Source organism: Neopelma chrysocephalum, unplaced genomic scaffold (genome assembly GCF_003984885.1).
Source record: "Neopelma chrysocephalum unplaced genomic scaffold, ASM398488v2 Primary Assembly neopelma1_345, whole genome shotgun sequence".
NCBI classification, from domain to species: domain Eukaryota; kingdom Metazoa; phylum Chordata; class Aves; order Passeriformes; family Pipridae; genus Neopelma; species Neopelma chrysocephalum.
Genome location: NW_020898009.1, coordinates 790,102 through 913,341, shown reverse-complemented (window position 1 = coordinate 913,341; position 123,240 = coordinate 790,102). Strand labels below are relative to the sequence as shown.

The following is a 123,240-nucleotide window of genomic DNA, read 5'->3' as shown; positions in this document are numbered from 1 at the left end:
GCTGGATTTGGGGCAGGGGGCTGGGTATGGGACATCTGTAGGGTTGAAGAGCTGACTGGACAGTGGGACTGGCTGTAAGGGCAGGGGAGTGGGCAGGGGGATATGGAGTTGCTTTGGGGCAGGGAAGGGTTGGGGGTCTGGCTGTGGCCCTGGGTATGGGGCAGGGGGCTGGGTATGGAGCTCGGGGGTTGTTGTGGGGCAGGGGAGGGTTGGGATTGTGGCCATTTGGAGCAGCTGTGAGGGAGAGGGCAGGTTGTGGGGCAGGAGTGGGTTGGGGGATCTGGGCTACTTTGGAACAGAGGCAAATAGACTCAGGATACTCTGGGGTAGGAAAAGGACGTGGTAGTGGGATTGGGACCAGTGTAGGGCAGGAGAGAGTCAGGGTGGTGGGACTGGGACCGCTGTGGGACAGGGTGGTGGGGCTGGCTCTGCTGTGGGGCAGGTCTGGGAGAACCCCCAGTACTCCCAGCCGCGGGCAGGGGCTCAGTGCCCTCCCCTCCTCCCTGCAGGGCTGAGTTCAGGGCCGAGGTGCTGCAGAAGAAGCGGGAGGAGCGTCTGGGCGGGGAGAACTCCGCGGAGCTGCTGGAGGAGCACCGGCGCCTGATGGCCTGGAATGACGAGGAGAACGCCCGGCAGCGGGCATGCAGGTCAGCGGGATCCACTGCCCTGCATGGCTTTGGCTTCTGCCTGTGCAGATCTAAACTCAGTTTAATTAAGCCAGGCTTAATTTTTATGAAGACCCTTGACCTAAATTGTGACCTTTTTTAATAAATATGCCAACGCAGCGGTTCCTGCGCCTCTTGAGGCTGAGGGGCAAGTTAAGGGGCTCTGGGCAGCTTCCTGCTCTCCTGAGGATGGGACTGTCACCTCATCCATCAGGTTTTTGTTTTCCTTTCTGTCTGGCAGAGAGGAGAGACTCAGGAAAGAAGCGGAGGAAGAGAAGAGGAGGAAGTTGGAGGTCGCGGAGAAGCAGGCCAGGAAAATGGAGGCTTTCATGAAGGAGAAGGAGAAGGAGGTTCTCCAGCTGCAGGTAAGAGCAGCTGGTGCCTCCCGGGGGACAAGCTGCCAGCAGTCCCTGCGAGGGATTTGCTGGCAGCCCGTGGGAGCCACGTGGAAACCGTGGGCTTGTTTTCCAGAGATCTTCCAGTTGGTAGCTGGGAGGGTGTGTAGCTGGTAGCAAGGTGTTGGCGCTTTCCAGGGGCGCTGACAGCGCGTGGATGGGAAAGAGGCCGAGTGAGAGCTCTGGGAACGGGGCGGAATAATCCCTAGGGATAATCCTGAGGGGGTATAATGCTTGTCCTTGGTTCAGGAGGAAGCCAAAAGCTTCATCACCCCCGAGAACCTGGACGCGCGGATCGAGGAGTGCCTGGACAACCCGCGCAACTACAACTTCGCCATCGACAAGGACGGGCGGGTCGTCAAGCGCACGGTGCTGTCGTAGCACCCCCAGGATGGGGCTCCTGGCCTGCTTTGTGCCCAGAGCCTCCCCCCCAGAAGACCTGGAGTCCTTCTTTTTAATGTATAAATTGACCACGGAAGTGGTGGAGAAAGGCTGCGGGGTCTGGCTGTGCTGCTTCCGAAGGGTGAACGCCGGTGGGAAGGGGGGTGAGGGGGAAACTTGGGCTTGTTGGAGGCTCCAGCTGCCTGGCCCAGCCCTGTGTGGCTGTTGCTGTGCCTGTGATTCCACCTCCCACGTGTTTGGATCCCTCCTGCCTTCACACACAGCGTGTGGGGAGAGAAACAGCAGCAGTCAGGAGGCAGATCTTGGCTCTCAGCTCCGTGCTGTCAGCCCCTCTGGATGCTTCCGAAGGGAAATGAGGGCTGAATGGATTTTTAGGAAACATTGGCCCTCTTGTTTTTTTGTTGTTGGGTGAAAGAATTAATTGTTCCTCCTCATTTATGCTGGGCTAGAGGGACCTGTCATCCCTGGTCACACTTTGAACCCTCCTTTGCCCATCCCTTGGTGTGGCTGAATGAGAAAATATGTCTGGATGATCTGGAATTTTTGGTGTCTCCTTATTCCCACCTTCAGCCTTATTTTACTCATCACCTGGGGTTGAAGACATGGATCAAACTCTAATGACTCTGGGTGTTCTGGGTTGTTGGGGTCTTGCAGACTCTCAGCTTTGCCCTAAAACTGCTGGGTTTAGGTTCAGCCAGAGCCCAGGCTGACTGACCACAGGTCCCTCTGCCCTCCCTTCCTCAGATAATTGACATGAAATCCTCACTTTTTACCTCCACTTTTCCTAAAAATGTCTTTTTCTCTCCTCACGAGCCCGCACCTAAACCAGGCAAGAACAGAAAAGCCACAGACTTCTTTTAGGGTTGTTTTTCTGTACAAGTTTTATTTCTAGTTAGGCTCATCACTCTAGGCTGAGTCACAGTTCTCAGCTCGTCTGTTCCCAGCCCAAGGCCAGGCTGGGACAGCAGGATGGATATGGGATCCTGCAGGTTCTGTCCCAGGTGGGCTACACAAACAGCATCTCTTGGTCACAGGATGAGTCAGTCCCACAGCCCTCTGTGAGGGGAGAGAGGGGGGAGTGTGGTGGGAAACCAGATCCCCCAAAACAGTCCCCACAGATCTGTGAAGTGGCCCCCAGGAACCCCCCAAAACAGTCCCCAGAGACACCCCAAACTGTCCCCCCTGAAACAGCCCCCAGGCACCCCCCAAACCAGCTCCCAGGGACCCCCGGAAACAGCCCTTGGAGACCCCCCAAACCAGCGCCCAGAATTCCCTGAAACAGCCCTTGGAGACCCCCCAAACCAGCGCCCAGGGACCCCCCAAACCAGTGCCCAGGGCCCCCGTGGTTCTGGGGTTTAATGAGCTCATGCTCCCACCGTGTGCCCTGGCGTTTCCTGGGATTAGTAGTGGGATCTCTGGTAGTTTAATTTAGGGAGGAGGTTGGGATTTTTGGAAAACTCATAAAAGCAAGAAGGGCCATGGGTTGCTGTACCCCACAGGAGTGCTGCCATGGCCCCAGGGAATCCCGCACTTGCTCAGCCCCCAAAATTCGGTTTCCGTCTGCTTCCCTCCTGTCCCAAAACCTCCCTGAAGGGTCTGATATCCCTTCCCTGGGGTCGGGAGAAAATCTGCCCGGAGCAGGGTGGCCCTGGCTTTTAGGGGCGATGAACTGACACGTGGATGGGACCAAGACGATCCCCTTGGGCGACATCCCCTCTCCCACTGTCCTGTATAACCCTGAATTCCCTCCCAGGTGTGCGAGGACCCCGTGAGAGGAATCCCGGGAGTTCCCAGGACTCACCGGTGCTGCAGCAGATGCCGGGGGCGGCGCAGCTCCCCCCGCTGCCGCAGGGTTTGTGTCCCGACTCGCAGGGGGTGGGCAGGAAGTTTTCCTCCTGGCAGCGCAGGGTCTCGGAGGTGCCGAGGTAACAGCCCAGCTCCTCCCCGCAGCAGATGTTGGGCCCGAAGCAGTGGCCTTTGTTCCGGGGGCCGCAGGGCAGGCACTGCTCGGGGGAGGGGGGAAGAAGGTTGGGAAAGAAGGGAAGGATGGGGTTAGGGATGCTCCAATCCCTCCAGGACCTACCTTCCTGATTTCCATGTCCATGACGGCGCGTTTGCCCCCGATGGGGCAGTTCTGGATGTAGCAAGCAGAGGAGAGAGCCAGGAGCCCCAGGAGGCAGAGGGCCAGAGCCTTGCAGGACATGATGGCGGCGGGACGGGGAGAGTTTTTTGGATGCTCATCCCAACCGCTGCCCGTGTATTTATAGTCCCGGCTCCTACTTAGGGATTCTGGGCACCGGCGTCACCCGTGCTCCTTAAAAACCACAAAGCATTGCTTCCCACACCGGAGGGCTCGGTTAATAGCCAGAGGTCAAGGACGTGAGGGCAAGGCCAAGGTGTTGGTTTGCTCCTCGGTGACGATTCTGACGGCTGCAGGGGGAACGTGCGGAGGCTGTGGATGGAGTTTGGGGCTCAGGGCCCTTCCCCACCAGCCCTGCTGAGCTGTGGTGTGTCCCTCCGTGTCCTATTGGGAGCCCCTCTGGCGTGGGGAGGGTAGGGATGAAGGAAGGCAGCTGTGGGTGGGATGCGTCCACTCAGGAGAAAGGTGAGAGGGGCATGTGCTTCCCTTGGCTTCAAATCCCTTCAGGTGGGTAAAAAGCGAACCCATATCCTCCTCTGGGATCATCCACAAGATGTGGGGTGGGAAATGTTGGTTGGTCCTGTCCGCCCACCCCTGCCTGGCCTTTGGGGGGGATGTTCAGCACTGGGCTCATCCCGCTCTGGGATGATGGTGACACCCAGCCCATCCCCACCCACCCAACAGCACCACAGCCGCTTGAAAACACCAGACCTCCTGGGCAAAGACCTGAAATCCCAAACTTCCCCATTGTTTCTCCTTGGAGCTGCACGTGGGGATGGGGTGTGGTGCCCTGAACCACACCATCAGCACACGAAGGCCCCCCGAGGATGAGACTGAGGACTGACGCAACCACCCAGGGTCCTGCTCGCCCCGGCCCCTCACCTTCGTTATCCCAATTAGGAGCTTTCCCAGCTTGAATAAATTTCCCTGCTGTGGACAAAACTTACTGTCCATTGAGATCATTACCCTGCGCTGGCTTAATTGGGAATCAGGCAGCCCAGAGCCCGACAGCCGTGACCTTTTCCCGTCCCTCTGGCTTTGCTTCCAAATCCGCCACTTAGCGCGTCCGGCGCCAGGGCAGCCGGGTCCCCGTCACCCGCCCGGGGTCAGTCCTGCTCCCTGGGGACAAGCCAGGCACTGGAATCTGTTAATGGGTTGGAAATGGGGCTCAGCACCTGCCGTGTGCTGTCCCAGCAGCTCAGCTCCAGCTGTGGCACAAGGTGGAGGGGGGGAATTGCCATCCTGGAGCCCCCACGGCTGCTCCGGGGGTTCCCAGACCCCCACAAGATGTGTACTGGGAAGACAAGTGGGGAAAAAACCCACCAATTATCAGCCTCTGGTGCTTTCAGGGACTCAACACCCCGATTTTGAGGCTTCCCTCAGCTGGAGCATCATCCTGGCTCAGCCACATGTCCCCAGTGCTTCAGGAATGTTGGGGTTCACATCCCGCATCCGGGAACAGTCTGAGTGCCAGGGCAGGGCTGAACAGCCCAATTCCTTCATCTCACCATGGAGCCCCCTGTCCATGCTGGTGTGGCCCCTTTTCCAATGATTTTGGGGTGATTTGGGGTTGCCCACATCCCCAGGGCTGGGATGAAATGCTGGCTGCAGGGAGCAGGGGCTGGATCAATCCTGCACCCCCTGCACGGTGCTGGGAGCTGGCAGGATGGATCCCAATCCTGCACCCCCTGCACGGTGCTGGGAGCTGGCAGGATGGATCCTGCCGGTGTCAGGGAGCTCCACCTCCTCGGAGGTGCCACCTCCCTCGGGGACGCTATAAAGGACCAGCTGTCCCCTGTGCTCTGGCCAGTCCCAGCCAGGAGAGAGCTCGGAGCAGGGTAAGAGACCTGGGAGAGGGTGGGGAGGGGGTTGGGATAACAGCACCCCAAATCTGAGGGGGTGACAGTGGGATAACGGGGAGACTGATCCTGCCTGTCAGTGTCCAGAGGGGACCAGTTTGCTGAGCGATGGTGGGGAAAGGTGAGACCAGCCCGAGGGGGTGTTTGGAGCTGGGAGCTCAAACCTTTCTGCTCTGGGGGTGTTTTGGGTGCTTTTCCTTGCTTTTTATCATTTTCTAGTAGATGATGTGCTGGTTCCTGAAGGCAACAAGACCCCGAATCTGCCCCAAAGAGGGACTTGGCCGAGAGGTAACGTGATGGTGGCACATCCCAGACATCCCCAGTCTCCCAGGGCTGGGGTTGCTGGGAGGCTGAGCACCCTTGGGTGCTGCTGGGGGTGCTGGGAGGGACTTGACGGCCAGATCCCAAAGTCCAGCTCTGCCTGAGCGCTCCTGCTGCAAGAACGAGGCCAAATCCCGCACCCAGCCCAGCCAAACCACCGCAGACAGGAGCCAAACCACCCGTTCTCCTCGGGGATTTGGGGAAGGGGGATGAAACCCCTCCACAACCCCCCCCATCCTTGATCCCCAGACGCGTCCCCTGGAGCCCCCGTGACCCATCCCCAGCGCCCAGGACGAAGCCACGACAGTGCACGAGGACTTTTATTGGGTCTCGTATGTACAGTGCCGGGGTGGGGGGGTCGGTGAGGGTGGGGGGGGTCGCCCCACATGCCCTGGCTCAGAGGACGGGGTGCTTGCCCTGCTGCTGCTGCCGGTTCGCCAAGTGCATGAGCTTGAGGAGCAGATCTCCAGCCGAGCCGTCCAGCACCGTCAGGTTCTTCTCCGCCTCCTCCTGAGCCCCGTCCCCGCCCTCGTCCGGGCAGCCGGAGTCCATCGAGCACGTGTCTTCAGCGGGAGGCAAAACGTGGGGATGGAAGGGGTTATTGAGGACCCCGAGTGGTTTATTTTATGGGCGGGGAAGGGGTGGGTGGCAGCCGGGGGCCCCCGCACAGCTCGTGCTCCAGTTTTGTCCCTCCCCGTTAACCAGGAATGGGGTTGGACGGCAGGGTTTTCCTGGTGCATTGGGGAGGCTGAATGTGCCTGACTGGGAAAAAGCTCATGGTGGTGGGTCGGGAAGGAGCTCCGAGACCAATCCTTTAGAATCAGGGAATGGTTTGGGTTGGAAGGGACCTTAAAGATCATCCAGTTCCACCCCCTGCCATGGGCAGGGACACCTTCCACTAGACCAGGTTGCTCCAAGACCTGTCCAGCCTGGCCTTGGACACTTCCAGGAATCCAGGGGCAGCCACAGCTTCTCTGGGCAACCTGTGCCAGGGTCTCACCACCCTCACAGCCGAGAATTCCTTCCTTATATCTTCCCTGAATCCAACTATCCAAAAATGCCTCCAAACGGAGCCAACACCGCCCCCGCTCCCCGCCTCAGTTTCCCCTTTGGAAGGTTAAACCCCGACAGCAGACGAGGCTCAACTTGAGTTCTGCCCCACGCCCCTGTGACCCCCTCCGTGGTCCCCAGACACCCCAAACCCTGCATCCCATCACCCCCGCGGTCCCGGCAGCCCCGTTACCGGCGGTGCAGCAGATCCCGGGCGCGGCGCAGCGGCCCCCGGAGCCGCAGGGCTGCCCTCCAGCCTGGCAGGGGGAAGGCAGATAGTCTTCCTCGGCGCAGCGCCGCGTCTCCGCCGTGCCCAGGTAACAGCCCAGCTCGGCGCCGCAGCAGATCCCGGGCCCGAAGCAGTTCCCTCTGTTCCCGGGGCCGCAGGGCATGCACTGCGGGAAGGAGCTGCCTGAGTCCCCCGTATCCCCCCAAAAAACGGGCAGACCCTCTGCAGGGTGGACCCTGCACCCTCTTGTGTTAGAAAGCAGCTCCCCACCATCCCCTTTTCCAGCCCTTGGAGGTGCCACGCTGGCGCGGGGTGAACCGGCTTGTCCCTGCCACCTCGTGCTGCGGCGCTGGCCCCACTTTGGGGGATCCCCACTTTGGGGGGTCCCCACTGCCCTGCATGTCCTCCCTGTCCCCTCTCCACGCGCTGTCCTGTCCTCCTGTCCCCCTGCTCCCCTCATCCAGCGGGATGCTTTGCTGCGGCCGAGTTTGAGCTTCCCCTCGAGGTGCCGACAGCGTTTCGGGTGCTCGTTCCTCCGCCGCTCCCCCTTGGGCACGTCCCCCGACCATCCCAAAAAACCCGCGCTGCTCCGGGGAGTGTGGCACGGCCAGCGGTGCCAAGAGGTGCCGAGGAGTCTCTGGACCCCGCAGAGCCGCTCTGCCCCCTCCAGAGCCCCATCCCGCGCCCCAGGCTCCCATCCATCCCGTACCTGTCGGAGGGCTGTGTCGGCCAGCGCCCGCTTCCCGCCCCGGGGGCAGTTCTGGATGTAGCAGGCGGAGGACAAGGCGAGGAGGCAGAGGAAGGAGAGGGGCAGCGAAGGCTCTGCCATGGTGGAGGGTGCCCGGGGCTGTGCCGCTCACGCTGTGTCTGGCCCCGTGCTGGGAGAGCTCCTTTTATGCTGCCGTCGCCCCTTCCCAGGGGAGGAGGAGGAGGAAGAAGAGGGATGGGTTGTTGTTTTTTTTTTGTTGTGTTTTTCTCTCTCTCTTTTTTTTTTTTCTTTCCCCAAATCGCATCCAAGAGAATCTGTAATTGAGATGATTCAGTGCAGCAGCTCTCGGGGCTGGTGAATCCCACCCGTTTGTTGCTCCGAGGGGCACGTGCCAGCCCTGGGATGGCCGCTGGCCCTGGGATGGGCAGTCCTTGGGAAGGGGACCTGGATGAGGGGGTGCAGGTTTAGGGAGAGATGCTCCTTCAGAAGATGCCTGTCTGGGGAGGGATGCGGGTTTGGAAGGTGCTGCCTGGGGAGGGATGTTGGTTTGGGAACAGATGTTCATTCAGGAGATGTGGGTTTGGGAAGGATGCGGATTTTAGGATGGATGCAGTTTGGGAGTGATGGTGATTTGAAGGGATGCAGATTTTGGGAGGGATGGTGGTTTCAGAGGGATGCTGGCCTGGGAGTGATGCTGGTTTGGGGAGGGATGAAGGTTTGGCAGGGATAGTGGTCTGGGAGTAATGCTGGTTTGGGGAGGGATTAGAGTCTGGAAGGTGCTGGTTTATGGGGAGTTGTTTGTTTGGAGGATGCTGGTCTGGAAGCAATGCTGGTTTGGAGGGATGCAGATTTTGGGAGGGGGTCTAGTCTTGGAGGGATGCTGGTCTGGGAGCGATGCTGGTTTGGGAAGGGATGTTATTATAAAAAAAGGTCTGAAGGGATGCTGGTTTGGGGAAGGTTGTTTGTTTGGAGGACGCTGGTTTGGGGAGGGATGCTGATTTGGAGGATGCTGGTTTAGGGAGGGATGCTGATTTGGGGGATGCTGATTTGGAGGATGCTGCTTTGGGAGGGATGCTGCTTTGGAAGATGCTGTTTGACTGATGCTGCTCTGGGAGGGGATGCTGGAGGGAAGAGATGGTGTCAGGGCTGGGGCAGAACCCCAGGGGGCACAAATACACCCCAAAACCCAGGGGCTGGGCTGCAGCACTGGGATGCAGGGCAGGACCCTGCCAGAGCCAAGGACCCATCAGTGCCACCCTCCTCTTCCACCTCTTTTCCAAGAGACAAGGCAGGGAAGCCAGGGCTGTGGGAAACATCTGTACAAGGAAAACACCAGCAACCCCCCCCTCCCCTCACTATCCAGCCATGAATATTCCTTCTGGTCCCAGATCCCTTTCCCAGCAACACTGAGGGCGCCGTGATATTCAGCAACATGAATTAATATGTAGAGGGGAATTGGGCCCTTTGAGCACCCACCTCCTCCTTCCCCCCCCCAAAAATGCTGCCTCATGATGATCAGGAGGGGCTTGTTTGGGGGTGCTGGGAGGGAGGGTGGGCAATCTGGGGATGCTGCCAGCTGTGGCCCAGCCTCTGGGGTGGTTTTGTACCCTGAGCTCAAAGGTGGGGAACTGAGGCAGAGAACCATCAAAATCAGCCTGGATGTCACTTGGGGTGGCTGAATGTGGGTTACCCCCCCCCTTATTAGTGTCCCTCATCTTCTCCCCCTCGTTAACATTCCTTTTCTGCTGGATCAACACCCTGGAGCAGCTCAGCCCTGGTCGGAGCAAGGGGGACCGGTGTACCCTGGGTGGGAAGGGGGCTGCTCTGCTCCGGCATCCCGAAGGAAACTGTGACCCTGGAAAACCTGTCACCTGGAAAACCAGAACACTTCAAAAAGCTCCATAGGAACCAGGGAGGGGTCCTGGAGGGGGCTGGAGCCCAGAGCATCGCTTTGCCCCCCATGGGAAACTGAGGCACACAGGGGGAAGCCTTTCATTTGGCAGTGCTGGGGGGCCCAGCCTGCTCCCAGCTCCTGTGATTTTGGAGCATGGATCAACCCCGGGGGCTGACAGTCCTGGTTTTTGGGGCTTTTTGCTGGGTAGCATGAGGGTGATCTCCCCCCTTCAAGGGGCATGAAGGCAATGCAGCCCCTGACTCAGTTCTCCCCGGGACCAAGGGAGCGGCGAGTTCCCAAATTTGCCCCGTGACGCCGAACCACCCACATGGCGCGGCCGTGGGGGATTTAATGACCCGTGTCATTATAACACCAGCCATGCTTCCCCATCCAAATCCATCCCTTCACAGCGGGAGCCCAAACCCACTTACGTTGCAGGGCCGAGGAGGACGCAAAAGCCCTCGGCTGGGAAAACTTTTCTTTAAAAGAACCCCAAATGTCAGCTCTAAATTGGGTGTTCCGCGCTCCTGCTCCGTCTCTTCATTACTGTATCGTAAAATTACATTAAGCCGGGAATGATCTGCATCCAAATGACTCTGTGTCTGGAATGATAACGCAGGAATATGAGATTAAAATGTAATTATGCTCTTTAAAGTCAAGGAAGGTTAATAAAATGTTTTTCCAAGTTGCAGAGGCTCCGCAGCCGCCACGCGGAATCACTTATGGGAATCAAGGGGAGGGCGAGGCGGGAACGGGGAGGAAAAAATGGGTGGAAAACATGAAAATGGGGGCTTGAGAGGAAATATTGGGGTCGCTTGAGGTGAGTCATGGGACAAGTGATCTCAGGGTGATGGGTTTCACAGGGCTGGGCAGAGCCAGCTGGGAATATCCTTGCTGGGCTCTGATGTTCCCTGGTACCTGGGATGATGCTGGACCCGATCCCACATCCTGCTCCCAGTCAACACTTTGGGGCTACTCAAAATTGTGCCCCAAATCCCCCAGGCCCAGGGTCCCTTCTCTGTGTCTCCAGCACTGGGTTTGCTCTGCCACATCCCTGCTCTTCCCCAGGCTCTTCCCAGGGCCCCAGAGGATCCCCCTTCGTTAGCGCTGATCTCCTAACGACGGGTGCCGTGGCATTCGTTGGCACAGTTAGCGGCTGCCATCCTTTTCCCAGATCCCCTTGGGAGTGAGGGAAGCCCCAAGGGCCTGACATGGGATGGAGAGGGAGCAGCACCCTCAAATCCACCCCCCTGCTCAGTCAAAACACAGCCCCAGCTCTTGTAGAGACCAGCGGAGGGGCTGGGGTTGCCAGAGGGGCTCAGCCACGGAACTTATGGAATCAGTAAGGTTGGAAAAGCTCACCAAGATCATCGAGTCCAACCATTCCCCCAGCACTGCCAAGGCCACCACTAACCCATGTCCCCCAAGTGCCACATCCACACAGCTTTTAAATCCCTCCAGGAATGGGGACTCCAACACTGGGCATCCTGTTCTAATACCTGACCACCCTTTCCACAAAGAAATTTTCCTGAATATCCAATCTAAATCTCCCCCATCCATCATTAACAGTGGGAGCTTCATTAGCTCTGAAGACTCCAACAAAGTCTGTATGAGCCCCTCCAGAGGCTGGAGAAGGGATGGAGGTCACAGTGCTTGGCTGCAGCACATGAAGCTCCAAGTGCCAAAGTTTAACCAGCATAAATTAGAGTGACAACATTTAATCAGGATAAATTAGAGAGTGCTGGGAAAAGGGATGAATTTCGCCAGTTCATGATTTTCCTGCCTTTGCCATGGATGCAGCAGGGAAGGAGAAACTTCCTGAACACGTCACTGATGCACTGGGAATATGGAGCAGGTGAGGCTGGCAAGGGAGAGCTCCCTTCTCCTGCCTGGGAGGACTAATGATCCTCAAATGGATCTGTCACAAACATTTTACTGTCACCCCATGGCTCAGGGGGGTTTGGTTGGGGGCTGGTGGAGAGGGGGGTCCTGCACCTCCTGCCTTTTTCATGTTCAAGGATAAAGATGCTCCTCTGCTCCCAGGACAGTGGGAAAACAGCTTTGATGCTCCTTTAAAGGAAGTCAGGCTTGGTTGGGGCGCTGCCTTGCTGCCCTTTCCATCCAAATCCATCCCACTGGGATATGGATGTCACATGAGAAGGTCACATGAGACCAAAAAGGGATGGATTTATCCGAAAAATGCTTGGAGAGCATTAGAGGAAATGGCTCAGGCCTCAATCAAAGGCCATTCCCCTCCTCCTGGGGAGAAGACAGCCTTGGTGCCGGGAATAAATTTGCTGGTGGTGTCTCTATGGGGCTGAAGAGGGATTGCTGTGAGTCCTGGAAGAGGAACCCATGGGAATTCCTGGCTCTGTGTCACCCACCACCCAGCCCATCGCCTCGGGGTGCAGAGAGGGTCCCTGCTGCCCACGGGGGTTTCAGTGCCCCGGGTCAGGGGGCCTCACACCCAGCTGGGACACTGGGTCCTTCAGTGAGCTCCAAGATGTGGGCACAGAGGGAAACTCACCCCTGGATCCTCAGCAAGAAGGGACACAGCAGGTTAAACGTGCTGCAAAGGGTCCTGTAGGGTCGAGAGGAGGAGAAATTGGGGGATGAAGGCTCTGAGAGACCTGATATAAGGTGGAAATGAGCCCTCCTCTGAGCAGGGGAGGGACCTGATGTCCCAACACCAGCTTCCCTTCCAACCTCTGCTCTGTGCTCGCTCCCTGTCCCTCCCTCCCTCTCCTCCAGAACTAAGGGAACCTGGAGATAACTCAGGAGATGGCTCCTGCCTGGATCACTGCCCAGCAGGATATCACAAGGAACTTCTGGGCAGTGGAGATACTTGTCTGAGCCAGTGGCTTTGGGTTTTTTTGGAAGCATCCAGAGGCTTTGTTAGCGCTGGAGAAGGTGACAGCTGTGTGGATTGTGAGCTCCTGCAGCAGCCACCCTCCTCCCTTCCCTGGAGATCCATGTGGAGGGGGAGGTGTGAGAGCTGAATCACCCCTGAATGGCTCACTGCAAACACGACAACACCACTGCATCAAGTCGATTTTGTTGCCTCTGAACTGTGGGATTTTTGGGAAGTTTTTGCCTGTTCTCTAAGAGTTTCTTATTTAAAGATGCGGGATTTTCTATTTTTGCTCCTAGTGGAGACAGGCCATAAACTCCTGCTGATGCAGACAGGGAGCAGGATCCGTGTGGTGCCAGGACTACGCCGTGTTCCAGTGGATGAGCAGCTCCTTCCCGTGTCAGGAACACCACGAGTTGTTGAGGTGCTTTTTGAGAGCAACTAAAGGTGTGACAAAAGGTGAGTTGAGTCAGCTGGAGGCTCTTCATGGCCCAGAACATCAGCCAGGATATAGAAATTACCAATTAAGTGCCAACAGCAGGGGGTTATGAAGGTGACAAACCCTCCTGCTGCCACCAGACCCCCGGCACATCCAGGATGGAACATATCCCAGCCATTTTCCTTCTGCCTTTGCTCTGAGCAGCTCTTTGAAGCCCAGACCCCCAGGGGTGCAGGTGTCTGAGTCTCAACCCTGTGATCCACGAGGCTGCTGCCACAACCCCTCTCAACCCCTCAGGTCTGTGTGCTGATTGAGCTTTTTCCAGCCCGTTTGTTCCTGCTTCGCACAGAGATTCACTCCACGACATCATTAAGCCTCACAATGAGACCAATTAGGAGCCAGAAAAGAGAAACCTGACTTTAAACATTTTATTAAGGCTTAAATGTCTATCAGCCAGCCTGGAGCTGGTCTGGTCACACGACATAAACCGAGAGGGACGTCGGGTGGGATGGGATGGCTTTTCTACAAGAGTTGGTGTGAGCAGGGGTGAGATCACTGCCAGCTCCTCATACCTTAACCACGGCCTCTTACCGCTGGATTCCAGGATGGAGGATGTGCTCTGGGAGGAGGTGAGGTGGGGAGGAGGGGGGGGAAGTCAGGGAGCTTCTGTGTGTTGTCGCTCACAAGGACTTTTCCTGCTCCACAACCGAAGGGGGCTGCTCGTCAGAGGTGTGGTCTGAGCTCCCAGGGAAGCTGCACTCGCGGTCCGAAAGGCACCTAAAGCTAAACCACTGAGCCACGGGGAGGCGGTGGGAGGGCGGGTGGAGATCAGTCCTGTATAAATACACGTTCCTCGATAAAGAAGCTATGGCTTTTGTTATCCTCCGGCGCGGTGCTCTAACCCCCCACCCCCTCCCCGCTACTCCGCAAGCACAACACTGAGTCCTCTCCGCTCTCCGGCTCCTCCTGTTGATGCTCCGGCGGATCCACGGGGAACGGCAGCAGCTCCTCGTCCTCGTCCTCCCGGCAGCCCGGGGGTCAGAAGTGAACCCTCCTGACGTCCTGGGTGGCTGCCGACCTCTTGCAGCTCCCGCACTGGATGGGGGACGGCGCCTTCTGCCGCTCGGCCAGGCAGGGCCGGCACACGAGGTGCCCGCAGGGCAGCTGGTAAATGGGCTCCGGTTTGAAGTAGGAGGAGAAGGTTTTGCCGCAGGAAGAGCATCCCTGGGTCTGGCTGCTCCTGCCGTGCTCTGCAAATCACAGGATCATAGGATTGTGATTCGGGTCGGAAGAGACCTCTGGGATCATCGAGTCAAGCCTGCGACCGATCCCCACCTCATCACCCAGCCCAGAGCACTGAGTGCCACCTCCAGGCTTCCCTGAAACATCTCCAGGGATGGGGACTCCACCACCTCCCCAGGCAGCCTGTTCCAACACCTAATCACCCTTTCTGTGAAGAAATTCTTCCTAATGTCCAACTTAAACCTCCCCTGGTGCAGCTTAAGTCTATAAAGAAAAGGGGACTGGAGAAGTGGATCTGTTGGGGGGTGATAAGTCCAGGCTGGGCCACTCCTCTGTCTCCAATCCTGCCCAAGAGCCAGGGGCCCCAATTCCTGCAGACACAGGGCACTCATGGCTCAGGACTGTGCCCCTTTCCTCTGTCACTGCCCTAAGGAAAGGGAATGGTCCAGCTTCCAGGGCAGGCTGTGCTCAGGGAAGGCTGGATCACATCAGCACTTGCACCGTCAGGCTTTTAATTGAGGATAGATGACTGTAAAAAAGGGCTTTTTACTTTTACTGAGACTTAACTCATCCTCCCTCCTGCTTTTCCGACATGGATTAAAAGCAGCAATTCCCAACTGGAATGCTTTAGGTATCACTTTGCATTCCTGTCACACACGACCCATCGAGGGCTACTCAGTCAGCTCTTAAACAGCAGCAGTCTTAGAGGGGACACGAAAATGCTTAATGACTGAATGTCACTGTGGAACAGCAAAACCTGTTGGGGGAGGGAGGGGGAGAGGGAGACAGGGAGACAGACAGACAGACAGACAGCCCTGGTCCTTCCATGGGGTCAGCTGGTCCTTCTGAACCTCCTTGGCAGAGCCTCACTCAGGGGAAGGGAAGCCAGCACTGGACATTAGCCTGGGGAGGGACACTGAAGGTTCACTGCTTCCCTGAGTCCCAAAGAGGTAATTTGGGACATGCACACACAGCTGGATGAGTGTGCCCAGGCAGCAGGGGGGAGGAAGACAGCGAGGACTGGGCAGCCTGGCTTTTATACACTCAACCCTGATGGGATTCTGGGCACACACGTGGCTGGTTGGCCTGTGATGTTGCTGCTGGGACCTGGTCCTGTTAAGGGTCAGGAAGCCACATGGGATTTCAAAGAATCATGGAATGGTTTGGGTTGGAAGGGACCTCAAAGATCATCCAGTTCCACCCCCTGCCCTGGGCAGGGACACCTTCCACTAGCCCAGGTTGTTCCAAGCCCCGTTCAACCTGGCCTTGGACACTTCCAGGGATCCAGGGGCAGCCACAGCTTCTCTGGGCAACGTCACCACCCTCACAGACAAGAATTCCTTCCTTATATCGAATCTAAACCTACCCTTTTAGTTTAAAAACATTCCCCCTTGTCCTATCACTATCTGTCTGTGTAAAAAGCTGCTCTTCCCCTTTTTTACAAGCCCTCTTTAAGCACTGAAAGGCTGCAGTATTTGCTGGATTTACACCTCTCCAGTGGCATCTCCAACCAGACTCGTTCCCCATCCACGTGACAGCTCCCAGCTTGCTCCATGCAGCTCCCAGGCAACATTTAAGCCACTCAGCCCAAAATGCAGAGCTCTGGGAACAGCCTGTACTAACCTGGAGCAGGCTGGGCTGAGCACTGTGTCCCAGGACAGCACATCCTGGATCACCCTTGGGCAGCAAAGACACGGGACAGCCAAGAACATGGGAAAATCATAGGAGTCATGTCCCAGCCTGCTCTGACCGTGGGCATGAACAACAACACACACTTTCTGGGGGTCAGCAAAGTGGGAGAATAAACCATTACACTGCTGAGATATAGTTAAGGATTGTGAAGTAAAGCCTGCTGGGAGACAATGTAATATTTCTATATTGAATAGGTAATATTTTGGGGTCTGAAGAGGCACACCCCCCAGAGGTGATTCAGAGGCACCTGCTGCTTACCAAGGACTGTGCCCACGCTCCAGGAGCTGCTGCAGCCTCCCTCACTTGGCTGCTGCTGGCTCTTCATCAGCTTGGCCGTGAAGGAGGGCATGGAGCTGAGGGCCGAGGTCAGGGCAGTGTCCAAGCTCTCCGACAGCTTCTGCTCGTGGGACACCAGATCTGCAAAGAGGAGCACAAAGACCAGCTCTGCAAAGAGCAGCACAAAGACAAAAGAGATCTGCAAAGAGATCAAGTAGTGGGAGTTGGGAAAAAAAAAAGTGCCATGGAAATGCTGCTTTGGCTCTGAACCTTTGGGACAACACTCGGGATTTTAGGAGCCCTGTCATTTGTTTTCTTGAGAAGTGTCTTTTTCCCACCCAGGTGCCTGGATAGGGATGGACTGTCCCATCTCCTTTGGGTCCTAAAGGTGAAAAACCCTATGGATTATAACCACACATTCCTGTGGTGTCCCGGTGCCAACTCATGCAGAATTAGAGAATCCTTTGGGTTGGAAAAGCCCTCCAAATCCATCACGTCTAAATGTTCCCCCAGCACTGCCAAGCCCACCACTAAACCATGTTGCCAAGAGCCACATCCACATGGCTTTTAAATCCCTGCAGGCATGGGGACTCCACAACTGCCCTGGGCAGCTGTGCCAGGGCTGGCACAGAAGAAATTTTCCCCAATATTCAACCTAAATCTCCCCTGGTGCAACTTGAGGCCCTTTCCTCTTGTCCTGTCACTTATTACCTGAGAGAAGAACCCAACTCCCACCTGGCTCCACCCTCCTGTCAGGAGTTGTGGGCATCTGCAGGTCTAAAAAAGGGCAAAACCCCAGATAACTCAGACACTTGTTTCTCCCTGAAGCCCCAGGCCCTCCCTCAGCCCTTTCCCTGAGGATCCCAGCCCAGCGCTCCCAGCCTTGCTCCGTGCAGCTCACAGAGAACGTTTAAACCACTGATAAAATCCGTGGGGCTTGTTTTTTCCCCTCTGCCCCAGTTGTGATCCCAAGGCCCGGGGCTGGACCCTCCCTGCAGCGCCTCGTCCTGTGCAATTCCGATGGCACAGTTAATTAAGGCTCAGCATTGGGAGAATGTTGCCTGCATCACTAATTCTGTTAAATCCATCACCTCCCAGAGGAGCACCTCGGAATTAGTGCTGCACATTTGCCCCAGCAATCAAGGCTGATGACACACAGAGGCACAGCTCCCTGGGCTGTGCTTTTATTTATGTACTGTCACAGCTCCCTCAGGAGCTCCAGGACCTCCAGGGCAGGCCCTGCTCCTGTGGGGCTTGGGCACATCCCAACAGGAGCTGTTACACAACCAAAATAACTCATGATTCCTCCTAAACCAGGGGATCAGCTCCAGACTGAGGGACCAGAGCAGTAATGTGCAGTCTGACTCCTCCCTGCCCTTTCCAGGACCACCAAACAACAAGTATTTTCAACCAAGGAATTTTTGTTTAAAATCAAACCACCACCTGAGCTTTTCCCTCAAAACATTTTTTTTTGGCAATTTGGGAGAAAGGTGAAGGCAGTGGCAGGTCCCAGCAGTGAGAAGCTCTGGGCCACCTTTAGAGATGCTTTAGACCACTAGGTTACAGAAGACAAGAAGACTGGACTTACCTGCCTGGAGATCACACAATGTGTGACCACAAGACACCCACACACCTGTATTTACACCTCCTGCTCAGCCCAGAGCCTCACAGGAACAGCTGCTCCCTTCACCTAAATGTAAGCTGCTAAAGCCATCTCTTTTCCCACTTCCCAGCTTAAGTTCCCCTTCCTCCTCCAGTGGGATCATTACCCCAGGCAGGAACTCAGTTTAATGACACCAGAGAAGATTAAGCTTTGCTGTGTGCAGCAGTTAGAGCCATGTAACAGCTGCACAGCAACTCCAACACATTTCAGGAATTCCTGTGACAGGGCAAAATGGATCACAGAATCATGGAATTGCTAAGCTTGGAAAAGCCCTCTGAGATCACTGAGTCCAACCATCCCCCCAGCACTGCCAAGGCCACCGCTAATCCATGTCTCAAAGTGCCACATCCACATGGCTTTTGAATCCCTCCAGGCATGGAGACTCCACCACTGCCCTGGGCAGCTGTGCCAGGGCTGGACAACCCTTTCCATGAAGAAATTTTCCCCAGTATCCAAACTAAACCCCCCCGGTGCAACTTGAGGTTGTTATCTGGGAGATCAACTCCCCCCCACCCCCAGCTCCACCCTCCTGTCAGGGAGTTACTGAGAGCAACGAGGTCTCCCCTGAGCCTCCTTTTCTCCAGGCTGGAGAATGTTTTGTATTCCCAGCAGTGCTGCTACCAAATCACTGAGGAAAGCATGGATAAAAGGAAACCAGTCCCCACTTCCTTCTGCTGTAGCCACAAGTGACATCCCCTGTCTAATTCAGTCCCTACCTGGTTTTCTGCTTTAATCACCTGCAAACCCTGTGCAAGTCTCTCCCAGCCAGGGTGTCCCTCCTCCCTGCTCTGGAGGCAGCAATGCCTGCAATTCCCTTGCTGTGGTTGGTTCCAAGTGTGTCCCACTCCTGCTTTCCTCCCCATCTCCCTCCTCAGGATAAGATCCACACAGCCAGGACTCCCTGTGCCATCACCCCCAGACGCTTCTTCTCCCGTTTTTGCAGGACATAATAAATCACCCTGGATAAAGAAACTTCCAACCAGCACAGTGAGGAAAATGCTGCCTCCACACGGACAGGGAGGAGAAGAAAGGAAATCCAAACTAAAATGGAAAGGTGGTGACCTGAGCAAACAAGGGGGCTGTGAAACAGACTGGACAGGTAACATGAGAGGTGAATGAAATGACCCATCAACAGGCAAATACAGGCTGGGAGCTTCCCAGAGGTGGGATGGGAATCCGTGCTGGAGCCTCCTGATTTGAAAACCCGACCTCAGGCTGTCACAACACTGAAGAAACAGAGGTGACCGAGGGAGCCACGATACCTGTGGAACAGTCCATCTGGGTCAGGTGGGAGTCACTGTCAGTTCTCAGTTTTTTAGCACTGTTCTCTGAGGTAGAGGAGACAAGTAAGTTTGTAGCAGAAAAATAGGGCGGCTGCAGGGAGCCCTGGTCCAGGCAGTCCATTTTCCTTTTCAGAGAAGACATGGTTACGGAAGAGGGCACGAGGGTCTCCGAGGAGTGAGCCCTCCCCAGCAGGTTGGTGCCAGGGATGCTGTGCTGCAGCAGGAAGTGGTCTATCCTGGCCTTGAGGGTGGGGTGAGGTAGGGGCTGCGAGTGCTGGCTGAAGGCCACCCCGGTGAAGGGGTCGCTGGGGACCCTCCCCCAGGACGCCTCGCTCCGGTTGCACTTTTCCAAGGTGGTCTGGTCGATCACCTTCCCGGAGGGCAGGAGCATGGGGAAAGTCATGATCTCCAGGGTGATGGGGTCCAGGAATTCCTCGGGGATGTCCTGGACGACGTCCACCAGCTTGCGGAGGGTGTGCTGCTCGCTGTCGCCGGCGCTGAAGGGGACGCAGTCGCTCTCCATCGGCGTCCACAGCTCCGGCTTGAGGCCGCCGGCGTCCTGGGCCAGGAACTGGGAGGCCACCTGGAAGATGCCCTCGATCACCTCCTGTGGGCAGGACTTGGCAGGCTGTGCCCACACCTCCAGCCTCTTGATGCTGGGCAAACCCCCCCCCCGCCACGTGCGTGATGCAGATTTTCAGGTGCGACACGTTGCTGAGCGAGGCGGGGCCTTTGTTCCAGAGGTCCTGGGACACGGAGCCGGGGTAGGAGAGGACATTTTCCATCTGATGGAAGGGAGGCCTCGGCTTGAAGCCTCTGTGGCCGAAAGTCACTTTGCTTTGATTCTTTAGGACAGCTTTGCCCACCAGCGTGAAAGTGTCTTTGTCCGACACAGGCTGCCCGGCCAGACCTGAGAAGGGCCCCTCGGGGCTCTGCCAAGAGGTTTTGTGGCTTGAGGTAGAGGTGTAAACTTCGAGCCCGGAGAAGGTTTGGTACCCCCCAGAGGAGATGTCGATGTTAATCCTGCAGATCTCGATGTTGAAGGGAAAGGAGATGGTGACGTGGACCGGGGGTTTGATGAAGTACTCGCTGCGGAAACCGCGGTTCCTCCTGGCCAGGTCCTCGGAGATCAGGTTCTCCACTTCGTAGCCATCGGCAGAGATCTGTGTTCCAGGAGAAAACTGGGCTTAGTTTGGAGCAAGAAAACCAAAGGGAAACTAAATTCATAAGCACTTAGGTAGATTCTCAAGGCGACATCAAACAAGAGGCAAGGCTGTGGTTTATGTGCAGCTGAGACAAGGCAGCAGATCCCTGCTCCCACCCACTCCCACCCTCCTCCAGCCACATGATCCCATCCCCGCTTCCTCTGTCACCTGTTCAGCCATGGGCAGAGCTGATTTAACTGCTGGAAGAGTGGAAAATCAGGGATGGTTTGTGGTTTTGGCTGGATCAGTGAAATAAAGCAAGCGGGAGAGGGTGGCTGGGAGCAGAGATGTGTGTGAGGAGATGAGAATCTCCTCTTTCAAAGTCTCCTTTTCATGAGAGCCTCCTCTTTTTCCTTATGCCAGCTTCTCCTGCTGTGTGGAAATGCACTTGGAATCAGCACAGGATCCCAGAGAAAGCTCTGGAGGTCAGCCAGCCTCTGGGACCAACCCAAATCAGGCTGGATCTCCAGTCTCCCAGAACATCTAATCCCACCCTCTGCTTTGCTCCTGGGCAGGCTGGCTCCACCCATTCTCTTTCCTGGAAGCTCTGGAGCCTAAGAAATCTGCAGCACTTGCTAAATGAACAAATAAAAGCAAGGGATATCTATTTATTCCACCTGTTTGATAAAGGCTTGATCATGACAATGACACCAAACCTCCGTGGCTTGGCTGGGTCTCTCCACACGCCACCTGCAGGGATGGTCACACCTCTACTGCTGCAAAAACAGCACAGCGTTTACAAATCCAAGGCTGTCTTGGATTTTGGGGAGAGGTGATGTGGAGACTTACAGTTAAAAAATAGCTCTGAGTTAAAACTGAGGGTTTTTTAAGGGATTCTGACGTGCTGAGGGAAAATAGAAGTACTTGGAAAGTAACTTCAGCAAATGCTGTCAAGGGCTGTGTGTTCCACTGGACAAAGGGAAAGCTGGAATACTGCAGGGAAAAAGGGATCTCAGGTCAAAGAACACACACCTGACAGCACATAACACCGTCTGGTTATGAGATCCTGCAAAATTAGGGCTTTCCCCTCCAACAATTAGTGGGAGCCACACGAGAGCAGTGATGTTAATTATCCCAGAGGAGCAGTGAACCCTCCCCAGCCCCAACCAGCCACTTCCATCTAATCCCTCCATCCCTCCTGTTCCCTAAAAACCCCCACATCAGTATTTTACCTTGTTGCAGTGAATTCTTGGCTTGAACTGTGGGAGACAGACGTTTATGACCATCTTGGCAGCTGGAGAGGGGTCACTTTCTGAGCATCAGATTCAGCTTGTAAAAAGAAAATAAATTAGAAATAAAGGCAGTGAATATCCATGAACAGTGAAACATGTTTAGGAGCCTGGATGAGCTTGGGAATTCCTAAAACACAGTTCAGATCTGATTCCAGGAGGTTAAGCCCATATAAACCCAAAGATTGTGGTGGAGAGAGGGGATTGGAAAAAAAAAATCACATTGACTGGTGAACCCCTGGAGAAACATCAGAGAAAAAATGGCTATTTTAACTAACAAATATGGGCAGACCAGCAATTGGATCTGAAAATTTATCAAAGATGCAGGAGGTTTTGTAGATGCAACAAAGCACCAGCACAGCACAAGAGCCTGCCACAGGAGTTGGTGGGAGCCAAGATTAACCACAAATATTAATAACCAGTGTTAAATACCTCCAGGAGAGCAGAAGGGCATTGAATAGCTCTGAGAGAGATGTCTGGGTCCTGAACACCAGCAGCTGATTCTTCTGCCAATGTTCATTAAAGAAACTCAAGCGAACACACCTTGTTTTCCACTGGAAAAAAAAAATGTGGCTGGAATTGGCTCTATCTGATCCCTTTTAAGAATGAAATTATGTGTGAGGTAAGAGCTTTAACCTCACATTAACCCCAATTTTAACATGTCACTGCCTTGGGCAGCCCTGCAGATCAGGAACTCGCTGCCTCCTCCAAGAACAAGCCTCTCTTTAATGATTTTCAGCTGAAGTTGTCAGTTCAGCCCAAATGAAATCGGCCTTCTGGGGGCACCTCGGTGCTGCCAGGGAAAGGCAGAGTTAATGAGCTGTGTCTGAGAGGAGAGAGGTGGAATCCCAGGCACAAATCCCACATACAAAACCCAACACAATATGGAATCTGAGCCAGGTTACAATGCCAGTGCTTGACCAAAGCAGTGCGACCCTAACAAGAGGTGTAACAGGGCAGGTGAGCAGCCCTTCCATCCCAATATTTGGTCTGGCAGCCACCAGGAGCAATTCCTGCTCCTCACCAGGGAACACGGGACCAGGACAAGCACAAACCAACTCTCCTCCAGTGCTACTTTCTGAGCCTGAGAGGCTGCCAGTGGGGAACTGGTCAAACAGGCTTTTAAACTGGTTTGACTTTTGGGCATCCACATCTCAGAGGAGAAATCTGAGGGTTTAACTACAAGTTCTGCCTCAAAACTGCCCCTTCTGGTTCATTTTGAGCCAAACTGAATTTACCAAGTGGTAAATTCACTCGGCCCTCAGCACTGGTGATGTGAAAAATGGCAACTCAACTCTCTTTGCTTGGAAGACTCAAGATTCTCCCTCTATTCTCTCTCCTCACATCTCTCTCCTAGTCTGAAGACTTCTCCTGTGGCATATGGATATTCAGGTATATTTTACAGGACTTTTTCCTACCTGTTTGTGACCCTGACAGACTTAAACAACTCTGGTTATTTTTCCAGGTTCAACATCTCAGTAAGGACAGGGATTATTCTCCATGTCTGAGTCACTGCTCTCCCTTCTACTGAAAAGTTCTGCTACAGACTTCAAGGCAAAAATTGCTCACCAAGTTGCTTTCACCCTTGGCTGTGTTTTTTTTCCTCTCTCTTGAGTGTGAACCTTCCCTAAGGTGAACAAAGATCCTTCACTGAAGCAGTGAAATCCAGACCTGAAGGACTGTGATTTCTACTTCTCCGTGCCAGCAAAATCCTCTGTGGTCTTGGATAAGGAATTTCCAATCAGGCTGTCTGGAGCTCATCACAATGTGCTTCCTGGTGTCCTACATACGACTATGGAGCTGCTGCCATAAGGAATGTGCATGGTGGACACCAAAGTAAAGTCCTTGGAGGATGAAATTAATGTCTCAGGGTCTGAGCACCCCAACTTTCTGAGCACTCAGCATCCACACTCTGTCCTGCTAAAGGAGAAACCCAGACTGTGCCCTCCAGCCCCAGCTTGATGGCAATGGGAACAGTGAGGAAATGAGTGTGTTCCTGGCACCCAGTTCAGCTTCATCACTAAATATTCTCTCCCAAATATCACTGTTCCTGCTCTCACAGAGCCACCAAATCCACCCACTTTGATTCAGGGCGGAGAAAGGAGTAACCACAGAGAAAAATGAACTGTTAGCAGGTTTTATTTGTCGTGGGAGCCTTTGAGGATCTGGGTACAAAAGGAGAGCGCGGGACACACGAGTGTGAGCAGAGCAGAACCGGCCATGCAGCGAGGCCCAGAGCACCTGCCAAAGACTGACCCACCACTCAGAGACCAGTTTAACCAGTAACCAGCAGCAGGCACGCACTGGGGAGGCTCTGAGCCAGCCCCACACCCCCCTACCCAGCCCTGCTGAGCAGCGCCGGGTCGAACACTTTGTAGTGGAGGTAGCTGAGCTTCTCGGAGCGCGAGCGCCGGAGCAGAGGGAACCATTCCCAGAAGGGCAGCTCCACCACCACGTATCCCAGGTGCCGGAGCTGCCGCCGCTTCAGGCAGTGCAGCCCCAGGAGCCGCTTGGAGCTGTAGCAGTAGTGGTTCCTGTTGGACACCTGCAGAGCCAGCCTCACCTCCCCAGGCTGAGGGAGGGATGGGGGGGCTCCAGGGCAGCGCCCTGGTTTAGGCTCAGCTGGTGATTTGGCCCCTGCAGTATGAGCTCCATCTGAGCACAGCATTCCTGCTTCATCCCCTCCCTCCTGCCTGGGAGTCCTGCCTTCATTTTCCACTTCCACGGGAGACCGGCCGTGAGCTCTCCCCTTGATAAGCTGAGCCATCAAGTCATCTGTTAGACTGACCCCGATGTCTTTGAGCTTCCTGGCTGCCACAGGACCCTTGAAGTTGAAGGGGATGGGATGTCCATCCGTGGCCAAACGCACCTCCAGGTCGCCGGACCTCGTGTGTGGCAGGATCATGTGGTTCTTCACGTACTCGGGGCCCCCCAGCATGCTCTCCAGGAGGGACGTGGCCTCCACGATTTCGGGCCTGACGTAGATCTCCTGCTCTGCAAAGCTCAAAGCCATCTTAGCGAACTCCTGGCAAAGCTGAGGCGGGAGGCGGTTGCCTCTGTAGGTGGGGCACTCGATTTCAACGCTCTTCCCAAGGGTGAACAGGTCCTTGTTGAGTTCGTATTTGCTGCCCCTTGTTTTCTGGACAAATTCCTCCCTCAAGGCGTAGTCTATCAGCTCCTCTGGGAAGCGTTTGACAAAGGCCAGGCCAAGCAGAGCAGTGAGGAGATGCTCTGGAAACTTCTTAAATTCGTGGAGTTTTCTATGGATCTGCTTTATCAGGCTGGAGTAGAACTCCTCCTCGTTGGGAGGTTCATAGTCCAGGCACCCAAAGGACCACAGGAACTTGGCAGCGTCTTTGCTCCGGCAGTAGGACACCTTGGAAGGCAACGACGTGGCCACAGCAGCCAAAACACCCTCGTCAAAGTAGTGCAGGGATGAATAGGTAAGAGTGATGTGCATGATGCCCTGGATGTTCACTGTAGGAATCCGCTCGGGAATCACCTTCCCGAGCTCCTTCAGGAGGGGCAGGTGGTCCATGCGGATGTAGCGGAGCATCTTGAGCACGTTCACCAGGGCGTAGGTGCTCATGTCCTCCATCTGCAGGGACACCCTGTCCGCAATCCTCCTCATGACGTGGTCAGAGATGCCACTGACGGACTTGAAGAGCCCCAGGCAGATGGTTCCCAGCTCCTCCAGGGTGAAGGAATCCAGGTACTTCAGGATCGTGCTCTCCACCTTCTGCGCCAAGTCCGCGGGCGACCGCCGGCCCTCCCCGATGATGTAAACGAGCTGCACGAACTGGGGCAAGGTGAGGTCCTTCCAGTGCAGGTTGGCAAAGCTGAAGAGGATGCTGAGGTAGGAGGGCACGCTGCGCTCCAGGCAGCGCCAGCAATCCGCCACCAGCAGCAGCTGCTCCAGCTCCATGTCCCACGCCCGCCGGCAGAACTCGCCCTCGCACGCCTCCAGCAGAGGGTGGGCGGGTGGGACGGCCAGGAGGACACAGGACTTTAGAACGTGGATGAGATCTGGGGTGCTGAAGAGCCTGATGGCTCGGACAGCGCAGTGACACAAGGCATCAAACCCGGGCTCGGACGCCAGCCCCGCGCGTCGCTCGGCCGGCAAACGGCTCAGCCTCTGGAAATGATCCGTGATGGATCCCGGGCTGCCCTCACACGCAGCCACACTGTCCAAAATGGAGTCACCTTCCTCTGCAGGGAGGGGCTGTGCTGGCTCAGAGCTGTCACAGCTCAGGGATCTGTACTCAGGCCTCCCCTTCTGAAACATGCGCGGATCCTCCTTGGAGTCGTGCACCTCCCACTTCTCCTTCTCCGTCTCCTCCTTGGACAGCGCCTCCAGGATGGTCTGCTGGAGGAGCGTGTTGGACCTGGACTTGGACAGGGCTCTCCTGATGGGTGGCAAAGTTCGGGAAGAGGCAGCAGGGAATGCCTGTGGAGCCTGTGCAGCGCCAGGGCTGGTGCGTGTGTCACCGAGGGCCTGGCCTCTGTCCCTATCCAGGTGCTGCTGGGAGCCAGCTCTGCCTCTGGCATAGGCAGATGGATTGTACGACACTCTGTAGTCCAGGGGGTTCAGTAGCTGGATTGTAGCCGGGGATTCACTCCCAGTGTTGGCTGTTCCTGGGTTATCCTTCTCTTCCTGCTCACATTTGCTGCTCCCATGCTCGGTCTTACGCTTGGCTGTGGTCGAAAACGCTGCCACCCTGCTCAGCCTTGGAATTCTTCGGCACATGAGCACTGTAGCCATGGATCACAACTTTACTGGGCTCTGAACTGCTTCCAGGTACTGAAAAAAGGGCAGACGAAGAGTCAGTGGTCTCCACCTCACAGGCAGCACCTTTTAATTTATCCTTTACGCTACAGACAGTGAGGAGACGCCGGAGTTCCCCTTGGATAGGGCAGCTGGTTCCCTATGGATCATCACCTCATGCAAAGGCGCGTCAGGACAAGCACCCAGGTGACCAGAAGTTGGAGTACCAGGCACTCAGGTGTCACCTGACACTCAGCAGACACAAAACAACCTGGCACAGACTGTGAGAGTTAAGAATAAAAATTGTTTTTTCGTTTTTAAGAGACCCAAACTGCTTTGCTTTCGCTCTAAACAATGAAAACGTGTTTTTGCAGTAGAGCTGCAGCTTCGAGAGGCTTTATGTGTTCAAACAGAGCATTCTGTGCTTTGGTCATCCTGGCCTGAAGCACCAACCACCACCTGAGGAGTTGTCCAAAGATCCAGGGTGCTGCGCTGCTCTTTGCCCCTGGAGACAGGACGAGGAGCAAAGTCTCTGCACAACCAGGGCACTGGGGGGAAAACTGGCCCAGAATCTGCAGATGGAGACTGGAGGAAAGAAGAAACCCCAGAGCAAAGCGGGAGAAAAGCAGGGGAGAAGTAGCACGGTGAGTTGAGAACCAGAGGGAACGAGCTTTACACTGCAGATTTGGGAATGTTCCTCAGCTTCCCGGTGAGGAAAGATGTGGGATCGGTGCAGGCAAACTCAGTTTTCAGCAGCAAAAAGGGAACTTTGGGGGTAGGAGAGGTGGAGGGTGAACACTGTGGGTTTGGGTGTGGGAGTGGGAGAGTCCTTCCACTAGCCCAGGTTGCTCCAACCTGGCCTTGGACACTTCCAGGGATGGGGCAGCCACGGCTCCTCTGGGCAGCCTGTGCCAGGGAAGCAGATGAGGATGTGTCCCACCCTCTGCTCCGTGGACAGGGAGGTGAAAAAAACAACTGGGGTGGAGACCAGGAGGCTCCAGAGGGCAAACAAAAATGTGGATTTGTGGAGACAACCGTGCAAGGAGACAGGCCAATGCAATTTTAAGATGATCAGTAAATATTTGTGAGCTGCTCAACAGCCCCTAAATTCCTTACTTGTACCTCAAAGCAGCCCCTGGTGCAGATCAAGCTCTGTCCCACAGACCACGGGCAGCAGGGCCAGGACTGTCCCCTCCCAGCAGGAGAAGCCAAATGGTGCCAGGCAGGAGAGACTCTGCCCCTTCCTGCCTTGTCTGGGGAGCAGGGGAAGGAAAAGCCTCCTCAGGGCCTGGACAGGAAAACCCAAGCCAAGGGCTGCATCTCAAAGAAATGACTGGAAAAACGATCATTTCTGGCTCTCCTGGCTGCGATGTCCAGCCTGGAGTGGGAACAGGTGATGGATGCTGGAGACAGGGAAAAGGAGACTCCATCGCATCCCCTCCAACCTCCTTCTAGCACTGAATATCCTGAGCACCTGGAGGACTCCTGGAGGGGCTGGATCAAGCTCCAAAAATCACTCTTGGACAAGAGGACATTTCTCCAGCCAAGGCTTTCCCAGAGAATTCCTCTCCCTGCCTGACTTTAGGCATGTTTATCTGTTTTCCCACCAGAGGCAGGTTGTTTATAAACAACCACTTCCATCTGCTGTGGAAGGTGATGCTCCCGGTGAAATCCAGTGCTGCTGTTCCCAGGAACACCCCCCTCCCAGCAGCAACAGCCCCACTTCAAAGCCAGGGAATCAAAGCCCCAGAGAGGGCTCCCAAGTGCTGCCAAGAATGTCCTGCATGGATTCTGTGTGGGGCTGTGACACATTTGGGAAACGAGGCAGAAAACAGAGTATTTCCCTCCTCCTTTGCTCCAAATCCAGCAAAAAAAAGGGAAGACCCCTCACAGGAGAGCAAGGTTGGGATGGGACAAGGCAGTTCCAAGCATCCTGGAAGAACAGGGGCTGGTCCAAGTGATTATTCCATGATTTGACCCACCCCCAGCCCCAAATCCTTGTGATATTCCCAGTTTCCACACCGTTTCTCTTCCAACTCAACCCACACCTCTCCTCACTTTGCCTCCCTTCACCCTGAGCAACCAGAGCCTTCCTTGCTCCTCCCACTCCACATCCCAGCACAGCCAAACTCCTCCCCACCCCTGGGAAAGCCTCTCCAGGATTTTCACCTCCAAGAAGCCGTGGAGTTTTGGAGCTGGGCCCTGCAGGGCTGGGAATGCACTCTGAGAATGGAAACACCTCTGTGTGAGTGTCACACTCACAGCTGAGTGTTGCTGAACATCTGGAAAACAACATTCCTGGAGGGATCTCACCCCTCCTGGGGATAGAGGAGCATCCCATAAAGCTGCCAGGGCTCTTGGTCCCTCTGCAACACTTTTAGCAGCACTGGAAACGACCCCCAGAACCCACCCTGGGCTTCACCCAACAGCCAAGGGGCAGATGGAATCTCCTGGGGACGTGTGAGGGATGAGGGGGTTATGAAATGCTGGGGGTAAAACAGCTACTTCTGGCCAACACCTGAAGTGAAAACCTGTGCCTGGGATGGAGGGAGGAAGGACACAAAAGGGATTTCCCCCCACCCCCATCAGTTTATGGTGTCAGAGCACAAAACAGTCACTTTTGGGGTTGTTTGTGGTTTTTCCCTCTTTTTTAAGATCACAGAATCCCAGACTGGTTTGGGATGGAAGGGGCATCAAAGATCATCCAGTCCCACCCCCTGCCATGGGCAGGGACACCTTCCACTAGCCCAGGTTGCTCCAAGCTTCATCCAACCCGGTCTTGGACACTTCCAGAGATCCAGGGGCAGCCACAGCTTCTCTAGGAAATTCATTCCAGGGCCTCCCCACCCTCACAGACAACAATTTCTCCTCAATATCTCATCTATCCCTGCCCTCTGGCAGTGGGAAGCCATTCCCCCTTGGCCTGTCCCTCCATCCCTTGACCCAGGTCCCTCTCCAGCTCTCCTGGAGCCCCTTTAGGCCCTGCAAGGGGCTCTCAGCTCTCCCTGGAGCCTTCTCTTCTCCAGGTGAACCCCCCCAGCTCTCCCAGCCTGGCTCCAGCGCAGAGGGGCTTCAGCCCTCGCAGTATCTCCATGCGATTCCCTTATCCCACGGCTCCAGCAGGGGCAGCGCCGGCAGCCGCAGCTCCACCACTCCCCCCCCCCGCCACCTACAGACACATACCCCACAAATACACACGTACAGCGGGGGCAGCGCAGGCCCGGCCGGGACTCACCGGGGCCGCTCCGCCGCCTCCTCCTTCCCCTGCGCCTCCTCCTCCTCCCGCCGCTTCCGGTCGCGCAGCGCTGACGCCACTTCCGGTCTCTCCCCCGCACACCACGTGACACGCGGGTCATGTGTCTCCGAGGGGCGGAGAAGTCACGTGGCCGCCCCGGGAGTCGCCAGGGCCGTTCCGGGGTCCGTGAGGGGGAACCGGGAGCGGGACCCTGAGGGACCGAGGGGAGCTACGGCACCCTCACTGCCCTCGCAACTGGCTTTCCCGGAGAAGCCGTGGTTGTCCCATCCCTGAAAGTGTCCAGGAAGGACGTGGAGCTGCTGGAGAGAGTCCAGAGGAGGCCCCGGAGCTGCTGCCAGGGCTGGAGCCCCTCTGCTCTGGAGCCAGGCTGGGAGAGCTGGGGGGGTTCCCCTGGAGAAGAGAAGGCTCCAGGGAGAGCTGAGAGCCCCTTGCAGGGCCTAAAGGGGCTCCAGGAGAGCTGGAGAGGAACTGGGGACAAGGGATGGAGGGACAGAACAAGGGGGAATGGCTTCCACTGCCAGAGGGCAGTTTTGGATTAGATCTTAGGAAGAAATGCTTCCCTGTGAGGTGGTGAGGCCCTGGCCCAGGTTGGGCAGAGAAGCTGTGGATGCCCCTGGATCCCTGGAAGTGTCCAAGGCCGAGTTGGATGGGGCTTGGAGCAACCTGGGCTAGTGGAAGGTGTCCCTGCCCATGGCAGGGGGTCAGACTGGATGGGCTTTAAGGTCCCTTCTTACCCAAACCGTTCTGTGACTATGATTCTGTCATTAAATCGCCCTTTTGGCTGCAGGTATCTCAGGGTACCTGCACACCCAGAAATGTCCTTCCCATGTCCCCAGAGAGCCACCAACTTGAGGGGCTTCCCCTAACCGTGGGGGTGGGCTCCTGTCTGGGCTGTGCCTGTCATTGCAGCCCTTCCAGCAGAACTGGGGGGATCCAGGTGACAAGGGACCTGTGGAAAGGGGATTAAGGTAACAAGGGACCAGTCGAGCTGGTCTATTCTGACCCCTGCTGAAGCAGAGCCTGATGGCCAGGGCTGTGTCCAAGCTCCACTGTGCCCAGAAATCTCTCTCCTGTCCACTCTGAGCTTTCAGCATTTGCAAACCGTGATTAAATAGGGCCTTGAGCTTTCCTTAGCACTTGGATCCCTTCCTGACCTTTCTACGAGGTGAATTTCCTGCTCACCTCTTCCTTTGATCAGCCTTTTATCCCCTGGCAACTGAGGAAATCACATTTCCAGGACTCCAGAGGGAGTTGGAGAACCTCACTGGCTGATGTGCCTTAAAACCTGAGGGGACTCCTGGAATCCCTGTTTCACTTTGCCCCGGGAAGCATCAACTTGGTCACCAGAGGGCAGGAGACCTCTGTAATAAAGCTGCATTTGGGAAAAGTGCTGGAATTGTTGTTTTTTTTAGAAAACTAGTGATCTGAATGTTGCTTTAATGTGATGTCGACCGAGCAGCTAGAGGGGATCCTTTGGAGTAAAAACCTGCAGGAGGTCTGGGACAAGATGTTATGTCCCTGGTGGTGAGGGAAGGTGGAATGGACTTCAGCCTGGGTTCTGCATCCAAATCCTCCCTGGCAACGCAATGTCCTCCTTTTCAAGCCCAAATCATGGAGGATCCAGCAAAAATTTCATGCATTTTGACTGTTTTCCAGCCCCTTCAGCCCATGGTGGGGAAATTGGGGAACCCCCAGAGCTGTTGTGAGGGGTATGGACCTTCCAACCAAGGTCTTGGCATGGGGGAGAAGGGGAATTGCCTTCTCACCATTCCAGCTTGCTCCGAGGCGTCTCCACCTGGATCTTGTTTTCCCCAGTGTGTCCTCACCTGGAAATCCATCCCTCAGGCCCTCACCTGGCTTGGGGGCAATTCAGGCTCTGAATGTTGGGAGGTCTTGGAGCTGGGCTGTGGGACTGATGGCAAGTCTGTCTCAGTCAGCCCTGGGACACTCCCAAGGGATCCAGACACATCCCTGGGGGTCTGAGCTGAGGTGAGACCACCAAGACTGACGCGTTTTCCAGCCCTGTGGCCTTGTGGCTTGTTCTCAAGTGCTTGGAGAGCACGAGCAGCCCTCGTGCCCTTGGACAGGGGAACATCTCACCTGGACATGGACACACACAGCATCCTACTCTGCTCCCAACCACCTCCACCTTTCCCCTCCTGCTCCAAACACAGCTTTCCATATTCCAGGACGGGAGCTATGAGGGAGCTCTGGGTTGGAGGGTGCTGGTGCATCCAGGGTGAGGTTCTTCCTGCAGTTCCCCAGCCTGGCTGTGGGTTGATCCCAAAATCCATCCCCATTTTCTCCCCCCTTCTCCCACTCCTGACACAATCAGACAAACCACACAGTCCTGTTTTTAAAACGGGGCCTTTCTCCATTTTTATTTTGCCCAATAAAAATCCTTCACAGTCAGGTAGAGAGAGGAGAGCTGGAGATACGTATACATATAGATCTGCATGTCTATTTATATATATACATACCTCTGTACAGATATATTTATATATTCACCGTAGAAAATGGCAAAGGCAGTAGCTCTTCACATCTGGATAAACCCAATGGAGACATACAACAGACCAGCAGGAAACTGGGAAGTGTGGTAAGAGTTTTAACATGAATTTCCAAAACAGATACACCTTTGCTGTACAAAAATCCCGGAATGCTGCGTGTTACCTCTTTTTTCCTTTTTTTTTTTTTTTCCCCCCAACCTCTTGTCTTTTAAATACATTTATAAACCAGAGGCAAATTCAAGACAACGGTGTTTTGGAAGTGACCAGTGGACAGGAGAGACACCCAACTTTATGGAGTTCTTTTTTAAATATTTTTATTATTTTTTTTAAGTATATATATATATATATATAATTTTTTTAATTTTTTTTTTAGATTTTTTCTCTTTTTTTTTTGCAAAGTCTCATTAAACGCAGTTCGGAGAACCAGCAACAGTCGACGCAGAAACAGAACAGTAACGGAGTCGAGTTCAGAACACTTCTGGTTTGAATTCACAGTCAGAGCAGAGAGAAACCAACAGGAGGGAAGAAAGCACGAGGCCGGGATCGAATTTACAGTCGGGAATGCCTGGAGTTGGACAAAGGGTCGGATGCAGAAGGTCCTGCACGGACACAGCCCGGCGGCCGAGCGGGGCCGGGGGGCCCCGGCTGTTATTGCTGGTGAAGTGGGACAGCAGGCTCGCTCAGGCCCTACCTGGGAGCTGGGATTTGGGGATCAAGGGGGGGACAGCTATGGATCTGCTGGAGGACAGACGCAGGACACGGGCGACTTGGCGACGTGTTTAGGACGAGGGACCCTCCCAAGCGCGGCAAAGGCCGAGAGGGGCTGCCCTCGGCTCACAGCGATTCCAGGTCCCAGGGAGTGCAAACAAAGACACCTTGGAGGAGCCCTGGCCCCGGGGTGGGCTCTGCAGGGACCCCCCTGCCTGGAAAGGGACTGCATAGACACGGTGTGTGTGCAGCATTGTGTAGCACCGGTGCTGGGACGCTCCGGCACCGGTGCTGGAGCTCTGCCTGGGGGTGTTCTGCTCCTTTCAGTCACCTGTGGAGAGAAAGGGACCTTCTCCTCCAGGAGGGCAGCCTGGCTCTTGGGAATGGCAGAGCCACAGTCTCCCACTGGTGTCTGGTTGTGGCTCTGTGAGCTCAGACACCCCAGTGGCTCCCACGTGGAGAAAACCTGCAGGGACAACCATGGGATGGGACCAGGAGGGGATGGATCACACCTCCTGGGGGCCCAGGCTGGTGGCCTGCTGGGTAAGGGCAGCTCTGGGCTCTCCAGGTGAATTGGGACCACCAAGCTCAGATTGGTGGTTGTTTGGAGCCAGACTGGACCTCGCATCCCTTTCCGAAGGAGGAGAGCCCAGGGCTGGAGCTTTGAAGGTATTCAAGGGAATACTGGCTTCCCTGCAGGTGTCAGAGTTGGGAAGAGTCCCTTTGAAATCACCCTAGAAAAACCTATTGCTTTGGGACAGAAAGCAGAGACTTTCTGCCGGAAAAAACAGATCTGTGAAAGAGCTGTGAGAACACAACCTTGTCCCAGGCTCCAGACCTGACACGATCCCCTTCAGGGGGAGAACCAGGGAGGAGGATTATCCTGAAAATTGTTTCTGGTGAAACATCCTATTGGGAAACCAACATCTGCAAACAGCTGCATGAGATCCCGACCCCTCAATAGACTGGGGGGGGTCCTGTGTGCCCCTACAGACCTCATAGACCCCTCATGGCCCTGTTTTTCCAGAGGGTGGAAGGAGCAGGGAGCCCCAGAGCTGGTGGGTGGGGTGTTGTGATGGTGTGAAGCCCCGTGCAAGGATCTCATGGGAATGTCCTTCAGCAGGAAGCCAAGTTGCTCTTGGAGGTAAAGCAGGACTGATGGAGCTGCCATGGGAATGATGGAGAGGAGAGGTGAGGACCAGCAGTCTGGAAAGCTCCTCTGAGGGCAGGGTTGGGATATGTCACTGTCAGTGGGGGCTGTGGGCTCCAGCTCCATGTTCAGATGTACCTGGGAAAGTTCTGGGAGAGTCACTGGTTGCTCCAGTGGGATGAGGAGGATCTAAAAGGAGGCAGGAGAGTCTGGAGAGCTGGGGCAGAGGAACAGCAGGGCACAGGCAGCACATGAGCAGATCTTTAGCAAGGGCTTTTGATGGACAGTAACTCTATCAAGGGGTTTCAAGGCTTAGGATGAAGGATTGGGTTAAATTAACGGTGATTGGACCCTCTCCTGTCCCAGGAATGGAATGGAGAAGGCTGAGCACAGCTGGGGAGCAGAGGCACGGTGAAAAGGCATCTGCCCAAGGCCCAGACCCACCTGAACACCATTCACAGGAGCCCTGATCTTCCACTGGCCTGTGGCCTGCTTGCCAAGGCTGGGACCAGGTCCAGGAGCTTCATGGAGCCAAGCTGGGCAGAGCTGCCTTCAGCACTCCAAGCAGGAGAAGCAAAGAGCAAAGTGCATTCACCTTGGAATTTGGTTCCCTGGTAAGGAAGGTGCTGAGGAGGCCCTGGGGTGAGCTGAGGAGAGGATACCAAGGGGGCAGCCAGCAGGACCACCAGCTCTGAGGATACACATTTTCCTGGACAATTCCCACTGATCCAGAACGAGTCCTTGACTGGACCCTGTAGCAATGTCTGCTTCTAAATTAGAGGAGACCTGTCACTCTGAGGACAAGAGGAATGGCTGGGCATGCACCCTCCCTTCTTCCCAAGGAAAAAAAAGGGAATTGCATCCATCCTCCTCCAGGGAACAGTCCCTGGTCCACATTCTCCCTGGGCAATGCATGGAGCTCCGTGGTGTGGCCGTGGAGGAGACTGCTGTGACCAACAATCAGCTCACCCAGGAACTCCTTTCTATCCTGTCCTGTCTAGCACAGAAGAGGCCCCCTCATGGACCTGCAAACATTCCCAGGTGGGACACAGGGAAATCCACACCCTCTCCTGTCCCCTGCCAGCTCTCATTCCCCTCTTCCAGCCCACAGCAGCCTCATCTCTCCCCAGGAAAGCCGGGACAGAGCTCCAAGCTTGCAGTCCAACGCCCTCCAGAGATCTTTGGTCATGTTGCTCGTGAGCAAGCTATAAAGTGCCACTGGCAGGGGCAGGAATGGGGCAGGATGGTCTTTTCCGTGGGCAGAGCTCCAGGGGGACACCACTGGGAGCCACTGTCTGTGTGACACAACATGGGCAGGGGGGACTTCAGCCTTAACCAGGGGACAACAGCAAATCCTGGCATGGGATGACAGCAACAAAGCAGGACAGAGTGACACCAGGCTGTTGGAGTCAGTCCCGAGGGGATTGCTTTCCTGGGAGGTGCTGAGCCCCTGATTCCCACTGCCACAGCTCTGGGGGTGCTGAGCACCCTCCATGTGAACACAGCATCAGTGCTGCTGGTCCTGCTCACCCAGAGAGAAGCCACAGAGCTGCCTGGTCTCCGTTTAATCACTGAACATACAGAGCTGGGCCGTGGTTTACATCCCTCTGTATAACGTAGCAGCGTTAAGAGCAACAATCAGATTCCCCTCTGGAGTGTGGAAACCCGGAGGAGAGGGATCTCCCCCCGGCACGGCGCCAGCGACAGCAGGAATGGTGCTGTGAGACGGTGGCAGAAGCTCAGTGGGACTGTGTGAGGCACAACAACGTGCCATGGCTGTGGTTTCACCCTTGGGGTGAGACAGGAGTGCTGGAATCAGCCCAGCCTGGGTCGGTGTCTGACAGCGACAGCAGCCAGCCTGGGAATGGTGGTGGAGCAAAGCAGTGAGGGGTGAGAACTTCCCTGGCACCAGGACAGCCTGCTTAGCCCCCATCCTCATGGATGGAAGTCTCTGGAGCTGAGCAGTGTCCTCTGTTTGTGCTGTGGATGTGCCTGGAGCGTGACTCGGCTGTGTGTGTGTGGGTCGCTGCTCCAGGACTTCCCACCACTGGCCTGGCTCTCCCAAAGATCACACAATCAGCTGGGTTGGAAAAGACCTCTGAGATCAGCGAGTCCAACCTGTGACCCAACATTGCCTTGTTACCCAGCCCGTGGCACTGATGCCACATCCAGTCTCTTCTTAAACACCTCCAGGGAAGTGACTCCACCACCTCCCTGGGCAGCCCATTCCAATCTTGGATCATATTGCCCAGCCCCGTGTGTCAGGTGTCCCAGAGCATCTCTAACGTCTGTGGACCCCTTGTGTGGGGCAAGTGACCTGAGACCCTCGTGGCCACAGCTTGTGGTGGTGGCCAGTGGCAAGTTAGAGATGATTTTGAGGGCAGGACTTGGAGAATTACACATGAGCCAGGATGTCACTTGGAGCTGAATTCCATTAGCTCCAAGGTGGAGGAGACAGCTGGGTTGTGGTCAGCCCCAGACTCTGTGTGGAGTTTCATGGGACAGAAACCTTTTATCAGCCCTGCCTGAGCCTCCAAGAGACGATGCCAGCTTCCTTGGGCATTCCCAGGATGTGTCACCAAAACGCCAGTCTGGCACCCCTTGGCTATTTCACCCCAAGGCTGAGACCCCAGAGCCTCAACACAGACCTAGTTTGGGATGGGAGACTTCATCCAGTCAGTGTGTGAAAGATGGGAGGAGCCAGGTGAGCTCCCACCTGGGCATAAAAAACAGGAATCCAGGTGTCCCACCATCATTTTGCTCCATCTCTGCTGAGCAAAGGGCTGGCATAGGGATGAGGACGTGATGGGGAGCAGTGCATCCAGTTGTGGGGAGGAATCTTGAAGCCCAGGAATCCTTTGGGGCAGTTTGGCCGGGGAACTTGCCAAAACCATCTGTATTTTATGTCACCAGAGCACAGGGGGGTGGTTTCTGCTGGACAGCCGAGTGCTTGGGGGAATCCTGGGGGAATCCTGGGGGAATCCCAAGACAGGGAAAACCAGCAGCAGCAGCAGAGTGTCTTAATGGGTGTCTGCAAGGCTCTGTCATCCAGGGAATGTCCACAAATTGAGGTCCCTCAGATCTGGATCGAAACTCTTTGAAGTGATGCAGTGAAGAAGAAAGGAGTGGGCCTTTCCTCCTCCAAGGTGCAAAACTTCTCCTTGCTGCTCCTGCCCCAACCCAAGCAGTCCCTGATGGATGCACTGTGAGGCCATCGAGCCCCTGGGCAGTCCAGCACCCCTGTGTACCTCCAGGTTTCACCGGATCCATCAAGACACTAATTCCTGGTACAACTGCAAAAAAGATCGAGGAAAAATGACGATGGGGCAAACCTGACACACTGGAGGACTTGGCTGACTGCTGCTGGCTGGGCCCAGGTATGTGGGGAGGCCACACAAGCCCCTGCTTCTCCTGCCCATGGATTGGGAAGCAGCTCTGGAGAGAAGGTGACCCACAGGGCGATGCCGGTGTCGGTTGCTCCTGAGTGTTAACGCAGCAGGGAATTGCGGTGTGCACGTCCTCAGCAGCAGAGCTGGAAGCTCAATCCCTCTGGGACTCTTCTCCACGCCCATCAGGGGTCAGACCTGACCTAATCCCCCTTTTATGGCTGGTCCTGGGAGAGAGGCTTAGCCTGAGCTGCCCCCCCGTGTTTTTCAGGATGAGTTGTGTCTTCCTCCAGCTCCAAAGACACGGGCAGATGTGGTGGGAAAAGACAGGAACCGTCAACTGGGATCTTGAAATGCCCTGGTCTCGTTGCACATCTCCATTTTCTACGGCTCCAGGGATCTCTGCCAGCCACCAGCAGCTCCTGGCCAGGAGCACTGCCCGATGACCTTGGTTGGTGGGACTAACTGCAGTCTCCTCTCTCTCTTTGCTCAGTCTGGAGCTCACCACAGCAATGCTTGTTCCCAAATTGAAGGTCAGACCTGGTGACTAAATGGGGAGCTTTTCAGAGAGGGAGCATGGAAAATGTGCAGGTTCAGGGCTTTTGCTTGGAAGGTCTTCAGCCCCTCAACACCCTGAGGTTCTTCCTTCTTATGCACATGGAATGTGATCTGGCCAAACCCTCCCTGGAGTCACTGCACAGACATTCCAAGGTGTCCAGTGCTAATTCCAGCTTTGTTCTCCTACGACAAAGAGCCAAAATTCCCACTCGTGTTGATCCTTTGGCCACTGCCCAGTCTGTGCAAACTCCACTTTGAAACGTTTTCCTTCTCTTTACTGTGGATCATGGTAAAAAAAGTGTCCATGAAAGGGAGAACTGGGCCCACTTTGCCCATGTTTTCAAGCCGAGAGCCGGGTTTTGCTGCCTCAGTGACTGTGCACGTAGGATTTGGTTATTGTTCTGCCAGGGCATAAGCACTTGCGTGATCTTAAGCATTTTCCCTTCTTAAGGAATGAATTCATGCTCAGAATTAGTAGCTGAGTGTTTTCTTAAGCTAGGCCTGCGTTATCTCCATCCCTGGAACATGTGATGCTGCGTGGGATGGCCGTGGGTGCTGTTTGGAATGGCTGTACTGAAGGCTGACGCTCGCCCCGTTGGAATCCAGCTGGGATGTGCCCCCTGCAACTCCTGAGTGAGGCTTGGATGCTGTTTTTAAGTAGAGCCTGGACCAAGAGAGTGCCCCAAAGCGTCACTCATTCAGGGACAGGGTGGCACAACTGCCCAATATTGGGGCAAATTGCTAAAGCTTCAGTTTGCATAAACATCCCACAGGCTTGGAGGCTTCCCCAAACCTTGATCCCATTGACTTTGGGAAGTAAGAGGGCTCTTGGGAAGGGAAACCAGCTTGGATTTCCAAGCTTTTTTTCTTGCTGTAGCCAGCTTGGGTGTATAGTAAGAGTAAGGGGACCAAGGCAGAGGTGGGAGGGTATTTCTGCTCCCAAGGTCGGTCACAACCTGGGAGAGGAGTGGAACCGCAGAAGGAAACCACAAGGAAATGAAAACACAGCTCTGCTGAGCCCCCAAAGAGGCTCCTGCCGGGAGATCATTCCTTGTTGGCTTCTGTTACCAGGACAGGCTCATCCTGCTCCTCAAGGATGTCCTAACCTCTTGCAACCATGGTAGCCATGGGCTGGCAAGGGGGAGTCGTCTGGCAGAGATATGTCTGGTTTCACTGAAATCAGTGGCCAACCTTGCACTGACTTCACTAAGACCATCGTCTGGAACAGGATACTTGATGCAGAACAGTGAGTTTGCTCATCATCCCGAGAGCTTTGCTCCATTAGCCAATGTGGCTAAAAACATCTTGGAAAGAAAAAAAAAAACCAACCAAACAAACCAACAAACCTGCCACTTTGAACTGTTTCGCTGCACGAAAATGCTTGGGAAACCAAAGAAACCGAATATTAACCCTCCAAAACAACCAACCGAGAAGGGGTGAATTGTAGGAGAGGGGGTGGCAGCCTCCAACGGAGTAACAGTCACGGCAGATTAACGAAAGAGCCAATTTTGACCCTCACCAGCTGTACTAGGAAAAAAAAAAACCCAAAAGAGATGTCGTATCATTGATAGAAAACCAACGCACATCCACAGTTATTTTACCTACAGAGCACAGAAGTGGAGAGTAAGGGTGGTGGAGCTCGGCCGGGAGCAGAGCAGGCTCCCCCCGCTCCGGCGGTAGCGCGTTATCCTTCGGAAGATCACTGGCTTGAGTAGGTAGTACATGCACAGCAATAAAAAAATCTCGTTGTGTGGCGGTGGTGGCCCCTCCTCAGATCTCGGTGGACTCGATTCGCTCGAGCCTGGAGGGAGTCCACGTCTTTTTCTCCTCGGTGTGCGGGGGGCTGGTGGCCTTGGTGTTCATCTCGTTCACCTTGTGCTCCAGGAGCTGGTTCTTCTGGTACATCTCCACGTAGTTCAGCTGCAGCTGCTTCTGGTACTTGATGACCTTCTCCTTCTCCTCCTGCCACGTGCGCCGCTCCTCCTCGAAGTCCATCACCTGCTGCTCCCGCTGCTGCCGCTCCAGCTTCAGCTCCGTCTGGAGCCGCTCCACCTCCTTCCGCAGGGAGTTCACGCTGTCCTCGCTCTGCCGCTGCATCTTGGCCTCGTCGCTCTCGCAGGCCAGCGGGTCCCGCAGCTTCTCGCCCAGGTCGCCCCCGAAGGGCCCCGGGGGTCCCATGCTGGCAAGTGTCCGCTTCAGGCCGGAGACCTCCAGCTCACAGTGGTTCAGTTTTTCCCTCAGCACCTGCACCTCGCTCATCTTGCGCTGCAGTTCGCCCTCGCAGATCTCCAGGTTGACGCTCTTGGAGCTGTAGGAGTCCTTCAGGGTGAGGATCTGCTCCTCCTTCTCCCGCAGGAAGTTCTTGCCTTCCTTGAGCTGCGAGCGCAGCCCCACGATCTCGTTCAGCTTCTGGGAGACGTCTGCCTGGGAGTCCTTCAGTTGCTGCTTGAGCAGGGAGATCTCGCCTGCCTTCTGGCACACCTGTGGGAAGAGCATCCGTGAGGTCGGGGGACGGCAGCGAGGAGCCACCACCCCTGCTCGTCCCTCGTGCTGCCCATGAAACAGCCCTGCTCGAGGGCTGAGTTCCAGCCTTCACCAGGCCCCAGACCATGCCAAAGACCTAAAGGTCGTCCCCACACCTGTGGGGGGTATTTTGTGTTTTTTCCTGCAGAAACTTGGGACTTTTCAGGCACCTGATGCTGTTCCCAGCTGGAGTTGTCCAAACAGCTGAGCCAGGTGCTGTGAGACAGTGATGCTTCCCTCCTTGCATTTGTCCTACCCACCCAACCACAGCCCTGTGGTGCTTGACCCCAAACCCTCTGCTCTCAGCAGGAGTTTTCCCACTGACCTCAGTGGCATCTGGACCTTGAACAAGCCTGAGACAGAAACACCTCAGACCCAGGGACCACCCGGGCTCTCCCCGAGCACTGGGACAGCAGGACAGGATGATGTTACTTACTCATCCTATGATGCCTTCCTTCACAAAGTCTCCTAAAGAACCCTGGAAGCGTTCAAGGCTTCAAGGACAGGGCCTGGAGCACGCTGTTCTAGTGGGAGGTGTCCCTGCCCATGGCAGGGGGGTGGAACAAGGTGGTCTTTCAGGTCCCTTAACAGGGAGCCAAAGGAGGGACAATGCAGCCTCCTCATTCTGGGATGTAACTTGCAGGGATTTTACAACAAGCCTCTAATAAGCTCTGCTGAACATCTGCAAAAGCACATTTCAGAGCCTGGTTAATCCCAGCTTCCTCGACTTCCCATCAGGATTAGCAGAATAGGGTCTTCTTGATTCTAGTGCTACATTTTGCCTTTGCACTCTTAATAAATTTAAAGTTTCTAGCCAGTCCATGGAAGGATTAAAATTCTTCACATGATCAAACTGGGAAAAAAAAGGTATGTGAGCCCTGGCTATACAAACAGACTTTGATAAAATGTTCTAAAAATAGAAACAGTAGGAAAAAATTATGTAGAACTCAACAGGAGAACTAGAAAGAGGAATTTGCTTTTCAGCTTTTTAAGAGAGATAAACTTATTAAGAACTGAAAACAGCGTGTTGCAATGGAAAGCATGAGGTAGACTTGGCCATTGATATAATTTTTAGCTCAGTTGCTTTTTATCTTCAGCAAAAAAAAAAATCATCAAATATTTGAAAAGCAGTTTCAAGGTTTGCCCAAACGCAGACCTTACAAGAATTTAATTAAAACAGACTTAAACCTGTTTTTGGTAGGCACAAATACCTGTATGGAACGAGTTGTGTTCCCTGAGACTGGATTTAAATGTCACAAGTTGGAGTGACCAGGCTGCGAAGTCAAATTATTAACCAGCACAGGAGGTGTGCACAGAAAGTTGTGCTTATTTTACTTTAATGGAAAACAACAGGTTTAGGACTCAAGACAAATGAGGTGACAAGTGTCCACAAGAGGCCACCAACCCATAGCCACTATCTGTGGGGTCCACTTAGGGCATGTGGGAGGTACTTTGGGCTACCAGAACCCTTGATGAAAACCTGGTACAACAAAGCTCTTACCTCCCACTTGGTCTCTTCAATCTTTGGGAGAAACTCAGCCTGCTCCTTCTTGAAAGCCACGAATTTCTTCTCCAGCTCCTCTCGCTGCTGGAGGAGCTGCCCCATGTCGTCCTGGAGTTTTTTTTTCTCCTGCTGGAGCTTGAAAATTTGGAGCTGCAAAGCCTGCTGAGCCCGCTGCGCCTTTTTGGAGACCTGCTGCAGCTTGTTGGCGTAGTTCTGCCTCAGGTCCTCCATCTCCCTCTCCCAGATCTTCTGCTTCTCCTCGAACACCTGGAAGATCGCCGCCTCGCTCTTGTCCAGGTTCCTCCGCATCTGGAGGACCTCCTGCTCCTTCTCCCAGAGCCGGTCCTCCAGGTCCTGGATGATGTCGTCCGTGGAAGGCGAGTGGAAAGGCATGGTCTCGTTGAGATGGTTCAGCCTGCTGAAGGAGGAGGTGCTCTTGCTGGAGGACCGCCCGCTGTCTGAGGTAGATATCCCGTTGTATCCCACGATGTTCTTCTCCACGTAGGTGGTGCCGATGCGGTTGATGTGGCTGGTGGAGGCGCTCATGGGCCCCACATGCTGGCTGTAGCCCGTCCCGTAGGTGGGCAGGCTCGTTAGGGAGTTACGCCCCGAATCCGAGAGCCCCCCCCCTTGGTTTGTAGTCCTGTTAAGGCTGCCCTTGTCGAGCCCAGCTTTGGGTGCGGACGGGCTATTGCTGTTGGCGTGGTTCAAGCTCTTCCTGTTCTCCGTCATCCCGTTGCTCTGCGGCGGGCAGAGGTTCTGCATGGAATGGAAGTTTTTAGGAACTACTGGCTTAAAGGCTGAGGGTCTAACTAAGGGCTCATTGCTCTGCAAAAAGGAAAAAGGACCACGCGTCAAACACGGCAGGAGGCTCGGTAACGACACAACAAAAAGAGACACGTCGGCACAGGGCGGGGCTGGTGGGGTCAAGTCAGCTTGGGCTGGCTCCATGTTACACCTTTTGGGCCATTTGGGGTTGTACAGGAGGGACCTGTAGTCACTGGTAGGACATGAGGGAGCTGTGGTCACCGGTAGGACAACACTTTGTCTTCCCTTGCCCCAAATAAAAAGAAGTAATCTTGACTCGCCCCCAAATCTGCATGATTTACCCCCTGGGATACTCCTCGGGCTGCCACTTGCCTACCAAACCTGATCAAAAGAACTCTGATTTTGGCTGGTCATATTTGGAAGGACTCTCAGCCTTGAGGGTGCATCATCCTGTTGCTGAAAGCTGAATTGAACCCTTGGATTGGCAGCTATTTTGCCCCAAGAGCATCATGTTTCCCTCCCGCTGGGAGTGATCTCTTCCTGTGTGGACCTTGTGTCCTGCTTATGCTCTGATGGGAGCAGGTAGGAGCTGTGACCCCAGCAGTGACTCCAGGCAAGGAACATGCTGAAGCTGCTCTTCACTGGAATATTTGTGTTTTCTGTGGGCATAAGCAATGCAGGGGGGAAAATGGACCACAGGGATTTAGAAAGGATTTTAAAACCTTGAACATTCCCCACCCTGTCAATGTGCCTACAGAAACAAAATTTCCTCAAAATGGGATTGAGTCTCCCCTGCTGCATGTTGAATTTTAGATGAAAATTACAGCAGAGGAGTCAAAGATGTTTTGGAAGTGCCTTCTGGGAGAGACAGAAGGAGCCCTGGTGAGCAGGCTGGAGACCAAAAACCTGGTGCCTGTGAGACTGAGGTGGACTACAGGGACCAGTGGATTAACAACCCAGGAGAAATGGCCACCAAACACTGCAGAAATAATACTGGACACAAATTATGGAAGTCAGTGGAGCAGGGCAGCAGGGGACATAAACCACTGCTGGCTCTGGGGCTCTGCTCCTCCAGACCTGGCAGATTTTGCTCCCTGAAGCCAAAATGAGCCACAAGGACTGGGCTGGACTGAGTCATAATGTTTACAGGGGTAGTTTCAAGCCTTGTCACCTTGTCCCTCACAAGGGATTTTGAACAGAGGCTCGGAGCTGCTTTCAAGCCACAGCTTTATGTGGCAGTGGGCGGTTGAGGATTGCCTGTAAGTGGTACAAACATAAGAGTGGGACTCAGATGTTGGACCTACTGAAACAAGAGCTGATTCCAGCTCCCTCCCCATCCATCAGAGAGGTAGACACATCATCTCAGGGAGGTTGGAAGAGCCAGTGACTTAAATACAGGTTTAAACGATCTGAAAACTTCACTGAGATCATGCTCTGGGGTTCCTCAAGAATAACTTTGGCCCTGAAAGTGATAAGAACGATACTACCTGCACATAAAATGTACAGAGTGAGAATTGGACTGCCTGCCAGGATTGCTTTCTTGCCCAGGGCTTCCTGGCGCGTGTTTTCAGGGCCGTGCCGTGGCCACCGAGCAGCTCCAGGAGGCGGAGGGTCTCACCTGGTCGAGTTTGCCGGAGATTGGCAATATCTTTGGTGGGTTACCGGGCTCTCGGTACTGGGGAGGAGGCGGCAGGTTCTTCTCGTTGTTGGAGGTCACGTTCCCACAGATGTCCATCTTCACCTTCTCGCTCTTGCGCAGGTCGCCGTTGATGTAGAGGGAGTTGGAGACCTTCTCCGACTTGTAGGTCTTCTCCTCGCCGGAGTAGCGGTTGGAGATCTCCCGCCCGGAGTAGCCGTTGCTGCGGGAGCCCTCGGAGGCCTGGCGGCCACTGCCCTGCGTCCGGGTGCCCACGCTCTTCATGGCGAACTCCTGGTCGTTGGCCACGCCGCTGCCCACGCTCCCCATGGCACTCCGGGGGGCGGCGGTTCGGGGTGGCCGGGCGGCGAGTCCGTGGAAGTTCTGCGGGCTGGCGCGGGTGGGGTCACTCAGGACGGGCAGCGTCTCCAGCGTGGCCATGGCAGCGTCGAGGTGAGGTGGAGGCACGGGTCAGTGGCACTGGGGGCGGGAGGGAGAGGAAAGGAAGGGCTGTTAAAGAGGTGTCTTTTACCCACCACCCCCCTTTGCAGGTCGAAATCACGTCCCGGTGTCCGGTACGGAGCAGATGATGGGGTTGTGCTCCTCTCCGGGAACCCCAGACCCCCTGTGGCAGGAGGGCCCACCCCAGCAAGGCCTAAAATCCAATCAGAAAATGCAAACAGTGGCCAGCTCTCCTGTCAGCTCTCTGTGATGTGTTAGCAGTGGTAATGTTCTTGGTGTTGAATTCTGCTAAAACCAGCCTAGTTCACCAAACTCCAAACACACATCCTGCTTTTTGAAGTCTGATGTGACAGATAAGCTGGGAGCTGGCCTGGAAATTTGTGACTGGCGCTCAGTCACTTTATACCCTAAAAGTGCAGTCCCCTTTCACACAGTCAGGTTCTTCTAACTTAACCCTTCTTGGGGTGTACATGTGGAGATTCCTACCTTGGCTGGGGACACCTCCCAAGGTGACCCCTCGAGGCTGAGAGATCTCCCCATGAATGTTGGGCTGGGGGAGTTAATCAAATCTCTACTTAATAACTATTTCTTTTTGCCAGCTTTAATATAATTGCTTCAATAATTGCTTCAGTATAGTGCACCATCCTGTCTTATACTACACTATTAGTAGTGTTAGTGTTTGTATTGTACAGCAAATAATTCTGATTAAGATGTTTTGTCTGATCATTTGAATAAAATAAATGATTCATTTTATGTAAATATTCTCATTTTGCCAATCATTACACCCTGCTGGACAAAAGTAATTCAGTCACACATTCTGTAATTCCTTAAATTTAAACCGTTGACATAATCCAAGGCTGAGACTGGATTCAGCTGCACCTGGACTCCTCTCTCAGCAGGAGTTTAGAAAGCCAGGGAGCCCTTTCTGCACCTTGTGACTCAGTAGCAGGGCTTTTTAAATAAATTCTGTCTAAGCCTTTCACTCCCATCCACGACACCCCCTTGGAGAAGCACTGATCCCCCAAATCCCACTCACTGCCCTCCAAAAAAGCTTCTCTTAAAGCCTCTGAGCCCAAGGGTTGGGTGCTCCCCGGGGCAGGGAGTCTGTGTGGGTTTTGTTTGGCACAGCTCTACGGCACCGGTCGGACACGACCGTTTGCAGTTCCCGAGGTTGGATTATTTCTGTCACTTTTCCCAGGTTTGAACAAGTTTGAGTTACCATGGGAATATGATTTCTCCATCCCTGGTCCATCAGTAGCTTATCCAATTCCTCCCTCCAGCCCATCTCTTAGGGATGATTCAACAAGGCTTAAACAACACACTTTCCATCTTGTCCTTTGGGACTGTTGCTCCTGTGGGCTTGAGCTTTTAGAAAGGTGCTTTTGTCCAGGTGTCATCCTAAGTTTTCTTTCAAACATTTATTCCCCTTCTCCATCTTATTCCTACTTAGGTTGTGCCTTGGATTGGCCAAAACTAGGCCATGGGAAGTGGATAATGTGCAAATAATGGTTTTAAGAGTTGTCTTTGGCCAGGTCAAAGGAGCTGGGACCAATTGTCCTCGGGACCAATTCTCACATGTCTGGATGCTCTTCATCAGCTTTTACACAAAGGTGAAAAATCTTATTTAAGGAAATAAGAGCAGTGGGAAGTGAAGGTTTCCCCCTGGATGAGATAATAAAAAAAGTGATGCTCCTTGCAGAGAGGTTCAGGGATGGAGGAGCTCAGACAGGGCCAGCAGGAAGGGGAGATGGAGAAAACCCCCATTTCAGTGGGGTTTTCCCTCTCCTTGGGGTAGGGATGTTCATTGAGCCCTCCCTGAGAAAAGCAGGAGAGCTGGGTTTATTTCCCTGGAGAGCAAGCTCAGATCTGGAGCTCAGCTCCCGTGTGGTGTCTCAGGGGGTCTTGCTATTTGCCCTAATAATGGAATGGAGAAGCATTTAAAAGGTTAAAGCAGGGGCTGTGCTGCTCAACTTTGTTTTTATTAAACTGCAGTTTCTGGAGGCTTCTCCTCTCTCTTTCCAGCACCTTTTCCTGTCCAAAAGACAGCTTGAGTGTCACGTGGCTGGTGGGCAGATGTGGCAAACAGCTGTGCCAGAGGGAGAGGGCACAGAGCTGATACCTACAGTGAGCTGGCAGAGCTCCTGTGGCTGTGGTCGCATCCTAAAGACACTTCCCAAAGAGCATCATAGACAGTTCATCAGTGCATAATGCCCAGGAGCCAATCCAGCTGCCTCCTGGGCACCTGGAGACTTGTTTGGGCTATGGAGCTATGAGAAGGTGTGGGCAACACCCACCCGAACCCACGGCACTTTTGGATTTTGTTAGTCAAGGGAAGACTTTTTGTTCTGCTAATTTAGGAGTAACCTGCTTTTCAGTGACTTTTTTCAGTCACTTTTCAGTGACTTCTCTTTGTGGGACACCAGCCACCACGGGAGGGATGTGCTGGAAGGCCTCAGCTCCAGAGGAGGGAAAGGCAGAGGCTGCATTGTCTCCATGCAGAGCTCCCCAGCCAGCAGAGGAGAAATCCAGGTTACCTTTCCCTCACTGGGTAAATTTCACGGTGACATTTGCACATTTACATTGACTCTCTGAGGGCAGGATGAGGTCACTGGAAAGTCTGATCCTTAAAAAGGAAAAAAAAAAAAAAGGCCAACGCAACAACAAGCGGTTTCTTTTAACTGGGAATCATCCAAGCAAACATTCTGAAAAAAACTTGTTATTAGCTTATGTTTACTGCAAACCCAGGGCCTGATAAACAGAGTGCAAGGACAAGCCTTACAAATGTGTTATTAAGGAGGTGCCAGAAGTGCCAACAGATCCCCGACAGTACAGCTTTGTTTGCCAAAAAGGGCCATTTTTTTGAGAACAACAACTCTTGGGTTTGTATCTTCTGGCAAGCTCCGGTTCCCAGTCAGGTTTTGCACTGGTTGTTCCTCAGCTGAACTGAGGAAACTGAACTGAAAACAAGTTTTGAGCACAGGAATAGCTCTGCCATGCTCTGGTGCAGAGCAGGAGGTCATTTTTTTCTCCTTCCAGGTTTGGAGGAATGCGCGATTCAAAATTCCCCACCACATTTCTTCTGCTTAAAACTCTTAATCTCTGTAGTGATAGGACGAGGGGAAATGGTTTTAAACTTGCAGAGGGCAGGGTTAGATTAGATATGAGGAAGAAATCCTTGGCTGTGAGGTGGGTGAGGCCCTGGCACAGGTTGCCCAGAAAAGCTGTGGCTGCCCCTGGATCCCTGGAAGTGTCCAAGGCCAGGTTGGACAGGGCTTGGGGCAACCTGGGATAGTGGAAGGTGTCCCTGCCCATGGAGGAGATGATCTTTAATGTCCCTTCCAACCCAAACCATTCTGTGGTTCTATGACTCCATGATATTTACCTCCCTCCCATGGGAACGTGAACTAAAACTGGGTGATTCCCAGTGAAAGGAACTGGCAGTCCATGAGCACAGGAAGGCTGAGAGAAGCCAATTTGCTCTACTTTAGCAGTGTTTCATTCCCAAGTCAGTCCTTTGGAAGGAATGAGGAGTCACCCTCAGCATGGCTGGGCTTGGAAGAGACTGCCAAGCCATGGTAAAGGGATGAAAGTGGCTCCCCTTGGCCTGTGGAGGGTGGAGAGGCTCCAGGCAGGCAAGAAACTAAAACAGGAGTATTAAGCCACCTGCCAGCCACTGCTCTTTCCAGAAGTTCTATATTTCCAGATGTTACATCCCATCTGCAGTGGGGAGGAGGCACCAGGAACATCTCAGTCTCCATCCTCACCAGGCTCTCAGGAAGATGCTGTGTCCAACTCACCTCCCCGGGAGGACTAGGTCTATCCAAATCAATCCCAAGTGACATCTATCTGTCCATCTGTCCATCTGTCCATCCATCCCAGCAGTCACTGAGCCACAAGGCCCTTGCTGAGCTCTGCCCTCACTCCAGCTCCCCAAAGCCCCGTGGTTACAGCAGGAACCTGAGTGAAGGGACTTTCTGCAGACACAAAGGAGGGGGAAAACCCCTCCAGAACAAACACTGAGCCGAGTTCACATTTCCCAGCATTTCTGTGTGAATAAAAGCTCAAAAGAGTTTCTTTGTCTGCCTGGATTGATTCAAGACTCCCTTCCCGGTAGGCATCTCCATGCCAGCACCTTACCAAGGTGCAGACAGCCTTCTCTGACCAGGGACACTGGGATTTCACAAACTCCATGTTGCACCACCTCCCTGTCCCATCCAACTGCAGTGGCCCCTTGGCCTTTCCCGCAGCAGCCTTGCCTTGGAGACAGCAATATTTTAATGCCTGATGCATGAAATCTGAGGTGAAATGTCCTTTTCCACCAGCTGTGGTGGTGAAAATCTTCATGGCCACCTCTTACCCAGACTTCTCACCATCCCTGCAGCTCCAGGGCACTCCTATTGTAAATACAATTATTCGTAAAATAACAACTGTGTCTTCACACTTGCTTTATCCAAATGAGTTAGCGATTGCCTTCCAGTTAAACAGAATTAAAAATCACTTTCAGATAAGCAGCTGAATGGTTAACTAAGACTAAATTATGGGGGCCTGGCTCTGTTTCTGCCTGAGCAGGTTAATTGTTAACACTCTCGTAACAAAGGCCTTGGGGAGACAGACATACCTGGGCACTGTGCCACGGGAGAGAGAAATCAATCACCGGGCCTGGGCAGAGGGAGCTCCGGCAAACAGCCCCGGAGCAAGGCAGTGCCTTGGCACACGCACCACCCCAGGCATGTGGTGCTGGCAGGACGGGCAACAAAGGCATCTGAAGGTCAAAAATTCCCCCTCCTCGCCGTGGTAACAGGTGTGCCCGTGACCTTCAACTGGCACAGGTTTGTTTGCGTCGGGTTTAATGAGCAGGCAATTACTGACACGATAAAAAACATGCTTTGTGGTGCTGGTTTTTTTAGGGCTATAGGGCCTGCACCTGCCCCCTGTTTAGGGGCTCTGGTGGGCTCTGCCAGTTTGTTGGCGGCAGTGCCAAGGAGCTGGGTTGGCTGGAGGAAAAAGAAGTCAGCACATCCTGGGGTGGTGGAGCAGGTTGGAAATGGCATAAAAGGGTTGACAAAAAAAATTTGCTGTTATGATTTTGGCTTCTTCCAGTAAAATACATGGAGAGAGAAGGGCAGTAATGGGTTAGTAATGGATTAGCAGTGAGAAGACAGTCATGGATTAATAATGAGAAGACAGCAGACCCTGTAGGGAGCAAAACCACCTGTGTCCAGTGAAGCATTAACAGGCCCTGGAGAAAAACCACCACTGAAACACAAGACCTGCAATTGCACTCGGCCAATGCATCATAGAATCACAGAATCACAGAACCAGGAAGGTTGGAAAAGACCTTTAAGATCATGGAGTCCAACCATTCCCCCAGCACTGCCAAGGCTGCCACTGACCCATGTCCCAAAGTGCCACATCCACAGGGATTTTAAATCCCTCCAGGGATGAGGACTCCACCACTGCCCTGGGCAGCTGTGCCAGGGCTTGACTATGCTTTCCATGAAGAAATTTTCCCCAATATCCAATCTAAACCTCCCTGGTGCAACTTGAAGCCCTCTCCTCTCGTCCTCTTAGTTTCAGTCCCATCTCTCTTCTTCTCCAGGCTGAGCAAACAGCCTCAGCCTCTCCTTGCACATCACAACCTCCAAAAAGACCATTCAGCCACTGCTCTGCCTCCTGTGAGCCACAGGCCATCACATGTCACCTCCTTATGGCCATACTGGATCCAAACCTGGCTGAGAGCACCTCCACTGGGATTGATTCCGGAGGCAGGGACACCACAGCTCCCCTCCCATCCGGCAGCTCCTTTTCTCCTACACCCTTCTCAAGTTGCTCATTCCTGAAGAGGGGAACGGAATGAGCTTTTCTTGTCTCTCACAGGCATTTTTTCCAGCCCTCAAGTAATTCTTGTGGCTCTTTCCTGCACCTCCTCCAACTCCTTTTCCCCCCACTCCACCATCCTGGCTTGGTGGCTGCCAGGTTTTCCTCCACCTCTGGAATACAACACGAACACAATCAAACCTGTCTGCAAAAACATGCACATCTCAGGCTCCTCAACCACAGGATTTTTCCACAACCGAAAGCCAGATGAAGTCAAATGAACAACTCCTGTTGCTTCCCTGGGACACAAACCTCTCTTTTCCCATTTATCCCTGCTGAAGGGCATGGGAGCGTTGCTATGGGGATATTTTTCCCCCCTTCAGGGCTAAAAGGCAAACTCAGGAAGGCAGGTTGGAGGGTCAAGGAGTGTCAAGTTCTTGTAGCCACCTCCAGACACCTCTTGGGCCATGGGGTTGATAGGTGTCTGCACAACTTCCATCCCTCTGTGCAAAGGATTTATGGCTGGATTTACTTTTGGACACAATTCCGAGTAAGGCGCTCCAGGGTTCCCTGCTTGAGCAGGGAGATTGGAGCAGGTGACCTCCAGGGCTCCCTCCAACCTGAACCATTCAGTCATTCTGTGGTTGCTGCTGGGCTACAGAAACTTAAGCTCTGGGGTTGGATTTTCAGGTTAAAATGAGTAGAAAGTTGTTTTCTCACCCCAAGCCCCCATGGCCTGGGAGATCCTGCAGCTCCTGCACCTGGGCCGGGGCAATTCCAAGCACGAGGACAGGCTGGGTGGAGAACGGATTGAGACGAGCCCTGGGGAGAAGGGCTGGGGGGTGTTTCTGCATGAAACCATCCTGTACCAGGATTGGGGTTGAGGAACAGAGTGTGGGTGGAAGCAAACCCCTCCAGAAAGGGGTTTTGGAGACCTCAGCAAGCAGCAGCCCCTGCCTGCAGCCCCGGGGTGCTTTGCAGGGACCTTTGTAGCTCTGTTTAGCTGGAAGCAAGGAATGCCTGAGTTCAGAAAGCAAAGCAACACCAAAGCCATCCTACATGGCTTCTCCTGGGAGCAGCCTCCATGTATCCTAAGGCTATTTCCATCACACTCTGCTGCAGGCATGCAGCCCCAGAAACCCATCCTGAAGCTCTGTGCTACCATCCCAGCTTGGGAGTCCTGCTGAGGAACATCCAATCTGGGGCTTTGTCCCTCCTTGACCCCCCTCTCCCCACATCTGAGAGCACTGAGGGGTCTGCACAGGGAGCAGCATCCTCTGAGTAACTGGGCCCAGTTAAAAGCTGCCCACCCTCCCAGTAAAAGCCTATTTCTGGGACACGAGGACCACGTTCTGCTTTTCCCTCCTGAAAAAGTGTCAGCCTCAGGTGTGGGTGGTGGGGTTGGGGGCAGGCAGGACCCCGTTTCAGGGGCTGCTCTTCCTCGGGCTTCTGTGGGAAATAAAAGCGAGAGTGGCTTAGAAACATTTCCTTTTCCTTTCCGCCTGCTAATGAGATAATTACAGCTTTTTGTATTCTGGGAAACTACTTTCTCATTATGGGGGCCGCAGCAGCTATTTACATAATAAGCCTGAAACAAAAGAGATGAGATGAAAAGGCCCAGGCGGCTCTTCGGGGGAGCTCTCCTTGAGCTGCTGAGGGAGAGCCCGGCGGGATTGATGCATTCCTCCATCCCCAAAGCCCCTCTGCCAAGGGCTGGAGTAGGTGGCAGCACTCGGTCCAGGATGTTCCCAGCTTGGGATGCTCCTCACTCCCAGCTGTGAGGGTCCCCAGGGTCCCCAGAGCCAGCCCGATGCGCTCCCGTAAACCACCCACCGCAATTCCGGTTGCCAAGGGATTTGGGAGGGGTGACCCACATCAAGGAGAGTCATGTCAGCGTTTGTGGGGCTTGTAGTGACACCTTGGGACAAGTCTCACCACCCAAGGATATGTTTGGTACCCAGCTGGCCCATCCCCTGTCTCATCTGCTGTGTCCCAGTTTCCTACAGCTGTGGATAAGGGACATTCTGGGAACCAACCTGTCCCATCCCACGTCCCATGTCCCCATTCCTTGTCCCACCTGCTGGCCAAGGGACATTCTGGGGACCAACCTGTCCCATCCCACGTCCCATGTCTCTGTTCCTTGTCTCCCCTTCTGGCCAAAGGACATTATGGGTTCTAAATTGTCCCATCCCATTTCCCTGTCCCCTCAGTTGGCTGAGGGATACATTGGTTACCTGTCCCACCCCATGTCCCATTTCCATGTTCTCCCAGCTGGCCAAGGGACTCATTGGGTATGAAACTATCCCATCCCACATCCCATGTCCCATTTTCTCATCTCCCCAGCTGGCCAAGGTACCAAACTATCCCATCCCACATCCCATGTCCCATTTCCACATTCCCCCAGCTGGCCAAGGGACACATTGGGCACCAAACTGTCTCATCCCACATCCCATGTCCCATTTTCCCATCCCCCCCAGCTGGCCAAGGGACACGCTGAGCACCAAACTATCCCACCCCATGTCCCAGTTCCCTGCCCCCACAGCTGACTACTGGGTACCAAACTGTCCCAGCCCACATCCCCGTGCCCTGTCCCCCCATCTGGCCAAGGGACACTCTGTGTATCAAACTGTCCCTGCCAGCAGCCACCTCCCTTCCCCAATAAAGGCTCCATTGTTCTCCCCCACAAAGCCCGAATAGTGCAGCCTGCTCCAGCTCCACCTTCCCTGCCAATCCTCCCCCTTTGCTATCAGTTTTCCTCCTCAGTTGCTCTGTGTTTAAGGGACACAGTCCAGTGCCACCCCTCCCTGTCCCCCGGGAAGTGGCAGGAGGGGAATCACGGCAAAGCACGGCCGCAATCTGCACATGGCCTTGGCTCCGTGTCCTGCTTGTCCTCCTTCCCCCTCCCCGCTCCCTCAGGGTGCTCCTGGAATGAACACCCCCCCTGCCTGCCTGGAAACCCCTCTGTGGACAGCAAAATAATCAATAAATCCATCTGGGCATTGCCACTGCTCATCCAGAACGAGCTGCTCCGCCTGTCCCAAGCCCACCTCCACCCCAGCTCATCTCAGGGCGTTCCCAGTTTTAACCCACAGGATTTTCTGGATCCAAAAGGAGCAGGCAAAGGTGTGGGATTAAAAGCCAAGCACCCGGCAGGCTGCACTGATCTCAAGCTGCTCCAGTAAGGAAAGAAAGAAAAAGTTGTTGTGGAGGCTGCAGCAAAGCCCCAGAGAAACCTCAGCAGGTGACCTGGAGGTGTGACAAGGTGCATCTCCAAGGTACAGGGTCCCAGGGAGGCTTTTTAGGCTCCATCCTGCGAGTGTTTCAAGCCCTGAACAGACCAAGCAGGGTCTGGTGCCACAGCTCAGTCTGCCTTCAGCACTGAGGTGGTCTGGAGACTCCCCAAGGACCCTTCCACCAGGAATTGTCCTGCCACGGAGGTTTTGGGAAGCCACACCAGGGCTGTCCACCTGACAAGAGTCCTCACCCTCAGGGGAATTTACCCCCTTTTTTCCCTGTCTGCTGTCAGAGCCCTGGATTTTGGATCCCCCAGGATGCACCTGAGGGCAGATAGGAGGGATTTTCCATGACATGCCATCTCTGTCCCCATCATCCCAAGGGGCAGAGTGCCAGTGGGACACAGTGGTTTCAAACCCAGCCCAAACTGCCATCCCAAATCCCAGGTGTCCATCAGGAAGGGTTAGGCCACGGTCTCACCTGTGCCCACCTGCCCTCGTGGCTGCCCTCAGAAGATGCTCAGTGCTGGTTGTGTCCTTGTCCCCAGTGAGGTCCCAGTGGCTGCCCAGAAAACACCAACTTTGGTGGACAAGGAAAATTCCCGGAATTCACTCGGTATAGGGAAAGGGCAGTTTGATGGAGCAGCCTCAGTGCTGGCTGTGGGGCCGAGCATCTGGGATGCTCCATGCCATGGGTTGGAGTACTTGAGGTCATCCCAGCCCTGTGTGCCTCAGTTTCCCCTTGTTAAGGGGATTCTACTGGATCCAGGGTGAGCTTTCCCCATCTGGAGCGCCCCATCCCTGCTCCGACACCCCGGTGCAAACACGGCCCAGTGGGTACATCCCATCCCCCAAAAACACCTGCACAGGGTCCCACTGGTTCAGCCCTACATAATCCACCAAAACCCCTTTGGCAATGTGGCTGGAGACAGCTGCTCCCGGCTGATCCCGTGGTGCTCCCTGATCCGGGGGTATGAGGGAACTCCTGGTTCACTGCACGGAGCTGCTGCCCCTGGAATTTCCCCAGCATGGAGCTGCATCCCTTGCCTGGCACCCCAGCACCTGCCTGAGCATCCTCACACATCCCCACATCCCAGGGATCCCGATGTGACCCCCTGCTCCAGCCCCACTCCTTGGCCCCGAGCGCCTCGCGGTGGGAGCAGGAGTCACCAGATCCCCCCTCCCCTTGTCCCCAAATCCCTGCAGGATCGAGACCCCTGCCCTGCACGTGGTGTTGCAGGGGGAGGGCCGATCCTGCCCTTTGGGATGATCCATCACCCGGGAAGGGTTCCAAGCAGCGGCCCCCGCGAGCCCTGCCCGGCTCTGCCACTCCCAGACCTTTCCCAAAGGAGGAAGAACAACGAGGGGACCCTCCACTGGCTCCCACCCGCCTCCCACGCCGCCAGCCCGGCCGGGATTTATCATTAACTCGCCCTGAGGAATTTCAAGAGCGCGGAGCCAGCCCAGGAAGCGCTCTCGCTCCTCCTCGGACACCACGGACGCGGGGAGCGAGTCCCCGCGGTGGCTCGTCCCCGTGGTGGCTTGACCCCACCGCCAGCTAAACCGGAGCGGTGCCCCAAAAACCCACTGGGGTGCAAGGTCCCGGTGCTGGGAGCTGCCAGCTGGATCCAGGGGGAGCTCAGAGGGGGGGAAAACAGCAGCTTCCCCCATCCTGATCACCCCACCTCCGTGCACCCCCATCCCTGCTCCCACCCCAGCCCGCTGGAGAGGTCCCACCCCAAAAAAATCACCTGCAAAGGGTCCCACCAGCTCAGCCCGCACTTAATCCACCAAAAACCCTTCGCTCCCCTGCCCGGCCCCAAACAAAGACACCCAGCGAGAAGGGGGGAAGGAGAGGAAAGGAAAGATTCCCGGAAAAAGCACCCACCGGGATTTACCTGGGCAGCCCAGGGGTCCGTCCTGCGGCTCCCCCATCCTTCGCCGAGCTCGAAATCCATTGTTTCCCTGCCCGGTATCCCGGGAAAAAACTCCAAAATAATACCTGCGGAGAGCAACCTGCCGCTGGGCCGGGGCCAAGGGCTGCCCTCTGCTCGGTGGGATTGGCCACGGCGCCCGCGGGAGTTTAACTCTTTGTGCCCGCCTCCGGCGGCGATTTTGGGGAGGGACGGCTCCGTCTGGCTCAAATTTGGGGGATTTGGAGGGAACTGATGGCTTGGATTTCGAGGTCTCACAGCTGGGTTTTCCTGAAATAGGAATTTGGGGTCTGACGCTGCCTTTCTTATTTTCAAATGGGGATTTTAGGGTCTGGTGGCTTCTTTTGGCGTGCGTAGGGATTTGGGGATCTGAAAACTTGGTTTTGCTCGAACAGGGATTTTGGAGTCGAACTGCCTGTTTTACTCCAAATGGGAATTCTGGGGTCTGACAGCTTGGTTTTGCTTAGATGGGGATTTGGGGACCAGAGAGCTGGTTTTTTGAAATATGGAATTTTGGGGTCTGAATGATTGGTTTTGCTCAAATAAGGAATTTAGGGGCCCAAGGCATCCAACAGCTAAATTTTTTTTGTGTGTGTTTTTTTATTTTTATTTTGTGGGTTTTTTTGTTGTTGTTGTTTGTTTGTTTTTGGGTTTGTTTTGGTGTGGTTTTTTGTTGTTATTTTGGTTTGGGGTTTGTTTTTTGTTTTTTTTTTTTTGAATAAGGGGTTTAGGGTCTGATGGCTTCTTTTTGCTCAAATGGGCGTTTGGGTGTTTGGGTCTGGTGACTTGTTTTGGCTCAAACGGGGATTTTGGGGTCCAACAGCTGGGTTTTCCCAAATAGAGATTTGGGGTCTCACTGCCTGCTTTTATTCAAACAGGGATTTTGGGGTCTAACAGCTTGGTTTTGCACAAATAGGGATTTGAAGGTCTGACAGCTTGTTTTTGCTCGAACAGGGATTTGGGGGGTCTGATAGCTGGCTTTGTCTTTTTTTTTCAAATAGCAGATTTTGGGGTCTGATGGCCTGTTTTTCCTCAAATGGAGATTTGGGGTCTGATGGCCTGTTTTTCCTCAAATGGAGATTTTGGGATCTGGCATATTTTTGCTAAAGGGGGATTTTGGGGCCTGACAGCTGGGTTTTCGTCAAATAGGGATTTGGGGTCTGACTGCCTGTTTTAATTTTTTTGTTTGTTTGTTTGTTTTCAAAAGGGAATTTTAGGATCTGGAGTCTTGTTTTTGCATGAATAGGAATGTGGGGGTCCAACAGCTGGGTTTTTTTTCGAATGGGAATTTTAGGCTCTGACAGCTTGTTTTTGCTCAAATTGGAAGTTTGGGGTCTGACAACTTATTTTTTTTCAAAAAAGGAATGGCTCAAACCCTCTTGTTTCCCCTCAAATGGTTATTTTGGGGTCTTCCTAATGGGGGAAGAGAGGGGCAGAGAATTGGGTGAATAGGATGATGTGTCCATAGAATCCCAGAATGGTTTGGGTTGGAAGGGACCTTAAAGATCATTTAGCTCCATCCATGGGGCCCATTTAGCCCATTCCATGGGCAGGGACACTTTTCACTACACCAGGTTGCTCCAAGCCCCATCCAGCCCGGATAAAAGCTGGACCTGGATTCTGCTCTCCCTGCTTTGCCATCCAACCCCCCCCATCACTCAGAGCAGAGTGATACAGGATGGTCCAGAGCTCCTTCTCCTGCTTTCCCAGCTGCCAGCACTGAGGCAGGAGAGCAATCAGGATTCCCATCGGGAGCCTTCCGGCCTCAGCACTTACATGGGATTATTTGCAGTGGTGAAGGGAGGGAAATAAAGCCACACAAAGCTGCCACTAATTTAGACTTATTTGCTCAAGTGAATTTTGTGTTGGCAGGATGTCTGTGGATCAAAGGAGTCACCGGCTGGAGCCTCACAAACAACCTTGGCATTGGTGGGCAAACAGCAGCAAGAACAGTAAAACACCAATAATGCTAAAAGAATCAAATATGGGTTATGGTGCATTTAAACCAGGGCAAAACACACTGCTGGGGTGCGTGGGGAAGGCGTAATTTATACCAGAATGGGTCCCTGTGGTGACTCAGACTCTTAATTTCGCCCTTTAACTCCAGAGGCAAAGAATTCCAAGAAACAGGCTGGTTTCTGCATTGCCAGAAGATTCCCAGCGTGTGCACCTTGGAAGCAGCCAAGGACTGCTCCTGCAATAACCAGAGCTGACCCAGGAGCTTTGCCAGGATGTGGACCCTCCTCCCCAGTGGGATTTGGGGAAGCTGCCCAAGCAGGAGCCCTTGGATCACGGCACGGAGCTGCAGCAGGCCCAGGCTGGGCAGAGCTCACAGGAGACAGGCAGCTGGTTTAGGCTGTGCTTGTTCTCCCTTTGGGAGCTGAGTTATGTCTTAGCTCTTCCCACAGATGAATAAATCATGATAGGAGAGACTTTGGAGAATGCTGGAAGCGCCAGGATAACCCGTGCTCCTGGCGCTCTCAGGCAAGTCATAAACTTTTGAACCCTGAACTCCCATTTCTAAGCCAGGTCTCTGGTCTTTGAGATGTGAACCTCTCCACCCACCGGAGTCACCACCCCCAGAGCCCCTCCACCACCTCTGAGAGCCAACAGAGACCCCCCAGCTGGCATCCAGCATCCCTTTGTGCTGCATCCAGGCCATTGTGTTTCCCTGTCCCCATGGACAGAACCACCAAGACTTGGTCTCATCCCTTAGGGGGGGTTTATCCGTCTCTGCACTGCCCTTTTTGGGACTGTGCACCCAGACTCAACCCCACGAGGTGACCTCCAGCCTGGGTTGGAGTTATCCCCCTAAAAATCCTCCTTCTGCCTTGGGGAAGAGGCTTTGAACATCCACCTCTTGAGGAAAGGAAAAATAGACTCTATTAAACCTAAACTCTTTTTTCCCTGTATCCTTTTGTTTTCTTTTCCCTTTTCCTTGCACAAGTGGCTCACTTTGAGCAGGCACCCCTGGCAGGGTGATTTCCTTTCTCTTGGAGCCATTTCATTTCAAGATCCCAAAGATCTCAGAGATCCCTGGACTGCAGCTGCAGAACTGGTTACATATTTTCTGCCCTGAATCACAGAATCAGTTATGCTGGAAAAAACCTCTGAGACCATCAAGTCCAACCTGTGACCCATCCCCACCTTGTCCCCCAGCCCAGAGCACTGAGTGCCACCTCCAGTCATTCCTTGGACACCTCAAGGGGTGGGGACTCCACCACCTCCCTGGGCAGCCCCTTCCACTGTCTGATCACCCTTTCTGTGAGGAATTTCTTCCTGAAGGAGCATCCCTGGCCCAGGACTTTCCCTGGGGAACTCAAGCAGAAAGCATCAATCTGCTCAGGCATGTGGTGAAGTGGAGGAGGAGATGGAAATGGGAGCAGAGACATCGACTCCCTGCATCGGGATTTCTTCCTTAAAAGCTCCGGGGAGCAAGTTCTCAGTGCAAAACATCCCGATGTGAGCAAGAGCCTTCCTCCTCTCTCCACCCAGACTCCTTTATTTTAGAGGGAAGATCATTTCCAAAGCCTCAAGGAGCAAAAAAATTCCTAAATAAGGAATCACCTGGCTGCTGAACGGACTGTGAGGTTGTGAGTGAGGTGGAGGCATCTCCATCCCGGGATGTCTTAGTGCCATGCCTGGGAAATGTCAAGGCCAGCCTGGTCTGATGATGATGACAGTCCTGCTTGGGCTGCAAAGTTGGGCTGGAGGCCTCCAGAACTTTCCAACCAGCATCACAGCAACTTAAACCCAGCTCCAGACCTCAGCTGTGAACTGACTGTGCTTGGTAAGTGCTTGACATCCAAGAGCTTGGATGCTGAACCCAGATCTCCTGCAGCACCTCCTCACCAGGCTTTGTTTGAAGCTCCTCCCCACTGTCTGTTATTAGAGCAGAGATTTCCATGCTGATCTTCAGAGCAAGGACCTGATCCTGCTTTCACTCGATGGGTGCCAAACATCCAAGGGTTTCCCTGTGTTCCTGCAGAGATGATGCTTTGTCTGATTTGATGTGGGTGCCCTGCAGGGATCACAGGGACCACAGGGGAGGGGAGCATGGCTGTGCCATTCCAGAAAATCCAACCTTTCCGCTAAGGAAAGCTGATTAAATCCCCAAGCAAGCTCTGGGGCTGAGCTCCCAGGAAAAATGTCACAAAAAAGGCAGACACTCAGTATTTATTTGGGCAAGAAGAAAGGGGTTACATGATGCCACAAAACTTCTCAGTAGCTGGGGGTTCACCCACCCCAGCACTTGCATGGTGACATCCCACCACTGCACTGGGATGGAACTTCGGATGCTGAGAGAGGTTTCTCCTGCTCGTTAAGTGGAATAATTTGGTCCCATGGGAGTCCCCTCCATACCTACATAGAGCTGGGGGTGGGAGAGGACCTTCTCCAAGCTGCCACAGGGGATGGCAGGGGGTCCTGAGGCTGGGTTGGCACCACAAAGCTGGGCTGATGCCAGCTGCTGCAGTGGGGGACCCTTTCTGTCTCCAATCCTTAACAGCTGCCTGCTCAGCTTGAGCCAACACGAACAAGCCAAAAGACTCTGGTTTAGTCATCCAGAGGGATGGTTTCCTATTCTGGAAAAAAAACATCCCTGCTGGTATAAGCTGTCTCCTCCTGTATCCACACAGGGCAGACAAAGCCTCTCAGTGCTGGCAAACCACAACCTGGTGCATGGCCCAGGTCTTCCCATAAATCAGGAGAGGCTCCTGCATCTCCATGTGCAGCTGGTGGAAGCTCAGTGTGTGTGCTGGGATGCTCTGGTGTGGTGGCTTGGCCATGGGATGTGGGTCAGGTCTGTAAAAGGGTCTGTAAAAATCCCAAACCACATGGCCCTCCTGCCCCGTGCCTCCAAAAGGGTCTGTAAAAATCCCAAACCCCATGGCCCTCCTGTCCTGTGCCTCCAAAAGGGTCTGTAAAAGTCCCAAACCTCATGGCCCTCCTGCCCTGTGCCTGCTCATCGTAACTGAAGAGATGAACAATAAATAACCACCTTCCTCCCTGCAGCTCGTGAGAGGAACAGGGGAAGTGGGGTCTGGTTCACCAGCCCCTCAGACCTCACAGCCCCTGTAGGGTTGGATGGAGCTTTTTTTTCTCTCACATGTTAATGCTGGCCAAGACCTTCATCTAAAACTTAAGAACTGGAAAAAAAAGTGTGTGGGGGAGCAGTGTTGTCCTTTCTTCCTGCTCTCCCTTCATGCCTTGGCCGGAGAACCCCAAGAGAGGCAGCAATGGTGCCAATGCCAATGAGGTCTCCAATGGGCAGTGGCCAATAATCCTTGGGGATTCCAGGTGTTACCAGGTTTCCCAACTAACTTCTAGAATCATGGAATAATAGATTCAGAATGGTTTGGGTTGGAAGGGACCCCTAAGACCATCCAGTTCCACCCCTTGCCATGGGCAGGGACACCTTCCACTAGCCCAGGTTGCTCCAAGCCCCATCCAACCTGGTCTTGGACACTTCCAGGGATCCAGGGGCAGCCACAGCTTCTCTGGATGACCTCTGCCATGGTCTCACCACCCTCACAGGGAAGAACTTTTTCCTCTGTCTAATCTAAATCTCTCATCTTTTAGTTTAAAACCATTCCTTAAATGTCTTTGGGTGCTCATTCAGAATGAAGGAAATAAACCTCCCATTCACAGTCCAAAAGCATCAGGCCAGATCCGGTAAAAATAACTTGGAGCAAACTAACTGGCAGCCAGGAGGGCTGGATTTCCACTGAAATCACCAGGTGTTCATGGATCCTCTATGAAAGTACCATTTCTGTCCATATCTGCAATTAGGATTCAGCACAGCCCCCTTTGCTCAGGGTGGGAGGTTTTTTTCAGGGGGGAACATCGGGCTCAATCCTCATCAGGTTTGTGTACACGTGATGTCCCACCCAACTCCATCTCCATCATGGCCAACCTCTCATCTGGGCGAGACTTGGTGGCTGAATGGCTTCAGCAAAAGCAGAAGGAAGAGAATCCCAAAGTCCTGGGAAGAAGGAGCTTCTGGAGGGGCAGTGGAAGACCAAGTAGGGAGCCTGGAGCACCTCTGTGGTGGCCATGAAGCCCCTGTGTAGCACCCAAGGTCTACACTCCATTTCCAGCCCCCAAGGACCCAGCTGACACAATCCATGTATTGGATCCCTCCCACAGGGAGGGATTTGGCTGGTTGGAGGTGGGCGTGGGCTGAAATTCCAGCTGAAATTCCATCTGAATCCACGACCAGCTGATGGCCCTGAGCTCCGGGAATTTGCAGTTAATAAATGGCCTGAGTGCTATAAACACATCCCCCAGCCACTGCCTTCCCCATGGCTTCTTTGTCCTCCGAGGAATGTGGGTATTCCCTGCCCAGAAGACAAATTCCTTTGCAGTCACTGGCACTGAACCGTGTCTGGAAACCAGTTTCCCCAGTGGATGAACCAGTGGTTTTTGTCTCCAGTCCTGCTCCAGCCACCAGCTCTCTCACTTCCTTTTCTTTAAAATGGCCAATTCCCCCTTTCCCAGCTCTCTAAACTCTGCTTCCCAGCCACTGGAGGATTCAGGCTTGTTCATCTTCAGGCTCATCCTCCTCAATCCATGCGCTGGCTCAGGTGCCATGGGGAGAAAATGAGAAAGAAAGGTCTTCATGACCCAGAATTGCAATTTTGGTGGTGACAGCATGGCCCAGAACTAGGAGACACCCCTCTCCATCACATATTAATCCTCAAACACAGCAAGGAAGGACCCAGATTTGGCCAGGAAGAGGGATGGAAGAGGGTAGGACCAGAAGGGTGCTCAGCCATAGGTGCTGCAGGTACAGGGTGATGCCTCCAGGATACTTATCAACCTTTATTCCTGAATATTTGTGGTCAAGGCAGTATTTACTGGTCATGCCAGGGGATTGTGACCCCTCTGACCAGCACTGGTGGTGGAGGAAGCCCATGTCCTGGAGATATCCATGGCTCTGACCTCTGTGGGCTGTCCAGCCACAGGAGAAAGGCAATGGGACAGAGGGAATCTGGAGCAACAAAATGGACAAAACTCAGAAAGGATCCACAGGCAAAAATCACTCTGGTTTAGGCAAAAATCTCTCTGGCTTGGAAGCATTTTTGGCTGGAGACCTTTGGTCATGCTGTGATTTCACCTCATCAGGAGTGACTTTGTGGGTCACCCGGGAGATCCTCCTACACCCTGGAGCAACCTGTGGAGCAAGGGTGTCCCACCAAGCCTTCACCCTGCCGTGGTCACCCCCAGCTTTCCTCTGTGGCTCCCTGGCAGCCTGGGCATCCCCCAGCCCCTCCTGGGGAGGGATCAGGGGACTGTCCATGCAGGTGCTGCTCCAGAGTGGGAGGACGGAGCAGATGGCTGAGGATGCTGATGTCTGCTGACATCCAAGCCACAGCAGATGCCAGGGGAGACCTGCCTCCAACGTGACCCCTTTCCCGTCCATCAGGTGAAGAGGGGCCTTTTCCCAGCCCTGCTGAAGCCAACACAGCAGATTCCAAGCCATTAACTCCTTTTGCTCCCTCCCTGAGGGACAATGGACGGGGAAACCCAGGGATGGGTTTTCCACAGAACTGCCCTTCCAGAAGCCTATGGACCTCACCCCATCGCCTTTGGGACGAGCCACAGAGAGCTGAGGGTGAAAAACAAAAAGAAGGAGTTTGAGGGGAGAGTAGGGGACGGGCCAGGGAGGGAAAATTTCCATATCTGCATAATGAAGCTGATTACATAAGGGCATCTTGCGTCATCTGCGGCTGCATCTCCGGAGCAGTAATTACATCTGCACCACACATCTAAAGGAAATATTACCACATTCCCTTCCAAATTCTATATTTAGCTCTCCCAAGATGTGTGCCAGGGGCTTTATCGTTCCGTGTACATTGGCTTCAGAGCCAGACAACAGGCACACGGAGGGTTTTTCTGTTGGTTTTTTTCCTGATTTGCCAGCTAGGAAAATATCTGGAGTTTGGTGTGGCAGCTGCCCCGAGTCCCCCTGGAAAGGTGGCTCCGAGGTTTTGAAGTGGTGAGTGAAGAGTGGAATATTTTCCCGGCCTCCCTTGGTGCCTGCCAGGCCGTGGGGGTCCAGCAGGAGGGCAGGAATGGCAAAGCCAGGGCTTGGCTTTCCTTCTTCCTTCAAATGCTCTTTGATTTCTGCCCTAGTGCTCCGAGCCCTGGGAAGCCTTTTTTCCCCTGGCTGAATAAATGACCTGATTTGCAGGGAGGGGTTGCTCTCACGGGTTCCTGGGCTCTCTGCTCCATCACAGGTGCGAAACAAACCCTCTTGCTTTGCCCAGCTTTGGACTTCAGAACCATCTTTGGGCTTCAAATGCATCTCCCATCCCTCCAGATCCTCTGAAAAAGGAAAAAAAGGTGCTTTGAAACAGAAAGAGGGGTTGCAAACCCCTTGGTTTGATGGAGGGCTCTTCATGTGGAGCTGGAGATGGGACAAGGCTCTGCTCTCCAAGCTGGAAGCATGAAGGACACAACAGCAAGCCTTAGGGCAGGGCTGGAGGATGAATGAAGCATAGATTTGGTTTCCTCTCGTTTTCCATTTGCTCATCACCACCCTGAAAGCACTGGAAAGCACCTGCAGCTCTGCTGCAAAGAAAGCAGTGAGGAAATACATCCACATCTCCTCCAAAGAAGCTCCTCCAGCACCAACTTCTGCTGGGAAGTGGGGCTGTGCATGGCCAGGAGTGTGGGACTGAGCACCAACATCCCAAGGACTTGGTGAGAAAATGATTCTGGTTGTGCTGTGTGTGTGAGTGCGTGTGTGTGTGTGTGTGTGTCCAGCTTGGATGAACCATCCTCAGGTGGAAAAACGCCCTCTCCATCCTGGACTTGTAGAGAGGGGTGACAAATCCTCCCTGTTTCTCAGTTCTGAATTGTTTCCACCTGGAAGACACAGAGAACTGGAGGATGGAGAAAGGGGAGGACGACAAAGCTCAGCAGAGCTGTGATCAGGGTCAGATCTAATGAAACCCGTGAGCTGCCCTGTAATGACTGAATAAACAACCCAGAGGACGTGAGGTGAGACCTGCCCAGGAAAAAAAGACCATTTTACTGCTGTTTACAACCACTCTCAGGAGCTGCAGGATCTGTCAGTGATCAGGAATGGTCTTTCCAGGAAAGGAAAGCACAGAGGATCAGACAGCATATACAGAATCAATCCATGATGTCTCTGATGACCTGTCCAGCCCAAACCTTCTTCCACTGCCCTGGTGTCCTCTTGTGCTTTACCTACAGCACCCTATGGCTGATATAAAACCTTCCTTCATTGCCCCAGTCAGCCTGAAGATGACCATCATCTATCAAAATCATGGAATCACAGAATGGTTTGGGTTGGAAGGACCTTAAAGCTCTTGCCATGGTCAGGGACACCTTCCACTTGCCCAGGTTGCTCCAACCTGGCCTTGGACATTTCCAGGGATCCAGGGGCAGCCACAGCTTCTCTGGGCAACCTGTGCCAGGGCCTCACCACCCTCACAGCCAAGAATTCCTTCCCAATCTAACCCTGCCCTCTGGCAGTTTGAAGCCATTCCCTTGTCCTATCACTCCAAGCCCTTGTCCAAAATCCCTCTCCAGCTCTCTTGGAGTCCCTTCAGGTGCTGGAAGGTGCTGGAAAGTGTCTGGAGCAATCACCCTGTCCCTTACTGGAAAATTTTCCTCTCTCCCATTACAGGCTTTGTGATTTTGTTGCTCACCTGAGCTTTGCAGAGCAGATTATGGACTGATGGGTTACCCCAAAACATACAACGGGTTGTGTTCTGTGCCTGCACCTCCCAGGATAAAATCTTGCTGGCATTTCCCTCCTGCCCTAACCCTGCCCCAGCTGGTTTTCCCTGGCTCCCAGGGTGCTGCTTCCATCTCAGTGCTCCTGGAGAACACTCAGAAAACCCCTCCTCTTCAGAAATTCTTTTCCCCCTCCAGCATCAGTGTCTCAGGGGAAGGTGGAGAATGACACCCCAATCACACAGCAGTGGGCACATCTTTCTGTGTGGAAAGGAGAGAGGGGGAGAAGGGTGGTGCGGGAGCAGGGAAAGAGGGAAAGCAATTCTGTAAATGATTTGCAGAAGAGAAAACAAGCTCCTGGCTGGTTTACACGGTTTCGTGGGGACCACAGAGATGCTGGGTTAATGGTTGGATTTGATGATCTTAGAGGGTTTTTTTCAACCTTAACCATCCTGTGATTGTGTGATTTCAAAGGAATGCAGTAATTCCTAGTTGAGGCTCTAGGAAGGATGAGGAGGAATGGCCAAGAACTTGGACCCAGCTCATCTGGTCTAAGCTGACCGTGCCCGTTCAGTCCCTTGCTCACCATCACCCAGGAGAGGAGAGCAGATCTACCAGGTCAGGATAACACTGACCAAGCCCAAATTCTGTCTCCCAGTGGCGACCAAAAGCCAAAGGCAAAGCAGGAAGAAGAGTCACCTGTCCCCCACACAAAGCTGCTTTTCTTCCTCAACCACCCCTTGGGCCTCAGGCCCCTTTCACAGAATCACAGAGTGGTTTGGGTTGAAAGGGACCTTAAAGACCATCTAGTTTTAGTTGCTGATAACCAGATCAGTGGGAACCAGCCCATGAGGACCCACCACATTCATTCTGGGCTTGTGCTGGAGTAGAGATGTCTCAGCCAGGCACTGCAAACCTCCTCATGGCCAGGATCAAGTCCCGAATGCCTCTTCTTCTGCTCCTGCCTCCACAGCAGGCAGCAAGATGCCTTCTCTAAACTCAGTGATGCCCTTGATACCCACATCAAGGGTATCAAGGTCTTTTGGATGGGGCTTGAACACTGGATTTTCATTTATAGGATATTTTTCCTGTCTTATCTATGTCCCAAACCCAATGAGCATCTTCTCCAGAGCTACAGATGCTCAGGTCAAGCTCATTTCTCTCCCTCAGAGGAGCATGGTGTGTGATCCTCCATGTCCCATGGTCCCCAAAACTCCAAACACATTTTAGGACCCCTGTCTAGCTGGTGTTTCCACATGTTGAGATCCCTTATTATTCCATTGGGAGATTATTCCCTCTGAAAGTGATGATTTTAAGGAGCCTTATACACAGACCTTCTCAGACATTCCTTTCCCAGGCTGGGGATTTCGAGCCAAGGGAGTTGTTCTCCATAAAACCCATAAAACCCTACAGATCCCTTTCCTCTGCATCCTTTGCAATCCTATAGTATCCTTTATGGGATATTGTAACCAGAAGTCTGGAAAAAGTAAAGCAAGGCCAGGAAGCAGCTCCTAGATCCTGGTTTTAAGTGGACTTGTGTTATGTGGGGGTGGAAATCCCCCCGTAGCAGTGCTGGCTCTGGGGCTGACCCTGGGTGGGACACTGCACTCCTGGATGATCCCTGCTCCAGGGAGTCACAGCAAGACAGCTCTCCTGCCTCCATGCACAGAATCCATCCATTCCTCTGGTCTTTTCATCCTTATTTAGAGAGATCCTGATCATAACCCTGCATTCCTTTTCTTCCCAGGCTGCATTTTTATGGATTCAGGCTTTTTTTCCGTCTTGGTCCAAACCTTGCAGATGACAAATGACTTCAGGAACAGCTTTCCTGACTTGTGGCTGTGGGTTGGGAGGGGCAGGAGGAGAAGTGGATGAGGTGACCTTCAGTTCCCAGCCCTTGTCCTCTCCTCCCCTCTCCTCCCTGAGCACAGCCCACACTCCAGCCCTTCTTTTCCTTAATCCCAGAAGGTTTGCTAGGCTTGGAATAACCACCTTGCACTCAGAAAACAGCAAATACACCCTGGATCAGCCAAGGATCCTTCTGGGATCCATCCAGCCCCCACTGCACGGGGAGAAGACCTTGGTGACCAAGCCTCACACCTCCACCCCATCTCCCACCGCCGTGCTTTGTGTGGGGGATGGATGGACACAGCCCTGCCTCCATGGCCTAAAGCCAGGCAAGGATTTCTGGTGCTTTGTGATGGTGCTGGGCAAGGATGTGCCGAGGGAGAAGGCACAGCCTGGGCTGAACCACCAGCTGGTCTCTCCACTCCTCTATTTTCCTCTCATCCCTACGCTGAGCCCAGGATTCCTCAGGTGTGCATGTGAAATGGGAAGCACTTGTGAGACAAGCTCCAGAGGAGCTTGGCACATGTTACAAGCTTGCACTTCCTATATTTGGGGCAGGATTCATCCCGGCACAGCATCCTTATTAATTTGTCTGGGCTCTGAGCAATCCCACGCCGCTCGTCTCACCTGTGCTGCTGACAGGGACTTCCCTGAGATCTGCCTGTTCAAACACCACAAGGATTTCCAGTGTTTTTCCTCGGGTTTTTTAAAGGAATCTGTGCTGACAAATTGCTCACACGTTCCCAGGAGGCTTTACAAGGTGGCTTTGGGGCAGTGCTTCGGGCAGGAGTTGGGAGCAGGATCACAGGCAGGGTCAAATGACACAGAGATGGGGATCTCTGAATCCTTTTCAGTCTGGAAGAGGATTAGCCAAAAAAAACAACCCACTAGGAAGCAGGTAAAGGCAGAAATCAGGGAGAAAAGGGAGAAAAGGAAGAAAGCCCTTCCTCACACAGTGGTGGGTGGCCTGGGAAGCTCCTGCCATGGGATCCAGTTGATGTTCAGTGGATACCTGTGTTCCAGGGTAAAGTTCATGGACCAGAAATCCAACAGGAGCCAGTGAAAACTGCAGAGAAGTCAAATTTGGGAGCGCATTGAGGGAATATAAAGCAGGCAGTCACACCAAAACCAACCCTTTTCCACCTATCCTTGCCCATTGTTCATAGAATCACTGAGGTTGGAAAAGACCTCTAAGATCATTGAGCTCAAAAGTTCATATTGATTTTCCCTGCTGCTCATCCCTAAAACATTAAGTGCCCCCATTTTGTCCCAGGAAGGCAATGGGTTGGAGAAAGATCTGGGAAAGCTCAAGTGATTATAACCCAGAGGGTCTTGTGTTCATAGCACTACAAAGACACCCCACCAAAAAAACCCCATTAAAAACTACAAGAACAACAACAACAAACCCAAAACTAAAACCAAAACCAAAATCTCCCAAACAAACAAACAATCCCCCCAGAAAACCAAAACAAATTAAACCCCCCAAACCAAAAGCCACAAACACTTTAATATTTTGCCAAACTAAATTAAACCGGGGAATTTTCCAAGCTGAGGATGCATTAGCTGTTGTGAAGGGACCTAAATCTGCAGGATAGGACGAGGAACTTGTCTCCAGCAAGAAAGGTGGGATGGTGGGGAAGGGGAGGTGGTGGCTAATGTTTTGGGAATGCTGTGGGATGGAAGAGCACCCCTGGGAAAAGGCAGCTTGGGCTATGAGGAGGTGCTAAGGACCTGAATTCCCTGGAAAGGACAGGTGCAACACAGTGTGGTGGATCCCAGGCCACCCAAACCGTGGTTGCCCTGGGGCTCGAGCACAAGGATTTTCTTGGCTCAGAGGCAACGCTGTCCCAGGGCCCAGCTGGAAGCTGGACAAGTCCCGTGATGCCACGTTTGCAGGTGGATAAGCTCAAGGGGTCAGCAGGTTCTGTTGACTGCCAGAGAGGGAATGCCAAGAAATGCAGGAGCTGTTGGCTCACACGAACCTGGGAGTGACAGAGGGGTCACAGGGACACTGAGCTCCAGGGGACATTGGCCACCTGAATGTATGCTATGCCATGATGCCACCTGGCCCTTAGTCCCAGGAGGAAAGAAAACTCTGGGAAAAGAGGAGGAAAGAAAACTCTCCATGACTTGGTGAGGTGCTTTAAAAATTGATCCATGTGCATTTACAGCGGGGGGATCACCCTGGTGCAGACAGACCTACAACCTCCAAGCACTTGAAGAAGCAGGTAGAGCTTGGACAAAATACCAGGAAAGGGAACGGAGCTGGGAAGGGGCTGGAGCAGCAGGAGCGGCTGAGGGAGCTGGGGGGGCTCAGCCTAGAGAAAAGGAGGCTCAGGGGGGACCTTCTGGCTCTGCAACTCCCTGACAGGAGGGGGGAGCCAGGAGGGGGTCAGGCTCTGCTCCCAGGGAACAAGGGACAGGAGGAGAGGGAACGGCCTCAAACTGTGCCAGGGGAGGTTTAGGTTGGATATTAGGGAAGATTTCATCACTTAAAAGATTGTCCATCCCTGGCCCAGCTGCCCAGGGCAGTGTTGGAGTCCCCATCCCTGGAGGGATTTAAAAACCATGTGGATGTGGCACTTGGGGACATGGGTCAGTGGTGGCCTTGGCAGTGCTGGGTTAAGGGTTGGACTCGATGATCTTAGAGGGGTTTTCCAGCCTCAATGACTCTGTGATTCTCTCTGTGCCTTGTCTTGCCTTGTCTTTATGGCTCTCAGCCTCTTCCTGATCCTGCCTCCTTCATCCCAGGAAGCACCACCTGTCTGCCCTGGGAAGGGTCTTTTTTTTTCCCTCTTCTCACCTGGCCCTGTCTCTGCAGAGCCATTCTTGCCAAGGGCAGCCTCGCACTGATGATGCCTTGGACCCCAGTCCTGGTCTGGGGGGGGCTGCCCCACAAGTGAGGCCCTGCTCAGATACCACTGAGGGAGGAGGGACAAGGGGTTAAACACCCCCAAATGTCCGTGGTCCTAAAAATAGCCAGGCTTTTCCCGCTCACATTGACTCACCCGTCACAGACCACAAATTCCTGAGACGCGTCACGGGCTGCGGGGAAATCGCCTTTCCCTGCACTGCTCCAAACAGACCCTGTGTTTGTGTCACCCTCTGAGGGACAGTCCTGCCCTCCCAGGCATGGGGGGATGATGCCATTGCAATGCCAGGGGTGATGGTGCTGAGATGTGTCAGCAAAGATAGGCTTGACAGGATTGAGAGCTGGGCGAGCATCCTCACTCCCTTCTCCTTCTCCTGGGATTTCCCGGGGTCCTTTTTTAGGGGTTCAGCCCTTCTAGTGAGGGTTTCTATACCTGCAGGTGCCTCCTCCACTGGAATAAGATGCCCAGCAGAAAGTAGGACCTTGTGTGTGTGTCTGTTCCCATCCAACCGGATTTCAGTTGTCTCTGGTTTGAATCCCACTCCCTCTTAACAGCTCCAAATCCTCCCCATCTCTTCCCAAGTGCCAGAGCTTTAACCTCAAATGGGAAAGGCTCAAAGGCCCCTTCTTGAAATGTCCCTCAGTAGACTCTCACTTAGTGGTTCCAGCTTAAGAGCAGAAATGCAGGAAAAACACAACCTGAACTATTTTGGAGATGTGGGGACCAGGAGTCTGCCCAGCTGCCTCTGGACATCCAGGTGGGATCACAGCCAGGAGCAACACAGCCTCTGAAAGCCACCAGCTGACCCCAGGAGCCCATAGAGCCGTGTGGCCAGGGAGGTGGTGACCTCAGGAGATGGGATAGAGCAGGGGCTCCATGACCCTTTGGTGCCAGCCAAGCCCCTTCTCCCTGCAGGAGCCTTCCCACCAAGAGATGTCCCCTCTCCAGCACCCAGATCCTCATGGTCCTGACCCAACCTGCCCAAAACTCTGCACTTGGATCACTGGGGCCTTCTCCCACTGAGAGGAAGGTGCAGAAGGATGTGCTTCACATCTGCCCTGCTCGGTGCAGAGACCCCCCAACCCACAGCTGGGGTTAAAGGAAAGGTTGTCACTGATATTTTGGGAGCCACTTCCTTCCCCTCCCCTCCTCCAGAATAGCTTTTTGTCTTTGGGTTTATTTTCTTTGTTACATTATAAAGGTTTGACCCTGACGTGTTTTGAATGGATTCAAACGCGGCATTGAATTCCTCTCGGGATGTGGCTGCTTTGGGGAAGAGAGGGAGGAGGGAATTTCATTGTGTCCAACCTTGCAAACCTTTGGAGAGGAAAAGCAGGGTCTGTTTCTCTCTGCTGAGTCCTGTGTCCTCTCCCAGCTCCTCCCTAAGATCCAGCCACTCCCACACATGTCACTTGTTCAGCAGAAGCTCCACCAGCACAACTCCTCCACAGTGGGAAAAGTGGGATAATCATCTCCTGGCCAGCTCAATCCTGGTCAGGTCCAACACAGACTCTGCCAAGACCTCACGGATGAATTCAGCTGCTTCTTGAGTGTTTGGAGACTCAACCACCAGGTAAATTAGTGCAAACCCAGGATCTCCCTGAGCATCCACCACCACCTCCTTCTCCCTGTGCTGAGGGCTCTGGATACATCAGGGATGGTTACAGAGGGAATTGGGAGCCCCAGGTGATGCCAACCTGCAAACCTGGCTGCACAGAGGGGTTGTGTCTGCTGTGACAGTGACACTTGGCCCTGGGGGTCCCTGTGGCCCCCCCTGTGTGATTTCAGGGGAGAAGGGACTCACACAGCTGGCAAGGTGACAGCATCACAGCCCCCTGTGACTGATGGCTTTGCATGTGGCTGAGACCTGTTTGTGGTGTTTATTCAGCTGGTGGGTGCCCAGCTAATAATTTCACCCTCTTAAAATAAAGAATAAAAGCTCTGGCAACAATCTGGCCTCTTGGTTGGAGACCCCGGTTTTATTTTGGGCTGTCTCTTCTCCACCCAAAATACATAAGAACTGGCTACCAGGGCAAAAACTGTCGGTATTCTGGCTCAATAAACTTACAGAATTTACTCTGGAATTCAGTTTGCAAGGAATGAATCCCCTTCCCAAGCCTTGGCCATATCAGATCTCTCCTGGAGGCTCATGGACAACAGGGAGGAAAGGACTTTTAATTTGATTTTCCAAAATGAAGAGCAGCGAAATAACTGCGGCAGCATTGCCTGTGCTCAAGCTGGAGATCAGAAAATTGCTGATAACCAGGGAGAAAAAAAGCTCAATAATTTCTGTTCTGGCTTTGGAAAAAGCAGGCTGATGTTCTCATATTGCACAGGGACAACCAAGTGCTTTCTAGTCCATTAGTAACCCAGGAAGACACTCAATGGCATGGCCTTAGGATAAACATTTTTAAACAGCGGGCTCAGATTAATTTGCTCCCAAGAGTCCCATGGAGGGAGGACAAGGAGTGGTGTTGCCTGCTGCTCATCCTCCCTAAAAAATCCTGGGATTTCTCTCTGATCCCAGAAGGCTGGAAAGATGATAATTACAGGGCAATATTAAAAAAAAAAAAAATAAAAGGGGGAAAGAAGAAGAGCTGGAATGATGCAGCTGAGCCTGGCAGAAAGTGATGCAGGGCTGGAGGGATGGAGCGTGGGAAGCTGTCAATATAAATAGATGGCTCATGCAAAGCAGCACTTCACAGATTCATTCAACTCCAGCAGGGGCAGGTTGTGTGAGATGACCCAGGCAGCTCCACAGATGGAAATGTGCTCATGTGAGGTGCTTTGGTTTGGAGTGACGAGGTTATTCTGCTTAAAAAATGAGTTATCACGGAATCATGGAGTGGTTTGGGTTGGAAGGGACCTTAAAAATCACGCAGTTCCAACCCCCTGCCATGGGCAGGGACACCTTCCACTAGCCCAAGTTGCTCCAAGCCCTGTCCAACCTGGCCTTGGACACTTCCAGGGATGGGGCAGCCACAGCTTCTCTGGGCAACCTGTGCCAGGGCCTCCCCACCCTCACAGGGAGGAATTTCTTTCTAACATCCAATTTAACCCTGCCCTCTGTCCTGTCTGCTCTTGTGAAAAGTTGCTCTCCCTCTTCTTTATCCTTAAAGCTTTTGGTGGGGAATGCTGGGTCTGCACTGGATGCCAAGGGGCTGGGACAGGGGTGTTTCCAGCTGGGTTTTGTGGAGGTCTTCCCATCTTCCCTGTGCAGCTGGTGATTAGAGAAAAAAGACTAGGAAGGGGAGGATCTCACTGATCCTTCCCCATTCCCCCCCATCCTCGGAGCTTTTCAGGGATAACCTCCCACCAGAGGTTGTCTTTGGAACCCCCTGAATGGTTTGATGCCATCAGGGGACATTCTCCCTGACATTGCCTGGTCCCTCCTCGCTCAACCTAGTGGTGTTTCATCCTCCATAAATTTTTTGGCAGCGAATTTTTACATTTACAGTGAATTATGACCTCTAAGAAAAGCCACGTCATTTGGTTTCTCTTTAATCCAGAATTTGACTCATCTCCTGTTACATTTTGAGGTAGAGAGGAGTCACCTCCCCTCATCCCTTCATCCCATAAACAGGCACTTTATTAACCCATTTTAGGCTCTATAGGAGCTGCATAAACTTGAAATTTTGGTGCCTCTCAGGCAATTTGAGAGTTAAAAATCACTGTCCCAGGCTGTGGTTCCCCTCTTGTAACTCTTCTTTAGCCCTACAAGTCACTGGGATACCCATAAGAGGTGTCTCTGGAGCAGAAACCATCTCCCTGCTGCCATTCCCACCTCTTATGTGGGACATGCAGGCCACTGCCCACCCCCAGGGAGGCAGAATCCCCCAAGGTAATTCATGCCAATTACTGCAATCAGCTAATTAGCAAACAAGATCGATTCAAATGAAGTTACGGTGTCAACAGCTATTATGCAGGCTTGTGTGTGCTGGAGTAAAGCCATCCTGGGGGGATCAAAAAGCCCTTGGAGATGGGAAATGGGGAGAGGTAAAGGGGATGTGGAGGGCAGAAGGGAAATAGGGGGAAAAGAAAACATCCCTGAGACAAATTAAGGAGAAGTATCGGGAATGGAAAGTGTTCCAGGGAATTGCTTGTGAATTTGATGGGGATGATGGATAGGGATGATGCCCACCAGCCAGGCAGGTTGGGATGAGAGGGAGAAGTCAGGTCTTCAGCTGGGAAATATCTGGACTCCTCTGTAGGACATCCCCCCTACAGGTGGGGAGCAGGGGGGGGGGGTTCACCCTGGCGTTTTCCAGGGTGAAACAGCCTGGGAAGAGCTCTCTCCTCCCTGGCCATGGGACATCCCCGCCAGCAACCTGCACCAGAGCCAGCTCTCCAAGGAAAACTGATTGCCACTTCTGGAAGGGAGTTGCCAGCCTGGGATGCAACAATCTCCCAGTGGGAGTTAGAGCCAGGCTTGTTCCATTTCTGCCTGCCACCACCTCCTTTGGGAAACCTGGAGCAGGACGGGGCCATGAGGACGTGGGGGCTCCGGGACCAGTTCCCACCCGGAGCCAGAGCCTGGTGTAAAGCCTGCAGAGACATCTGCTAATCCTGCCCTAAGCCCTCTGTGATGGATTTAAAGGGTGTTTCTGTCGCTCACCCCCGGGATCAAGATCCTTACAGGATAAGTGTCTGAAGGAAATGAAGGGATTCTTCTTCCCCCAGTGGGGCGTGAAACGGAGACGCAGCTCCCGCTGGGATGCACCTGGGGGGTGGTGTGCTGGTGTCACCTCAGAGGACAGGGACACCTGCTGCAGTGCTGTGCTGGACTTTCAGGAGGGGAGTTTTGCTCTGGAGCTGACAGATGCCCTGGTTTTATCACAGCAGCTGGCCCAGAGAAACATTATCCGGCAGCCCAAATCTCTGCCTGTCTTTAAAACCCTGGAGAGGTGCAAAATTGCTTTTCATTCCAGAGCTGAAGAAAAGGGTTTTCCCTGTTTCCTGTACTGCTCAAAGCTGGGTTTGGGGCTATAAGGCCATTGTTCTACCTGTCCTCAACTTCTCTGCTGAGGAGGAGGGGGGAGAACACCAATAGATTGATGGGAAAGTTCATTAAAGGAGGAAAAATGAAGCTTTCCAGCTTTGAGGAATAACCTGTGAGTGCTGGATGCATCCACACAGCCTGGTGCTGGGATAGCAGAGCTGGCCACATGGGCATTCATGGCACGGGGAGGCTGCTCAGGTGACTTGTAGGACTCGTTTTTAAAATAAACAGATCCCTTTTATCGCCTGAAATCCCGAACCTCCGCCGGGAGGAAACGCGTGGAACAAAGCAGTGCCACCATTAATCACCCCTGGAGCTTTGGGGCTTGGCTGAGGGACCTCTTCCCAAAGCCATGGACCCACCTCCCACAGCGCTGGGCACGACCCAGCCCTGCTCAGAGCCGGGCTGGCCAGTCCTGCTCACCCTGCACGTTTCCATCCAGAGGGAAATAATCCCTCTTTTCTTTCCCAGCTATCAGGAATGCACCACACCTGGTGCCCCTCGGGGAGTGTTTGCCGTCCTGGCGGCCGCCGGGGCCGGGTTGTTTGCCCAGGGATTTTTTTTTTTTTAATTTTTTTTTTTAAATTAAATATTATTATTAAAAGCTAATTCGGGCCCCTGAGAGCGTGGAGGGGAGGGCAAAGCCCTTGGCTGGCTCTGAGGAATGTCAACAGGCCCTGGGTTGGTTTGGCCGGTCCTGGCGGTGTCACAAAACCCTCCAGAGCCGCAGGAGACGAGTTTGTCCAGGTTTTTCTGCTGGAAAACAGTCTGGCTGCTGCCTGCAGGGGGATTACCCACCCCAAAAACGTGCAGGTGGCACATTTTCACCGCTTCAGACACAAGATCAGGTTCTAAAACACCTCCTCATAGTCCCCAGATTGGCTCCCATTCCATACAATCCCTTGGAGGGGCCGAGGGAAGCTCAGCTTTGCAGGGTTAAGGACCCGGCCAAGGGTCCTGCACCAGCAGCAGAGAACAAAACACATCAAAACCTTCCCACTCAGGGCTCAACAGCACTAAAACCACTCCTGGGTGTTGGGGACACCCCGATCCCCAAAGAGATCAGCCCCTGGGGCTTGGAAAACCACCAGGAGGGAGGGAGAGTGTGTCAGGCAGGAGGAAGAGCGCAGCAGTCCATGGGAAGGAGGAAGGAGGGGAGCAAACTCCTGCTGTGCAGTGGCTGGCCAGGGCCCAGCCGGGCAGCAGGGATTTATTGGTGACATTACTGGAGGAGCCAGAGCCGTGGGGAACATCAGGGGAACATCCCTGAGCCTGGCACTGAGCTGAGCTTTATGGGCTGTGCTCAGCCTGCTCCTGAGACAGGTATTTATGCCCCCACTGAGTCGAGAGGGGGTGGAGGTGTGGGTTCTCCTGGCAGAGGCCTTTTAAAGAATGTGTTTATTTGAAGAGGGAGAAGTTTGAGCCAAGAACAGGTCCCGGTCTTTCCCAGAGATCCCTGCCCTGGGCAGTGACCACAGTGCCTGGGAGAGGAGAGCTGTGGGGTACAGGGCACTGTGGGAGTGTAGCTCTGCCTGTCTCATCCCAGCATCCCTTATGATTTTGGGGATGTTTTCATCCTCTCCTTTCTGCCCTGGCCTCTCTAAGCCACCCTGAGAAGCCACTTCAGCTGATGCCCATAACAGGGACAGCCTTCCCTGGCTTTCCACCTCACAGTCTGGGAGGTGAGATGCATGATCTGGCCAAAACAAACACCAACACGTCCCTGTCCCCTCTCCCTCGTCCCCTTACAAACAACAACATATCCCTGTCCCCTCTCCCTCGTCCCCTTGCAAACTCCCACACGTCCCTGTCCCCTGTCCCTTGTCCCCTTGCAATTCCCTGCATTGCTGGAGGCAAGAGCCCCTGCTGCAGGGAAGTGTCTGAGTCCTCCCATCCCAACACCTCCGCTGGGATGGCTGGGCTGCTACTCCAAGTGCTTGCCAAGGGCAGAGCTGGGGATGTAATGAAGGCAACGGTCCATGGGGAGTGGAACGAGCCTGTGCTAGATCAGCTGATATAATTAGAAAGCAGGGACAAGGAGATGAGCTCCTGTGCCCGAAAGCTGGGCTGTTTTTTCCAGCTCCGGCAGCTGGGCTAATAAAAGCTCCGACCTCCCCTTGTGCATCATCTCCAGCTCGTGCCTGCGGGGCACTGCCATGGCTGGGAGCTCGGGAGGAGCTCCCATCCATCAGTGTTTCCAGGGATGGGGCACCTACAGCCTCTCTGGGCAGCATCCACCACCATCACTTCGGCCAGTCTGTCTCCTCTTGCCCCCTTGCCCTGGGCCCGGTGGGTCTGGGCACCGTCTGTCGCCCCCAAACCAGAGGGGGATGCTCACTCAGTTGGCTTTGCCTACCAGTTTCACGTCCACGTTGTCTCTCCTCGTGTTTTGGTGCAGGAAACAAACCCAAAATGGCCCCAAAATGAAAACTCTGTCTGGTGAAAGTGGGGAGGAGACGGTGGATTTGCATGGGAACATCCCCACCAAGTGAGATGACAGGCTGGGAGAGCTGGGGGGGGGTTCGCCTGGAGAAGAGAAGGCTCCAGGAAGACCTTCCAGCACATTCCAGTGCCTAAAGAGGCTCCAGGAGAGCTGGAGAGGGACTTTTGGACGAGGGATGGAGTGACAGGACAAGGAGGAAGGGCTTCACACTGATAGGGGGCAGGGTTAGATGGGATATTGGGAAGGAATTGTTGGCTGTGAGGGTGGGGAGGCCCTGTCCCAGGTTGCCCAGAGAAGCTGTGGCTGCCCCTGGATCCCTGGAAGTGTCCAAGGCCAGGTTGGATGGGGTTTGGAGCAACCTGGTCCAGTGGAAGGTGTCCCTGCTCATGGCAGGGAGATGGAACTGGATGATCTTTAAGGTCCCTTCTCAACCCAAACCACTCTGTGATTCTATGAAATCCCAACCCCACAAGCCAGAGTTTCCCTACAGAAGAAGGAACAGGGTGAGATGTCCATTCACCTGCAAACCACCTTGTCTCCTCTGGCAGCACTTACTCCCCTCATAACCCCCAAAACTTCCAAACTGACCTCACAAGCAAGGATTTAGCTGGATTTAGTGTCAGGAAAACTCTCCTGGCCATCTGGAGAGTGCAGAACATGCCCGGGCAGGCTGGGGCAAGCAATGTTCCTGCTGGATTTATGGGACATAGACACCTGGTTTGGAGACAAAGAGGTCCATTAAGCCCTACTACACGGCCTTGGGGCCAGAGGGAAGGAAACATGGAAATCTCCTGAGCCATACAGGGCCTGCAACAAGATATCCTGAAATCCTGAGCCTATAGAGAAGAATGGTCCTATGGGTATATAAGGGAGGCACATGGATGCAGGATGAGACCCAACCAACCACCCTGAGCTTGTTCTCACCTCCCCTGCAAAACAAACCCCCCCATCCCATCCTCCTCCCAGTCTGTCCCTGGCAGGCACGGATCTGTCGGGCATCACTCCACAGCCCTTCCAAGCAGGGAACCAATTTCCTCCAGTGCTGGACACGCAGCCAGCCACTGCTTATCCCAGGTTTTGTTCCTGGCTTGGATCATTATTTTTATGACTGGTGCTGGGCTTCCAGAGGAAAACATATCTTTGGGCCACATCCCAAGGGATTTGGATAATTCGTCACCCGCAGACGCACATATATTTATTTAAAAGCGCCTCTTGTTATGTTACTTGGCAACTTCCGAGCCCGTGTGTTTCTCCAGCTGATAAATATTTGTGAGGTTGGTTGTGTGAAGAGCAGCATGTGTTAATGATCCGATTGCCTTTTTTCCCGGGCTTCCTGCAAAGGGAATGGGCTCCGTTGCCCGGCAGAAAAGGAGCTGGGGATGCCGGTCCACAGTGGCCCACACCACGTGTGCCCAGGTGGCCAAGAAGGCCAAGGACACCTGGCTTGTATCAAAAATAATGTGACCAGCAGGACTAGGACAGTTCGCATCCCCTGTGAGGCACCTCCAGAGCTGGTGCCAGTTCTGGGCCCCTCAGACAAGAGTGATGCTGAGGGGCTGGAGTGTGTCCAGGGAAGGGAACAGAGCTGGGGAAGGGTCTGGAGCACCTGGAGCAGCTGAGGGAGCTGGAGGGGGTCAGCCTGGAGAAAAGGAGGCTCAGGGCTGCTGTAGGTGAAGCCATCCCAGATCCTTCTGCACACAAGGGCTGCCCATGGTCGGCATCATCCAGTGAGGCTCCACGTGCTGGAGTCATGTTATCCCATGAGCCCTCCTACTTTAATCCAAAGGAAAATCCAAAATATTTCCAGCCCCTGTGACCGCTCCCAAACTCAGTGCACACATGTGAGAAGGAAGGTGCCAGCCACAGGGAGGAGGTGGAAGGCAGACACGGCCACCGAGCCTCATGGTGGGTCAAATTCCAGCAAGACTCAGACAAAACTCATCCTTCTGACTCAGGAACCAGATGAAGCCAACAGGATCCACATGTTCATGGCGCAAAAAAACAACTTTGGGAGAGAGAAAGTCAGCTAGGATCCCTGTGAGGCTGATTCCCAGCCTTGCAGCAGCTCCACTGAGCTGGAGCAGGAGCTCCTGCAGCTCCTCCAGTGGCTCAAGGGGACTTTCAGCTCCCTCTGCCAGGAGAGCTCTTGGCTCCAGCCAAACCTGGATTATAAGGCATAAGCCATCCCTCTTTCCTGAGAGCTGCCTTAACACTTGTGTTTGCTCTCCTTGCTGTTTAAGGAGCTACATGGACCTTCCTGTCCCCCTCGGGGGGTGTCAGCGTGGTCCTTTCCCCCACGGGGCTGTGGGGTGATGGGAGAGCTGTTTTCGGGGTGTGTGTTGGGAACCACCCAGCTTATTGCAGGCTCTCAAAGTCCTTGGTCCACCACCACCTCCAGGATGGAGCATCACAGCCCACCCCTGTGGCTCCTGGTGCCACCATGTCCTGCACGAATCACCCTGGAATGGTTTGGGATGGACAGGACCTTAACAACCATCCAATTCCAACCCCCCTTCCATGGGTGCTCACTAGACCAGGTTCCACGAAAACAACTCCCAGGTTGTGGAAAGCACAACCAGACAATGAATCCAGTTACCCAGAGTGGAGTCCAAAGGCTTTCCCCATGGAGCAGAGGTATGGATGAACTGGAGGGGCTGGGGGGTCCCTGCCTGCTCCCCATCCTGAGGGGCAGGAATGTCTGGGCTCCTGGCCTCGTGCCTCCATTTCACTTTCAGATCCCTCAAATAATAACCGTGTTTGCCAGCTCCTGTGACAGGAATGACTAATGGGAAAGATTCTCTGTGAAGGGAAACAAGAAATCTCCGCGTTTCACCCTTTGTTTGCTGGATTTCTCTCACATCCCCGGGCATGGCTGGGCTCAGTTCCCCCTCACCACAAAGCAGATTTTAAGCCCTACAACAGTTCCAGCAACACCCCCTTAACTCTTAACCTTCCCAGTCGGGACATAACTCCCTTCAGAAACTTTTTGCAGCCCGGTTCATCCGCATTCCTGCTCCACACGGAGTTATCGCTCAGCGAGTGCCTCTGCCTGCTGATGCAACGTGGTTTTCACAGCGCATTTGGAAAACACCCTCCCCATCTGTCTGTTTTTTTTGCAAGTCAGGGGACCATCTCTCTTCCTACTTCCTGTTTTTCCTCGGGATGGGCAATCAGAGGTGCCCTTATCATGCACCACGCCGTGGTGATGCCCCTGTGTTGGGCGCAGCAGCGGGTGTCCGGGGCTGATGCTGCAGCCCCCGTGGGGCTCTACCAGCCCCATCCTCTTGTAGGACAAGCTGCTGCTGTCTCCCAAATATCTACAACCAGATGCCGGACTTTCAGATGCTTTTCTCCCTCCTCCATTTGGATCTGGGGGATGGTCCCTTGGGACATCAGCCCGGTGACCCAGCAAAGAAGAGTTTGAGGAGGAGGGAATCTCTTTCCTGTGTGGAGCCATGCAGCTGCTGGCACAGCTTTTTAAATGCCCACCGCTGCCTCAGGGAGCCAATTCCAGCCCCTCCCCACATTCCCCCTCTTCCCTGTTGCCACCACAAGGCCACCGCTCAGGACAACCGTGCCCTGTTCCCTCGCGTGAGCCCGGGCAGCGCAGACAGGGGATCACACCGCTCTGGCATTTCCACGCCTGTTTTCAGCCCATTCGCCTCCCAGCCTTTGCAGAAAATAAATTCCCCAGCCAGGCTGAACTCGGATGACAGCATCGCTGCTATATATAGCCACGGCAGATCGCCGCTGCTCCAACCAGGGCCACACATAAACAAACCGCCCGGCGCACGGAGCCCTGCGCGGAGAGGGCGCGGGAGAGGGGACCGCGCGGGATGCGGGAGCCTCCCGGCCCTGCCCGCTCCAAACCGGGGGTGCTCCGAGATCCTGCGCTCCCTTGTCATGCCAGCACCTCCCCGGAGGGCTCGGCTGCTGGGCGTAATCCGCCTCCCGGAGCGGGTCTGAGGATGAAGGATGTGCTGGAGGGTGTTGAAAGCAGAGCACGGAGAGCTGAGGGAGTTGCCAAAGGTTATCTCGTGGGGCGAGTGGCATCCCCCGGCTTGGATCGCACCCGCTGATTCCCGGCTTGAATCAAAGCAGCTGTCGGCATCCCCCCCTCTCCTGTTGTGGGGCAGAAAATGCCAGAAAATGACCCGCTGCAGCCATGCCCACCCCTCCTACCTCCACTCCACAGCTGCCTGCAGCCCTCCTGCCTGCGTCTGCCTGCTCCGCTCCCTGCCCGCCCCACTGCCGTGGTGCACGGGGATCCATGGAGCTGCACGGGGATCCATGGAGCTGCACAGGGATTCATGGAGCTGCACGGGGATCCATGGAGCTTCACGGGGTTTCATGGAGCTGCACGGGGATCCATGGAGCTGCACGGGGTTTCATGGAGCTGCACGGGGTTTCATGGAGCTGCACAGGGATCCGTGGAGCTGCACAGGGATCCGTGGAGCTGCACGGGGTTTCATGGAGCTGCACGGGGTTTCGTGGAGCTGCACAGGGATCCGTGGAGCTGCACAGGGATCCGTGGAGCTGCACGGGGATCCATGGAGCTGCACGGGGATCCGTGGAGCTGCACGGGGCTGCGTGGGGTGTGGAGCAGAGGGAAGAGGTTGTTGATGTGCAGCGGGGTCCGTGCCTGGCTCACTGGCAGGCCTTGCCCTCCTTCCCCAGCTCCCCACGTGGGGAAGAGAACCGGGATGCTCAGGGGGTGCTAAGGGGGAATCTTAAGGGGTGCTCAGGGAATGCTCAGGGGGATGCCCAGCAGGGTGTGGAGCATCCAGCAGCCCAACACCCTCCTCTGGACCAGAGGAATCATCCAGCCGGGGGGGAGGGGGCCGCTGGCATCCACAGGTCCCCAGGCTCTTGCCCGGGCTCCGAGGAGTGGATGGGGTGGCAGAGGGGGGTCCCCACGCCCCTCGGGCACACCCACAGCCCCGGATGGGGCTCTGTGCTGCACTGCAGCAGCTCCGGCCCCTCTCCCTCCCGGGGAGCCGGCAGAGGGGGTGCCCACCCTCATCTTTCCTTCCCCACGGCCCCCTCCCCGCCTGCTCCAAGCCCGGCTGCCGGGCCAGCGGGCAGGATGAGCCATCGGGAGGAGCAACAACCTGCTCCTCTCCCGCGTGGGGATGGAGCCCGCGGGTCTGGGTCCCCCGGGAGCAGAGGGCAGTGGGGTGGGTGTGCACCCACAGCCCTGCCAGCGTGAGCCCACGGCTTGGGGGCTGCGATGGGTGGGGGGAAACACTCAGTGTCCACATCCTTGCAAAGCCAGGGAAGCATCGGTGCCTCCTGGGGTGCTGTCCCAAGCGGGGAACCCCACGTTGGGGTGGGAACGCTGGATGACCAAGTCCTCGCAGAGCCAGGGAGGCATCGGTGCCTCCTTGGGTGAAGCCCCAGGCGGGGAGCCCCGTGTCATGACGTCCCCCCACGTCCTCCCTCCCTCCCCACCGCCGCTCCTGGGCGAGGGCCACCCAGCACCGAGGCAGATGACATAATTCCCAGCAACTGCACGTTAATCACTCGGCCGCCAGCAACCTCCTTCCCGTGAATCCAACCCCCAGCCCCAGCCACCGCTCCCCTCCCTGACATCACTGCCAAAGAAATAAAGAAATAAATAAAAAAGAAGACTAGGAAGGGGTGAGGAGGGGGAATAACCTGGCCCTGGCACTGGCACACAGGTCTGCTCCCCGCTCCTCCCCGCCTCGCACTCTATTTTTGGGTGCTGTCACATCCCAACGTCCCCGCGGGGCCAAATCCAGGCAGCTGCGACTTTAGGCACAAACAAGGCTCCCTCCCCTCCATCACACCCGAAATCGGCGCTGGCAGCCCATCCTCCACCCCCCCCCCCCCCCCAAAATCTCCCCCCCCCCCCCCCCAAATTACATCTGGGTGGGTGGTTCAGGCGAGCGAAGCTCCAGCATCAGGTCCCCCACCTCGCTCTCCGTGCACCCCGCACCTCTCCCACCCCCGAGAGACCCCCCTCCCCGTCACCCCGCACCCCATCCCACTCCCCCCACTCCCAGTGCCGCTTCCCAGTTCCTCCCAGTTCCTCCCCACCCCGAGCCTTACTCTTGGCGGGGATGCCGGGGCTGCGCCGGTGCCCGGCGGCGATCGCAGCGATGTGCGGGAGCGGGCAGGGATCGGGCAGGGATCAGGGATCGCAGCCGGGCGGCCGCTCCCGTCCGAGGGGTCTCATCTCATTTTGTCCTGTGTCACCAACACACACACACACACACACATTCGCAGCCACGTTTCCCCCCCCTTCTTGCGGCAAACGGCGGCCAGCCCCGACCCCACCCCCTGTCACAGCGGCAGCCTAACAGCGAGGACCGGGAGGATGGAGGAGGATCTGCTCGCCTTCCCTTTAACTCTTCCCTCGCCGCCCCCCCAGGACAGGGCTCTGTCCCCATGGACCTGGCTGGGGATGCTGGGATGCTCCATGGCCCCTTCCACCCTTGTCCCCTTCCCCCACGGGGCTCCGGGATAGGGGATATTTGGGGTCTGGTGGTGCCTTGGCTCAGTGCCCCGCAGCCTCACCGTGTCTCATCGCCCTCGTGCCCCCCAAAAAAGAGCCCCCCAGTATGACTGAGCCCCGACATTGCTCCATGCAGGGGGTCAGGGGGTGTCTCGGGGGCACGGTTGGGGTTTGAGGGGCACAGGCAGCCCCTCGGTGACAGACAAGGCTGGGGGGTGGGAACCAAACCTGTATTCACCATGGAAATCTCAGTTTGGTCCCTGTTTCCCCCCTGTCTCCAAGGGTAGAGCCCTTTGGGAGGGCACAGCCTGAACCCCTGGGGGTCTCCAGTGGGGGTGGGATGGGGAAGAAATATCAGTCTCATGGAGAGCTCCCACCCTCTGAGCTCAGAGGAGGCAAACCCCCCGAACTCTCTTTTACACAGATCAACTAAAAAAGGGACATTCAAATGGCCAAAGACTCAAACTGAAGGCAGGGCAGGTCCTGACAGTGACACAGCACAGAATTGTCTTCTCCAAGGAGGAATGAGAGGTGCCAGAGGGAAAAGGAAAAGCTCCTGAGGTTGGTGGCACATGTCCCTGCCTCCAGCTTCACCCCAGCACTGGGGCTGCTGCAGCGAGTTTGGATCCCGCAACACACACAGGCTCTGCTTCCCTTGGCCTTTCCATGGGTGTGTGGAGCTTACACCACTCCTGCTCACTTGTCAGAAGTCCCAGGAGAGAGGAAAGAGGCAGGAATTGCTGCCACTTAATTCTGCTGCTTTCCAGTGAAATGGCAGGGCAGGTAATTAATTATCCCTGCTAATGGTGCTGGACAGGCACTCGGCTGCTCCCACAGAACTGCAGGCACCGAGTGTCTCCCTGCACAGGTTGTTGCTGACAGAGATCCAGAGGCCGTGTGTGATCCTCCTTGGATGGAAAGGGCAGCTGAGGCTCTGTGATTTACTTAGTCAGTCACCTTTGAGGACCAGGATTAGAGCCTGGGACAAAGCCACTTCTCCTGTGGATGGGATTCTGCTGCTTCCCACCAGCGCTGCCAAGCAATGGAGCAGTTCAGCTCCTGCATGGACAACTGGTTCTGGTCCTGCATGGACAATTTTGCTGTGGAATCTGACAGGGCCAAGGGAAAGAGCAGAGCTGCTGATAGAGGATGGAGAAGGTCAGGTCAGACATGTATCCTGAGACTGTCCCACCAGAGATGAAGATGTACCCAGGACCCAGCAGGATTATCCCTGTCCATGCAAAGCAGTTTAGAGGCCAACAGTGTTCACAGGCAGCCTGGTCTCCTCTGAGCCTGGTGGTGCAGCCCCTTTCAGGGGTCATGCAGGGCTAGGGGGTGTCTTACAGGAATCTGCCACTGCCAGACTCAGATGAACCCCCCTCTGGTCTTCACCTGGTCACACACCTCCAGGACTGAGCACCAAGGTGCAGAAAGCCACACCTGAGGGAGGATGAGCTCCAGCTGCCCTCTCCAAGGGCCACTGGGCTGCTCCTGGACACCCTGAGGGGATGAAGAGGGAATCTGCACGTGTCCCCCCATCCGATGATGGGTCATGCCTAGGCTGGGGCAGGGCCAGTTTTGTAGCTGAGAACCAGAATCACAGAATCATTTAGGTTGGAAAAGACCTCTAAGATCACTGAGTCCAAAAGTTAACCCAGCACTGCCAACAAGAGGATACCCTGATGATGTTGCAGCCCAGCATCCTGTCCCCAGCTGCAGCTGTGCATGGACACTCAAGGAAAAGCAAACCCAGGACAATATTTCCCCCTAAACTTCTCCAGGCCCTCCAAGGGAGAGGCTTTTTTTGCCAGGCTGAGAACCCTCAATGTGCTGTGTGTCCCCACTGAGCCCACCCCCACAGCAAGTCATTGCTTCCTTCGGCGTGGGTTGAAGCCCAGAGCCTGTAGGACACCTCACATGCTTTGGGTTCACTCTCCTTTTCAATGGCTGAGGTTTTTTATAAGGATTACCCTGGGAGTAGCACTGGGGCAGCAGGTTTTCTGCTCTCCTCTCCTACCCTGCTCTTGATCCCTTTCCAAGTAATGCTTGCAGATGCCATCACTCTCCACGCCAGGCTGGGATGAGCTCCCTCTCCAGAGGACAGCGCTGTGCCTCTGCTCCTTGTCCTCATCCCAGCCCCTCCAGCAACCCGAGTGGACTTTGTTTTCCCTCATTTGCTGAGTGTTTTGTGTGCCTTGCTGTGGTTATCATGCTCCAGCCGTCAGATTGCAGCGAGTCCCAGGGAGAAGGTGCCAACTTTAACATATGCCTGAACAGTTCTTTTCAGACATATACAAACTGGAACAATGCCTCGCTGAGAATATGCTTGTTGGTGCAATTTGCCAACTGTGGTTTCAGATCTGCTCTTTTCAGCACGCACCAACTATTTGTAGACAGTGCAAAAGCCGGGATAGCCACGGGCTGAGGGGGGCTCTGGAAGGCTCTCTCCAGGAAGGGAGGAACCACCCTAGGGCTGAGCAAAGACCTCTGTGTAGCACAAATAATGTTCAGATCAAACACTTCGCTTCCAAGAACCTCAGTCCCTTTTCCCCTTTGCTTATAAAGTGTGGCCAGCACTGGACAGTCACTCTGATTTCTCTGATATGAACCATGAGCAGGTTCTCACCTTGTGCAAGCAGGACTTTGCTCAACTCATTACATATCCCAGTGCTTCCTCCATCGCTAGTGTTCACCTTTCAGGCAGGACGTCTGACTGGGATGTGACTCCAGTGCTCCTGGACCTGAGGCACAGAGCCAGCCAGGGTGTCCCTACTCTGCCATGTCCTTGGAAAAAGGACTGATGAACCTTGGCTGGACATTCCCTAACACCTTCCCAGACACCATGGGAAGGTTTGAAGGAAGGGCAGGAAGACCATAACAAGGTGGGCTTGGGGTTGTCCGAGGAGATGGTCAAGCTTTCCCAGTGGTCTCTCTGGGTCTGAGGAGGCAGAGTTTTCTCACCATCACTGACCAGGACTTGGCTGTGCCCTTGCCCATGTGCCTGCCCTCATCTTGCAAACTCCCAGGGCAGGGATCACGTCCTGTTCCTCGCTGGTGAGACACCCCCTCAGCCGGCGCTGCTGGATGCGGGAATGCCGACGAGCCGGCCCAAGAGCAGGAGGGTCAGTGCTTGAACTGCCTGTTCCCCGTGGAGATCGGCCAAAGGCATATGTGTTTGAGATAGCAAATAATCAAGAGCCCATTGTTCGCAGCAACCTCAGTGGAAATATTTGTGTGTGTGTGTGTGTGTATGTGCTGGCATCCAATTTGGCAATGGTTACTCAGCACAAGTGGGCGGCCTGTCCCTTTCTCTCAGCTGGAGTCTCCTCCTCCTCACAGGGACACAGAAGAGGGATGAAACTGGAGCAGATGGTTTGGGGGTGCTCAGAAGTACCAGTGCCAAGGGCTGTCTCATCACCAGCTAGAGCTTCGTGGCAGGCTGAACATGCTCAAGACCACGGGGGTCTCTCCAAGCAAGGAGGGGATGCAGGAGGCTGAGAGCAACTCTTGGGGATGTTGATGGTTTCAGCTTCTGGTTGGACTTTGAGGAGAAGGAGCAGAAATTGAGATATTTGGGATATCAGGCAAAGTATGGGATTCTGCATCAAAAATTTCAAGTCGAAAGGAATTCGAAGAACTGATGCTGGAAGGGGACTTTGGACAAGAGCATGGAGTGGCAGGACAAGGGGGAATAGATTCCCACTGCCAGAGGGCAGGGTTAGATGGGATATTGGGAAGAAATTCTTGGCTGAGAGGGTGGTGAGGCCCTGGCACAGGTTGCCCAGAGAAGCTGTGGCTGCCCCATCCCACTTGGAAGTGTCCAAGGCCAGGTTGGAGCAACCTGGGCTAGTGAAAGGTGTCCGTGCCCATGGCAAGGGCTTGGACTAAATGACCATTAAAGGCCCCTTCCAACCCAAACCATTCCGTGTTTCTATGATGGAGGGACACATCCAGGTGGCTTTGCTGGGAAGAAGTCTCAGGGCTTTTTCCAAGTAAGAATCCAAGGCTGTAAGCCAGGAGAACTGACCAAGGCAGGCACGCTCCAGACTATCTCCTCTTCCAGCACCACACCAGATCTGTCACAATCCTTTCATGGAGAAATTCCCAGGCTCCCATTGAAAGCTTCTCTGCCTCTCTCATCCCTGCAGAAGTGAATGGAGAGATTTGTCCTGACCTCCATCCCCCTCCACAGCTCCCGGCATTTCGTTTTCTCCAAAGCAACGCTGCTGCTGGAATCAGCTGAGATGAAACCGAGCTGGCTCCTACACACCTTGGAGCTCAGGCAGGGCTGCTTCCCACACAGTGTCTTTCACCCAAATCAAACAGCTCCCAGCTGAGCTCTGCCATCCATCAAGCCAAGCCTCAGGCAGAGCTCGGTTTTGGCAGCTTTATACCTCTCTGGCTTCGTGTTTAGCGGGGAAAGAGCAGGGACCTTTTATTTGGGAGTGTGTGGCAAGGGGTGCACGGCCGGGGGGGGGCTGCAGGGCCATCCTTGGGATCACGCTGAAAGCAGTGGGAGGTTGAGAGTTGTTAATTGTGGCAAAGATCTGAGCATCAAGGGCTGCTCTATTAGGAAGAAATTCTTCCCTGTGAGGGTGGGGAGGCCCTGGCACAGGTTGCTCAGAGAAGCTGTGGCTGCCCCTGGATCCCTGGAAGTGTCCAAGGCCAGGTTGGACGGGGCTTGGAACAACCTGGGCTAGTGGAAGGTGTCCCTGCCCATGGCAGGGGGGGTTGGGGATCTGTGTGATCTTTAAGGTCCCTTCTAACCCAAACCCTTCCATGATTCTGCTTTATGATCCCGTGATTTTCAGGCTGCAGTGTTTGGTATTCTAGGGGCCACAGGTGGGTGCAGACTCCCTGCTCCCCAGGGCTGTGTCACTCCACAAGGAGGTATCGCCGAGATACCAGGTTTCTACAGTAAAAACAGCAGCAAAAACAGCCTGTAGGCCTTGATCCAGCATGAAAGGAAATAACAGCTGATGCAACGAGGGCTTTGCTGGCCTGGGATTCAGCTGTGCTCAGGCAGCTCCAGATGACTGAGTGGTCTCACTCTTTGTCACCGGTGCCTGGTGTCATCCTGTGAACATGCCTTGGTGTCCACTCTCCAGTCCGCACTGGCTGTGTTATCTGAGCCCAGTTCAGCTGCCCAAGAGCACTGTGGGTGTCCCAGAGTGTTTGAGTCACCTGCACAGAGTCTCCATCAGCATCACCTCTGGTGGTGACCCTTGGTGGGGACAACACTGCCTGTTCTCCCTTGCTACTGAGATATCCACCCGTATGAGTTGAGGTCTTCGTTGGATATTAGGAAAGATTTCTTCGCTGAAAGAGTGGTTAATCACTGGAACAGGCTCTCCAGGGAGCGGTGGAGTCACCATCCCTGGAAGTGCCCAAAAAATGAGTAGATGTGGCACTTGGGGGTACGTTTTAGTGGGCGTGGTGGCATTCAGCCAAAGGTTGGACTTGATCTTGGAGGTCTTTTCCAAAACTTTATGATTCTGTGATTCTATGACAGGTGTTTACATCCAGTCATTTGAGGTGGGAAAGGGAGGAATTTTGGCCACCTCAGCTCCCAGTGATGGACATATCCAGCTGGCTTTGCTGGGAAGAAGTCTCAGGGCTTTCTCCAGGTGAGATTCCAAGGATGTACGCAGGCACACTCCAAGGCAGGCACGCTCCAGACTATCTCCTCTTTCAGCACCACACCAGATCTGTCACAGTCCTTTCATGGAGAAATTCCCAGGCTCCCACTGAAGGCTTCTCTGCCTCTCTCATCCCTTCAGAAGTGAATGGAGAGGTTTGTCCTGACCTCCATCCCACTCCACAGCTCCTGGTTCATGCCCGTATCCACACTTGTGTCAGGTGGCCACAGCCAGGTTTCCTATTGGCAGAGGACAGATTTCTGGGGTAATTTTAGCAGCTCTCCACCACTCCTCTGGGTGGTAAATGAACACTTCCAGCTCTGTGTTGTGTGGGATTCACCCCGGGCTCACCACATCAGCCACTTCAGCAAGGTGGAAACCTCTGGCTCTTTGCCACGGAAAGGCTTTGGGGAGAAAACATCATTATCTTGCTTTTTACCTTTAGCCTTGGCCAGCAGATCCTCCAGCCCCTCGCTGCCTGCTCTCCCAGAGCAGCCTGGGGGAATGACCTCGGCCTCAAACTGCATTAGGAAAGGTCCCTGTTAAACAAGGCTGCTCTCAGAGCCACAGTTCACAGGCATCCTTGGCAACCGCCTTGGGCTTTTTCCAGCCCTCCCGGGAGAAGCACAGTCCCCAGAAATCAATAACTGAGGTCTTTGGAAAGTCAGCAGGACTTTGCTGTGATCTAAGCCACTCTCCCCAGTGATTTCTCTCTGCTGAAAGCAAACAAGGGGTCCCTAAATGAGAGCCCTGGACCTGAAGGGGACCCTCCCTGACCCTCTGTCCCATCCCTGGGGATTGTTTGATGCTCTCTGCTCACACCTGTGTCCTGTTCTCCCGGTCTATCTCCCCCCAACACAGAGCCAGGCAAGGGGGGACAAGCAGGTTTTCAGTGAAAAAAACCTTTATTTTTTCTCTATGGAAACACCATCCTGAGGTTCTGCTGGAACAGGGAGAGTCAATCCCTCCTTCTCACATAGGGCTCAGCCCCCACAACTCATTTAATCTTCAGATAATTCTCTTTAAAACTGGTATTTCTTTCCTGACTACAAAGGTTCCTTATTGAACATCCAATAAAAACCCCAGCCCCTCCCCCTGTCTATCTTTTCCCTTCCCCAAAACATCCAAAATAGCAGACACAGCTTGATTAATATTAATTTTATATTAATTCCTCTCCCAGTAGTGCTTTTTCTATGTGTCTGGGCTACAAGACTTCTCCCCAAGCTTCAATTAATGACTTAGAAGGCCTGGTTCTCCTGCCCCATCCCCATCCTGCATCACTTCCAGAGGAAAATGCCATAAAACTGCAGCTGAGGACACTCTGCTGTGATCCCCCCTCCCAGCATATCTGGTGTAAAGCTCACCAGAGGTCCCTCCTGATATTGAGGCACCACAGAGTCAAAATTAAGGCTGGTATGTTCTCCTGCCTGTGGACAGGAGCTGGGTTTGGAGCCCAGGTTAACAGAGAAGACGCCTAATGCTCATTAAGGTGATGAATTAATACTGAATTTTGTGCAATATGAAAGAGGCTGAGAGATGCACCAGCCCAAAATCTCCACGCTCTGCCAAGGGTCAATCCTGCAGTTCAAAGGGAACAAAATAAAAAGGAAGCTCAGGAACCACATTTCTAGTGGCCTGAGAAACTTGACTCACGGCCAGAGATGCAGAGAGGTCAGCTGGGTTTGTGCAAGAGGAGGTGGAGAAGTGAGGGGGTCATGGACTGACCCTGTTTGCACAGTGAAGACCTTTTTGGGGGGTTCATGGCTTGTCAGAGTCGCTGGGAAAAGGCTCAGTGAGAAGCAATGATGGGAAGATGGAGCTGCCTGAATTCCCAAGTTCACCCGTTTTTTAAGCAGAGAGGGTGTTTTACCAGCTGGACAACTTACAATTGGATCCTCTCCCAGTCTTTAAACTGAGCCCATCTGTGTTTTTAAATACTAAGTTTAACCCCAGAAGTGATGATACAGACAGAAAAAAAAGAAGCCATTAGCCACTTTCTGCAAAAGGTTCAGAGTCCTTGCTCTCACTGACCCCTTGGAAAACATAAGGAGCCTCTGCACCTTTCAGAAACAAACTCCAGGATGTTTTAAAATATGTTTGTGCTACGTCTAGAGTGGTGTAGCAACAGCTGAAGGTCACAAGCACTGTATAAATAGAAAGGAGATTTTATTGTGACATGTCCATCCGGAGCCATTGCTCCTGGGTATGCCATCTGGGATGGGAACAGGAGCCTGTGCATCCCTGATACAGGGAAAAAAAAGAAATCCTTGTCCTTGCAAGGAGCGTAAGAAGATACCATGGGAGGAGGGATAACGGTGGGGTTGTAACTTTGCTCCCAATTTTCCTGATTTTGATGAAAAATTAGATGTGTGATGGTGACCTTTGGAATGCAAAGTCCTCCTGTGGGGCTTCAATCACATACCCAAGCAGAGAGAAGGAATGTTTTCCCCCTCAAAGAGCATTTTCTCTCTGCTGGAGAGTGGTTTGTAATGGTTGTGCTTCTAATTTGGGGAGCTCAGTGTCCCCATCAGTCAGGATAAGAGGGGCTCTCTGGTGTCCTTTGGCATGAGCTGGTAGGACTTTACACCAGGGTCTGACAACGTGCTACTAAAGACCTTTCCTGGCCAAAATCCTGCTTCATGAAATTTCCCTGTGCATCCCATCAGCTCCCTGCACCCACCATTTGTGTTCCTCGTGTATCTGGGTGACAAACTCTCCAGGATCTGGAGCAGGGGGTGCCCTTGGTCTGTGCCAGAACAGCAACACTGGGAAGCAACTGGTCATGATCACTCCAGCAAGAGCCTGTGGATATCCCAAAAGAAGGGGATCACAGGGAGCTATGGGGGGAGAAAACACTGAAATAAGAGTGAAAACAGGAGGAATGAAACACCGGGATGGAAGAGCTTGATCCAAGGAATGTGGCTGGACAGGTCTTTTGCAGTCACTCCAGTTGCTGCTGCTCCTGAAGCAGCAGAAGTCGAGAGAAGATGAAGCCTTCACTTTCCTCACTTGGCATCCAAGATAACTCTTGGTGTTTACTTAAGGAAAGCACTTTGAGAGGGACACAGGCTGTAAATCTTCAGACGTTGTGGCTGGACAAGAGCCAGAGAGTCTCTCAGCTCTGTCTGCGTGAGGTTCATCTAATCAGGGAATCTGCTCTCCTGATGGAGGGAACATCCTCACCCTCCCATGATGGGGTGGACCCCAGTGAGAGCCAGGACTGGGTTTGGGATCACAGAGCTGTGGGTGCTTGGTGAGGAACCTGTCCTCGGAAACCTGACCCTCTCTTGGGAGTAGGTCCTCTGACAGCTGCTCAACACCACCTCCTCCTCCTCCATGATCCCACTCTGGGGATGTCTGTTTTCACCAGGGATATGGATCAGGAGCAGCCCCCTTCCCCCCAACACACCCCTTTTAAAAGGTACAGGTTGTCTGCACCTCTGTGAGCAGGAAAGCATGGATAAATCCCCAAATTACTGTCACCTGCTACTGCTGTCTGGAAGGAACTTGCTGATCCTGGTGGCACACTAAGGAAGAGCTGGAGGTGAGGAATGCAGGGTAATCAGGAGCTTCAGCAGCACAGGTAGTGCCAGGTGGACTCCAAAGGGATCTTACCTCTCTCACTTCAATAGAGACTTGCTGGGTTCATAATTTTTCCATAGGATTATTTTTAGCAGGTGGTAAGGATGGGAACTGCAAGTCTGTTGAAATACCCTTGAGGCAGAAACCCATGGGAATGAAAGGAGGGGGGTCCCAGCTTTTCCCTGCAGCTTGGAGGGAGAGACTGTTCCTTCCCCTCCTTGAAGGACAACTGGGTGTACAACACTGTGACCCCAGAGAGGAGAATCTCTTGTCTCCTGCTCTGCCTGCTGATAGGGTATTGGATTGTGTGATGGGTCACACCTATTGATCACAGCAGGCTAAAAAAGAAACAACCCATAAATAACTCCTGACGTCCCCAGCTGTGCCAGAAATCCTGAGCAAAGGGCTCTTAGGGGAGCTGCTGTGGGTATTTCTCTGTCCCTCTCCTCTGGAGAACGCTGGGGACAGGTTTTGGGTTAAGCCAAATGACTGGGGCTCCACTAAATGTTTTTGCAGGTGTTTTGTTAGCAGGGCTGGGTTATCTCATTCCTTCATCCGGCCCTTCCTGGAAGAAGCCACATTGGAAGGGGGCAGTGGAATGGTCAGCTCTGTGCTGTTCCCATGCCTGCTCTCACTAACACTAAAACTGGTACATGGGCAGATGGTTAAGACACGAAGGCAAAGGTGACTGTCCTGTTCCTTCCCCGAGGCGAGTCATTCCTCGTGCTCAATCTGTCCTTTGAATTCAGGGAACTGCATGATTTTGGCAAAAAAGAACTGTAAGAATTGCATGGCAGGGAGACAAAGAGGGAATCATGTTGGGATTGTGCTTTCTTAAGGAAAGTCAGCCCCAGACAGCTCAAGGATATGGGAGCAAATCCTGGGCCCTGCAGATCACCAGGGACCCTTCCAGCATCCAGGTCAGCTCCCACCCAGCCCCACTCACTGCTGGCCAAGGCCAGGGCACGAGGGGCAGCAGGAAATCCCCTCCATAAAGCACTTACTGATGCTCCACAGGATCCCACGTGCCGCAGATCTACAGATCCCAGAGGAACACGTGAGGAGAGGAGACGTCCAGGCACCACGGGCCTCCTCCCCTTTCCTCCTCCCTCCCTCCCTCCCCCCTTTTTCCTTGTTTTCACACAGCTGAAACAAATGTTCCCCACGTAATGATGACTCGGCCAACGGGTCAAGTCAAGCATGACAGATCCCATTCCCGAGCCGGGGTCAGGCGGCAAATCGCCCTAATGCTGCTGGCACCGGGATCGCTGGGCTGGGGGACAAGTGAGCACTGTCTGGCTGCTCACAACTCAGGTTTTGGTGGGGCTGGGACACCCAGACGCCGCAGAAGAGGCTGTGGGAACAGCACCACGGTGGTAACTCCCGAGCTGGGGGCATTTCCCACTTTATCAGAGGCCACGGCAACATGTTTGCTCAATATGTGAGTTATCTCCGCTGCCAACGTGGCACGGGGCACACTGTGCCCTGCGCTGCCTTGGCAAGAGGGAGGAGGCTGGAAATGACTTTGCTGGAGCAAGAGGGGTCCCCAGGGGAGCGGGGAGTTGCAGGTTCCTCGCAGGGAGCAGAGAAAGCTCCAGAGGACACCCCGCTATCAACCCAAGAAATGAATCCATCCCGTTGCAGGGAGATGGAGAGTCAGCCAGGGAGGGGAAGGTTTATTTAGAGAAACAACCGTGGGCTGCCTGCCCACACCAGGCTTTTAGCTGATGATCTGCACGTGCCATAGCTGGGGGCGGCTGGGGGAAGGAGTCCACTATTATAAGCCTGACAGCATCTCTGCTGAATCCTGCTGGAGCCTGGGGAGGGCCTGATCCAGCAGGATCCCACCTCCAGCGTCACCTCATGTGACCTCGGCCGAATCAGAGACAACTCCATGGCAGGTCGTCCTCTCTTCTTCCAGGGGTGCAGCCTGGGAGCACCCAGCACTGGTGGGGAGCACCAGTGATTCCTGAGAAACTGGAAAATTTGAAGGATTGCCCAAGATTTATGATGCGCCCAGAGATCCACACAAGCCCTGAACATCCTCTGGGAAAAGGTGGGAAAAGACTGTGCTGAAGGGAGAGGGTGGAGATGTGCAGATTCCCCCACTCCCGAGCAGGATGAAGTCTGAAGCATCAATGATCCTTGGGATTAATGGTGATCCGGGCACTGAATCCATTCCCTTTACACCTCTCATCCCTCCAGACGTGGCCAGCACCTCACAGTGATGGGAATCAGCACAGGATAATCCATCTCTTTCCCTCTCCATTTCTGCCTCTGTTAAACACGCCCCGCTCCGGGACGGCTCTGTCCGCAGTAATTAAGGGGGATATTTCTCCTGCAGCAAAGGGCATTTCCCGGCTCATTAACAGGGACAGGACTCAGCAAGAGCATCCCTTCCCTGCCCTGAGGGAGGACACAGGGAAAAAAGTGCTGGGTGTACCTGGGAGTCCCACTGATGTGGGGAGCCAGGCATTCCCATGCATGGATGGGGACATGGGGCAACGTGCTCGGAGATTTTGGGGTCCTGGGCTAAGCTGGGGTCAACCACATCTGTTTGCTTTGGAGCAGTGGAGAATCGTCAAAGAATCATGGATTGGTTTGGATTGGGAGGGACATTAAAGACCATCCAGTTCCAGCCCCCTGCCATGGGCAGGGACACCTTCCACTAGCCCAGGTTGCTCCAAGCCCCATCCAACCTGGCCTTGGGAAGCAAGATGAGATGTGAGGAATGAGAGGCCATGTGGGCTGCGGGACCAGAAGCCCACCTGAGCACATCAACCTCCTCTGCACAAATGGTTTTTGACACAGCTCGGGAGACAATGGCCATTCCTTGCCCCACTCACAACCTGCAAAACCCATCCCAGCTCAGGCAGAAACAGGGAGGGATGGGGCAGATCCAGTGCTGTGGCTTCATGGCTTTGGGAGCTGCTCCTCCTTTCTCGTCTCAGCCCCACAGCTCTCAGAGCTGGAAGAAAGATGCTGAAAGACCTGCAAGGCTCACCCCACCAGGCTTTCTTGAGGCCACCTAGAAACCCTGGAAAATACATTCAAAGGCCAGTTTGCCACAGCCTTTCCTTCTCACATGAGTAGAGATGCTTTTCCTCTCCAGAGTTTACCTGCAGGAGGTGACAAAAAGGAAAGAAACCCTGATTTCCAGTGTTTGCCCTGAAAACACATGTGCTGGAGCAAAGCCATCCATGGAGCAGGCAGGGCTGGTGCTGGATGGTCATTCCTGTGCTCACCCCTGGGCTCCACAGGCAGCAGAACCACCAAACAGCAGAGCCAATTGGCCAGTACTGCTGGTCCTCCATCACAGAATCAATCACAGACTTGTTTGGGTTGGAAGGGACCTTAAAGACCATCTAGCTCCCATCCCCTGCCACGGGCAGGGACCATCCCTCTCCTCCTGCCTCTCCCTGCAAGGATGCTCTGTGCCCTGAGTGAACCTCCCAGCAGCCCCCTGGGGTGGAGGAGGGGAGATCAGGGTCATTAGTGCAAAGAGGAATGAGGCCAAGAAGGCTTTCATGCCTCAGCATCTTAATTGAAGTGGGTTTCTCATCCTCCCCCTGCTCCCAAGCCACCACATCCAGGCTCCATCAAGGGCTCACAGCTCTCCTGGTCCAGTGCTGTGCACTCTCATCCTCCATGAACCACTCACATCTCTTTAATTAAATGTCAAGATATGCAGGTTTGTTTTTTTTTTCAAGAGCCCTCTGCTCGGAAAAAATCATGGAGAGTTCAGTTACTGGGTAGTGAGGAGAAGGGGGAGCTTCGGGTAGGAAAATTGTGGAGAAAACAGGGATCACAGCCAGGCAGGATCCCCTGAAATCCTTTGGGTTGTTTATTTGCAAGGCTGGATATTAGGAAAAGGTTCTTCCCCCAGAGGGTGGTTGGGCACTGCCCAGGCTCCCCAGGGCAGTGGGCACAGCCCCAAGGCTGCCAGAGCTCCAGGAGGGTTTGGACAATGCTCTCAGGGACAGGGTGGGATTGTTGGGGTGTCTGTGCAGGGCCAGGAGTTGGACTGGATGGTTCTTGTGAGTCCCTTCAAGCTCAGGATATTCCATGATTCTATGACCTACTAAAACCAGCCACCTCCATGCTGGAGGGGCACCCCCTTCATCTCCAAAGTGGTGTCCAGTCCTGGTGCATCCTCCCCCCCCAGGGAATCCAGCCCTGTCCAGCATCAGCATGGGCTGTCCTTGTCCTGAAGGACCAAAACTGCTTTCCTGCAGCAAAGGGCAGCGTGGCACCATCCTCCAGAGGTCTGGGAGATCACGAAATCACAGGATCACAGACTGGTTTGGGTTGGAAGGGACATTAAAGATCATCTCGTTCCACCCCCCCTGCCATGAGCAGGGACACCTTCCACTAGACCAGGTTGCTTCAAGCTCCATCCAACCCAGCCTTGGACACTTCCAGGGATGAGGAGTCGACAGCCTAGATGCTTTAAACCTTTGCTGCTTCTTTATACCAAGTCCTCTGGAGCCTCCTCCTTCCTGGAGTGTTTCCCTGCTCAGGAATGCCCTGTGAAAGGCACAGTGTCCGACATGGAGAGGTGCCAGATGTTCTTTCTTGCAGCTGATGGAGGGCTGGATGCCGAGTGCTGGCACTCCCAGAGGAGGTATTTGGATCTTCCTGTACAATTTGTCCTCCCAAGGAGACTTGGAGATGAAGTAGGAGAGGAGGCAGCAGGGCAGGAAGCAGCAGGGCAGGACACATCCATCACCTCCATCCTCCAGTTGAAAATGCACTCGGCTCCTGTCCCAGGCCATCACCTTGGATCAGCTCCACCTGCTCTGGGTCACTGCTTCAACCTCAGACCTGGCCAGGGCCGGTGTTGCACCTGGGAAAAGCCTTTTTAAATCCTGATAAACTTTTAAATCTCAATGTAAATCTTGCAGTGATGACAGAGGGATTTTGGAGTTGCCCTGGTAGGATCGGATGCACTTTCACTGGGCTCTGGGGAACCCACAGCACGAGTCAGCTTGGAAGACAGAGAAACATAGTGATCCAAACCCACCATCATTTCTCCTGGAAAGCACTTAGCAGGGCTTCTCAGGTGGCAATATGAGCAGGGAACTGACTCCAGCCCCAGACTTCCCTCCATCTCCGCAGGGTGCAGTGGGAGCTGACACATTCCATGTGCACACAGACCACAATTCAGGTGAGGAGAGACCACAATTCAGGTGGAGTGATGCAGGAGACAGAAGGATGGTGCAGTAGTCATTCCATGCACCAAAATGAGGAGAACAAATGGTGCCTCTATCTGGACAGAAAGCCCACGGCACAGGGATGAGGAGGCTGGAGAGAAGCAAGTCCAAGCTTTGGTGAAACCCTGCAAAATTTCTGTGCTTTGAGATAAAAAAAATCCAGGTTTTACTGCTGGGGTAGGGTGCCAGAAGGACATGGGCAGCTGCCTGTGTTGATCTCACCCCGGTGCAAAGCCATGGGCTCCCCCTCCCGGGATGCTCAGCCTGGATGGAGCTGCTCCTTCTCCCCCAGTGTGATTTGGGGGCCTTGGCTGTCTGGGAGGCATCACAGCACAGTTCCTCTGGTGGGATCTCATTATGTGATGAGCTGAACATCTGGATTAAAATAGATCAAATAGTCACTAAATCCTAAATAAGCCTGAGAGCTCAGTGGCAGCCATATGCTTCCTACTGACAGGCTCAAAAAAATCTCTCCTTGCCATTACCTCACACTGCAGCAGTGTTTTATCCTCCTCCAACCCAGCCTGGAGAGCAAACCTTCCTGCTCTTCCTCCCCAGCCCTCTGGACCAGTATCCCGAGTCTCTTAGGGATGTCTGAGGGCACACACACCTTGGAGCTGTGCCAGCTGGAAAATGGGCTGGCACCTACCCCACTGTGGAAAAGATTTGGTGATGGGAGTTAAAGGAACACCACACAGGGAGCTGGAAAAGGAAGAAACCCAGAGCTTTGTTGTTTAGCATTTAAAGAACGCTAAATGTCCTTTAATGTTTGGGATTTTAGCAGGATCCCATAGGAACACAGTAAATATTATTGTTTTGGTGCCTGTTTCCTTGTGGGGACAAGAGGGAAGTGGAGGTACAGTGACCTCCAAGAGATGCTTCTTCTTGGATGGAGAACATTGAGGGTGGGATGGAGCCAAGGGCATTGCAGATGCAGGAGGATGCAGGACTCACAGAATCATGGAATGGTTTGGGTTGGAAAGGACCTTAAAGATCATCCAGTCCCACCCCCCTGCCATGGGCAGGGACACACAAGCCCCGTCCAACCTGGCCTTGGACACTTCCAGGGATCCAGAGGCAGCCACAGCTTCTCTGGGTAACCCGTGCCAGGGCCTCCCCACCCTCTCAGGGAAGCATTTCTTCCCGATATCCAATCTAAACCCACTCTTTTTCAGGGAAGGCTCCAGAGAGGACTCAGGGATACAACTTTATAACTCTTTATGCCCTGGTAGCCCCTAAAAAAGCTATGACCTTTTGGTATTGCCTTTAGGTCATGAGCCTTATTGAGCTCAGCAAGACCAGGGCTGAGGTCTTGTGAGACCTTGGCAGACTCGTCCTGGAGCTTTTTTTAGCCACTTTTAGCTGCAACAGGGCATTGCCCAATGGTCAGATGAGCGTTGCCAGCAGTGCCAGCCAGTCTGCCCAGCGCTCGGGGACCAGCATCACCCTTTGGCCAAGCTTTTTGCAACTGCTTCACCCTAAAAACACTCCAGCAGCCAGTAAAAGTCTGAATAAAACCAGGCATGGCTCTGTAACCTGGTGTAAGGCAGGAGGCTGCTTGCTGAGGAATAAAAACAGCACCTGCGACCCCCAACTCCAGCTGGGCAACACTCCCTCCCTCACCCCCTCCAACAGAAAATCAGGGATGCTGGTGACCTGCCCTCATGGCTCGGAGGAGGGTGAGCACAGGAATTGGTCAGAAGTCCATGTGTAACCATCATAATTGCATTATTAACGGGAATCAGCAGCAACTGGATAATTTGGGTGCTGCGTGTTGCCCTCGTTGCAACAAGGCTACAAAAATTACCTGATTTGTTGTGGTTTATTTATGAAACCAACCCAAAACTCCTGCTCTGTGCACAAGGTCTGCTCCCCCTTTTTGCCTGCTGATAAATTTTGAGTGCAACTCTTCGAAGATAATAGTCTGGAAATGGTATGGAAAAATCAGGACAGCCCGTGACTGAGGTTGGCTGGAGAAATTCTCCTTCCTCCTCTGCCTCCTTCCTCCTCCCAGGACCCGGTTTGAGGGAGAGGAGGATGAGCTATAAATAAGCTATATTGGCTCAGCCATTTAATATTTGTTAATAACGAGATCAAGGGGGATCATGGAGTTGTCCCACTGGTGCCACCTTCCCTTCCCACGGGCACGGTGGCCCCAGGACATGACTGACAGTGAAGGATGAACAAGGCAACAACTTCACAGGGGCCAAACCCTGCTGGGAAAGGTCTGAGGGCCCCATTTGGGCTCACTGATGCCTCTCAGCAGAGGGAAGGACCAGACATTTACCTCTGGGATGCACAGCCTGAAGGAACCAGCTCTCCATTTGCAGACACATCTCCCCAGCTTCCCATTCCTCCTCAGAAAAGTGGGGTTTTTTTTGGCTGCAGAAGGGGCCGGTTGTGCTGTGACAGTGTGGGATCCACACACTCCTTTTTCCTTCTGGGCAAGATCTCGTGGTTTAGCATCTGATCTCCCGGTTCTTTCAGAGGGGAAACGAGGGGGCAGGCGAGGAAATGACCTACCCCAGGAGGTGAACGGCTAACCGAGGAGCACCCCCAGGCTTTGTTTCAGCTGGAAAACACCTTTCTCTCCCCCCCCCCTCCTGCCCTGCCTCCTTTTCCTTTTTTGCATCCTGGGAAAAGGTCTGGATTTCGGGCCGGGGAAAGCGCCGGGGGAAGGAGCGGGGTGGTGGGGGAAGGGATGCTCTTCCCACATCGCCTCTCCCGCCTCCGGTCCTGTCTGCTTGTGGCTGATCCTTCCCCGAGCCGGGTGATGCTGATGTGGAGCGACACTTGACTGTGCGGAGCGGGGGGACGGCAGCCACCCCCCTCCCCCAGGGACATCACCCTCGGAGCTGCTCCCATCAGCAGCCCAGTGCAGCCCCCCGGCCTGGGGTGAGGCTGCTGGAGGGGTCCCGGAGATCTGAGGTGGGATGGAGGAAGTGGGAAACGGGAAGTGGGTGCAGCAGGGATGGAAAAAAAGCCTCCAGACACTTGCTGGGGGAGAATTAGCCCTTGAGTGGGGCTGTGTTGAAGGGCAGGAGCATTTCTGGGATGGGGGCTCACGTGCCTTGGGTGATGGGCTGGGAGAAATACACCCCAGAGCTGAGGGTGGGAGGTGCCTGTTCAGCCTGGCTTCACCTCCTCATGGTTCAAATGGCAAGCAAGGCTGCCCCTTCTCCATCCCCATCCTCCCTTCTCCATCCCCATCCTCCCTTCTCCATTCCTCCCTTCTCCATCCCCGTCCTCCCATCTCCATTCTTCCTTTCTCCATCTCCATCCTCCCTTCTCCATCCCTGTCCTCCCTTCTCCATCCCCTGTCCTCACTGCTCCATCCCTATCCTCCCTTCTCTATTTCCAGAGTCCCTTCTCTATCTCCATCCTCCCCTTCTTCATCCCCATCCTCTCTTTCTCCATTCCCACCCTCTCCTCTCTCCCCAGCCTCATCTTCTGCCTCCCCAGACCCTCCTTATCCATCCTCAGCCTCTCCTGCTCTCTCTCCATCTTCCCCCTTCTCCTTTCTCCATCCCCAGCCTCCCTTCCTCAACCTCCAGCCTCTCCTTCTCTCTCCCCAGCTTCCTCTTCCTCCCTCCCCATCTTCCCCTTCTCCCTTCCCAGCCTCCCCTTCTCAATTCCCAGTCTCCCCTTCTCCACCCCGGCCTTCCTTTCTCCACCCCCATCGTTTCTCCCTCCCCAGCCTCCCCTTCTCGATCCCCTATCTCCCCTTCTCCATCTCCATCCTTTCTCCACCCCCAGCCTCCCCTTCTCCATCTTCATCTCCATCCTTTCTCTGTCCCCAACCTCTCCTTATCCATCCCCAGCCTCCCACTTCCTTCTGCTCTCCCTGTGCTTGGGAAGAGCTCACAAGTCTTGTCAGTGCTGCCATGGGCTTGACTTGGCTCCGTAAATCCCATCCCACAGAACTCTGTGCCCTGGGCCCAGAGGGCACATCCCTCTGCTGCAAAGCCTGGAGCCAGGAGCAGAAGGAGGGGAAGCTCCACCATCTCCTCTTCATGCCCAAGTCCAGGTTATGTGGAATCTAAAACCAACTGTCTGAGAACACAGAGCTGATTTCTCACCCTGAATCAGGAGGACACAGGGCAGGGAACATGACCCAGTTATTTGATGGCAGCGTTTAATGTTTCCCCTGCAAGGCAGACAGAGCCAGCTCAGCTTCCTCTCCCTCCCTCTTCCCAGCCAGGCCGGGCTGGCCCAACGCCTTCCCGGGGCTTAAGAGCTCATGGGCCTGGGATGGAGGGGAAAATGTGACTGTGCAGCCTCCCCAGGAGCCCAGATGTGCTGCTGATTCATCCCAGAATTGCGTAAGCCCCGGGAGTGGGAGCGAGACACGCTCGCAGCAGCTCCAGCCGGGAAGCAGCTGCTTCCTCCTTGTAATGCCCCGGGACCACCTCACACACGTGGCAGGGGAGGACCCCCCTTGCTCAGACCAGGGCAGGGGGCTCAAAACCTGCAGCAGCAAGAGGTGAAGGACCTGGAAAAGACATCAGCTCCACGCTATGGCTGGTGGGAAGCAGGTGAGCAGATCCAGGAGCGCTCAAAAAGCACGACCAGAGGTGGCCAGAGCCACCCTCCCGTCTCCCTGCTGGAAATCCAGGGGGGTGTTTGGGCAGCCTGAGTGACCCTCACACAGGGGCAAGTCCCAGTGGGATGCTTCCTGCGCTCCTCCACGTAATGGTGTGGATATAATTTGATTATCCCTTCCTTGGTGTTTAGCATCACAAAGGGAAGAGCCGCCTCCAAGCTGAGCCCTTGGAGCCACCTCTGTGAGACTGGTCTGGGGGAAGAAGGGTCTGAACCTGGGCTGGAGAAGGTGCAGAAGGATGGCTTTAAAATACCCTGTGTCAGCCTGTTGCTGTCTTCCCAGTTCCTGGCTGTGCCTGTGTTGGGAGTAAATCCAACTGCCAAAGGCACCTGAGAGGTCCTTGTTCCATGGCCACAGTCACAAAGATCACAAAACCTTTTAGGATTTGTTTTGAAGGACTCACTTGCCTTGGCCTGAGCTCCTGGAGCTCCCCTTGCTTCATCCCATGGTCAAACAGGGAAACACTGTGCATGGAAAGACTTGGGAAGCTCCCAGCTGTATTTCCTGGCGTGGGGATCAACCCAAACCCCTGTGAAGGTGTGCAAAACCTTTCCAGCCCATCCATTCCCCCATGAAGAGGAGCCTGGAGAAGTGTTGATTGAATTGGCATTGCCTGGGTGTGAAATAGTGTCTGCCAGAGCTCCAGGAGGGTTTGGACAACGCTCTGAGGGACAGGATGGGATTGTTGGGGTGTCTGGGCAGGGCCAGGAATTGGACTGGATGATCCTGGTGGGTCCCTTCCAGCCCAGGATATTCTGTGACTCTATGACTCTCCCAGCAGCAAACAGGATGCAAAGCCCAGGTACTGCTTGAAAACTCATGGAAATTCATTTGCTTTCCAGTAAAAACACAGGCATCAGCAAAAAATACCCGGGTAGTCTTCTACCAGAGCTTCTACACAGTCACCCTGCAGAGCGAGGAGGTTTTACTGAGGTCCCAAAACTCCTGACCTGGTTTAGCAAGAGCAAACCACAAGCAAAAGCTGGGGTTTAGCAGGTGGGATTTCAACAGAAAATGCGTGTGTGTGTATCTGGTGGATGTGTTTGCACATCTATAACACAGCAGAGGTTTTAGAGGAGAATACTGCATGAAGCAAGAGCAGGACATGTTATTTTTTACCAAAACAGCATGTTATTTTTTATCAAAGAGGAGCCAGAAAACAGCCAGTACCTGTTAAAGGACTTCAGTGTCTCTTGGAGGGCCATTTCCACACTCAGCCTGAGCTGCCACCTGCCTCTGTCTGCAAGCTGGGGACTTTGGATTCCTCAGGCTGGTGGTTATGAGGATGAGCAAGACCTTGGCCAACCCTTTGAGGAGGCCAGTGGCCATCCCAAGGGCAGCAGGTCCCAAATCAGAGTCACCATGAAAAGAAGCCATGAAAATGTTGAATCTGGTCCCATCCAGAGGGGGGGAAAAAAACAAACCTTCAGTGTCAGAAGTGGTGGGTGTGCAGGTGGAGAAAGGGGTGGTGGAGCCAGTTGCATCCTCCTGGGGATGCTGGGAGTGGTGGGAGGCTTTTTCTTGCAATGGGAGTCAAGGAAATGGTTCAGTGAGTCACCCAGGACCCAGAGCAGCGTTTGGCTAAGCCGGGGTTTAGCACGATTATAAGCGGCTTTGGGAGCAGAGAACACACACAAAAAAAGTCAGGAAAGAAAAACAAACAGTGTCAGTGGTTATGTAAGGGATCAGAGAGCTGCTGAAGTGTCAGCTGGATGCCACGTGCTCCCTGGGGTCTTCCACCCTCCCCCTGGGAATTTGTGGACAGGCTTTGGTTCATCCTTATCACAACTTGTTGAGAATTTGGGGGGAAGACTTGGAGAGGAGTGAAAGAAGGTTCAAAGAGAAGTGAGGGCTCCTGTTGAAGGGGGGATAGAGGAGGATTTGAGTAGAGCTGCAAAATTAAAGGTGGCTGGAGAGAGGACATGGGACAAGTCCTCTCTGTCCCCCCTGAGCTGGGGACAAGTGAACCACCCAGTGACACTTGCATAGGGCAGGTCAGACAGAACAGGGAGTTGCTCCCATCACAGGGACAGTCAGACGTGGAATTATTGCTGCAGGATGTTGCAAGTATAAAATGTTTACATGGATCCCAAAATTTTAGCACCTGATCATCCCAAAAAAGGCTCTTCCAGACCAAGATCCCACCTCTCTGGTGGTGGAGGAAGAGTGACTTTTTACTTGGCCAAGTAGTGATAGGAAAATGGGGAATGGCTTCCCACTGATAGAGGGTAGGGGTAGATGGAATATTGGGAAGAAATTGTTGGCTGTGAGGCCCTGGCACAGGTTGCCCAGAGAAGCTGTGGCTGCCCCTGGATCCCTGGAAGTGTCCAAGGCCAGGTTGGACAGGGCTTGGAACAACCTGGGCTAGTGGAAGGTGTCCCTGCCCATGGCAGGGGGTTGGAACAGGATGGTCTTTCAGGTCTTTTCCAATTCAAACCACTCCATGGTTCTATGATCATTCTACGATTCTTCCTTAGGAATTCTTTGAATTTGAATTTGCTGGAGTCTGGGAGGAAATGACTCCTCATTGACTGGGTTTTTTTGCCCCCTTCCCTGCTCTCAGGGGTAGGACACTGTGCTGGACAGACCATGAGCTGGAGAGTCCATAGGATGGATGGTCTATAGGATGAACAGACCATCGGTCTGCCCCAGTGTGTCCACTCTTCCAGGACACAGAGGGCACGTGCTGTGTTGAGATTTGAGCCCGTTTTTTGGGTAAAGTTCTGCCAGGCTGTGAGCAGAGTTCACTGAAAGCAGCCAGAACACCGTGTTCTGCAGCCTCTCACACAGCCCTGCTCCAGGAGAGACATCCTGAGCCTGCCCTCTGTGCTTCCTGCTTTATTTTTTCCTTTTCTTTTTTCCCCCTGTACTTCTCTTAAACAGATTATTCCCTCCAGCTGGAAAGTTTGTGCAACCCTCAGTTGCACCAGAGCCCTGTTTGGGTTGGCAGCACAGCAGGGCAGCAAGGAGCACCCTGAGTTATCCAGAACACTGGCTTTGCAGTGACACCCAGAAACACAAGAAGGATGGAGAGAAATTAGGGAATCTGTGAGGAAACCCAGCACAGCTGGACCAGGAAACACCCCTGGCTTCCCTGTGCTGACTCCACCCCTGGGCTGCAAGTGCTGTCTCTTAATTACACACAGAGGTGATAAATAAGATGAGATTTATGGGTTTTTTTGCCCTCTGGCCCATAATCTTCCTTCCTAAAAGGGAAATACTTGATGTCATGATTTCAGGAGGTTTGGCATCAAGAAATCAGGGAGCCATCACCTTTTATAGGAGGTGGAGAGCAGAGACTTGGTCGTGTGTGGTCACTGGAGAGTCTGTAAGGCCCCAAGGAGAGAAAATGGAGCATCTCTGCTATGAGGAAAGGCTGAGAGAATTGGGATTGTTCAGCCTGGAGAAGAGAAGGCTCCAGGGAAACCTGAGAGCCCCTTCCAGTGCCCAAAGGGGCGCCAAGAGAGATGGAGAGGGATTTTGGACATGGGCATGGAGTGACAGGAAAAGGCTTTAAACTGCCAGAGAGTAGGATTAGATGGGATATTGGGAAGGAATTCTTCCCTGTGAGGGTGGTGAGACAGAAACAGATCCCTGGAACCAAGGGGAGCTGCCTTTAGGCCTTGGGGTGTTGGTGGGTGAGAGGCTGGACCTGCCTCAGCCCAGAAACCTCCTGGGCTGATCCCCCAGTGTGGGCAGCAGGGCAGGGGGGATTCTGCCCCTCTGCCCCTGTCTCAGCTGAGACCCCCCTGCAGAGCTGCTCCAGCCCTGGGAACAACAGCACAAGGACGTGGAGCTGCTGCAGAGAGTCCAGAGGAGGCCCCAGAGATGCTGCCAGGGCTGGAGCCCCTCTGCTCTGGAGCCAGGCTGGGAGAGCTGGGGGGGTTCCCCTGGAGAAGAGAAGGCTCCAGGAAGAGCTGAGAGCCCCTTGCAGGGCCTAAAGGGGCTCCAGGAGAGCTGGAGAGGGACTGGGGACAAGGCATGGAGGGACAGGACAAAGGGGAATGGCTTCACACTGCCAGAGGGCAGGGATAGATGGGATATTGGGAAGGAATTGTTGTCTGTGAGAGTGGGGAGGCCCCGGTACAGCTTGGTCAGAGAAGCTGTGGCTGCCCCTGGATCCCTGGAAGTGTCCAAGGCCAGGTTGGATGGGGCTTGGAGCAACCTGGGCTGGTGGAAGGTGTCTCTGCCCATGGCAGGGGTTGGAACTGTGTGATATTCAAGGTCCCCTCCAACCCAAACCATTTTGTGATTTCATGATTCTAAAATGTTTTACCTTAATTTCCCCCTCAGGTCCCGCTCAGCACAGGTCAGGTTGTCCTGGGAAGGTCCCTCCCCAGGTCAGAGGAAGCCTTTGTCAGATCCTGACGTTCTCCTCTCCGTGCCTCAGTTTCCCCTGCTCTGGAATAGGGCAGAGACACACACGGTGTGTCCTGAAAAAATCTGCAAAACCAACTTGGATGGAATCCGATGGCGTTTGCTCCAAAGCAAAATAAATCCTTGGGAGGAGATGTTTGCTTTCCACGTGGAGTTTCTGGTTGTCATTAAAGCAGAGCCAAAAAAGCCTCTTTCAGACAAGGCTGTGAGGAAAGATTTTCACTTCTGCAGCCTAAACAGGAAGGTTTGTGTCCTGAAGCTTCCTAAGACCTGCCAGGCCTGTTATGCTCTCCAGGACCACTTTGCCTCCAGTGTTCCTGTCTGGTCCTGTTGTGCTCCCCAAATTCCACCCTTTGCTCCCACACTGCTGTTTGCTTCCCATGGAGAAGATGAGTTGTATCCACACTGCTGTCACATCCTCTCTCAGTTTTTCCCTTGAAAAGCTGGAAATACCGCCCTCATCCAAAGCTGTAAAACTCCTGGTTGAGCCACCCTTTCCCATCCACTCCCAGGGTGCACCACTCCTAGAAAAAAATGGGATGATACTGTCAAAAACCCACTGCTGAGGCAGTTTTGGTGAAGTATCAGCTTCAGCTCATTTGGGAAGGGTGGATGTCCATCCCAGGTTTCCTCAGATATCCAGATTTGTCTCATTTCCAAGCCTCCAGCTGCTTTGGTGTGTCTCATTCCTCATCCCCTTTTGCTGCTGTTTCCAGATCCCATTTTCATGTGGATGTTTCTCAAGACCTCCTGGATATTCCCATGCATGTTCTTGGCCTCGGTGCCCAGTGGGGATGAGGCAAATTCCTCCTGCCTTTTGTTTCCTGGAGGGAGGAAGGATCAGGAGTGGGAATTGAGCCCTGTTTGATGGAATGCAGGTGTAGCCCCCCAAAAAAGAGCCTCAGAGGAGCGAGTCAGGTGGTGACAACCAGCTCCTGGATGGGGAGAGGAGATGGGGGAGACGGTTCAGGCAGCAGAGATGCTCTCATGGATGGATTCATCCTTCCTGGAGCCTGTTGAGGAGGGATTTTATTGATGCCCAGAGCGACTTGGCTGTGTGTGTGTGTGGAGCTGGCACCATCCACCAGCACCTGGCCTGGGATGAAATCATCATCCTGTGGGGGGATGGGGGGGCTGATTCACTTCATCAGGAGTCCTAATTAGGCACAACAAGCTGCCTGATTAGGGCTCCTGTTTGGGGGAAAACACCCGGCTGCTGAGGGACCCCCGGAGCAGGGCGGGTGGAGGCAGAGGGAACCCCCACCCCTCCTTGCCAAATCCACCCTGGGTGGTGTGGCTGAGCCTGGGGAGCAACAGGACCATCACATCTGGTGGGACAGCTGACACTTCCCCTGGTGCTGTTTCCATGCCTTTCATGTGCAACCTCACCCATGTCCTTTTCTTCCCATCCCATCCCATCCCATCCCATCCCATCCCATCCCACTGCAGCCAGAGGGGGTTCAAGGAGCTCATTTTTTCACACCCTGGGTGTTGCTCACCAAAATCGAGAGTGATGCTTTCTGAGGTGTTTAACTGGCTGAAGACAGGCGCTGCTTGGTTTTTGATTATTTTTATCCCATTTCCCCAAGGAATCCAGGTTTCCCTCTCCATACCATTGCCGGGGTTGGGTGTCCTGAGCACAGCCTTTCCCTGGGGTCCTGTCTGTGGATGATGGGTAAAAGCTGAGGTGCTGAGTGATGGGTGATCACTGTCCTCCAACAGGCCTTGGACTCATCTTCCTACTTATGGTCATTGCAGGATGAGTTTTCCCAGGAAAACTAGAATGAACCCCCGAACTGTTGTCATAAAGGAAGTGTGAGGTAATGTAATGTCTTCACACTGCCAGAGGGCAGGGTTAGGTGGGATTTTGGGAAGGAATTCTTCCCTGTGAGGGTGGGGAGGCCCTGGCACAGGTTGCCCAGAGAAGCTGTGGCTGCCCCTGGATTCCTGGAAGTGTCCAAGGCCAGGTTGGATGGGGCTTGGAGCAACCTGGGCTATTGGAAGGGGTGGAACAATATGTTCTTTAATGTCCCTTCCAACTCAAACCATTCTAGGATTCTATGATTCCATGATTCTATGGGGTTTTGTCCAACAGCATCAGCCCCATCCTGAAATTAACTGGAGTCAATTCCCACTGCAATTTTATTAAAATACCCCTCAATATTCTGATACTGGGGGTGTGGATTTTTTTTTTTAATTTTTTTTTTTGCAGTTAAAGGCTTCCCTGCAATATTTGGCCTGTGTTGGAGCTGGCTCTGCTCATTCACATCCCCACCAGCATCTGGGATGTGCAGATGTGACCGAGCCTGTCTGGATTCAGGAGAGATGGGAATCTCTGCAGCCCGCTTGGCCAGTGAAATACTCGTGGGGTTCAGTGTGACCCCAGTCTGCCCTCACTTCCCATTAATTACAGCAGCATCACCAGCTGGCAGCACGTTCCCAGCCTGCTCCATGGACAGGTGTGCAGGGAAAGCACCGCTCCGAGGACCGAGGACCAGGAATATCCACTGCCGGAGGGAGCAGAGCATCACATCCCGGCAGGCAGGACACGGGGAGACCGGCAGCCCACCGGTTTCCATGACAACCGGTTCAGGTGTCACCGGTGGAGGGCTGCAGCTGGGGGTGCCTCCCGGGGAAGGGACCGGGGGACGGGGATGCTGCAGTGCCAGGGATTTGCGCTCGGAGCCGTGGGGAGACGGCGGCTCTGGCGCTGGAAATCTCCTCTGGCAAATGTCAGAGCGGAGCTGGGAATGGCCTTACACAGTGAGTTGTGCTTGGCTCAGCTCAGCCCTGAGTGAGCTCACGTCTCTGCACAGCCCAGGACACGGTGTGACAGCAGCCACGGGGCTGGGAGGGCACGGGGGATGTGCCGCCGGTGTCCTTCACACTGGGAAGGCTTCTGGCATCAACCGGGCCCCCAGTGTTGGCTCCAGCTCGCAGGTCCAGGCTGCCACCAGGAATGTGGGTCCTGGCAGGCTGCCTGAGCCTGGGCCAGAATGTTTTCCAAGCTGCTGACAATCCCAGACACTCTCCTAGGAAGGTGGAAGGGAGGAAGAGTGAAGCGGCTCCAGCACAGCCTTTGTTTTGACCTGAGGTCCTTCTCTGTCCCCCTCGGCCTCTCTTGGATCTGCCCTGCCAACATCCCATCCTGACCTGCTGCCAGAGATGCGGAAAGATCCCTCCTCTACCTGAGGAACCTCTTGGTCTCTGTGGTGGCACAGGTCATTCCCCTCCTGATGGGTCCCTGTCCTCTGGATGTTAAAAAATAAAGTTTTATTTAAAGCTCTGAGCTGTTGGGAGGGGAATGAGCTGTGGGAGCCCAGCTGACTCCTCCTGGTGTAGGGCTTTTTCCTCATAGGAGGTGTATGTGCACCTTAAGAACAGGCCAGCTTCAATATCCAGAGTTGGAGAGGAGGGACGTGGTTCCCAGCAGCCAGTGTTTAGTCTCACAGAGGAAAGAAAACTCCTTGTCCTCCCTTCTTCTGGCCTGGGCTTGGTACAGATGCCATCAAACCCACGATCTGATGTTCCCTGAGCTGCAGGTAACTCTGCCCGTTGGCTGGGAGAACAACAGGACTCCTTGCACGAGTCAAATCCTCTGGAGAAGGTCTCTCTGCCATGTTTCTGCCACGTCCAAGCTCATTGTCTGGACTGGGCACAGGGGGCTGGGCTTGGGAGGAAGGTTGGAGAAGTGAACCCTAATCCCTGTGGTCCACAAAGGATGGAGACCTTGGTCCTTGCTGCAGATGATCCCTTGGTGTGTGAAATGAGGAGTGACCCCCCACATCCTCACTGCACAACTGCACGGGATTTTTCTGGTGTGTGTCTCTGTCTTGGGATTTTTCCTTTTTCTGTTCTTTCTTGGGTGGATTTTAAGAACAGGATCTTGTTCCTTGGAAGTGGCTGGGCTGACCTGGGTGTTTGTGCTCCTCACAGATCAGAAATGAAGCTCAGGCTGCTTTGGACAGCAGGGTGGACTATTTTCCTGGTATAATCAACCTTCTAGCAGAGGATATCAATGCCCTTTGCAAGCATCATTTTCTGCTGTCTGCCCAAGCAGTTTATTTTGTATTCCAGCTTTATCCTATTCTATTTAAATTTACCCAAAATATCTTGGTATGCTGGTGAGTGGCAGCTCTCCAGGATGAGTGTGCATGTGAATAAACTCCTGCTAACTTACAGAATCCCTCCTGCCAGTCAGGCAAATAATGGTGGCAGGGAAAATCAGGAAATGAAAAAAGGATGACAAAGACATGCAGCATCTCTGGGAATGACCAAAGAGGAGAGCTGACCTGTGCCAAGTGCCTCACGTGTCATGAGGACACTGAGACGAGATGTGCTCCTGTGGTTGGGCAGGGATGTGGGAATGGCTTCAGTTTTTATCCAATTCCCAAGGCAGAGGATGACATGATGGTTTTCAGTGGGTTTGGTGGGGGATAAGGACCAGTTTCCCAAGGGCTGTGTTTGACAGGTCCCCCTCCATTCCAGCTCAACCCTGGGCTCACACTCCCTGCTGAGGATTGACTGGGGCAGTGCTGGTCTCCAGCTCAGCCACAGCCAGGCCCTGCCTGGCCACGGATCCTTCAGCTCTGCAATGAGCTGGCCTTGGACCTGCCTCACCACCACCTCACCTGCTGATCTGGCCTCCTGGATGAGCATGGCTCTCATCTATGGGCCTTTCCTGCTCTCCTTGACCTGGTCCTGTGGAGCTGGACAAGCACTGGTGATGTCCCTGCCCTGCCTCTGCGCCTTCCCACTCCTCTCCTGGCTCTCCATCCCTTGGGAACACGGCCTGGGACAGTGCCCCTCACACACTGTTGAGCTGGCAAAAGCTGCAGCCCATCAGAGCTGCTCAAATCACAAAATGAAATGAGTCCGGATCTGTCCAGTGCTTGGACGAGAAATTTCCAAAGGAAAAAATGGGTGTAATCCTTCCAGAGAAGGAACCTGATACTGCACAGGAGCAGGAGCCATCTGGCAGGTCCCCAAGGATCCTGATGGCCTGATGATGATGATAATGATGATGTGTGTTTTTCTATAGAGCTGTATCTGCTGTGTCAGTCCATGCCTGGGATGTGAAACCGCAGCAGTTCATGGGCCAGGGCTGGAACAACACAAGGGAAATGCCTGGTTGTGCTGTGTCAGGGCCCAGCAGGGTGACATCAGCACGGTCAGCACCTCTTGCTGGAGCTGAGTCCCAGAGGGAAAGATCCAGCAACTGGAGAGCAGCCCTGGGACAGGATCAGCATCACTCCTGCTCCCTGTCGGGAGGAGAGGGATGAACCAGCTCCAGGGCTCAGCCTGTGAGTCAACATGGAGAACAAGTTGGGGGGGCTGGGTTATCCACCCCAGGGCTGAGGGGAATAACTTTGGAATCACAGAATCACGGAATGGTTTGGGTTGGAAGGGACCTTAAAGACCATGTCATTGCACCCCATTGCCATGGGGAGGGACACCTTCCACTAGACCAGGCCTTGGACACTTCCAGGGATCAGTCTGGGAAAGCATCAGTCTGGGCAGCCAAATGTAAATTATTAGGACAACAAAGCAGCCTTGAAACATTGATACAACCCCCTATCCAAACAGTGCCCTTGTGCTCCTTGAACAGGACTTTGAGCCATTGCCCTGACTCCAAGTAACAACAGCATGTTGGTGCCAAAAGTGGGAATGGCTTCCCACTGCCAGAGGGCAGGGTCAGATGGGATATTGGGAAGGAATTCTTCCCTGTGAGGGAGGTGAGGCCCTGGCACAGGTTGCCCAGAGGAGCTGTGGCTGCCCCTGGATCCCTGGAAGTGTCCAAGGCCAGGTTGGACAGGGCTTGGAGCAACCTGGTCTAGTGGAAGGTGTCCCTGTCCATTGCAGGGGTGGAATGAGATGGTCCCTTCCACCCTAAATTCTATGATGGTAGGAAAACCTGTAGCTTCCCAGCACAGATCAGAGCTGTGCCCCAGAGCTCTGCTCATGATCTGCTCAGAACTCACCCTGGTGTGAGTGGCATCAGCCACAGACAGAGGGACACAACCCCAGTGACAACTCAACCGTGTGTGGCGCCTGACTGCGAAAACTTCCCCGTGCAAACAACCAGCAGCAGCCCCGGTGATTTCCCTGCTGCAGGAGCTCCATCCTGTTCACACCAGCACAGGCTGATCAGCTCCTAGCGCTGCTCCTGCCACATCCTGCCCATGGATCACACCACGTGTGCTGAGCAGCTTAGTCTGGGTGGCAGCACAAGGAGCCGAGAGGGGGCAGCCGGCTTTCCAAACATTTAGGAGCAACACTTCAGGAGCAGCAGGATCTAAGCCCACAAGCATTTCCCTGCTCTGGCTGCTCCCTGCCCGTGGTTGTTACACTCAGTTGATGCTGCTGCGAAGGTTTTGCTGCCAATGCTGCAATTTTCAGTACATCCAGGAGCTGTGTAATTTTTCCAGTAGCTTTTCCATCCTGCTAAAAGAAGTAAAACTCAGCAACCTGTTAATTCAACAGCAACACCTGTGTTGTCACCTCAGTGATGCCACCAGGATGCCGGCCCAGAGGCAGAGTGGCAGGTGACCTCCTCCAACCTTTCCCTGGCCCTGGGAAGCCGGGAGAGGGGTTGTTTGCCGGGATGTGATGGTTTTCCCTAACCTTGCGGTCGCCCTCCAAGCTCTGGGGGATGCTTCGCTCCCGTTGCCATAGAAATGCTGCGCGGGTGGGGGGATGCGAGATCTGCTGCTGCCACCTCCTGGAGGAGGCCTGGATGGCGTGAGGGGGGTTAGGAAGAGCAAAGGCAGGTCGGAGATGCTTCAGGCAGAGCTCAGCCCATATCTGGGCAGGTACATCGGGACGATGTCGTTTGGACCCCGGCAGGGCTCACCTGGGGCCACCTCTTAGGGCCACCCTGAATCGCGGGGTTCTGCCAAATAAACGGTAATGATGCAAATGACCCTGAATCATCAAATTATTTAGGTTGGAAAAGCCCTCCACGACCATTTAGTCCAACCATTCCCCAGCACTGCCAAGGCCACCACTGACCCATGTCCCCAAGTGCCACATCCACATGGCTTTTAAATCCCTCCAGGGATGGGGACTCCACCACTGCCCTGGGCAGCTGTGCCAGGGATGGACAACCCTTTCCAGGAAGAAATTTTCCCCAATATCCAACCTGACCCTCCTCTGGCAAAGCTGGAGGCCATTCCCTCTCCTCCTGTCCCTTGTTCCCTGGGAGCAGAGCCCGACCCCCCCCCAGCTCCCCCCTCCTGTCAGGGAGTTGCAGAGCCAGAAGGTCCCCCCTGAGCCTCCTTTTCTCCAGGCTGAGCCCCCCCAGCTCCCTCAGCTGCTTCTGCTGCTCCAGCCCCTTCCCCAGCTCCGTTCCTTTCCCTGGACACGCTCCAGCCCCTCGGTGTCTCTCCTGTCTGAGGATCCCAGAAGTGCCCCCAGGGCTGGAGGTGCCTCAGCAGAGCCAGCACAGGGACGGGCACTGCCCTGGGGCTGGGACACACCAGGGCTGGGAAAAACCAGGATCATGCCCAAACCTGCCCAAGTCATATTTTGGCCCCAGTAGCTTCACTCTAGGGAACTTTGGGCATGTCTTCTGCTGGTCTGGGCTCCCTGGTAGGACCCTGAAGGGTTGGTGAGATCAGCTCAAGGATGGAGAGTGGCTCGGAGGTGGCTGCTCTTGGAAGAAAGTGCCTTGAAGGAGTTAATCCCGTCCTTAGTGCACTGATGGAAGAGGCAGCACAGGATGCAGATGGGAGGGGATGGGTGTGAGGTTTCTCTGTGTGTGTGGAGGCACCACAATGAACGTGGGACGTGTTAGAGCTGCAGCTGAAATGTTGTTTCTCAGGGTTATGACCAAGAGCTGCAGCTTTGCTGCACTTTCCCATATATTCTCATCTCTCCTGTCAGCAGCTCTCCCAGGGAACAGGGACCCCAGCACACGAGGCTGACTGCTGCTTCCATCAGGATGGAAACCTTGGCTGTGGATGGCTCCTGGTTGTGAAGGTGACATGAGACACCTGCCAGAGAGCCATTGTGGGGCAGGTGATGGGAGACACAGCCTGGATCCCTGTAACTCGGCCCACCCTGGGGGTTTTGCACTGGAACAGATGAGAGATGTTCGGATTATTGGTGCTGCCAGCACAGCTCCAGCTCCAGCAGCACCTCCTGCAGTCACTGTCCCATCACAGCCTTCTCCTTGCTCAGAGCTTTCCCCCCACGATCCCACTGATCCCTCTCAGCCATCCAAGCCCTGCCCTTCCCACAGAGCTCATGCAAAGTGGGAGAAGCTCACACACAGCATTCCAGAGGGGCATCTTCCTAGCAGGGGGATAGGGAACTAAAAAAAACCCACACAAATGTCCCCCAGCTCTTCTGGTGTGGGACACTGTCCACAGAACCAGGACACCATGTCCTGCTCCGTGACTGCAGCGCCTGCTCCTGATTCCAGAGTCCCCTGCCAGGCTGGAATGAGGCCATCCCTGTGCTCTGTCCTATGACCTTAATTTGATGCTGGCAGGAATTGTCCTCTGAGGCAAACCAGAAATCTCCGAGACAAGTCAGAAATCATCTGCAGTGCCCCTGGATCCACCTGGCCAGGAGGTGTTTTAGGAGGTGAGATGCCCATCCCTCCAACACTTCCCATCCCATTTGTGTGATCCTCCCTGCAACCACTCTGACCCTGCTTTTAGGTCAACTTAGACAAATTTCAGGCCATTAAAATGGCCTGAAAGAGAGGCCAAAGGGAATTGCGTCTCTCTGCATGCCACAGAAAGGGAATTGTGTCTCCCTCCATCCCACAGTGCAGGTCTGCACAGGACCTGTGGGGTTTAGGGATAACCAGATCAGCTGGATAAACTCTGTGCTGAAGATGCCCAAAGTTCAGGTTCAGCTGTAAAAGCCTCCCTGTGTCTGTTCTCTGACCTCCAGGGTGGGCAGTTGTGCATCTTGGCCATCACCTCTGCATCCTTCCTTTGCCTAAGAAAGCCCCTGAATTCCCCTGGTCCCATCTTTCCACTGGCACCAGAGTTGAGGAGGGATTGTCCACCTCATCAGCTGGCTGGGAGCACAGGGAGCAGCTGAGCTGTGTGTCCCTGCCCCAGGGGGGTGGGTTTGGATCCCATCCTCTGGGTACTTCCATTGTCCATCTCTCCCTGTGGGATTCCTGAGACCAGGGCGTGGGTTCAGGCTCTGAAAGGTGGGAGCACGACTCTTATCCACAGGGAGCCATGAATGATCTACCTCCAAACCTGAGTATTCCCTGGAGCTCCTCTGAGGGGCTGCTTTTCCTCACAGCCTTCCCTCTGTGGATGGGGCAGGCCAGGCTGGCTGGCAGTGATTCTGTCCTGACATGATGTGCAAGCTCAGCAATTTGGGAACATCCAACAGCTGCACAGGCACTTCCTGAAGGAGAGAAGCCACATCAGAGGGGCTTGTCCGGTGTCAGAAAGGGAAGTGCAGATCTTTGACTCAAAAAGGGGACATGAACTGGGTTACTGGTCAGCAAATGAACCTGGAGCTGTTCCTCTCTCACCACCAAATGAGCTCATCCTGGCACAAGAAGCCTTTTCAAGGGTGAAGAATCACAGAATGGTTTGGGTTGGGAGGGACCTTAAAGATCATCTCTTTCCAACCCCCTGCCATGGGCAGGGACACCTTCCACTAGACCAGGTTGCTCCAAGCCCTGTCCAACCTGGCCTGGAACACCAGGAGAGGTGAAGAAGGCCAAGCTCAGCCTGTCCCAGGTGGGCTGGGAAGGGCTGGGGCACCACTGGTGTGGGGGCTTGTCCCAGGCCAGCTGAGAACCCTCCAAAAATGATCCCCCTCAGCAGCTTGGCTGATGCCACTCTTTGTAAGAAAGACTTGTCTCCAGAGACAGAAAGTGCCACGTTTGGTGACTCCAGATATATCCAGAGATCATAAAATGTTCCTTTGTCTTTAGGGCAGGAAGGAGATTTCCCCCATTCCTTTGTTTTATTCGAGCTTCACTTTTTTTTTTTTTATCTCAGAGAAGATAAAAAGAATTAAAGTCCCATCCCTACAGTGCTGCAGGCACAAAACTTCCCTGGATATGGGCTCTTCTGCAGGGATCCCTGCAGCCACAGATTGGCATTAATGATCTCGATTTGCTTTTGGGATTAAAAAGAAAGAAATCTGTGAATGCAGACTGTGGCTGTTCCTGTGCAGAGGGGAATGTTGCAGCTTCGTGATTCAATGCCATCTTGTGATATTTAGCATTTTCCTAAAAGGATGAACATACAATATGAATTAAAAAAGAACCCCAAACAACAAGAAAAAACCCCAAGTCTGTTCCTAGTATCCATAGTTACAGAGAAAACCTGGAAACCCTGAGGCTGATGGGCTCTAAAATTTGTACCACAAAGAAATAAAATGAAAAGCTGTGACATTTGTTGCTTTTACATTTATTTTTTTTAACCTGTAAATGCTTCACACAGACTAAATTTTTCAGCTGAAATAGAAGCTGGAGTTTTCCTTGATTAGATCCAACCTTGTGTGATCCGAACAGAAGGTTTTCAATCTAATTTTTTTTGGCCTTTGCCTTCAGGTGGAATGGCAAAATTAGGACAAGCTCACCCAAATGAGCCAGTAATTATTATTATTATTCCTTCCATGTACAGCCAGAGTACCTGGGAGCTCTTGTGCTACTTCAGAGGAAAAACATGGGGAAAAATGCTGCATAATGCATGGGAAAAGTTTAACAGAAAAGAGGGAATTTATTTTTTTAGAAGTCAAATAATACGGGGATGTTCCAGATTTTAAAAAATTATAGAAGTAAATTGGCCAAAGCAGCAGGAAGCAAAATATTGAGACCATTCTGCCTCTGACAGAGGGACAGTGGGTGTCCTTGCCCAAGGCTAACTGTGATGAGGGATTTGCACAGGGATCATCATCATCCCAAAGTGAGGAGCCCAAAATCTCCAGTGCTGCCCAGTATTTTATTGTCTTTACAATTTGACTGCCCTGTGTTTTGCTGCTGATTGAGCCAGACTGTGGTGGGTTAACCCCACCTGGCAGCTGAGCCCCACAGAGCCCTCACGGCCCGGGGTGGGATGAGGGAGGGAATCAGAGGGGGAAAAGGGGGAAAACTCATGGGTTGAGACCACAGAATCATGGAATGGGTTGGGTTGGAAGGGAGATGAAGGATCAGCTTGCTCCAAGCCCCTGCCATGGGCAGGGACACCTTCCACTAGCCCAGGTTGCTCCAAGCCCCATCCAACCTGGCCTTGGACACTTCCAGGGATCCAGTGGCAGCCACAGCTTCTCTGGGCAACCTGTGCCAGGGCCTCCCCACCCTCCCAGGGAAGAATTCCTTCCCAATACCCCATCTATCCCTGCCCTCTGTCAGCTTGAAGCCATCCCCCCTTGTCCTGTCACTCCAGGCCCTTGTCCAAAGTCCCTCTCCAGCTCTCTTGGAGCCCCTTTAGGCACTGGAAGGCTGGAGGGAGATAAAGAATAAAGACAGTTTAACACTTAAACCCTGGGGAAGGAGAAGAGGAGAGCACCCCAGTGCCCACAGATTGTTCCACCCCTCCACCAGCTCCCTCAGCCACCACCCTCACCCAGGACATTGGGGACAACCCCCAGCTCAGCCAGGACACACGAGGGTGTTCCCTAAATCAGCGCCAGCAGAGAAGGAATAGTTCTTCCCTCCCTTCCCTCTCTTTGGGATCTATGAAATGTGTGTTATCCCATGATTTATGAATTCTCTCAGTGAAGTAATTCTGGGGGCATAGCCCTGAATTTCTTCCCCCTCCACTTCCCCAGCACAGGTTTGAACTGCTTTGTTTTTAAACCATCCCAACAAATGGCCCCAAGCAATTGCATTCCAGGGTTCAAACTGCTTCCTTGGATTTTGTGAGAGGATTCCTAGAAAACACAAGATGCTCCTTAATAGAAAAATGCTGATATGATGCAACTGGGTGCAAAGAAGAGGAATGGGAATGGTGGCAGAGGATTAAGGCAGCAGAGCAGCTGCTGGCAGAGCTACACGGTCACATCTTACCCCAGCTGTGCCCATTTCTAACACAAATCTCTGCAATTCTTTCAATATTGTTGATTTTATTACAAGAACAGTTTAAGACAGAACAGCAAAATCTTGGCAAATTCAAGTAACTTTTAAAATGTAATAATGAGTCGATAATTAAGAGACTTTACAAGCCTCAAATGTCAAGGAAGCTCTTTGCTGGCTGTGGTTGTGCAACACTGAGGATGTGCTGGTCTCTCACACCAACATGTGGTGCTGCACTGTAACTCCACACTCCTGCACTCCCCCATCCAGCAGCAGTGCAGAGATTAAAAGGAAATATGTTTCCTTCCACTGCTTTATTGCTGTCTCATCCCACTGATAACGAGGCTTTTAGTCTACTCAAGTAATCTCTACGTTTGGCAGAAACAAAACCTCTTGCCCTCCCCAATTACTGTTTATCCACATAAATCCTGTTGATTTCAGAGAGGAGAGTTAACAAATTATTAAAAAAAAATAAATATACTTATGCAGGAAATACACTGACCCCTGCAGTTAATACATTAGTAATCATTTACTTGCAGCATTAATTGCATGACTCAGAGTGCCTCAAGTTTTTATTTAAAAACCCCCAAACATCCAGAACACAGAGGCCACAGGGTGGGGGTGTCTGAGGCCTTCAGACACTCTGAGCTGGCTCTGACTTCAAAGGATGAATCATCAGAATCTGGTTGGTATCAGCAGAACTGGCCTGCACAATAATTGAGGCCAGTTTAGCCTTTCCCTGGAGGGATTTCTGTCTCTTGGCTACAGGAAAATGATGCAGCTTGTCTGCAAGCAAACTTTTTATATTATTTAAACAAAGGAAAACATATTTAGATAGCAAAGGTTGTCTGAAACAGCCTCTGGAACTTTTAACAACAGAGCAACCACTCCTTCCAGAGTTTCAGGATATATTGCAGTGAGAACAAAGACACAGAGTATTTTCTTTTTACTCTGTCCTTCCAGTGTGGATACAGCAGATAAAACCTATTTTCTTGGTCTGTGTCCATCACTGCCACGAAGTTAAACAGCAGAGCAAGAATTCTGAGTGCAGTCAAACCTGAATCTGTTTGACACAGACATCAAAATCTGCAAACAATACAAAGTTTGGGTACAGTCACACGGGACTCACTGCCGAGGTAAAAATTACTGATATTCCTGGGCTACAGCTGCATCAGAGTGTTACACAGTCCCATCAGAGTGTTGGCAGCCTCTGCTGTACAATCAAATGTCTTATTTTATCCCACCTCTAACAGAGTGAAAAGCAAAACTTCTGAGAAGCCTTGCAGCTGATGCTTCAAAAGCCCATCCTACCTTCAAGCACCGCGAGCGGGACTAGAGAGGCTCTTGTTTGCTTTTAATTACGGGGTTTATTCATTCAGAGGTCAAACTCCTGCTGTGCTTTTCTTAGGCCACAGTTGGAGCAGCAGCTCTGCTGTCAGGCTGGAGGTTGATGAGGGAGTTGCTGGCCTGGGCCAGCTCGGCGATGGAGACTCGCCCTCGCTGTTTGATGAACTGCGCCACGGCCGCCATCTCCTCCGGGGTGATGTAGATGAACTTCCCTCTGTCATCAATCACACCTACGGGGGGGAAAGAAAGGGCCTTGCAGTCAGCACTTCCCCACAGACATCAGTCACTGCTTTGGGAAGGGACCTTCCAGCTGCTGAGGCAGCATTTCCTATCTGGGGCAGGCAGAGCAATGTGCCAGCAGTCAGTCAGGCTTTTATCTGCTGGCTGCTGCTGGGGCTCGGAGCGGGGCTGTGGCAGTGGCCAAGTGCCTCAGTGAGACCCTTTTTGTTCAAAGTAACACGTTCTTTTCACTGGGCACAGCTGGCTGGGAGTTCCACAGCTTCAGCTACATCGTTTTCCACAGGGACCACACAGTCCAACTCCTGGCCCTGCCCAGGACACCCCAACAATCCCACCCTGTCCCTCAGAGCGTTGTCCAAACCCTCCTGGAGCTCTGGCAGCCTCGGTGCTGTGCCCACTGCCCTGGGGAGCCTGGTCAGTGCCAACCACCCTCTGGGGGAAGAACCTTTTCCTGGTATCCAACCTAAACCTGCCCTGGCACAGCTCCAGCCGTTCCCTGGGACCTGTCCCTGCTCACAGAGAGCAGAGATCGGAGCTGCCCCTCGTGAGGAAGCTGCAGAACCTGATGAGCTCTGCCCTCAGCCTCCTCTTCTCCAGCTGACCAAGCCTCAGCTGTTCCTGATATGGATTCCCCTCTAGACCCTTCACCATCTTTGCAGCCCTCCCTTTTTGGTGCTGGTGTTCTGGGCCCGGGCAGCTGGTGGAGAAAGGCAGAGCAGGGAGATCCAGGAGGGGATTCAGAGCCCCTGTGGGGCCCAGCTCAGCCTTCAAAGCTTCCCCTCTGAAAGGGAATAAAGCTCAGTTTCCATATTTCAGTTGCTCCAACCAGACTGAGAATAGCTCTCTCTGTTCTTACACATTACACCAAGGTACAGCCTCCCTGGCATGACTTTTGGGACACAGACACAGCCAGGGCAGTTACACATCTTTATCCTTTAATTCCAAGCACTCTGAGGTCATTTGAACAGGTACCCACACGTACCTGCCAAGGCAGTTGTTCCCCAGCCATGACCACAGCCTCAGGTCACCAAATGTTTGTGCTGGCACCTTCCCCTGCTTCAGCCTCAGAAAGAACAAGACTGCCCAGCTCTAAACCAGACTTGTTCAGACAGAGAGCTCCCCACAGGCTCAGTCTCTGCTCACATTCCAACTTGGACCGTGTGGGTACGTGGCTGGGAACAAGCACTTCACTTGCTCCAGCACCCTGGAGTGCTCTGGGATGTTTGCTTCTCCCACAGCGTGCTGCATCCCAATCCTGGGCTTTAGCCACCAGGCTGGCAAAACCACCCCAAACTATCCCAGGGATCCTTTCAAATTCAGATTTCACAAGACCCCATTTGCAGCTGGCTGCTCAGCAACCCCCAAATGCCTTCAGCACATGGATAAATAAATAAAATATAGGTAAATATCAAGTTATCAACTTCTGCTAGGATCCTTAAAACAGGAATGACACTGGAAATCTCTCTCTGCCACAGGGAAGGCACATCCTGCACCACCACCTCTCATCCCCTCTGTGCCTTGGCTGTCACCTGTCAAAGTGCCATCTGCCATCAGGTCCTGGATCCTGTTAATTGCATCCTGTGCAGAAGAGAAAAAGGAACAACAAACTGATCAAAAGGCAGGCAAAAAAAACATTTCACAGGTTTAGATAAACTACAAACAGAGGTTTACATTTAATCCCTCAGTGTTAAGGACTTCAGGGAAGGACACCCATCACTATTCCCACACAGAGAGATGCAATAAGCCCTTTGGTCTTAGAATTTTCTGCATTTTGGGGTGTTCGAGCAACTTCACCACCCCAAAAGGAGATTTTAATTGCTGTTGCCTGGCTGTTTAAAGGAACAAGGGGTGGGAAAGGCTTTTCCCAGGGAAAGGCTGAGCAGTGCCACTGCAACAGGCAAGTTCCATGAAGCACACTGAGGATTCTCCAAAAATCTTGCTCAACACAGTTTTTTTATATCTTTTTTTATCTTTTCCTTCAAACCTCTTTTACCAATCCAAAGCAACAACCTGTTGAATCTATGGCTGGGTTAATTCTATATATAGTTCCACTACACGTTAAGTATCTAAGCCTTGGTTTCCACAGTTCTGCCTCTCTCCCTTTCCTGTGTTTTTGTAACTGCAGAGGCAAATTA

General features: G+C 53.8%; 7 protein-coding genes across 12 annotated transcripts in view; 1 reads left to right on the top strand and 6 right to left on the bottom strand.

Moving 5' to 3' along the window:
• LOC113978556 overlaps positions 1 to 2,002 on the top strand; it is a 4,523-nt gene extending 2,521 nt beyond the window's left edge. Inside the window, exons 5-7 of the mRNA XM_027705585.1 lie at positions 413 to 647; positions 907 to 1,030; positions 1,310 to 2,002. Coding sequence (XP_027561386.1) covers positions 413 to 647; positions 907 to 1,030; positions 1,310 to 1,441 — 491 coding nt within the window. The 3' untranslated portion in view covers positions 1,442 to 2,002. The remainder of the gene's footprint in view (positions 1 to 412; positions 648 to 906; positions 1,031 to 1,309) is intronic.
• Positions 2,003 to 2,317: 315 nt separating this feature from the next.
• LOC113978543 (neurophysin 1-like) lies at positions 2,318 to 3,705 on the bottom strand. The gene is made up of 3 exons (XM_027705554.1): positions 3,546 to 3,705; positions 3,264 to 3,465; positions 2,318 to 2,518 (listed from the first exon to the last, which is right to left on the bottom strand). The coding sequence occupies exons 1-3, from the start codon at positions 3,663 to 3,665 to the stop codon at positions 2,469 to 2,471; spliced, it is 372 nt and encodes a 123-aa protein (XP_027561355.1). The 5' UTR covers positions 3,666 to 3,705; the 3' UTR covers positions 2,318 to 2,468.
• Positions 3,706 to 6,085: 2,380 nt separating this feature from the next.
• LOC113978549 (vasotocin-neurophysin VT) lies at positions 6,086 to 7,944 on the bottom strand. Its single transcript, XM_027705570.1, has 3 exons — positions 7,771 to 7,944; positions 7,026 to 7,227; positions 6,086 to 6,345 (listed from the first exon to the last, which is right to left on the bottom strand). Exons 1-3 carry the CDS (start codon positions 7,888 to 7,890, stop codon positions 6,179 to 6,181), a joined length of 489 nt encoding a protein of 162 aa, XP_027561371.1. The 5' UTR covers positions 7,891 to 7,944; the 3' UTR covers positions 6,086 to 6,178.
• Positions 7,945 to 13,376: 5,432 nt separating this feature from the next.
• On the bottom strand, positions 13,377 to 29,593 carry UBOX5 (U-box domain containing 5). Its single transcript, XM_027705577.1, is given in 6 exon segments — positions 13,377 to 14,204; positions 16,147 to 16,305; positions 19,090 to 19,783; positions 19,785 to 20,273; positions 21,488 to 21,584; positions 29,545 to 29,593. Coding segments are annotated over 5 exon segments (1,608 nt in total). The 5' UTR covers positions 21,542 to 21,584; positions 29,545 to 29,593; the 3' UTR covers positions 13,377 to 13,992.
• On the bottom strand, positions 23,666 to 29,602 carry FASTKD5 (FAST kinase domains 5). Of its 2 annotated transcripts, none has more exons than XM_027705574.1 (2): positions 29,512 to 29,602; positions 23,666 to 26,345 (listed from the first exon to the last, which is right to left on the bottom strand). In XM_027705574.1, the coding sequence occupies exon 2, from the start codon at positions 26,304 to 26,306 to the stop codon at positions 23,880 to 23,882; it is 2,427 nt and encodes an 808-aa protein (XP_027561375.1). In that variant the 5' UTR covers positions 26,307 to 26,345; positions 29,512 to 29,602; the 3' UTR covers positions 23,666 to 23,879. The 2 variants fall into 2 exon arrangements, with proteins under 2 accessions (XP_027561375.1, XP_027561377.1); XM_027705576.1 differs by having other exon boundaries at positions 29,545 to 29,592.
• A 2,313-nt stretch (positions 29,603 to 31,915) lies between these two features.
• Positions 31,916 to 83,899, bottom strand: LZTS3 (leucine zipper tumor suppressor family member 3). Of its 4 annotated transcripts, none has more exons than XM_027705557.1 (4): positions 83,695 to 83,899; positions 44,288 to 44,785; positions 41,899 to 42,729; positions 31,916 to 40,355 (listed from the first exon to the last, which is right to left on the bottom strand). In XM_027705557.1, exons 2-4 carry the CDS (start codon positions 44,744 to 44,746, stop codon positions 39,645 to 39,647), a joined length of 2,001 nt encoding a protein of 666 aa, XP_027561358.1. In that variant the 5' UTR covers positions 44,747 to 44,785; positions 83,695 to 83,899; the 3' UTR covers positions 31,916 to 39,644. The 4 variants fall into 4 exon arrangements, with proteins under 4 accessions (XP_027561358.1, XP_027561357.1, XP_027561356.1 ...); XM_027705556.1 differs by lacking the exon at positions 83,695 to 83,899 and adding an exon at positions 55,706 to 56,297; XM_027705555.1 differs by lacking the exon at positions 83,695 to 83,899 and adding an exon at positions 55,716 to 56,297.
• Positions 83,900 to 119,551: 35,652 nt separating this feature from the next.
• The window catches only part of DDRGK1 (DDRGK domain containing 1), a 40,279-nt gene continuing 36,590 nt past the window's right edge, over positions 119,552 to 123,240 (bottom strand). For both annotated transcript variants that reach the window (XM_027705569.1, XM_027705568.1), the window contains exons 8-9: positions 122,635 to 122,683; positions 119,552 to 121,095 (exon numbers count right to left, since the gene is read on the bottom strand). In XM_027705569.1, the coding sequence (XP_027561370.1) occupies positions 120,923 to 121,095; positions 122,635 to 122,683 (222 nt within the window). In that variant the 3' untranslated portion in view covers positions 119,552 to 120,922. The remainder of the gene's footprint in view (positions 121,096 to 122,634; positions 122,684 to 123,240) is intronic.

What these genes read in the sequence shown, in the direction of transcription:
- LOC113978549 (XM_027705570.1), bottom strand. Translation starts at nt 7,890, where the DNA reads ATGGCAGAGCCTTCGCTGCCCCTCTCCTTCCTCTGCCTCCTCGCCTTG. An exon ending in CCGACACAGCCCTCCGACAG is followed by an intron (nt 7,228 to 7,770) that starts GTACGGGATGGA and finishes TCCTTCCCGCAG; the next exon opens with TGCATGCCCTGCGGCCCCGG. An exon ending in CGGGATCTGCTGCACCGCCG is followed by an intron (nt 6,346 to 7,025) that starts GTAACGGGGCTG and finishes CTCCCGCTGAAG; the next exon opens with ACACGTGCTCGATGGACTCC.
- LOC113978543 (XM_027705554.1), bottom strand. Translation starts at nt 3,665, where the DNA reads ATGTCCTGCAAGGCTCTGGCCCTCTGCCTCCTGGGGCTCCTGGCTCTC. An exon ending in TGGACATGGAAATCAGGAAG is followed by an intron (nt 3,466 to 3,545) that starts GTAGGTCCTGGA and finishes TCCCCCGAGCAG; the next exon opens with TGCCTGCCCTGCGGCCCCCG. An exon ending in CGGCATCTGCTGCAGCACCG is followed by an intron (nt 2,519 to 3,263) that starts GTGAGTCCTGGG and finishes CTCCCCTCACAG; the next exon opens with AGGGCTGTGGGACTGACTCA.
- LZTS3 (XM_027705557.1), bottom strand. Translation starts at nt 44,746, where the DNA reads ATGGCCACGCTGGAGACGCTGCCCGTCCTGAGTGACCCCACCCGCGCC. An exon ending in TCTCCGGCAAACTCGACCAG is followed by an intron (nt 42,730 to 44,287) that starts GTGAGACCCTCC and finishes TCCTTTTTGCAG; the next exon opens with AGCAATGAGCCCTTAGTTAG. An exon ending in TTGAAGAGACCAAGTGGGAG is followed by an intron (nt 40,356 to 41,898) that starts GTAAGAGCTTTG and finishes CTCTTCCCACAG; the next exon opens with GTGTGCCAGAAGGCAGGCGA.
- FASTKD5 (XM_027705574.1), bottom strand. Translation starts at nt 26,306, where the DNA reads ATGGCTACAGTGCTCATGTGCCGAAGAATTCCAAGGCTGAGCAGGGTG.